Source organism: Centropristis striata, chromosome 13, assembly GCF_030273125.1.
Source record: "Centropristis striata isolate RG_2023a ecotype Rhode Island chromosome 13, C.striata_1.0, whole genome shotgun sequence".
NCBI lineage: Eukaryota > Metazoa > Chordata > Actinopteri > Perciformes > Serranidae > Centropristis > Centropristis striata.
This window is the reverse complement of record NC_081529.1, coordinates 21,846,654-21,985,344: the sequence shown is the minus strand read 5'-3', so window position 1 is coordinate 21,985,344 and position 138,691 is coordinate 21,846,654. Positions and strand designations below refer to the sequence as shown.

The window sequence follows — 138,691 nt, the reverse complement described above, 5'->3', positions numbered from 1 at the left end:
TCTGCTGCGAATACTGTCGACATGTTGGGAGAGTTTAGATAATGAGACTAAAGGGAAGCTCTTCATTGTTTACTACTCAGACTCACAGGTGTTTGTAGAACATCTCCTAAAGGTGCACTCTGCACTTTCTCTGCTTTCAGCTTCTGTGCACCACCGTGTGCCCGATACAAACAAAACTCGTGAAAATTAAACAGTGTACACGTAGAGAAAAACAACCAGAACGTCCTCCCTAAAAAAACAGCAGCATAGGTCAACTGTGCATAAAATACCAAGACAATAACACTCCAAAGTTGGGCTAAATTTTAAAAACTGACTATATGTCCCCACGAGTCTCGAGATAACAGTCAGTGTTTCTCCTGCAGTATAAATTTGTTATTGTGTCCTCTTGTATGTGAATATTTGTGCATCCTGGGGTCCTTAAACAGTCTGTGAGCTGCATAAATCGGTTATGACTGGAAAGCTGAGACTCTTGTGGATTCAATGAACCCAAAGGACCATTTTATAAGTGGCCCCTTGACCGTTGACCTCCAGATATCCAAATAAATTGGGTTCTGTGTCCCCATGAGTTTCCTCTTTACAGACATGCCTACTTTGTGCTGATAACATGCAGTTTAAGGCAGAAACCTGCCGTTTTCTCATGCAAAGGTGACATTTTTGCACAAATTTGCCTCTTGTATGTGAATCTTTGTGCACCATGGGGTCCTTAAACAGTCTGTGAGCTGCATAAATTGGGTCTGACTGGAAAGCTGAGACTCATATCATATGAAACAAGAAGATCTTAGGAATACATCGGCAACAACCATGTCACGATATCTTGTTAGGAAGTGGGTGGAATAATGCTACTAAGTTTATGGAAGAATTATCCTATCTTTATTCAAGAGCGTAGATTTTCAGTTTGAGAGCATAATTTGTCTTTCTCATGCTCAGATTTGTTCTCCTCATGCTCACATTTTGCGCTCGCACTCAGATTTCTGCTGCTTTCTTTCAAAATGTATGCGTGCACTTAAAAATCACATGCTTGTGCTCACATTTCTTCTGCTTGGACACAAACATTTCGCTCGCACTCAAATATGTCCTGTGCGCACTCAAATCTAAAGTCTACGCGCTCAGACCTCAACTCTGCGCTCTCAAAACTTTTGTGCTCGGACTCAGAACACGCACGTCCTCTCAGGTTGAGGTGTCTGCTCAGACTGAACGATGTCCCGCCCTGCGCTTAAACTAGTGTGTTTCACCAGCCAACAGGGAGACAGCTAGATTGTGACCCCGTCTTAGGTGCGTTGCCTCGCCTTTTTGAGCGCTCCGTCGGGGCGGGTATATGGTCTGTTTGTAAAACTGCTTCTCTCTTAAAATACACCAATTGACCATATTAGCCAGCTATTTGAATCGTCACCTATTTAAGACGCAGCATATTTATGTAGAATTAATCTTAAGTAGTCCTAAAAAGAGTTATCGTAGTTTAGATTATATATATATATTTTTTTTAATTATTAGGCTATTTATATGTATATATTTATTGTTTTTTATTTTTCACCTGTTCAGTGGTGTCACGATAGTCCAGTGGTGAAGGATGCTACCATCTGTTGCATTGTAAACCATGGGATGCCGGTTCGCATCCCGTCCGCTGCACTCTTGCTGCATGTCTTATTATGATTTACATTTTTAATTGATAAATTAATGTAACAGTAATACAATCCGTGTAACCAGCTGCTTCTCTTATTGAAACGTTTAACAAGAGATGATGGGTAAATAGACTTGGCTACGTGATTAAAAAGGTATAACGAAAAATACACTATGATGATGATAATGATTTGAGGATAACATTGGTGCGTGTAATGCAGTGTATCACCGTCCTATTTACGCGGTCAAAGCCAGGGAGCGCGTAATTAGGCTAATGTTGGTAATACTTTCACTTTCACAAGAAGAAGACTTTGAGCAGGATTCGGAGCGCGGCAGCGAATGAATGGGAGACGAGATGTATGGCCAAAGACCTCAAGTAAGTTCATTGCTAAATGTTGCTACAACTCAAAACACTCGTACTTATCAACATATATAGCGGGCCTTTGTCAGCACTAGGGACAGCAACTCATTATGAATGAAGTGACGTCAGCGGGGATTCCCTTCAGCTCGCGCATCATTATGTGTGCCGACCTGCCGCTGGTACGATCATACGTTGCCAATTATTGTACTTTCGTTGTACATGTTACAATGAAGGCCCGCTATATATGTTGATAAGTACGAGTGCCAATGATTACTGTACTGTTATTGAAACTACTGTATATGGTCGATGTGTTTTGAGTTGTAGCAACATTTAGCAATGAACTTACTTGAGGTCTTTGGCCATACATCTCGTCTCCCATTCATTCGCTGCCGCGCTCCGAATCCTGCTCAAAGTCTTCTTCTTGTGAAAGTGAAAGTATTACCAACATTAGCCTAATTACTCGCTCCCTGGCTTTGACCGCGTAAATAGGACGGTGATACACTGCATTACACGCACCAATGTTATCCTCAAATCATTATCATCATCATAGCATATTTTTCATTATACTTTTTAAAATCACGTAGCCAAGTCTATTTACCCATCATCTCTTGTTAAACGTTTCAATAAGAGAAGCAGCTGGTTACACGGATTGTATTACTGTTACATTAATTTATCAATTAAAAATGTAAATCATAATAAGACATGCAGCAAGAGTGCAGCGGACGGGATGCGAACCGGCGTCCCATGGTTTAAAATGCAACAGATGGTAGCGTCCTTCACCACTGGACTATCGTGACACCACTGAACAGGTGAAAAATAAAAAACAATAAATATATACATATAAATAGCCTAATAATTAAAAAAATATATATATATATAATCTAAACTACGATAACTCTTTTTAGGACTACTTAAGATTAATTCTACATAAATATGCTGCGTCTTAAATAGGTGACGATTCAAATAGCTGGCTAATATGGTCAATTGGTGTATTTTAAGAGAGAAGCAGTTTTACAAACAGACCATATACCCGCCCCGACGGAGCGCTCAAAAAGGCGAGGCAACGCACCTAAGACGGGGTCACAATCTAGCTGTCTCCCTATTGGCTGGTGAAACACACGAGTTTAAGCGCAGGGCGGGACATCGTTCAGTCTGAGCAGACACCTCAACCTGAGAGGACGTGCGTGTTCTGAGTCCGAGCACAAAAGTTTTGAGAGCGCAGAGTTGAGGTCTGAGCGTGTAGACTTTAGATTTGAGCGAGCACAGGACATATTTGAGTGCGAGCGAAATGTTTGTGTCCAAGCAGAAGAAATGTGAGCACAAGCATGTGATTTTTAAGTGCACGCATACATTTTGAAAGAAAGCAGCAGAAATCTGAGTGCGAGCGCAAAATGTGAGCATGAGGAGAACAAATCTGAGCATGAGAAAGACAAATTATGCTCTCAAACTGAAAATCTACGCTCTTGAATAAAGATAGGATAATTCTTCCATATAAGTTAGGCTTCATTTTAGCGAGGGAAAAACTGACATGCCCATTTTCAAAACCTCCAGATATCCAAATAAATTGGGTTCTATGCGTCCCCATGAGTTTCTTCTTTACAAACATACCCACTTTATGCTGATAACATGCAGTTTGGGGCAGAAACCTGCAGTTTTCTAATGCAAATGTGATATTTTTGCCTAAATTCGCAGACTGTATGTTAACATCTGTGCATCCTGGGGTCCCTAAACAGTCTGTGAGCTGCATAAATCGGGTCTGACTGGAAAGCTGAGACTCTTGTGGATTCAATGAGCCTCTAGGATAATCACAGCCTCATGAAACTTTACAACCACAAACTAGAGACCTAGAGCATTCAGAGGATGGATGGCTGAGACACTAGATTCACAATAATCAGCAACACAACACAAGAGCTGACATACAATCGCACAAAATACACAAATCTTCTAAAAGTTTCTGAAACCAGATCACAGCATGGATTTTTCTCTGCTGTTCTAAAGGTCTTGAAGTCTGAATATGGGATTCTGGAGGAGTTTTAACATTTCTATCCATTCTTGAGTTTAAAAATAGGGTTAAATTTAGCACCAAATGTTTGTAACAAATAGTCTCAACCCCCCCTCAATAAAAATCCTGCAACAACTTATGAGACATAACTGAGCATGAGAATGGACTTCATATACTCATATCATGATGTTCTCAACTTGACCTCTCTTCCTCAGCTCAAAACAAAAGTCAAGTAAAACCAAATTAGATTCTATATTTGCGTTTTTATGTCCACTCTTCCTGTTGAAAACAAGCAGAGAGGAGAGTCTCTGCAGAGACAGAGAGTTCAGAGTTGTTTCATTTTCTTTTCTTTTCTTTTCTGTTCTTGATAATTACATGCAGTCCTAAAATCCAGTCCTGCTGCTTTATAAAACCTCTGAGGTACAACTATGAGTTAACAAAGAGCCGTGGATCCACAGCGACAGGAAGTGAGGAGTAATGAGGCTCGCAGGGAGAGCACATCAAAGTGGACCAAGCTCGTCTCGTGATGACCTCGTCGCCCTCGCCGCCATCACACGACTCCTCACCTGTCAGCATCACATTCTCACAGGTGCAATGGAGGCTGAATTAAAAGTCCATTTGATCGTTATCGCCTCGTTAATCAGCAAAGAGTGAAACATCCGCCTCCAGCTGGGGAAGGACAAGAAATACCAAAGGGGCTTTTCCTTTTTCATCAAGAGTAGAGTTAAAGTCAGTGTTATTCTTCCTTTAATCATGGTGTCATTTCTCACTTTTATCAGTTGATTAATGGAAAAAATAATCAGCAGATTCATCCAGAATTAAAATAATTCTCATTTCAAAATGAGCTCCATAATTTTATACTGATTATACTTCAACTCAGTCAATAAATGTCCCCATTGTAAGTTGCTACAATCTATGCTGTATCTCAACATTTTTTAACCAAACGTTTGCTTAATATTTATGAACTGCTGCAACCATTTTTGCCAGCGACTTGGCTCTAAAATCTCTACATTTTTTATCCACAGACACGCTGATGTAAACATCCATTCTTGTGGTAATAAAGCTTTGTGGGGGGGAAAAGAACCTACCGAAGCTGTTTCAAACACTTAGTTAAAGTTTCGATGAAATGTACAAAACTATTTGACGCAGTTTCAATAAAATGTACAAAACTATTGGACGCAGTTTCAATAAAATGTACAAAACTATTGGACGCAGTTTCAATAAAACCAACAAACTATTGGACGCAGTTTCAATGGAACCAACAAACTATTGGACGCAGTTTCAATGAAACTAACTAACTATTGGACACAGTTTCAATAAAGCTAACTAACTATTGGACGCAGTTTCGATAAAACGAACTATTGGAAGCAGTTGCAATAAAACTAAAAAATATTGGACGCAGTTTCGATAAAACTAACAAACCATTGGACGCAGTTTAAACTGTAACAAAAACTACTCAGTATAGTTTAGTTTATAGGTTTAGCTTATAGGTTCATTCACAGGACAACTTAAATCTTAACAGAAGTAACTTAAAACTAACTTCAGGTTTCCCACTAACACTGATCTGCTGGGTGAGTCCGGTATCTGTTTGACCTCGTCCCTCTGAAGGGTGTAACTCTGGTACTACGACACTGATTTCAAAGACATGTAAGACAGGAACACTGTGAAAAGAAAATGTAAATAAACACAGAATGATTCACAATATAGAGATTTTGGAGCTATTTTGCTTCCATAACAACTTCTCTTTCCAACTGATGGAAAGAAAACATCCAAAATAAACATTTAGTGATTAAATTTATTGCATTTTGTCTGTTTGTGTCTGTGAAATTCACTTAAAGTTAACATTAGACAGTGATTCATTTACATATTTAAACATTTCAGAAAACTTGCAAACTGAAAAAGCTGATCTGACGAGTGGAAATGTTTATGTGAAAGAGATGAAGCTGTAAACATGATTAATCCTCTCAGCGCCATAATGAACAGACAGACTGTCACCTTTTCACACTTCCTGTGAACTCGAGATGCAGCCCAAGATTTAAAAGCAACATTTGGTTCGACAGCAACAACTTAATCCTGCGAACCATCTCCGCTCCCTCATACAGACACACGAAATCCTCTCCAGATCAAACACTTGACAACATTTCCACGTTAATGCCAGGAGAGGGTTTATGAGCTTTATGAAACAATAGCAGCACACTTCTGGACACTTTTAATCTCGGCTCTCCGGGACGATGGGTACATGAAACACGTTTGTTAATGCCTTTATAATTATATTTCCTCTCAGCTCAGAGACAAACACACTGACAGAGACTTAAAGAGTTTAAACTGAGAGACTGAGTGACGTCTTTGAGGAACAAATGCTGCACAAATATCATTTATTATTCATTATTCTTATTAGTTTTTGGCCAGATGAGATTCATGTACGCAAAAAAAAAAACACTGGCACCTTCTCAGCCTGCCAGCAGGTGCAGCAGGTCCCTACTGGCCCATTCAATCGTCTGACCTTCGACAGATTTGGGTGATAATACAGTCAGTTAAGTACTGGTTGAAAGTAGCTAACATTTACTCAAGTATTGTACCTAAATACAATTTTAAGATACATATTACTCTTGAGGAATTTACTGCACAATAACTTATGTAAATCTTCATATTTTTTTAAGTACATTTTGCTGATTAGATACGTTTACTGAAGTAAGGTTTGAATGCAGGACTTTGACCTAAAGTGAAGTATTTTCACAGTGTGGTACTTGTACTTCTACATCGCTTGTTTTTGGTGTCACAGAGCAAAAATTCCATAACAACCTTTCGGCAGGTTGTAATTTTAGTGTTGTGATCGAAAACCTGTCTCTGCTACTGTGTCTCTGTTTTCTGGCTTTAGACAAGAGACTTTGTCCAATCAAATCCAGGACTTACACCGGAGGTCCAGGTTTGTGTCCCTTGTCAAAACAAACGTTGAAGTAACGTCAGTTATCATTTGTGCGTCATGTTTTTACATGTAACTCTGCCACTTCATATGCTCATGTTGTCCTTGAAACGACTTCACTTCCAGCAAATAATTTTACCTTATAAAGTCTCTTTTATAGCGTCTTGTTCTAATCTTAGTAGAAGTTTTGTGGCGTAATCGTAATGAAGCGGCGGCCTTTTACCTAAAGATGACTGACCGCTTTGTTTTCAGGTAGATAACGACCTACTGTACCTACAAGCAGGTTGAGCAGTCCAGTACTCACACATTCAATTGTCTGATAATGTTCAAAACGAGTGAAAAACCAGAAGAACGACACACATTAATATGGCAGCCATTTAAATGGGCCGATTACAACCTTCTCAATCTGCCAGCAGGTGCAGCAGGCCACTACTGGCCCATTCAATCGTCTGATAACAGACCTTTGACAGATTTGGGTGATAATACAGTCTGCTTAATACTGATGGAAGGTCACTAACATTTTATTGAGTATTGTACAGAAATACAATTTTGACGTAGTTATCACTTCTACTCTTGAGGGGACATTTCACAGCACAATAACAACTGTACATTTTCATATTTTTTTGAGCCACATTTTGCTGATTGCAAACATTACGTGCATTTATTTAACTGTTCTTTTATAACATCTAACCAGGACGTTTTTCTTCTCTAACGTTAGAGAAGAAGTTTGGTAAGGAAATGTCGGCCTTTTAACTAAACTGTCTGATAACGACCTACTGTACCTACAAGCAGGTTGAGTACTCTCCCATTCAATCGCCTGATAACATTTGAAACAGGTGAAACATCAGAAGAACATCTTCCCAAATCGGAAAATGGGACCATCTGAAGAGCATGTTTTCTCCTATAGTTCATAGTATAGTTTCTTTAATGCGACATTGCAAAATTTCACTACAAATTGGCTTGGGCTTTAGTGGAAACAAGGCTAGTAGTGAAACAGATTTGTGATCATATCTGCCAGCTGTTCATCTCAGAGCTGTAGAACACTCAGACGTACCTCTTTCTGTTTCTTATTGGCTTCATTGATTTCCAGATGCAGATTGATGTTTTTAATCGTCCGCCCAGATGGGGCAACAAATCCCACTTAAACACCAGCGAACAACACCGCATTAGATTTGTTTTTTCTGCCAATAAATCTTGTGCTCAGCGTCTCGTGGTGTGTTCATGGCCAGATTTATGGCTGTTACTGTGCATGTAAATGTGATTTAGTTAGAAGATACACTGAGCCCATGAATATCTGCTTCACTTTGTCTTTTTTTTTTTTTTAATATTTTCCACTTGTTCTTCACTCTGTTTGTCTATAAGCATATCATGATTTCATATTTTCGCCAAAGAAAAGCATCATATGAAGTTCACATCACAGTTTAAAGAGTCAGAGCCCTGCTTGTGTTTTAATATAAACCTTAAGGAGGAACAATTGTCTCCCTCAGAACAACTGCAGCTTTCTTTATTGTTGCAATCATCATTACCATCATCATTATACACACATCAGTGGGTATCAGTGTGTGGCTTATTCCTCTGTTACAGTCCTCATGTTAAACTGCAGCGCTCAGGAGCTCTTCTTCTTCTTCTTCTTCTTCTTCTTCTTCTTCTTCTTCTTCTTCTTCTCCTTCTTCTTCTTCTTCTTCTTCTTGTGGAGGAGGAACAAGGAGTCTGTGCAGATAACTGGCAGCCAAATAAAAGTTTGCAGATACTTTTTGCACATTTTTTAACTGATCTGAATGATCTCTTCTGTTCACCAGGCAATGCGACGTCTTCACAGACCTGCCGGCTTCCGAGTGAAACAGCAGTTTGATGACTACAATGGCTCAAACAGTATTTATGTAACAGGAATCTGCAGGTTGGAAGATGTCAGCAACACTTTCAGTTTGGAAACACTTTTTTATTTGATCTTCGTCTTTAATATGCACACACACGTTGGTGTTTTGTTCACCGGCAGTGACCACAGAGATAAAATGAGCTCGGCTTGGAGAAAGTTTTTGAATTAAATAAATAAAGGGAGGGATGTTAAAACTGTTTTACAGACGTCTCTCTGTCTGAAGGGAAAATGCTTTTTGAGGGAACCACCACCTTAATGAGAGCAACACTACATAACCTTGATGATATCTCAGGAACGCCTCGAGGGAATTTCTTCAAATTTCTTCAGTTTTGTCACAAACATCCACTTGAACTCAAGGATGAACTGATTAGATTTTGGAGTGACTGTGACTCATGCCCAGCCCATTCTTATGAACACATTATCTCAGGAACACCTTGAGGGAATTCCTTCAAATTTGCCACAAATGTTGTCCTGGACTTAAGAACAAACTACATTACATTATGGAGCTCAAAGGTCACTGTGACATCATGCCCTTCCCAATTTGGTGACAGGATTTCTCAGAAACGCCTTAAAGGGAATGTCTTCAGTTTTGTCACAAACAGTCACTTGGACTCAACGATGAACTGATGAGATTTTGTAGTGACTGTGACCTCATGCCCAGCCCATTCATGTGAACAAGATAACTCAGCAACGCCTCAAGGTTTTTTCTTCAAATCTGGGTCTTGGACTCAAGGATGAACTGATTACATTTTGGAGCTCAAAGGTCACTTTAACCTCATACCATCCTGTTTTCTGACAGGATACGGTGTGAGGAAATTTCTTGAATTTTGTCACAAAAATCCACTTGGACTCAAGGATGAACTGAGATTTCTGAGCTCACAGACCTGCGGTCTACGATGTGAAACAGCAGTTTGACGACTACAAAAACTTAAATGTGTTTATGCAACAGGGTTCTGCAGGCTGAAAGATGTCAGCAACACTTTCAGTTTGGAAACCGTTTTTTATTTTATCTTTGTCTTTAATATGCAAAGTACGTTGGTGTTTTGTTCTCCGGCCGTGAGATAAAAAGAGCTTGGCTCGGAGAAAGTTTTGGAATTAAATAAATAAACTTTAAGGGTTGTTAAAACTTTTTGTGACAGCAGTCTGAAAGGAAACTGAACACAAGAAAGATACATTTTTCTCTCACTTATTGAAATCAATAGAGATTTATTTTTTGTGTTGGGTCTGATTCCATTTTTTAACTCAAAGCTCACTGTGACCTCAGGCCCATCCCTTTCTTGTCAGGATGGTATCTCAGGATTGCTGTAGGCAATTTCTCAAACTTCTTCAGCTTTGTCACAGACATACACTTGGATTCAAGGATGAACTGATTCGATTTTGGAGTTCCCATCCCATTCTTGTGAACACAATATCTAAGGAACGCCTTAAGGGAATGTTTCAAATTTACCACAAACATCCAGTTGAACAGATGAACTGATTACATTTTGGAGTTCAAAGGTCACTGTGACCTCATGCCCATCCTGTTTTTGTAACAGGATACGCCTTGAAGGAATATCTTCAATTTTGTCACAAACATCCACTTGGACTCAAGGATGAACTAATAAGATTTTGAGCTCACAGACCTGTGGGCTACCATGTGAAACAACAGTTTGACGATGAAAAAAGACTCAAATAGTGTTTATGTAACAGGAATCTGCAGGCTGAAATATGTCTCAACACTTTCAGTTTGGAAACACTTTTTTATTTGATCTCTTTCTTTAAAATGCACAGGCACGTTGGTGTTTTGTTCCTCAGCCGTGACTCTCATGAACAGAAGGGAAGACATTTGGTCGGATACTGAATCGTTAACACTGATCTGGAAACTGTGGTGATGTATAGGTCTACTGAGTTGTCGTGTTGAAGAGGTGTGAAGCATCCAATTTAATTCAATATTGAAGTAACATCCAATGTGTATTTCAGGTCGTGACGATGACTTTCTTGCTGTGAATTTGTCCCCTGAGGACCGAACACAGACGCCAGGAGCCAGGGTCGAAAGTCAGCAGCAGGGTCACTTTAATAACGGACCTCACAGTGAGCCCACATACACACACACACACACACACAAACACACATGTACTGGTACACTTGTGAAAAATGGATTTTATTTTGCTGTCAAGGCTTTAATAAGTTAATCCGCTGCTTGTCTTCTCTGTGTGCTTCTTACTTCAAATCTTTGTGTCCATTTGAGGTCGATTTGTGTCTCTTTGTGGTTCATTTGTGTCTCTTTGTGGTTGATTTGTGTCTCATTGTTTTTGATTTGTGTCTCGTTGTTTTTGATTTGTGTCTCTTTGTGGTTGATTTGTGTTTGATTTGCGTCTCTTTATGGTTGATTTGTGTCTCTTTCTGGATGATTTGTGTTTGATTTGTGTCTCTTTGTGGTTGATTCATGTCTCTTTGTGGTTGATCCGTGTCTCTTTGTGGTCAATTTGTGTCTCATTGTGTTTGATTTGTGTCTCTTTGTGATTGATTTGTGTCTCTTTGTGGTTGGTTTGAGTCTCTTTGAGGTTGATTTGTGTCTCTTTGTGTTTGATTTGTGTCTCTTTGTGATTGATTTTTGTCTCTTTGTGGTTGATTTGTGTCTCTTTGTGGTTGATTTGTGTCTCTTTGAGGTTGATTTGTGTCTCTTTGTGGTTGATTTGTGTCTCTTGTGGATGATTTGTGTTTCTTTGTGGTTGATTTGTGTCTCTTTGTGGTTGATTTGTGTCTCTTTGAGGTTGATTTGTGTCTCATTGTGTTTGATTTGTGTCTCTTTGTGGATGATTTGTGTTTGATTTGTGTCTCTTTGTGGTTGATTCATGTCTCTTTGTGGTTGATCCGTGTCTCTTTGTGGTCAATTTGTGTCTCATTGTGTTTGATTTGTGTCTCTTTGTGATTGATTTGTGTCTCTTTGTGGTTGATTTGTGTTTCTTTGAGGTTGATTTATGTCTCTGAGGTTTATTTGAGTCTCTTTGAGGTTGATTTGTGTCTCTTTGTGTTTGATTTGTGTCTCTTTGTGATTGATTTGTGTCTCTTTGTGGTTGATTTGTGTCTCTTTGTGATTGATTTGTGTCTCTTTGTGATTGATTTGTGTCTCTTTGTGGTTGATTTGTGTCTCTTTGTGGTTGATTTGTGTCTTTGTGGTCGATTTGTGTCTGTTTTTGTTTAGTTGTGGTCGATTTGTGCCTCAAAAATTATTAATATTAGAAAAATCACCCAGTTAATGACATTATTTCCCTCAGTAAGTGTTTTCAGAGAGAGAATTCTCTGCGTGTTTTATAAAGTCGGACTGACAGAATGGGAACTTAAAGCTGTAAGAACATTGATTATTTCTGCTTCTATAGCTGCAGACTGAAGCTGAAACACACACTGAGAGTCATATTACAGGATGTGATGGAGTCAGTGTTTCTTGACCTGTGGGCGACACACACACACACACACACACACACACACACACACACACACACACAAACACACAGAGTGGAGTCGTGTTGACTTTAATAAAGCCTATCAGATGGTCACTGTGGCGGCAGCAGCTGTATCTGTCCTCTTTGTTTTATCGTATTGAACTCTAATATTCTGAGGCTATGTGTCACTCTGAGGGAAGCTTTTGTTTTTGTCCTGCTGTATGAAGGAAGTTTAAAGATATTGATTTGTATTTTTACCTGCCTGCTCTGACCTTTGAGTCTGCAGACGTTGAGCTGGGAGGATGAATTAGTAACCAGAAGCACGAAACCTCACAAACAGAACAGAGGAAACTTTGGTTCTGCCTCATGAAAGGCTGAATCAGTGAGTTTATATCTGTTAAATATGTGATCTTCTGCATCTGTACAGCAGAGGAACGTGAGTGGAAACAGATTAATTTCTGTACCACAAATTTGACTGTAGTTGTTAAAAATGGTTTCCCACATTAAAGTATTTTAATGTTAGCATTGCAAATCTAAACTAACATTTAATTGTGCTTTTGTCCACCAAAGCAGATCAAATCCATCAGAGATGACACATTTAACTAACACTTATTAGCTGAAATCATCCTTGTATTCTCAGTGCAGCGCTGCATCCCCAATGTTCATTTGACCTCATTCTTTATCGGAGTGGCCTTGTCTTTATAGACCAGCCTCTTTGTGGTCGATTTGTGTCTCTTTGTAGTCATTTTGTGTCTCTTATGAGGTTGTTTCTTGCCTGTTTTTGCTCCTTTTGTGTCTCTTTGGGGTTGTTTCTTGCTTGTTTTTACCCGTTTTGTGTGTCTGTGGTTATTTTGTGTCTGAGGTTGTTTCTTGCTTGCTTTTGGTCATTATGTGTCTCATTGTGGTCGATTTGTGTCTCTTTTAGGTTGTTTCTTGCCTGTTTTTGCTCCTTTTGTGTGTCTTTGTTGTGGATTTCTGTCCCTTTGAGGTTGGTTCTGATCTGTTTTTGGTTCTTTGGCTTATGTTAAAAAAAAATCAGTTGGGAATCGGACTTCAGAAGTTTTTGCCGACTTTAAGAGTGGATATAACACTAACAGGTCTAAACACTTAGAGCAGATATGATTTAGTGAATACACACACACACACACACACTTACAGCATATCATACCACACACTCATAACATCAGACGGTTCAGACATCGTCTCTTCTGGCAATCCTGAGTACCAGTTGCTAGGCAACCAGGGGAGTTTCTAAAAGCACTGGTATCTCCTCTGCAGAGTGTGTGTGTGTGTGTGTGTGTGTGTGTGTGTGTGTGTGTGTGTGTGTGTGTTGAATTGGATCTGAATATGGTGAAGCTGATTATGTAACACGGTCGTCTCTATAAATATTTCCTGATCCTGGCTTCAAACAGCCAAATCCTGCAGGTGTGTGTGTGTGGTGTGTGTGCGGGGGATTCGAACCATGCTGCTTCCTGTTTGTCAAACACTGCGAGAGGATTAAACACAAATAGAGCGATGAGCTTGCTGTCACGAGTGTTTGTTTCTAAATGTGTCACTAACTGAATGTGTTTCCATTCAGGGGAAATGTTGAAATGTGGCGTTAAAGAAAAAGTGAATCAGTGCGTTTCTGGCAAATAAACAAAGCTGCAGTAACGCACTTTGGTCAGCAGGTGGCAGTGTGATGTTTTCAGGGGTTACATTCAACTTCTAATAGTTAACTTAAAACAGTCATGCGATTAAATATTTCAGAACTTATTCCGAAAAAGTTTCCATCTCCCATTTAGAGCGTTAACAAAAACACCTCAAGCAAGTGTTAAAACTTTTTTGCACTTTCTAGAAAGTTTTTATTCTTTAATTTCTAATAAAATAACAAATTTATGTTAAAAAGGTTTAAATATTTTTATTGTGCAGAAAATGGAATGGGGTTTTTTTAACCTCCAGATGGTTTAAAGAGTCTTTAAAGTTTATGTGACTAAAACAGTTTTGTTTAATTACTGTTTAATTACTGATCTGCGTGTTTATTGGTCTGTGTGTTGCTGTGGGATCTGCAGCAGACATAAAATGTAAATGAGCTGCAGGATGAACCTGAGGTGTGTTTTCATGGTTCTGCTCGGTGGAGCCGTGAAGCTTTCTGACAGCGTCACATAGCGTTTGTTTCTATATTCACATTGTCAGATTCCAGCCTGTGAGGCAGCCGGCTGGTGTGTTTCTCACATTAATATTTTAAGCCTCATGCCTGACCTGAGGAGTGATCCCAGTTTGGTGCAGCAGTGTTTTACTCACCTAATTTAAAGCCAGATGTTTTCTTGATTTCTCTAACGTTAACACAGAACACAAAGAGAACTTGATGTGATCACCTACAAACTTCATCAGCATCATGTTGTAGTTATTTCTGCATCATTTTCATCAGTTTATTCACATTAAATCACAGATAAATCACTTTATGTTGGGCATAGAAGCAGAGCTGTGATGCACGAAACTCCATTCAGAAAACACACATTTTAAAAGAAGTTTGCTTGTCGTCTTGCAGACGGACCTGACTGTCTGATGTTGGTGCACTTTTGCAACAACTTCCACATTTAAAACAGAAAATGTCTCGTCACTACAACCTGCTGCGTCAAAAGCAGGTTAGTCAGAGTGCAGCTCTCTGATGAACCAGACTTCATTCATAAAACCATCATTTTAACAGCAGTGTTCTTGTGTTCTTGCAAACAAACCTTTTCAGACTTTTTCCACATCAGCGTCATGTTGTAGTTATTTCAGCATAATTTTGTATCTGTTTATTGGCATTAAATCACAGATAAATCTCTTTATTCTGGCTTCATATGGCCCATTTTCCTTGTTGTGCTCCTCTTTCTGTCTGAATTATGGACGTAAATGATCCAAAGCAAGAGGAAATCTTTGCACCACGCTGAACTAGCTGCATCTCTGAGACTCATTATCTCGTTTATAAAACATAGGACAGTCAATGTGGCTCTCATTCAGAAAACCATCGTTTTAACAGCAGTGTTCTTGTGTTCTTCAGACAGACCTGACAAAGCATCAATTCAGACTGTTTCCACTTCAGCATCATGTTGGAGTTATTTCTGCATCCTTTAGATCTGTTTATTCACATTAAATCAGAGCTAGGGTTCACACTGATTAATGGCATAAAACACCATAAAAATGGCCAAAAAACATAAAAGCATACCTCAATTGAAACCTTAATTATCTATAATCTTCTTATCTTTTCAGTTAACTTTTTGTATGATTTGTTTTGTGTTTTAGCCCCTTAGAAACTCAACTGTTCAACAATCCATATAAAAACACCCTAATAATTGGTGTAGTGCTTAGCGCTCTCACCTCACAGCAAGAGGGTCGCCGGTTCGCCTCCCGCCTGCGGTTCTTCTGTCTGGAGTTTGCATGTTCTCCCTGTATCAGCGTGGGTTCTCACCAGGTACTCGGGCTTCCTCCCACAGTCAAAAAAACATGCTCTCTGTACCCCGCCTCTCGCCAGCTGGGATAGGCCCAGCCCCCGCGACCCAAGTGCGGATAAGTAGTTAAGAATAATGAATGTATGAATGATTCATAGCTCTGCTGCACCAGACTCCATTGAGGAAAACCATAATTTTAACAGCAATGTTCTTGTGTTCTTGCAGACTGACCCATCGTTTCAGACTTTTAACACATCAGCATCATGTTGGAGTTTTTTCAGTATTTATTCACATTAAATCACAGATGAATCTCTTTATTCTGGCTTCAGACTGATGTGTTGTGGCAGAAAAAACAAACACAAGCATAGAGGCAGTGTTACGTCCACTGACCAAACCCAGCCAGCAGACAATAACGTGACAGTCATAAAATCAAAGAAGTCAAAAGTGAAGTGAACAATTGTACTTTATTCTAACAACAACAACAACAAAAACAACAACAAAAAGACACACTAAGGTGGGGAGGATAGGATGAGTGATTGTGCCAAAAGAAAGTTGTCATTAATATATCAAAAGAAGGCCTATCTAGACTACCTGTGAAGAAAAGAAAACAAACAAAAGGCCTAACTAACTTCTCTACAAAAGGGCTTTTCCAAAACAATACAATGGTGGCACATCCAATAAACCTAGTGGAGTAACAGAAAGTCAACTTGATTTGTGTCTCTTTGTGGTTGATTTGTGTCCCTTTGAGGTTGTTTCTTGTCTGTTTTTTGGTCTTTTTGTGTCCCTTTGTGGTTGATTTGTGTCTCTTTGAGGTTGATTTGTGTCTCTTTGTGGTTGGATTTGTGTCTCTTTAAGGTTGAGTTGTGTCTCTTTGTTCAGTTTGTGTCTCTTTTAGGTCGATTTGTGTCTCTTTGAGGTGGATTTGTGTCTCTTAGTTGTTGATTTGTGTCTCTTTGTGGCCGATTTGTGTCTCTTTGAGGTTGTTTCTTGTCTGTTTTTGGTCTTTTTGTGCTCGATTTGTGTCTCTTTGTGGTTGATTTGTGTTTCTTTGTGGTCGACGTGTGTCTCTTTGAGGTTCTTTTTTGTCTATTTTAGGTCTTTTTGTGTCTGTCTTAGGTTGTTTTTTGTCTGTTTGCAAGAAGCTTGTGTAGGAAAACAAACGTAGGACAGAGAGTCCAAAGTTGGTTGGTTTGTGTGTCTTTACGTGATGTTTTGTTGGTGTCACTGCTGAGTTTTAAACCGTCCCACTTCCTTCAGTTGCGCTGAGCTCCGAACTCATTGGTTCCTACGGGAGGCCCACGGCTGGTTGCTGTAGTTTAGCAGGAATAGTTGGGGACTAGTTTTAGTTTGGTGTTATGGTGAGTGTTTGTGTGTGTGTTCCTGATGACGAGGGAACAGTTTGGATTACTGATGTGTTTTTGACAATAATAGAACAGCAACAGTCACTTCATCCAGATATTTTTATGATATTTAGCCGTATCGACCCTTTAATGAGTGTGTAAAGTTTAGTGTGAGCACTGCAGACTTTTGCCTGTTATATAACTCGTCTCTGTTGCATAACTGCTGCTAGATCTGCAGTTCTGATGCAGCAAAAATTTAAACTTACAGAATGAAAAGCGTCTCTGGAGGCTCGACTCTGAAACAGTTTGAGATGAAGCAAATAAAACCTGCTGCAGTCTGAAACACACAACGATTCACGGTTTCACCACTCGAGATAAAAATGTTTAAACTGCCTCCAGAATCATTCAGACTCCAAGGGCTACATTTTTCATTTTAGTTATTTAGTTATTTCCACTTTTGTATTGACCTATTTTATTCATTTCCAAATAGATTTTTCTGACAGCTCTTATAAATCTGTGTGTGTGTGTGTGTGTGTGTTTGTGTTTGTGTGTGTGTGTGTGTGTGTGTGTGTGTGTGTGTGTGTGTCTGTGTCTGTGTCTGTGTGTGTGTGTCTGTGTCTGTGTGTGTGTGTGTGTGTGTGTGTGTGTGTGTGTGTGTGTGTCTGTGTGTCTGTGTGTGTCTCTGTGTGTGTGTCTGTGTGTGTGTCTGTGTGTGTGTGTGTGTGTGTGTGTGTCTGTGTGTGTGTGTCTGTGTGTGTGTGTGTGTAGGATATTTTACACGTAGAATGAAAAAAAGTAAATGTTTTTTGTAATATATAATGTATTTATTTTTTTTTCGGTATCTCGTTATTTTTATTTACATATTTTTTTTATTCAGTTGGAAATATAAAGTCAAATAAATAGATACAAATGTGGAAATATTAAGAGAAATAACTAAAACAAAATAAATAATTAAAGTGAAAATGTAAAATAAATTAAAATAATAAATAAGTTTTAAAAAATGGAAATATAAAGAGAAATAAAAATTAAATGAATAAGAAAAAGAATATAACATACAAAGAAAATTACAAAGAAATAATGTGCATAGAATAAATATGTTTGTTATAAATGAAATAAATGAACAAATCCATGTTTCTGTTCTCTCTGTATGATGTTTGTTGGTTGTGCAGCTGCTGCCCCCTGCTGGCAGGAACACGAGAACACAGTTATTTATTTTATAACATTTTTATATATTACTGTAAAAACATTTACAGCGTCGAACTGAACTCAAATTCTGATGAACAGATGTGAGGAATTATTAATGTTTCAGGTAAAATGTGTCAATTACCAACAAGACGAGAGGCTCGATGCAGAGCAACTTTATTACAGGATTTAATATTTAGAGTTTTATTTTAATGTAATGAGGCTTTATCACAAAAAACTTCATTTTTTAAGTAAAACATACCTATTACATTTATTTTATTTTATTTTATGTTTTAATATTTAATGTCTTTTTACATTTTTATTGCTTCTTATAATTTATTACAATTAAATTCTTTAATATCTACTATTTTTACATTTATTTTGTTGTTTTTTCTAGTTTATATTTATTATATTAAATTTTTTGATATGCACTGTTTTCTTATTAAATTTTTATTGCTGATGTTTAACAGAATTAGTATTTATATTTTTGGTATTGTTTATATTTTTTATTCATAATATTTACTATTTTGCTTTAATTGGTTATGGTTTTTATATTTTTATTTTTTAATTTATTTAATTTCTTAAAATTAAGTTTCTTTTATTAGATTTTTTATATTTACTATTTTAACATTAATTTTGTTTTTGCTAGATTATTTATTATATTTAATGATTTTATATTTAGTTATTATTTTACATTTTTATCGCTGGTGATGTTTTATCAGAATTAGTATTTATATATTTGGTATTGCTTATATTTTTATCCATAATATTTACTATTTTGCTTTAGTTGGTTTTGTTTTTATATTTTTATTTTGTTTCTTAAAATTAAGTTTCTCTTATTAGATTTTATATTTACTAGTTTTACGTTTTGTTTGCTAGATTATTTATTATATTTAATGATTTTATATTTGCAGTTTTTATTTAAAAATGTTTTAATCACTGCTGATGTTTTATCAGAATGAGTTAATTTTTACTATTTTGCTTTAATTTAATATTTATTGATTCTATTTTTTTGAACAAGCACTGTGTTGTATGTTAGAGACAGAGACAGTTCAGTAAGGTTTTGTGGTATTTTCGTTCAAGTTTTATTTTTTTGCAGTATTTTCTGTGGTGTTAGACTATTTTACAGGAAATAAAAATACAACGACGTCAGATCATTTTAAAATATTTTTATTAGTTAAAATACTTTTTAAAAATCCATTGAAACTTGTGAACACAGAGTCACACGGTCACCGCCGGTCTGAGCGGGACCCGCTGACCCGCCGCCGAGCCGCCGGTGTAGCCGCAGCCCGCCGGGGTGACGGGGACATCTGTTCTGCAGCCGGTCCTCACGCCCCGGTAAAGCTCCGGTCGGAGCTCTGGTCCGAGCCCTGGTAAAGCTCCGGTCCGAGCCCTGGTAAAGCTCCGGGCTGCGCTCTGCTGCTCTCTACGTCTCGTTCTGTCGCCATGAAGGCCGTGGTCGTTTCCAGGATGAGCCGTCCGGGTCGCCCTGCCGCACAACAAACAAACAGTCAGTCTGATGGGTGACTTATGGTATTTTACCATTAGTTTATTAGTAGTAGTTCGTTATTGCTATTAAATTAAAAGCCTTTCTTCTATTTTTGGGCTCGATATAAATATATATATTTTTTAAAAACAATTTAAACTGACTATATTTGTAGGCCAATCAAATAAAATAAAAAGTTAAATAAAACAAAATATTATTCACATTTTTCCCCGAGTAGTGGAAAGTAGCTAGTGGGTATGATGAAGCATTTAGGTCAGTGTTATGGAAAGAAAATTTACAGAGAAAACATTTTTTTAATGAAAAAGTAAAAAAAAAAAAAAAAAACCATTATGACTAAATTGACTCTTAAATTGTCTTCATTGTGCGCGTTTAATTTATTAAAAAGCCTTTCTTCCATTTTTGGGACCAATATAAAGGGTATTTTTAAAATGTACATTTTTTAAATGTATTTAAATATTTATTTATTTTAAATAGTTAAATGAAGCTAAATATTATACACATTTTCCCCAGGAGTGTGAGAAAAGATGAAGCATTTAGGCCAGTGTTAGGGGAAATGTCATTTATATTTTTTTAACAAAATTTAAAAATATATATTTATATCTCAAAATACTGATTACTTTATTGACACTTAATAATATGTGTGTTTACATACACACATGTACATACATACATATATATATATAGCCATCTGTGGAGTCCTAAAGGTGCCTTGAGAAGATATATTAATATAAAAGTGAAATAAATGGTAAAATAAAAAAGTAAATAAAAATGTGGAAAGATACAAATAAATTACTAAAAATGAGAAAATAAAATGAGGAAATTGAATAAAATAAAAAAGTTAAATACATGATGTAGAAAAATCAATAACAGATTTTTTATGTATATAGGCTATGTATACATATACAAAATAGATATTTGTTATCTCTTTATTATTTAGATATTAATTCATATAGTTATGACTAACAGATGTATTCTTTAATGGCTCTACGAGTCCACAGCGAGCAGCTTTGCCTCAATGAAACTCCTAGAATCTGCCCCTTTAATAAACATTTTATAAGCTCCAGGTTCCAAACGTCATCAGGAATTTTGCCGATTTAAAAATAACTCCGTGATTCATGAAACACGGCAGAAAACGAGTCAGAAACTTCACTGATGACAAATCAAACAGTCACTAACAGAGTCCAGAGCTCCCAGCCCTCACAGAGGAGCCTGAACTACACACTGCAGCACGCTCACCAGGCCAGATGGCATTTAGAAAAAGTCAAATTAAAGGCATCTCCTACTTTGTGGAAGCAAACAGGAGAAAAAATGACTCAGTAACTTTATCAGTGACAACAACAATAGTTCCTCTCAAATTCGGTGTCAGGTTACAGAAGAGTCAACAGTTTTTCCACTGCATGTTGGCAGCAAACGCGTCCAAATCAAATAGTGGAGGACGGACAGACTTTCAGGTAAAGTTCAACATACATTAAGAAATGTTGCAATTTTAAGTTCCTGCTTTGTTGTGACGGTATGAAGCAGATAAAATGACTCAGCGACTCACATGTAGCCTAAATGAGTCACTCTCATTCGGCTGCAAGTTTATAAATATAAACATTAAACTAACACTCATTTTTTAGCACAACATCAGCGTTTAAATAAAGAACCGCCCACTGGAGTTCTGCGGAGGAAGAGCAGTTAAAGTGAGAGTTGAACATTAAAGCTCCTCACGCAAGATGTCATTTAGAAAAAGTCAAATTTAAGGCTAAAGCACACAGAAGATAAAATGACTCAGCAACTTCATCAGTCACAACAACAATAGTTCCTCTCAAATTGGGCTTCAGGTTACAGAAGAGTCAGCACTTTATTCACTGCAGGTTGGCAGGAAAAAGCTTTAAAACTCAGTCTCAAATTTCAAATGCCGAACCTCGTTAAGAAATGTTCCGATTTTAAGTTTCTGCTGCTTTGTGACGGTATGAAAACAGAAAAGATTGATTCAGCGACTCAACGAATCACAAGTCAATTAGTCACCTCTAATTCGGCCGCATGTTTATAAATATGAACATTAAACTAAGACTCGTTTTAGAGAATAAAATCAGCGTTTGAATCACAGGACCGAGTTTAAAAGTGAGAGCTTTTTAACAGGAGAGTTGAACGTTCTAGATTACGTTCGGAAATGTGCTAATTTAAAAGGTTTTAGTGCTCGTTTAAAAGTAAAAGCAGCATTAAATGACAGAAATTTTACAAAACATAAAAACAACATCCACACCTAAATACTGCGTCCAGTTAAATGTCTAACACATATTTGAGCCGACCTTACCCCAGGATTCACTCTTTGGCTTTCTTCTCCGTGTTCTGCAGCTTCTCCACTATTTTGCGTTCGTGTCCGGAGGGGTTGGGTCTGTTGGTGTTGTCGCTGGCCTCCCTCTTAGTCCGGCCTTTACGGGCTGAGCCCTCTGCAGAGGAAAACACAAAAACAGTTATTTAAAGTGTTAGTTTTAGTGTCAGCTCCAGCAGGAAGCGGACGGGCGGAGCAGCTCACCTGCGTATTTGTCGCTCAGGTTGTAAAACTCGTACTGGTCGTAGTACTCGTCCTCGAAGCGGGTCGGCTTCAGGTTCTTCACGTCCACGTGACTCATGTTTGGTTCCGAGGTGAAGTTCAGAAAAACAGAAATAAGTAAAAAAAGAAGAATCTCTTCAGTCTGTTCAGTCTGAGAACAACAACAAGATGTTTTTCATCTGGAGGACTCCGAGTTTTTATAGAGACACACAGCTCCTCCTACACACACGCACACACACACACACACACACACACACACACACACACACACACTCAGCCACTCCTCCTGATGAAGAAATGTTGCATCAGTTCAGCAGCTAAATGTGTCAAACAGAAAAAAACTGGAGCTCAGACTCTACTGAACTTTTTTTTTTTCTTTTTTAGGCAGTCCGTGGCCTTGAGGTCAGGAACGAGCTTGTAACTGGAGAGTTGCTGGTTCGAATCCCAGTACTGACAGGTCAAGGTCTGAAGTGCCCTTGAGCTGTTCACTTGTGTGTAAAAAAGGATGGGTTAAATGCAGAGGTTGAATTTTCCCATTGTGGGATTAATAAAGTAATTAATCTTAATATTTTTCCTCATAAATCAGTTTATTTTTATTTTACAAAAACGCATTTTGACTTTAAAAAAAAACTGTACTTAACATATGTGATGAAGTAAAACACATTTATTTTATTATATTATATTTAATGTTTGTTTTTTCTTTAATTGCATTTTTATTGTTTCTTATATTTTATTATAATATTTTAAATATATATTTACTATTTACTGTTTTACATTAATTTAGTTGTTTTTGCTAGTTTATTATATTACATTTGATTGTATTTAATCTTGCAACAGAAGGAAAACTGGAGCTTAGTCTCTACAGAACTCTTATTTTGAAGGTTGATCTTTTTCCTCATAAATCAGTTTATTTTTATTTTACAAATTGTATTTTCACTTTAAAAAAAAAATTGTACTTAATATATGTGATGATAAAGTAAAACACATTTATTTTATTCAATTATATTATATTTAATGTTTTTAACATTTTTATTGTTTCTTATATTTTATCATAATATATTTTTTAATATATTTACTATTTAATGTTTAAATTAATTTAGTTGTTTTTCTAGTTTATTATATTACATTTTATTATGTTTAATGTTGCAACAGAAAAAAAACTGGAGCTCAGTCTCTACAGAACTTTTATTTTTAAGTTTAATCCTTTTTTCCTCATAAAATAAAAATAAGAATTTTAACAATCACACTTTCCCTTTTTTTACTGTACTGAATATTTTTGATTTTTTAAAATGTATTTATCCCTTCTTATAATCTTAGATTTTATTTAATGATGATTTATGTGTTTTATATTTAATATGTACTGTTTTTCTTACATTTTTTTGCTTCTTATGTTTTGTGTTATTGTAATATTTTTTCTTTTTTATATTTAACATTTAACGTTTTTCCTCAATTAAATCTTTATTTCGTCATATTTTTTCATTTATCTTAATTATTTTTTTATATTTAATATTTACTGTTTTTCTAACATTTATTCATCATTCTTGCTGTAGTTTATTACATTTTATTTTATTTTATTTTAAGATGCATCAGTTCAGCAGCTGAATGTGTCGAACAGAAAGAAAACTGGAGCTTAGTCTCTACAGAACTTTTATTCTGAAGTAAAATTAAAAAAAGTAAAATTTAGTAGTTGAAAAACATAATTAAATCAACATGAAAAATATGATAATTTATATGGTAATTAAAGCAGCTGAGACACAATCTGTAAATCAGTTTGCAGCACAAACTTCAATTATTTAATTAATGAATTTCAATGTGCATAAAAGTCACTGTTTAATTTTAAACATTTCTGGATTTTCTGCATTATTTCTGCAGTTTTCAGCCCCTGATGCTCACTTGTACATTCTAAAAACAATAAAATAAATAAATTATGAAAATTAATTATTTCCATTGGGGACAGATTAACATATTGTCCCTGTTTGCAGAAATCAAATAAATAAATAAATAGAAATTCTAACATCAGAGTTCACTCTCACAAACTTTTAACCAAAAATAATGTTTTTAATATAAGTTTAAAATGTATCCTTTATTTTTAATAAATTCAATTAATTAATAAATAACCCCCAGGATAAATAAATAATTTAATTAATAATTATTTAGGTTTTAATTCCCAACAAAGTCTAACTGGTGTTTGATATGGGAGTAATGCTTTTTAAATAATTTATTATTTAATTATTTTAAGCTTATAAAAAAAACACCATGTGTTGTGTTTTAATCTGAAAAGTAAAACACATACATTTATTAAAAATAGATTAAATAAAATAGAAACAATATGACCTCAGTGTCCCGATGAGTGACTGTGTTGTTATTCTGTTTTGTTATTATTATATTTTATTGAAAATATTATTTATTTATTGCAGCAGCGACTCGACCTTCAGACGTTGTTTTCTTTCTTTATCAGCAGCTGAAGCGTTCACACCGAGCAGCCCTGACCTCCTTACTGTGTGTGTGTGTGTGTGTGTGTGTGTGTGTTATCTCACCTCGTGACATTGCCTTCAAATCAAACTTTGCTCTGAACTTATCAAAGAGTAAAAGTGCAGAAATCAGTGAACACGTGCAGCTTTAATGTTTAATGTTCACAGTCAATCTGACACGATTTCAACATGTTTTATACTCAAATCTAACACTTGTAGCAGAAAAAACTGCAATATTCATGAGATTGTGGATATCTGAACCCCAGCAAACCTTTTAGTGTGCAGAATAACAGTTAAAATGACAGACACAGTGTCCACAAGTGTCACAAATATTGGAAAGAACAGTTTCCTCCACATATTGAAGTATTGTCATGTTTCCAACCTCTCCTGTCCTCTCCTCTCTGCTCTGTGTAAACAGCCTCTCCTGTCCTCTCCTCTCTGCTCTGTGTAAACATATTTTCAGTGAATATTTGTCTGAAAAGCCTCAGATTCGTGGATGCTGTGTCCTTTCTTTTCTCTCGTTTTTATAACAATAGCCTGTTTGTAAAGACGTGAACTAGAAATGTTTCATCATCCAAAGACAAAAATGCATTTTAAATTCTATAAATGTAAACTGAAAGTGAATTATGAATGATTGAACATCACAGGATTATAAAGACATGTAACAGGAACTGAAAAATATTAAAATAAAATAATAAAAAAAAAAATGTTTAACTCAAAATTAGATTTTTATTTTAGATTTATTTATTTTTATATTTCCTGTAAAATATCATAAAGTTTAACTTCCTCAATATAGATTTTTTAAAAACCGTCTACTTTTTTAAAAATTGCGATCTGTGGAGTCATAAAGGAAAATATATTTACAAATATAAAAGTGAAATAAATTAAATGGTAAACAAAAAAGTAAATAAAAATGTGGAAATATACAAATAAATAACTAAACATATAAAAAATTTAAATTGGATTGCAATGTAACTTTTACTTTTAATGGACTGCTGTACTTGTTTTGTCTTTAAAAGCAATAAAAAAGTTGTTCACAAAAAACTTAAAAATTAAAGTTAAAAAAATAGATACATGACGTAGAATGTGAATATATATATATATATATATATACATATATATATATATATATTCACATTTCACATTCAGCTTCTTATATATAAGAAGCTGAGGATATATCTGTTACACATATATTCAGATCTGAACATAAAACATGTTGAACTCATGTCAGATTCAGTTTACTGTGAACATCAAACATTAAAGCTGCACATGTTCACTGATTTCCTGTAAAATAACCTAAAGGACAACCTTCTCGAGCATCAAGCAAAAGAAACTGAGGAGTTTTTTCCTGTCAACAAACTGTTTCTAAGAGCAGGAGGAAAACATGACGTCATGCTCCGAGTTTAAACTCTAATTACAGGACCAGACTGGTCACAGCTCTCCTTTTTTCTGTAGGAAACACCATGCTTTTATTCTGAAAGAGGTCAAAACTAACATCATTAAATACTCCTTCATTGTAATGTGATTACTGAGAGGCTTCTGACTCACAACACCAGGCTGAAAACAGACACAAAACGCTCAGAAAGAGACGCTGAAGGACTAACAGACACTAAAACCAAAACTGATGCAAAAGTTACTAAAAATAATGAAATACTGTCACATAAAGATACAAAATGACCAAAAATAACTATTTCAAAGACTATTGAGATATTAGAGTATATTAAACATATTTTTGTCAGAATACATTTCTGATATATATATCTAAATATTCCCGAGTCATCTTAAAGATGTTCAAATTATATATATATATATATATATATATATATATCCTTTAATTATGCTCTGTTTCCTGCTGTTTTAAGGAAACATAACAGCAGCTTGATACAGATCAAGTTACAGGATGTTTTTCTCTCTGAGGCTGAGTCCTCGTGCAACTCTGCACGTTTAACTCCTGCTCCTCTGTCTCTTCCTCCTCCTCCTCCCTCCTGTTCCTCCTCTCCTGTCCTCCTCATTCCTCCTGCTCCTCCTCCTCCTCTCTCTCCTCCTGCTCCTCCTCCTCTTCCTCCTCCTTCTCCTCTTCCTCTCCCTCTTCCTCTTCCTCTCTTTCCTCCTCTCCCTCTCTCTCCTCCTCCTCCTCTTCCTCCTCCTCCTTCTCTCCTCCTCCTTCTCCTCCTCTCTCCTCCTCCTCCTCTTTCCTCCTGCTCCTCCTCCTCCTCTCTCTCTCTCTTCTCCACCTCCTATTCCTCTCTCTCTCCTCCTCCTCCTCCTCCTCTTCTCAGGACTGTCAATATTTGCAGAAATATGAGCTGAGCTGTTAAAGTTTGCCCTCAGATCTGTCTGTACAGGAATCTGAAACACACCCAGTACACACACACACACACACACACACACACACACACAGACAGGTGACAGATAAGATAAGAACTTTATGCTCCGACAGACTAAATACATGTTGACCTTGTTTTAAATGGGTCATTCACTCTGTAAACTCTCTAAAAGAATCAGATGGTAAATGTTTAAATATAAAGAATAATAGTTTAATAAAAATGTGGAACTATAAAGAAAAATATTTAAAAAATAATCAATAGAAATAAATAAACGAGATATTTAAATGACTAAATCGGTATACAAAACAATGAGGAAATATAAAGAGAAATTATAATAAAATAATAAATCAATCAATAATTAATGTGAAAAAGTAAAATAAATACAATAATGTGTAAATATTAAGAAATTAAATACTTTAAAAAATATATGTGGAAATTAGAGATAAATAAATAAAAGACTTAACAATTCAATAACAAATGTGGAAATATAAGGAAAAATATTTAAATATATAAATGTGGAAATAAAAAGAACAGTGAGTAAAACTTTGACACACAAAGAGAAATAAAGGAATAAATAAGTTTGGGAGAAATGGAGAATTATAAAGAAGAATACTTTTTTGAAAAAAGTTTGTTTAAAATAAAAATGTAGAAACATAAAGAGAAATAAATGAATGAGTAAATAATATAAATAAAAGGTGGTTAAACGGTTAAAGAACATTTAAATATATAAAGGAAATTAAAAGATTAAATAAGTACATTTAAAAATGTGGAAATATAGAGACAAAAGAATAAATATTAAATAATTATAAGCATGTTCATTTATTTCTTTATGTATTTATTTGTATATGTAAATTACAATATGATTTTTATATTTATTTTTATAATTTATAATTGTTATTAACTTATTTGTATCTTTTTATTTTTCCCTATTGTTTTGATTCATACTTTTCTTTATTTATCTTTAAAATTTCTGCCTTTTATTTAATTTCTACAATATGATATTTATTTCCCAGATTATCTGTGTTTTCTTTATTCAGACAGTGATCTGAAACACTCACATGGTTCTATTATTATTATATTTATTTAAATATAGTTATTATTGCAGATGTTTTGATCTGTTGAAAACAGCTGAAAAGCAAAAATCTGTTTATATCTGAAAGTGTGGTCATTAACAAGTACATTTTTGATGATAAACTAGTGACTCATAAACATGCTGCGCTCATCAATCATTCATCAGTTTATCAGCTGTTTGTGTTGGTGACATCTGGAACAGGACAAAGTACCAGAACAGGAAGTTCAATGTTTAATACCAGAAAACAAGCTGGGCGGCAGAAAGATAAACTGACTTCTGACACTAAAGTAACATGAAAGGTTGAAAAAACACATCTTGGCTTTTAAATTTAATCTTTCAATCATTTTGGCTGTATTAATGAATATGGTGTGATTTTTTGCAACAGTGTGTTTAAAAAAATCTGCTACCTGATTATTTTATAATAATTAAAATATATCAAATTATTATTATTAAAATTGTATTCATTCAATAAATAATGCTAAATTAAATAATAATTATATAAGAAATAATTCAATTATTGTAATGTTATTATTTAAATTAAAGTAACAGTTGATCCATTTTAGAATATTATTATATTATTGTACTCTAATTATTGATGATATACTGTGTTCATAACTTCGATAATGCTTAGTTTAAACATTTTATAATATTTTGTATTAATAATCAGTAAATTAACTTAAGTTATCAAAATAATGTATAACAGTAAAAAAGCACAATATTGGCCTCTCAAATAATAATAATATTTTCTCTTTTCCTACATGAAGTGCATCTTAAAGTGCTTAACAGTGTGTCATTAAAAACACAGCACAATTTTTTTTTAAACTAGAAAATTTAAAGTATATTATCTCTACCGTTGCTGAGGTATGTGACAGATCAAGCTTTCAACATGTGTGTGTTAATATGACAGAAATGGGCTGTTAGAAATGTACCATGGACAGTTTGCTTAGAAATATTGTGAAAGGGCATAAGAAATAAACTGTATTTCCTCCAGAAAGAGCCGTGTGGATGAACTGATTTCAAAATGGAAAAGAGGAGGAAGTGATCTAACATAATCAAGCAGCTGTTATTGTGTGTGTTTGTCCGTGTCTGTCGTGTGTCTGCCTGCCTGTCTGTCTGTGTCCCCCTCTATCTATCTATCTATCTATCTATCTATCTATCTATCTATCTATCTATCTATCTATCTATCTATCTATCTATCACGGCAGATGAATACGTTTAGTAAAAATGGAGGAACGTAGTGGAGTAAAAGTATAGAGTAGAACAAAATTGAAGTATTCAAATCAAAAATAAAATTAAAAACCCTCAAAAAACAATTTCTCAGGATTTAGATAGATTGTGAGAGTTGCAGCTCCGGCCGGCTGGGGGCGGGATGTGAAGCCGGTTTGGCCAAGTCCGCAATAATAACAGAAACAGAAGAAGAAACGAAGCAACTAGCTGTGTAGTTAGCAAGTCGACAATAAATAAACAGAAAATAACTCGGTGAGTAGCGCTGCACGTCCTGTCAGGAAAAAGACAAAACAAACCGTGTATAATAAGTTACCAAAGTGTAAATATATCCAGCTACTGATTTTGTTGCATGAGCACAAATTTCACAGTTTAGCAGCCGGGCTAACATTAGCGCCGAGCTAACAGGTAGCCACAAGTAACGTTACACATATTTATTTATTTTGATTGCTAAAGGTAACTTTCACACTTTAGTCAGCTTTACTAAAACAGCTTTTCGCCCTTTTAAACCCAAAATGTTATATTTGTCGCTCTAGCCGAGAAAGAGCCGTTTTTCACAAACACAAAACTTCGTTATCAATTCATCAAAACAATATCAATTCAGAGATTTGTTATTATTATGTCATTATTCAACACATAGTTGGACATAATTTAAATACAAGAAGAGTTACTTTTTAATTCGGCATTAATAAAACATTCAATTTTAATGTAATTTTAACATTTATGACACAATTTGTTCTGCTCCTACTACCTACCTCCAGTTGTTTTTGTATGAAAGCTGAACCCTGTGGCGTTTAAAATGACAGATTTATCTATGGGGTGTTGTATGTATCAACGGTGTTCTAACAGGAATCTATCTGAATTCTAAAACCTTGTAAGTGAAACATGTCAGGTAATAAAGACTGCAGAGCTGCTCGCAAATCTGTTAGTCAACACCAAACTTCATTCAGAAATCTATAAATTCAGATATTTGTTGAGAGATTTAAAAAAAAAAAGTAGTTGGACATAAGTCAAATACAAGAAGAGTTACTTTTTCATTTGGCTTTAATAACATGTTCAATTTTAATTTAATTTTAACATTTATGTCACAATTTGTTCTGCTTCTACTAACTGCTGCCAGTTGTTTTTGTATCAAAGCCAAACCCTGTGGCTTTTAAAATGACCGATTTATCAATGAGATTTTGTATGTATCAATTTTGTTCAACCAGGAATCTATTTAAATGCTAAAACCTTGTAGTTAAATTTGTCAGACAATAACAAAGACTTCCGAGCAGCTCCATTAGTTGACACCACACTCCATTCAGAAATCTGCCAATTCAGAGATAACTTGTTTAGGTGAAAGAAAAGCCTACAAGGACTTTAATCAATCATTTTTAAAAACTTTGCTTCCAATAAGTGTACATTTTAATACAATCTTAAAACTCATAACACTGCTTCTCACTGCCCCCAGTAATTTTTCTATAAAAGACTGAACTCTGACTTTTAAAATGACTTGATGGGGTTTTGAATGTATCCATATTGTTCTAACGAGACTCTTTTTGAAGGTCCAGACATGTCCGCTGACACCAAGATAGCAGAGCTGCTCACAGAGCTCCATCAGCTTATCAAACAGACTCAGGTCAGTTCATGGTGTTGCTTCATTAAAGTCATTAAACTCTTGATTAAATAACTTTTAGTCAGTAATGGTGGTTTCTGTGTTTCCAGGAGGAGAGGTCACGCAGCGAACACAACCTGCTCAACATCCAGAAAACACACGAGAGGATGCAGACAGAAAATAAAAGTCAGTTGGCATATGGTCAACTCTTTTTTTTAACTTTTTAAACTCTGTGCAAGCAAGAAAAGTTCAGCAATTCAAACATTTTGTCGTTCTGCAGCTTCTCCGTACTACCGGACCAAACTCAGGGGGCTCTACACCACGGCTAAAGCAGACGCAGAGGCTGAGTGCAGGTCAGCAGCTCACATACACATACACACATACACATCACATGCACCGAACCATCTAGGGGGGCTCCAGTACATTTAGAAGTAAGTAAGTTAATTGCATCAATCTCGTGCACTTTGAGAGCTAAATGAGAGCAAATACCTCACATAACATTTTTCACAGTCTGGAGATACCGTATTACAGAATCTTTGTTATCCTACCATGACATTTTTAATTGCTGTTAACATGCTTTCCACTAGGACATGGAGTAGCCAGCCAGCAGCCAGGGGGAAGAAATAGCTGGCTGGGGGGTCTGGGGGCATTATGTGGTCGACACTGTGCTCTTATTTTGAAAGTTGCATGTGTTTAGTGATAGGAAGTTATTCAAAACAGTTTGTCACAGTTTAGTGTGATTAAAACAAATTTAAAAGCTAATGTTAGCTCACGGCTAACGAATGACATAATGCAACAGTGAGTTCGGACCGTTTGGGCCACCGACGGCCCGGACAGATTGATAGTATTTAGTTCGGTTCGCGCGCCGAGACTCCGGAGGTGACGTATGGTTTTCGCCGTCACTAACTGTGCACAACCTCAGCAGCTGAAAGCAGCATAGCTAATTATGCACAGAGTCTCCGCTGATCATAAACATAGTGGTTGTGCATTTACGGCATGTTAACTGTGCACAGAGTGTCCAGTGCTTGTTGTAAACAAACAGAGATTTCTAAGTGAACACCTCCTGTAGCAGCACATACACACTGTACTGCTACAGAGCTAACTGTAGCTAACTGCCGCTAACGGCGGCTCTTCTGAATGAGCCAGCCAGTCGCGAAAAATAGTCGCTAAGGGGGTCTGAAAAGTCGATAAATTTAGCAACAAAGTCGCTAAGTTGGGAACACTGCTTCGCTGGCTTTTACAAATGGCGTGTGTTGTTGTCGTGTAGAGTACTACGTCACATTCCGCTTAGCGATCTGTCAATCAGTAACCACGCTTTTTTCAGGTCCCGACAAAAGCCCGCTCCGGACTGCTCGTATTCAAATTAGGGGCGTTTCGCCGAATGAGACCCGGCTCATTCCAGGTATTGCCCAGTAGTGGAAACAGCCCTATTCAGAGAGATGATTTGGGACGATACTGATACAGACAGGTGGGCACGGCAGCTTTGTAAATTCAGTTTGCGTGTCAGTGTGTGAATGCGCTGCATGTCTTGGAGGAGGACGGAGAGGCGGGTTTTGACTGACAGACGGGTGACAGACACTCTGCTGAGGCAACACAACGCAAAATAACTTTAAATTATGAATAGTGAAGATATACTTTCAATAGCTTGAAATGTGAAGCACATGAGACTATGACGGGACGCCACAGTCTAGGTAATTAATGGGAAACCCTGCACACACACAGATACACACACACAAATAAAAGAGAAATACATAAAAAAATATATATAACTGTGAATATATCAATATAAATGAATATAGGAAAACATTACATTTTTAAAATTTTATCTGAGAATTAAAGAAATGACTCGTGTTGTCAGTGGTTTGTTGTGTGTAACTCTTTTTTTTAATAACTTCAGTGATGAATATTTCACTGTGAAGTTTGTTTATTTGTTTGTATTTGTGTCTCAAAGCATCCTGCGTCACGCTCTGGATAAAATCGCAGAGATCAAGTCTTTGTTGGAGGAGCGGAGAATAGGTACCAGAAAGTATTATTATAATCATTATTATTATTATTATTATTATTATAAAATCTGCTTTTACAGCTCTACAGATTGTTTTTTGTAGTTTCTGTACCCTTTAAGTTAAAGAGCTGAATAAAGTGTGTTCTTAACGATTGTTAAATTTGCCTGCTGTGTTGTGTAAAATAAAAAATAAATACAAATCGAATGAGTTCACAACGATCTTGCATCATGAATTAAAGAGCTTGACATTTAAATAATAATCATAACTTTATATTTATGAAGTATCTATAAAAACAGCAGTTCTAAAGGTGATATATATATATATATCCACCCTGCCTTGTATGCAAATTATATATTTGCATATAAATTCCAAAAAAAATGCAAATAAACAATGGACATGATACAGATGACAGCACATTCCAGCAGGTCTATAACTGTGATTCTGCAGCCTGAAGCAGTGAGAAGATCATTGAAACATTAACCTTGTTTGTTATTTGTTGTTGTTGTGCAGCGGCGAAGATGGCAGGCGTGTACAGCGACAGCGACCCGCCCAGGAAGACGATGCGACGTGGCGTTCTGATGACACTGCTGCAGCAGTCGGCCATGACGCTGCCGCTGTGGATCGGCAAGCCGGGAGAGAGGTAGCTGCTCCTCATTATTATTATTATTATTATTATTATTATTATTAATAAACCAGGCGTCACTAACATGACAACACACAGGGAGAATCTACTACTGCTCTTATTAAGGCTGGGTTTAAAAGATTTATATTAAATTTAATTTTCTGATATCAGTTCATAAATTCCAAGATCGTTCTTTGAGCATTAATATCATTCAGTGTCATGCTTTCATGTTCATGTATAATATAAATATAATAAATATATACATTTGACATAACATGTCAAATATAGACATGTCTATATGTGTATATATATATATAGACACATGTAAAGAGGAGACTTGTGAAAACACAGAGAGCCTATTTTCATTCACATAGCATGACGTCAGAGGTCACATGAGCAATTTGAAAATTGCCAAAATAGCCTTACTTTGCAGCGTATTTTCCACAACTTCCTGACATGGTATCCTGCTTGGGCTCTATAATTTCCTTAGATCTTATAGTTTTATATGATATCATTATATTTAGTATACTCAGCCTCCGGGAAAAAAATCATTTCCCGTGGGACTTCTGAATAGTAACAGGTTAAAACCAAAACATTTCTGAATCATGCCAAGCAACGTTTTCTGCATTGTATTCTGTGTAAAAAAAAAGTTTTAATAACGGCAAATATCAGACAGTCTAAACAGAGCAAGCCGATATCAGACAAAGAATTACAAAAAACTAACATAGTCATAAAATGACCAACAAAAGACATTAAAATGACCAAAAAAAAGACAAAGAATTACGAAAAACAAAAAATACTAACAGGCATAAAAGAGCAAAAAAATATATTAAAACATAAAAATGATCAACAAAGGCGTAAAAAAGACCAGAAACCAGACATAAAATAACCAGCAAAAGACACAAAATTACTCCAAAAAAAATAAATACACAAAATTACAAAAAATGACCAAAGATAGTTAAAAAAGAGAAACAAGACATAAAATTACCAACAAAAGACAAAAAAGTAACATGGTCAAAAAATAGCAACAAGATACATTAAAAATGACCAGAAACAAGACATAAAATGAAAATAATATATAAAAAGACACAAAAAATAGTCACAAAATGGCAACAAAACATATTAACATGACAAAAAATAAAAAAAACTAACACAAAATGACCAAAAATAGTCAGAAAAGAGAAACAAGACATAAAATGAACCTCTCTGTGGCTCCGCCCCTCAGCCCGCCCCCTCTCTGCGGGGCGACGCCCGCCAGCAGCGACTACGTGGCCAAACAGGGAGACAAGGTGGCGGCCAGAGTGAAGGCTGTAGACGGAGACGAGCAGTGGATCCTCGCTGAGGTGGTCAGCTACAACCACTCCACCAACAAGTAAACAACCACACACAACCACTCCACCAACAAGTAAACAACCACACACAACCACTCCACCAACAAGTAAACAACCACACACAACCACTCCACCAACAAGTAAACAACCACACACAACCACTCCACCAACAAGTAAACAACTACACACAACCACTCTACCAACAAGTAAACAACCACACACAACCACTCCACCAACAAGTAAACAACCACATACAACCACTCTACCAACAAGTAAACAACCACTCCACCAACAAGTAAACAACTACACACAACCACTCTACCAACAAGTAAACAACCACACACAACCACTCCACCAACAAGTAAACAACCACACACAACCACTCCACCAACAAGTAAACAACCACACACAACCACTCCACCAACAAGTAAACAACCACACACAACCACTCCACCAACAAGTAAACAATCACACACAAAAACTCCACCAACAACTAAACAACCACACACAACCACTCCACCAACAAGTAAACAACCACACACAACCACTCCACCAACAAGTAAACAACTACACACAACCACTCTACCAACAAGTAAACAACCACACACAACCACTCCACCAACAAGTAAACAACCACATACAACCACTCTACCAACAAGTAAACAACCACACACAACCACTCCACCAACAAGTAAAGAACTACACACAACCACTCTACCAACAAGTAAAAAACCACACACAACCACTCCACCAACAAGTAAACAACCACACACAACCACTCTACCAACAAGTAAACAACCACTCTACCAACAAGTAAACAACCACACACAACCACTCCACCAACAAGTAAACAACCACACACAACCACTCCACCAACAAGTAAACAACCACAACAAGTAAACAACCACACACAACCACTCCACCAACAAGTAAACAACCACACACAACCACTCCACCAACAAGTAAACAACTACACACAACCACTCTACCAACAAGTAAACAACCACACACACAACCCCTCTACCAACAAGTAAATAACCACTCCACCAACAAGTAAACAACTACACACAACCACTCTACCAACAAGTAAACAACCACACACAACCACTCCACCAACAAGTAAACAACCACATACAACCACTCTACCAACAAGTAAACAACCACACACAACCACTCCACCAACAAGTAAACAACTACACACAACCACTCTACCAACAAGTAAACAACCACACACAACCACTCCACCAACAAGTAAACAACCACACACAACCACTCTACCAACAAGTAAACAACCACTCTACCAACAAGTAAACAACCACTCTACCAACAAGTAAACAACCACACACAACCACTCCACCAACAAGTAAACAACCACACACAACCACTCCACCAACAAGTAAACAACCACACACAACCACTCCACCAACAAGTAAACAATCACACACAAAAACTCCACCAACAATTAAACAACCACACACAACCACTCCACCAACAAGTAAACAACCACAACAAGTAAACAACCACACACAACCACTCCACCAACAAGTAAACAACCACACACAACCACTCCACCAACAAGTAAACAACCACACACAACCACTCTACCAACAAGTAAACAACCACACACACAACCACTCTACCAACAAGTAAACAACCACACTCACACATACACACACTGTTTCCTTCACATAAAGTGTTGATAAACTGTCAGATGTGATGACCAGAATCGTGTCGTGTGTCTGCAGGTATGAGGTGGACGACATCGATGAAGAAGGCAAAGAGTGAGTTCTTCACTTTATTTATTGTTTATCTAAATAGTGTTATCTGTTTCTGTTTTGCCTTCAGCCTGCAGTGTGTCAAACCTCCAGCAGGGGGCGCCAGTGTCCCGCCCTCTATTCTATCACAGTGTCATACATTGTTATTTTTTATTGATGATTTAAAGAATGTTAATGCCTTTTGGTACAGGGCAGTGATTTACACTTTAGTCATTTTGTGTCTTTTTTTTAAGTCATTTTACATATTTTTTTTAGTCATTTTATTTTTTTCTTTTGTCATTTTGTGTCTTTTTCGGTCATTTTGTGTCTTTTTTTTGGTCACTTTGTGTCATTTTTTAGTCATTTTGTGTCTTTTGGTCATTTCACTTTTTTTTTTGTCATTTTGTGTCTTTTTTTGGTCATTTTACATCTTTTTTTGTCATTTTTTGTCCTTTTTTGTAATTTCACATGTTTTTTGGTCATTTTAAGTCTTTTAGTAATTTTTTGGGGTTAATTTTGTGGTAATTTAGTGTTTGAGCGTTGAGATGTTTTTTATTCCATGTTTCTCTGTGTCATATTAATAACTAGTGATTGTGCCTGTGTGTTTCAGGAGACACACTCTGAGCAGGCGGCGGATCATCCCCCTGCCTCAGTGGAAGGCCAACCCAGAGACGGACCCCGAGGCTCTGTTCAGTAAGGACCAGCTGGTTCTGGCTCTCTACCCCCAGACCACCTGCTTCTACCGGGCGCTGATCCACACGCCGCCACACCGGGTGAGACTCACTGCCGCACTGAAGGCCAAAGCTTTGGTCTCTTAGCCCTCAGAACCCCTTTGGAAAGGGTGTTTTCTTTAAAAATCTAACGTTTATCATAGAAATAAACAGTAAAAGCAGGCGTTATCATCTGAGTTTGAACTCTCCGACAATCCTTGAATGCATCATTAGTTCTGTCAAAAAAAGTGACTAAAATATAACAGTTGTTGCTCCAAAAAGAACCTTCAGTCAAGTTTCTATAAATCCTGTAACCCTAATCTGAATCTGTTAAAAAAAACTGCAATATATAAATATGTTGTACATACAGGCAGTATCTTTTTTTTTTGTGTGTGTCTTTTTTTTTGTTATTTTACGTCTTCTTTTGGTCACTTTTTGTCTTTTTTTAAAAAAAAACTTGTTTTGCTAATTTTGTGTCCATTTTAGTAATTTTATGTATTTTTTTGCAATTTTACTTCTTTTTTTTTGTCATTTTAAGTCTTGTTTAGTCATTGTGTATCTTTTTTTTGTCAGTTTGTATCTTTTTTCAGTTATTTTGTTTTTTTAGTCATTTTACGTTTTTTAATGTTATGTCTTCTTTTGGTTCATTTTGTGCGCTTTGTGGTAATTTTTTTTTTTTTTTTTTACAACATTTAATTACAGTATTAAAAAGTAATTTATCAGAGAAATTCAGCTACAGTCAGTTGGAATCTCGTCCATCATCAACTGTCACATCTGAAATCTAATCCTCTGAGTTCTCTGCTTGTGTGTGTGTTTGTTGCTACTGATCATTAACACTCTGCGTGTGTTTGCTGCAGCCTCAGGACGACTACTCGGTTCTGTTCGAGGACACATCGTACGCTGACGGTTACTCGCCGCCGCTCAACGTGGCTCAGCGCTACGTGGTCGCCTGCAAAGAGAACAAGAAGAAGTGACGGAGGTCTGGAGGACCGCATGGAGCCTGTTTGGGAGTGCTACATTTCTCATTTTTGTAAGAAAGAAAGAAAACTGCCACTCGGCTCTCAAGTTCTGGTTCACTGGAGGATCGTGGAGACACAGAAACACCCAACAGACTTTTTATTTCTTAACGTCTTCATTCATTGGTAAAGGATCACCTAGTTGAAACATGAGCTGCGTCCCCAATCAACACTGCATCCTGATACTGATTCTGAGCTGGTAAAATAAAGAATTAAAACTCTTCTATTGAGAAGCTGCTCACAACAAAAACTAAACATGTTTCTGTCTCAAACAGTCGAGACATTACAGTTAAAAATATTGGTTTTTTTTTTCATGTTCTGTACAATTTTTGGCCTCTTTGTCTCCCATAATTTTCAGACGAGTGGAAAGAAAACATCCAAAATCCACATTGAGATATTTATTTTTCTACATTTTGTCTGTTTGCTCCTTTAGATTTATGCTAAATTTACCAGAAATTCCCGTGAGATAAAACCTCATTTTTCATATTCAAGCAACATTTCAGAAAACTTGTAATACAGAAAACTAATTGTCTTGATTTGAGTAATAAATGAGAAGTTTAATGATCATATCTGTTATTTTAATATCACATTTTCATTCTTTGCCCACCACTTGTGATGTTTAACTTCTCGCTGTAAAGATCAGAGTGTGTGTAGTTTGTTTGTAGTGATGAATTGGGATGCAGGAGCGACATCTAGTGGCCAGTTCAGGAAGTTTCAGAGCCGATCTGAGAGGAAAACTGTATATTTTTACATGTCAACTGTTGATGATTAATGTGAGAAAAACTTAAAGACAAAATGGTTTCAGGCTTCACAGCTCCGTCTCTTTTTCTTCAGACACACAACACATTCAGAGGTCCAGATTCAGCACTAAGATCACATAAACAATTATAAAATCCCCATAAAAAAAAGTCTCCAATAAATATGGATTCATGAAATAAAATAATAATAATAAAAGAACCCTTAAAATACATACAAAGTAGAATCAATGTAGAATCATACAATAAAATACTTTGAAATAAATACGTTATTATGAAAGAAAATTCCCCTGAGATATAAAATAAAATGTGTGTGAATAATAAAATTGAACTCCCCTGAAAAATCTAAATACTCTAAATTAAATGGATGTGGTATGCAATAAAGGGTAAAATAAAAGTCCCCAATAAATCCAGTAAACATGGATTGATGTAATAAGATTATTAAAAAATAAAAGAACCCTTGAAATACATAAATATAGAATTGTAAAATATATCTTGAAATAAATCAGTTATTACAGAACATTCCCCTGAAATATAAACAGGCCTTAAAAACTGTTTGGAATAATAAAATTAAACTCCCCTGAAAAAATACTCTAAATTAAGTAAATGTGGTATGAAATAAATAACATAAATACAGTAGATTTATGAAATAAAGACCCTGAATAAATAAATATATCATTGTAAAATAAAATTCCCCAATAAATCCAATAAATATGGACCAGTGTAATAAAATTATTTAAAAAAAACCTTAAAATACATACAAAGTAGAATAATAAAATAAAATACCTTGAAATAAAAATAAGTCAGTTATTATGAAATAAAAGTCCCTTGAAATGAATAACAGTCCTAAAAAATGTTTTATATGGAATATTTTAATTAAACTCCCTTAAAATAACAAAATAATCTAAATTAAATAAATGTGGTATGAAATAAATAAATATATAATTATGAAATAAAATTGTGAAATTATGGTGTAAACCTCGCCCAAAGAAAAGTGGAATTATTAAATAAAAAGTCCTCCCTCAAAAAATAAATAAATATGAAATTATTTCAATAAATGTCATTAAAAAAATAAATTGCGAGATTATAATGTAAAGCACCTATAAAATACATTTTAAAACAAGCAGTACTGAACGGGCCCTCACAGTACATGTGTGTCGGGGCATGCTGCCGTCGGGGTGTGTGCGTTACAGGGGCCAGTCTATACCACCCCTATGAATTTCATTGCCTTAAGTGTTATAGTGTGGCCACGGTACCAAATATGAAATTAGACTGCCACCTAGGGGCCGATCAATAAAACCTTAAAGGGTTATCCTCAGGAGGGCATTGACAATAATTGTACCAAGTTTTGTATAATAATGCAGAAACTATCCCTTTAATCCTCATACAGTGTCTGAAGTAGTACACTTAGCTTTAGTTACTTTTCAGGTCAAGATTGAAAATGAAAAACATGATACATTTAAAATGATTACCCATTTTTAGAAATTAAACCACTTAAAGTTTATTAGGTAGTAAAAATGAGCAGAGTGGAGTCATTTCACATTGTGGTATTAGTACTTTTACTGAAGTAAAGGATCTGAACACTTCTTTGGCTTTCCCCACTTCTGAAAAGTAGCGGGAAAGCCGCGCATGCGCAGAAGCGCAGAAAAAAATAATAAAATTAATTAAAAATTAAAAATTAAAAAACAAAAAAATAAAAGAAAATAAAGAAGAATAAATAAATGTTAAAAAAAAAAAAAAAAGTACTAATACCACACTGTGAAATGACTCCACTCCGCTCATTTTAACTACCTAATAAACTTTGAAGTGGTTTAATGTATAAAAATGGGTAATCATTTTAAATGTATCATGTTTTTCATTTTAAATCTTGACCTATAAAGTAACTAAAGCTGTCAGCTCAATGTAGAGGAATAAAAAGTACAATGTATGTCTCAAAATGTAGAATTTATTTCAGTCCTGTATTTATTTTTATTTTGTTGTATTTATTTTATTATTTTTCTATTCTTTGTGTTATTTTGTTTTGTTTTGTTTTGTTTTGTTTTGTTTTATTTTGATTTGTTTTATTTGGTTTTGTTGTGTTTTGTTTTGTTGTATTGTATTTTGCTTTGTTGTGTTTTGTTTTGTTGTATTTATTTTAGAATTTATTTCAGTTATGTATTCATTTTTATTTTGTTGTATTTATTGTATTATTTTCTATTCTTTGTTTTATTTGATTTTGTTGTATTTTGTTTTTTTCATTTTGTTTTATTTTGATGTGTTGTATTTTGTTTTGTTTGGTTTGTTGTATTTATTTTAGAATTAATTTCAGTCATGTATTTATTTTTATTTTGTTGTATTTATTTTATTATTTTTCTATTCTTTGTTTTGTTTTATCTTGTTGTGTTGTATTTTGTCTTGTCTTGTCTTGTCTTGTCTTGTTTTGTTTTAAACGTGAGAGTCGCTCCTTCGTTCCCGTAGTGTATAATTCTCTTAGTACCTGAACGCACCACTCGCCTGTGTACCACAGCCCGTAAAGGCAGCAGCGCGGCAGAGCATCATGGCTGACTCGGTGAGTGACTGAAACATCTGCGGCTCCTTATCGGATAAAAACTCACCTTCTCTGTCAACTTAGTAGAAAACAACCATAATCATGTATCTGTAACTAAAACCTCCACCGGTTAGAGGTGACCCGTGGAGGCGGGGAGCCTTAGAAACAGATTAAAGAGCCTTTAAAGTGAAACTTTAGCTTCGGTTAGCTAACGACAGTTTGACTTCAAATCAAAGTTCTTCAAAATAAAAGCCTTAATAACCGCAGGAGGGTTATTAAAGTGTTTACTCCTGTTTTCAGCTTCTAATAAAACCAGACACTAAATATAAAGAGAGAAATGTTAGTAAACTAGCAGCTTAGCAACGTAAACAGATGTGAACAATATGATTTGTAAGTCTGTGGTTTAAGAAGCGCCAAAAAAAAAACACACCCGATTTAAGAGAAGAAGAAGAAGAAGATTACTTTATTAATCCCACAATGGGGAAATTCAACCTCTGCATTTAACCCATCCTTTTTTACACACAACTGAACACACCATGGAAGGAGCAGTGGGCAGCACATTACTGCCCGAGAATTCACTGAAAGTACCGTTAAATGTAGCTGTTAGTGACACTTATCTTCCTATATATAATACAGAAATCGTGCATTAATAATAAAACTCTACATTCATAATGGTAATCATGTCAGTTATTTTATTTTATTTTTTTGTCGTTTTCTGTCTTTTTTTCTCATTTTTCATCTTCTATTGTTCATTTTACGTCTTTTTTAGTCACTTTGTCTTTTTTTAAACTATTTTTTCAGTAGTATTGTATCTTTTTTTGGTCATGTTACTGCTTTTTTTTAAAAGTAATTTTGTGTCTATTTTGGTCATTTTATATAAATTAAATTTTATGTCTTAAAATAAAAGTCCCCTGAAATAACATTATTAAATAAATGTAAGAAATAAAAGACCCCTAAATTAAATTCATTACAATTATGAAACAAAGACCCTGAATAAAATAATAAACAAATTCCACACTCAAACAAAAAGTAAAAGTATTCTCAGGAAAATGTACTTTTCTTTTTTTCTTTCTTTTTTCTGTCTTTTTTTCCAACTGTTGGAAATTGTCTTTTATTTTATGATCATTTGTTTTTGTTCTGGGTTTTTTTTTTATTGCTTTAAAGAAAAACAATTCCATCATGTTTATTGATTTGTGTACATTGATTACTAATTGTTAATTTAAAAAAAAAATTCTCCTTATTATCGGCCTGTAAGTCATCTGTGCAGCACCTGTATGAATGGTGATAAAAAAAATCAATTTTGATGAATTGAGTTTAATTTTTTTAACTTTTTTTTTTTTTCATATTTAATGACTAGAAAAAAGGGGAATTTAATCATGAGACATCAATAAAGTTAAGTTATTGTTTTTGTGAGTGTTAAATGAAGCTGGTGATAAGAGGACCTGTGACGTATCCTGCAGGTGTCAGACAGCGAGCGACAGGTGAAGCCTCCTCCCAAACGCAGACGCATCCTCGACCCGTCGGCGATCGTCTCCGTGCCCGTTTACTCCAACAAGGTGAGCTGACTCCAGATCAGCATGGGAGCTCTCTGTTTCTCTGTGAGGATTCATTTCCTAAAAAGACAAAGTGACCTGGTGAATCGCTGAATGTTTCTGTCTTCAGGTCAGCAGCAGCCTGCAAATGAAGCCGACGGCAGCTCTGTTCACCGAGAGGGAAAACTCCGGTAAGATAACTGTGAGAGGGAAACTGAGCAGCAGCAAGTGTGTTTTCTGCTCTCTTGATGGTTTGTGTGTCTGAACAGACGACGGTGCAGACGACAGTTTGTGGTCCCAGTTTTCATCCCGAGGACCAGCGGCAGCTGTCGTCGCCCTCAGTGACTCCGAGAACGACGAAGCAGAAGAAACAGAGAATAAATCAGAACCGTAAGTCACGACGATGCGTCCACGATGTGATTTAGGACAAATTAGAAGAAAAGATTATTTTTGTTTCTCAATTAAAGAGTAATTTAACCCTCTGAACCCCAACGAGATGTTTCAGGACGTTTGTTTTAGCTCTTTCTACATTCTCCTCTCTGTGTCCTCGTGTTTCACTGCGACATATAACATCTATATAATCTATAAGTCCTGCAGCTCTGTGGAAGCACAATCAGAACAACTCAAACATGTCTTTGTGCAGAATAACACAGTTAGAATGACAGAAATCATAAAAAAAGTAGATTTTTTTCTGATAATTAAAAATAGGAATTTATATATAAACACTACTTCAAGTGTCACAAATGTTGTAAAAAAACAACAAAAAAACCCACTAAATTACCACAAAAAAAACACACAAAATGCCAAAAGAATCGCAAAAAAGATACATTATTACCAAAAAAAAGACACATGATAACAAAAAAGGAACAGAAAAACACCACAAAATGACCATAACCATTTTTCTCCACATATTGAAGTATTGTCATGTTTCCAGCCTCTCCTGTCCCCTCCTCTCAGCTCTGTGTAAACAGATTTTCAGTGAATATTCATCACGTGACCGTTGGTCTCAGCAGAATCAATCATGTCTTCACAGTGTCTCTGAGGAGCAGAATGAAATGTTTTTAACAGGATCTGGTTAGTGCAAACGCTTTATTTTAAATGACACATGGAGAATAAAGAGATTCAAATGTCAACATTAAACACAAGTTTTGGTCACCTTTTATCTCAGATGATCCATTCAAGGACTGTGGGAAAGTTCAAACTCTACTGATAATGTCTGTGACAACACATTTTTTTCTTTATTTTAGTGGTTTTGGATTTATATTTGAACTGGTAGAGATGGCTGTCATTTGGTGATGCTGATATGGGTTTCAGTGGATTTTATTCATCGGACGTCTGGATCTGAAGTTATCAGACAAACGAGCTGAGCGTTCGTCAGCAGCAGCTCCAGGGCATACTGTGTTCACATCAGAAAAACATGAAACTGTTTTTCTAGTTTAATCAGCAGGTCAGGTTGTTTTGGAGAATCTGAAAGAATCCTGACCAAAGACGCCACAACTCCCTCAATCTCCCGCTGCGTCACCAAACTCTGTCTTTTGTTCTTGTTTTCATTGAGAGACAAATAATGTGTGTTTGACATCAACATGTTTTCTCATCTTTTTTTTTTCAGAGCAGCCATCCGCTGCCCGTCTCCTCCTCCTCCAGAGAGTCCGGTCCAGAAGCAGTCCAGACAGGTCCAGCGGAAGATCAGGTGAGTCTGGATCCTCTGAACGATATCATACTGCAACCGATTAGTTATCAGCAAATAACAGCACATTTATGGGGTATTTAATCCGATAAACCTTAAAGCTGCTGTTGCAATCTGCCATAAAACACGAAGAAGAAGGAGAAGACTCGGCCACCTGCCAACTGGATTATCTATAACGTTAACGATCCATTAATCGATTATTCGCTGCATGCATACATGGGCAAAATAAAAGATATATACAGTACAATGCAAAAACCTGTTTTGATAATGGACGCTTTTATTTTGAAAGGACAAAAAGAGACGTAATCCTGTCGATGGTAAAACTAACTCAGTGAGATTAAACTGTAAAGATAAGAGGCATGTGGTTAGTTTTCACAGTAATCTTCATCTTTAAATGTGTTTTGTCTAAAAATAAGTTTTGGATAAAATTAAACTCAGTAATTCATGCTAGCAAGGTTTGATACAGTAAGATAGTTTTGCTCAGATTAATACTCTTGTATTTCTGTGTGTTTTATAATTGTTATTGCAACTTTCAGTCTGTAAACTGTAGCTTTATCCAACTTAATTCTCAGCTCATTGGCTTGTTGACGTACGGCCACAGAACTGAACGATCGGCATGTTTCAGTTCAGTGATACTGATACACAGTCAGAGATAAAATTAACATTAAAAATTACACAGATCGATTAAAAATTACAAGTGATCGACCCAATTCTTAATTACCATTAATGGATCATCGATTAATTCTTCCCATCCCTAGTCGGGGGGAAGATTTGCAGATTATGGGGCGAGGATTCCATGGGGAGGGAAACTTCTGTGAGTTTTATCACATCCTGAAAAATCACAGTCACAGCAAAGATGTTTTTAATAAATACAAAGTGGCACCAAAAGAAAAGATGCAATCAGTTTGCTGGAGACGGCCTAAAGGCTGAAGCCATCAAAGTCAGAATCACAGGATTTGTGGTGCTTGAGGACCAGATGTTTTCTGTGGTACAAGAACATCTGGAGCCCGAAGCATAGTTGTGAAGTTTGATGATAAATGCATGAGCTTGTGAAAAGTCAGAACTTTTGTTTGTTCTGTTGACACCATTTTCGATACCACAAGGATAAAAACAAAGACCCCAAAATTTTTTTTTTTTGTAACTTATTTTTTATTCATTTTTTCCTTTCAACAATTACAGTGTCAGGGCACATCATACATACATGGTCATACAGTCATTCTTATATCAATGTCCTTATTGTTCAGTGACAATGGTGGTGTCCTCTTCTCATCTTCTGTAATCAGTCCATTTTTCACATTTATCCTCAAATTGTGACTCTTGTAGTCTCAATTTATGAGTGATTTTCTCCATTACAAGAATCTCTTCTACAGTGCACATCCATTGCTCCTCGGTCGGAGGATCTACCTTGTACCACATTCTGGTAATTGATTTTTTACTGGCTGACAGCAGTACTTTAACAAGATACTCGTCCTCTTTTTGTATTATATCATGTGTTAAATTCCCCAAATAGAGTATCTTACATGTTTTTGGTATCTCATATCCTATTATTTTTTGTAACCCCCTCCATATTTTATCCCAATATCCTTCTAACTTTTGGCAGGACCAGAATATGTGTGCGTGGTCCGCATCTATGTGGCCGCATGCTCTCCAACATGGCTGCTGAATAGATACCATCCCTTTCCTAATCTTTGGAGTTATAAAAATTCGGGCCACATTCTTCCAGTTGAATTCTCTCCAGATCCTCGAGCTAGTGGACGTGCACTGCAGTTTACAAATATTGAACCACTCTTCCTCTGTTATTTGTTCTTTTAATTCCTTTTCCCATTTTTCTTTGATATAAAGGGAGGAAGACTTTCTACATGACATCAAGACCCCAAAATTTAACAGAAATATTTTTATTAACAAGAAAAATGCAACATGTAAAAATGAACAGAATCACAGGTTAAATATTTATAATAAAAAACAGTTGTGCAAAAAGAAACTGCAACTATGATAACAAGCTTCAGATACTCAATACTTTTGAAAACGAGTATCGTATCCGGATACAACGTTTTAGTATCAATACTTTTTTGAGTATCAATACTTTTGACAACCCTAATTGTGGCCCTGTTAAGGTGGAGACGATCTGGACAGAAAACTCAAAAGTGTAGTTGCGTTCTCACTTTTTATGCCACGTTTAGTCGAGCATCTTCAGAAATCTGCGTGCAAACAGTGATGCAAAAGTCTGTGAAATTGGATGTAGTAAGCAACCAGGTGGCTCGGTGCTACTGAAGCACCGACACACAACACCACCAAGAGCTTCTCTTCTCTTCTCTCCTACTTCTGCTCCTGGTTCTCTTTTGGTCTTGTCCAAAGCCTGTTTTGCCTCTGCCGAATTGGTGCATCAAAAAATTGCCCTAGGTAATCAATGTGCCCTCTCTGTTCTGTTCTATTATCTGTGATAATTCTACTTACATACTAAAATGACTCCTGATAGTTCTCAGAGCTGCAGGGCAACTTGAATGTCTGACTGATGGAAACAGTCCGACATGTTTGTTGTTGTTTGCCTGAACGTCACATGGATGTTACGTAAATGTGACGAGAGCCAGCGTTTTTAAGATTTCCACTGGAGAGGATGGTTTAATTTTTTGCCGTTTTTAAGCCCCAAAAACGCTGTCGCTGTCTAAACGAAAGACACATCTGATAAAATATTTGATGTTTTCACCTGAGAGCATTGTCGTGGAAACGGGCCGTACATCACAACATCTCAGCCTTTCTTACCCTGAAGAGTCCACACACATCCAGTCAGGAACTCCTTTATAAAATACAAACGTGCAACGAATCAGTTTCTTATCTGTTATTGACCACGAGTCAGCCTGAAACGATCCATCTCTGAGGGCGCTTAAAAACTGTTTTAAACAAACTCTGCTGGTTAAATCCTTGTTCCGGTTCGTTTGGTCCCTTGTGAGTGTTTCAGTCGTACTCTGGTTTGGTCCCAGACCTCCAGTGAGAGGCTCTCTAGTGCAGTTCCATTCACTGTGAACATCCTCCGACCAGAATCTGACCCAAATAAAGGAAATGAACCAAAACGCTAATTTGTCATTACAGAATTATCCACATATTGCTCAAAATAACTGAATATTTCCTTGGTGCTAGCAGCAGATGGTGGTAGGAGCATCAAGGCTCTCCTTCTGATTCTACAGCTGTCTGATCGCAGCACATCATCTGTGAAATAATGGATCAACACATTGTTGACGCCCCGGAGCCTCAGAGAATCAAACTGTTTGGTTTGCGATCGGTTCCATGTTGCTTTGTTTACTTTTTTCACCGCCAACTCTCCAACCAATGAGAAATAGTGTGAGTAGATTTCAGCCCTCCACCTCTGTACCGCCCCTCTGCTAATCTTTTTGAAGCAACTAGACTAAATACAAAACCACCAAATAGACAAACAACAGACTGGGGCTGTGAAGGCGTCCTGGTATAACTAATGAAGCTCAATTCATGGAAGTCTGAGTTCTCTGTGTTTGTCGTCCTCAGTGAGATTGACAGAAAGCTGCGGGCCGTGAACTCGCTGCTGTCTCCAGAGCCTCAGGACAGGCGGTCCAGACGCCGGCGAGGCCGCCAGTCTCCAGAAGAGCGAGACAACCAGGACGACGTCATCATCCTGACCCCTAACTCTGGACTGCAGGACTCTCCGTACAGCTCGCCGCTCCGGGAGATCCCCCTCAAGATTCGCTGCCGAACTGACGTCCACAAGATCCCGGTTCTGTCCGTATGTACGCCGCGCCGCCGCCACGTTGAGAAGTTGCACACGATGACGTCACATTGATTGGGTTTGTTTGTTTTCTAGGCGACGCCGTTAAGCGAAGTGGTGGCCCAGCTGTCCGTCATCCTCGCCGTGCCTCCGCCTCGCCTCCTGCTGCTGAGGGAGGAGGTGGAGCTTCCAACGGACTCCACCGTCGGCGAGCTCGGCCTCGGCATCGCTGACATCATCGGTGGGTCACACGACTTACAGAAAAATTATCCTCACGGGTAGAAAACTAATGTTGAAGTCATCAGTAGGTTCATTTGAGCTCCAAGGTTCACTTTGCTTCCAGGTTTGACAGGATGTTTTCTTTATAAATCTGCAAAAATCCATAAACACATTAAAAATTATCGTCAGAGTTTGAACTTTCCGACGGTACTTGAACAGATCATCAGTTACAACGTTTCCGTTATAAAACGTGACCAAAACAAAGGTAAAATATTACTGTTGTTGCTCCAGAAAGAACCCTTAGTCAAGTTTCTATGAACCCTGTAACCCTCCTCTGAATCTTTTCTTTTAGGAAGTAATATGTTTTAAAAAGCAGAATCAGGATAAAATCCAAATGATAGTCCCTACTGGTTACATACAAAGTTAAAAACCAGCAAGACAAAAAAATGTGAGAGGCTGTTTACACAGAGTAGAGAGGAGAGGACAGGAGAGGCTGTTTACACAGAGTAGAGAGGAGAGGACAGGAGAGGCTGGAAACATGACACTACTTTAATACGTACAATATGTGGATAAAACTGGTTTTACAACATTCAGGACACTTGTGGACACTTGGAAAAGTGTTTCTATAGAAATTACATTTTATTACAATTTACAGAACATCATTTATCAGAGAAATTCAACATTTATTCACACACAGATGCAGTATTTTCATTTCTCCACCAGAGGGCAGCAGATCATTCCTTTGTTTCTGTGTATAAACTTAAACATGTTTCTTTCAGCACAGTCTCACCTCTATGACCTGATCATTATTGATCACTTTGACTCGCTGGATCAACGTTTTAAACACAAAAGAAACAAAATTATGTCTTTTTTTACTCTTAGTGAAGAATCATAAACGTTGGTTCCAAATCTAACATCTCAGAGGTGAAATGAGGAGAACATCAAGTTAAAAACACGCTGCTGAAGGTTTGACAGCATCATGTGACCTGATGGGAGCCTCCAGAGGGTTAAAACTCTTTGTTTGTTGTGTTTGTTGTGCAGAGTGTGTGGTGATGGCAGTGGAGGATAAAAGAGAAGCGGACAGCATCACCGTCAGGCTGCAGAGCAAAGACAGAGCGTCTTCACAGGAGTTCTCCCTGCACAGAGTTCGTAGCTCTTCTTCCTTTTCTTTTCTTTTCTTTCTTTTTATTAGGAAAGTCATACAAAGTCCACGAGTTGAAAATACAATTCAGTACATAGAATTTTAATCAGGCAATATATATAATAATATACAGTAAATACATTTTGATAAAATCACCAATCCAACAGATGTACTAAGCCATACGGAGCTTTTCTTTCATCAGTTGCTTTCCCTTTTTATTTTTATTTTACTTTAATGTTAATCAAACGACGAACAGCTGAACAAAAGATGTCACACTGACTGTGATATGAGTAGATCTTCTTAAAAAACAACAATGGTCTCTTCAGCAGTTTACTTAGTTTCATGCTAACGAAAGCAAATCTGGTCTCCTTGGTTTAATGTTCTGGACCCATTTTGACCACAATACGGTGGCCCTGAGAGCTCACAGCGCTGCAACTTAATAAAACACATGCAAATACACAAAACACAAGCAAACTGAGAAAACATATTCATCAATTTCACAACAAAAGCGCAGCATTTAGAAAACACGCTGCAAAGACCACACAACTCAACACAATAAGAAAAACCGCTGCAAATAGATACACAACACAACAGAAGTGTTTCCAGAGGACACTTAAAAGTGAAGCACATGTCTGGACACGCTTGTGATGTTATCACATTATTTATATATAGTTTTTAAATCAGAGTCATGTAAAACCATGTATGTTATATTATTATATGTAGGTCTTTCCAATATTCATTTGAAAAAAGTTTTAGCAGCAATTTTTATCTGTCTGTCTGTCTGCCTGTCTGTCTGTCTGTCTGTCTGTCTCTCACCTGTCTCTCTCACCTCTCTGTCTGTCTTTCTGTCTTACACCTCTCTGTCTCTCACCTGTCTGTCTGTCTCTCACCGCTCTGTCTGTCTCTCACCTGTCTGTCTGTCTGTCTGTCTCTCACCTGTCTGTCTGTCTGTCTGTGTGTCAGGATGCTCCGCTGGGCTCCGTCTTCTCCCGTTTCCTGTCCAACATGTCCCCCGGTGCTCAGAAGACGGTGGTCTTCCACTTCGACGGCTGCAGAGTGTCCCACAGCGAGACGCCGGCGCAGCTGGAGCTGGAGGACGGAGACATCATCGAGGTCTGGCTCTAGAGCCGGGAGACGGAGACACGTGGACCGCTCTTCTGGTGGTCCAATCTCTTTATTTGTAAACTGTAAAAAATTAAACCAGGATGGGATTATATTTGTTTAGATGCTAATAAAAAAGTATTAAAAACTCTGAAGTCATATTCAATCTGGTTGGAGAAGAACTGTTCACACACTTGTCAAAATTAAAATACTGTATAATAATAATCGTGCTGGATTAAAAGTTTAGTGGCTTTATGTTGCGCACATATTTAGTCTACAAATGTTTTTCTGCCATTTTTATGTTTATTCACCTGTCAGCAACATAAAAATAACAGCTACGATTTTAAACTACAGTCATGGAAAAAATTATGAGACCATTGTTTTCTTCAGTTTCTTGTTCATTTTAATGCCTGGTACAACTAAAGGTACATTTGTTTGTACAAATATAATAACAAAAATAGCTGATAAGAGTTTGATGTAAGCTGATATCTAGACATTTTCCATGGTTTTCTTGATAATTATTTTGGTTCATCATTATATATAGAGAGAGAGAGAGAGATTTTAATGAATATGAATTTGATCAGTAAATTGATTCAGGCCACAGGCATAAAAATGTAGAATAACATTATTTTTTAGACATTTTCAGACCCTCGGACCGGATTCAAACACATTAACATTTATTTTACCTTTAGTTCAATGGCGTAGCCACGGGTGTGCCAGCTGCCTCTGCGGGTGGCACCGGCAAACCCTGGTACATGGTATGGTTGAAAGAGCTGATAAATATAAATATTCAATTAAACACATAATTAAATAGGACATAAATCTATATGAATTCATTTATATATTTTCCTTTCCTTTATTCTTCCTTATATCTATTTTGTTTACTGTAAAATAGTCAACTTTTCATGTCAGAAAAACAGAAACCCTTTTTCAGCTTTGTGAGGGGGCATTTTGTGGGGTCTATTCTTCTTTTTATTGTTGTTGTTTTTTTTTCAACACAAACCACTGCACACACTAGAGCAGCTGGAGCCAAAAGCTGCTTCTCCTCCATTTAGTCAGTTTTTACTTAGAGCATGATGAGGGGAAAAAATGCATGTAGCATTATCGATTTATTTGAGAGCACGTCACAAGTGAATGTTTAGACCTGCTGTGAACTAACTGTTGACTATTACTGAAGAGAATGTGTGGATATGTGGTTGTTGTGTTAATAATGTTGTATTCCAGAGACACATTCTTTTGAATGTTTGTGGAGGTGTAATACTCTGTTGAAAATAGATTTGGCACACCCAGTATTGCTGGTGCACACCCAATGTCTTTTTTCTGGCTACGCCAGTGCTTTAGTTGAACTTTTATTTCATGGCAGTGTGGACGCACATTTCTGCTCTCAGGTGTTCTGATTGGCTGCAATTGGAAAGACACAAGTGTTTAGTAAATAAGGCTTTTATTATCTGACTGGTGCTTTTTTCTGTAACGATACAGTCAGTAAAAGTGACGGTTGTTATTTTGCTTGCTCTCTCTCCTCCCCCTGCTCCTATCAGATGTATTTTACTTTCACTTCCTGCTCTGCTCTGTTTTGACGCAGTTGTTTTTCCTTCGTGTTAAACTTTTGGTAAGTGACTCTTTTCTCTGTTAAACTCTCAGCTTATCTCAGGTCTGTTTGTTTGTGTTCCAGTGTTAATAATAATAATAAGGGAGGCTGATGCCAGTGATCCAGGCTGTTCTGAGGGTCAACATGTTGCGTGTTCTGGCCCATCAGCTCCTTGTTGACAGACACTAATGTGCAGACAGTGTTGCCATATTTAACCACTTTGTCTCTATGGCCCCGTTTACACTAGGACGCCTTTCGTTTAGACGGTGATGGCGTTTTTGGGGCTTAAAAACGCAAAAATCTGAAACCACCTTCCAAAGTGGAAAAGTTAAATACGCTCCGCCGTAGCGTGTCCGTCTACACTGCCAAGACGCAAAACTCTGCTCAGATCTGCTTACGTCACGTATGTGTTTACAAACATAAACAACGTGGGATTATTTCCATGCGTCGGACCTTCAAGCTGCTCTGGCAGCTCTAGTAAACTTACAGGAGTCTTTCCACCAAATGTACAGGATATGTACAGATAGTATTACTGAACAGAGAAGGATCTGGAATTACCTCCATCACATTTTGGATGCAGCAATTCGTCGGAGGCGAGCCAGACGGCTGTGAACGAGACCTGGGAGATCTAGTGATGGTGGATAACTTTGTGGAAGGAGTAGCGGATGAAAATGTGTGGCGTGAAAACTTCTGCATGCCCAAAGATGCTCTTATCGCTTTAAGTGATGCCGCCTGGCATGCATACAATCGAATTTCACACACTTTTGCGTCACCGTATGCACGCAGATTTCCTCCCGAAAATGCTCGTCTAAACGAGGAATAGAAAGTGAAACGCGACGCCACTTTTGCGTCTTCTGTTCAGACCGTCGTGTAAACGTAGCCTATATTTAGCGACTTTCAGACCCCTCTAGAGTCTCTGTCTAAAAAGCGACTAGCGGCTCTTTCTGTTGTTGTTGGAGACTATTGGAGGCTCGTTATACTCTTGATGTTTACCCCTCCGCGTACACTGCAAAATGAATCACGCATGCGCGAAGTCGCCGCTACTGATCCCGCCCTGACAGACAGTCAGAAGGTGCGTCACACTTCTCTAGTTCGTCTCTCCCTTATTTACAGTCTATGGTCTCTCCTCGATCCGAATTTATTCTGGTGCGCAATCTTTAACATAGACATAATTTTCCATGTCTATGATCTTTGCGACCGTCCCAAAGCTCTTAGAATTTCTTTTTTTTAATTCAAGAAACTTTATTTATTTAACCCCATGATGCCTGACCCAAGAACTCATGGACATAAAATGTTTATTTGACTCTGAACTTTTTAGTTGACCCTTTAACAAAATGTAAAAAATATTTTTTAAATTATTGCCATATATGTTTTTTGTTTCTATCATATTCAATACAACGGGCATTACATGAAAAATAAGATGATGAAAAAAAAAGGTAGCCATTTTCTTATTGGCCAACTGTGACAATGCCTTTTAGTTTTTCAAACAGCTACCTTTTTCAATCCGTTTTCTTTCTTTTATTTTTTATTACTGACAATCTTCTCATTCATGTCTTGTATTTCAATATGGACCTCTTCCATCATATTCCCACGGCGTAATTTCTGGTGTTGTTAAGGTTACCCAGGGTGCGAACAACCTCATTGTCAGTATGGACAGAAGAGATTGTAGGTTTTTTGGCAATTGGAGGCTTACTAGGATTCAGGGTTAATGGAGGGAACTCTTCTTCATAACCCTCTTGCAGGTTGCAGTCAATCTGGGTGTCGAGGTTGTTGTCGTTTATTGTTTGTTTATTTCCCTCCTTGCTAGATTAATTAGGTCGTAGCTTCACGTGACGCTTCAGAGGAAAGGACTTCTCATGTGTGAGAAGGTCACCTGAGTGACCTTGAGTGACCTGAAAGGCGCCTATAAATAACATGTATTATTATTATCATTATTGTTATGTCCAATCAACTGCAGCATCCAATCAATAATAAATACCCAGCAAGGGGGCGTGTCGACCGGTAAAAGACTTGCTCTCATGTGAACTCGCTCATAGCTCCCCAATATCCCTTCTCCATCCTCCGAGCACAAATAAGAGCTTTGGGACGGTCATAAAGATGGCGCACCAGAAGAACTTTCAATTGAGGACCGAGGAGAGATAGAATAAGAGAACTGAAAAGGATTCTGGGATGTACCTAGAGTGTCTCTTTTGGGTCACTTTTGCCGGTCCCAAGGCCAGATAAAGGAGGAGGGTTGGAATTTGTAGTTGTAGACATATTTAGGGGTTTTTTTTACTCACTTTTTGTCTCTCACATGATGTTATTCCTCCCTCCTAAGATTGATTTAACGGAATCGTTACTCGGTATTACCTTCGTAATTTGGCCGGTATCGTTAAAAGTACCGAGTTCGGTACCTAAGCCTAAACTGTAGGCTGTATGTTAGTTGATTTAGTTGTGAGCCAATTGAGCTAGTTGTAAGCTAGTAAGTTGTGGGCTAGTTGAGCTAGTTAAAATAGTTGTAGGCAAGTTGAGTTAGGTGTAAGCTATTTCAATAAGTTTTTGGAGAGTTGAGCTAGCTAAAAGCTAGTTGACGTAGTTGTGAACTCATTAAAAGCTAATTCAGCTAGTTAAGCTAGTTGTAAACAACTAACAACAGTTAGTTGTAGGCTAGTTGACCTAGTTAAAAACTAGTTCACATAGTTTTTCATCCAAACTTTATGTTTATCTATATTTATGGACGGGTAGATGTCTAATTCTTGCATCCCTGTCTTCCTGTCCTGTCCACCCCTATTGCCTGTTAAGCGTCTTAGAGTGTTTAGAAAAACGCTATATAAAAGAAATGTATTATTATTATTTTTTATTTTATTTTTTATTATTATGTCATTTTTGAGCTAATTGAGCTAGTGATGAGCTTGTACAGTTCAGGTGCTTCCCTAAATAATCACTTTGGTTATTCATGAGTTCAATAGTTGGGCTATTTGTTTGCTTGTTGTTTAGCTCAACTAGCAAACAACTATCTTACAGGTATAATCGTAACCAGCTGTAAACTACTTGTTGGTTAGTTGAATAAGCTGAGTACTCTGCGCACCATTAGTATAAGATAGTTGTAAATTTGTTGAGCTAGCTGAGTTAGAAGCTAGTTGTAGACTAGCTGGGCTACCTGTAAGCTAATTGAGCTAACTGTGAGTTGTTGAGTTAGTTGCTAGCTGAGCTGGTGGTAAACCAGAAAGCTGTGAGTCAGTTGTAAACCTCCTGTCAGTGAAGCAGGTGTAACCTAACTAATACTGCTAATTGTAAACTAGTTGTAAGTTAGTTAACTTGTGTGTTAGTTATAAAATTGCTGGGAGCTTTGTAGAGAATGTTGTTGTTGTTGTTGTTGTTGTTGTTGTTGTTGCTGTTGTTGTTGTTAAGAGTGAATCTCTCCCTGCAGGTGTGGACTCTGATATGGATCAGTGTGAGGACAGAGAGGAGGTACAGCAGCAGAGACCTGAACCTGAACCTGACCCTGACCCTGACCCTGGACCTGAGCCCAGCTGTGTGTCCATGAAGAGTGACCAATCTAAGGGTGGCTTCATTAACTTTCAAGTTGGACAACCTGAACCTGAACCCAGCTGTGTGTCCATGAAGAGTGACCAATCTAAGGGTGGCTTCATTAACTTTCAAGTTGGACAACCTGAACCTGAACCCAGCTGTGTGTCCATGAAGAGTGACCAATCTAAGGGTGGCTTCATTAACTTTCAAGTTGGACAACCTGAACCTGAACCCAGCTGTGTGTCCATGAAGAGTGACCAATCTAAGGGTGGCTTTATTAACTTTCAAGTTGGACAAACTGGAAGGTAAGATTTTTTAAAATGATAAAAGATTTTTTTTTTAATATCTGGCTTGCTCAGAACTTCATAGTGAAGGTGGTAAAAAAAATAGATTTTTGATCAAATACAGAATAATATTAAAGTTGATTTTAAAAGTTTTATGAATTCTCTGAACTATCAAAGTGATCGCTGCATGCCAGCGGTTGAACAGTCATTGTTTTACAAGTCACAATAAGTAGGGCTGCACTATCGTAAATATAACAAATTTACCCAAAATAAATTTTAAAAACTTGACTTTTAAAATTTTTATTTCAATATTCTATTAATTTATCTTCTCTTTAAAACAAACAAATAGGGGCATCCCGGTGGCACACCTGGTAGAGCGCATACCACAGAGGCATAGTCCTCGTGAGCGAAAAAAATATGACAAACAAACTATGCACTGCAGGGCATTATTCCTCAACAGAAAATCACCCAGTTGTAACTCGTAATCTTTGTTTTACATTCAAATATAAAGTCTCTCCAAAACAAAGTTAACGCAAGAGCTTGTTCCATTTCATTATTACTTTTAGCAATACAACAGCAAAATAACAATGTATGAAACAATGTAAAATTCAAGTCACTTTTATCACCAGTAACAAAATGGTCGAGCAGTTAAACAGTTTAGCAACAGTAGCCTCACATTTCTTCTCCATCAGATCTGTAAAGTGGCGCCTAGAGGGAACTGTGTATCCTGAATGAAATGTGTTGATCATGTCTCAAAGTCTTGACCTTCTACAATAGCAAGGGGTCTCGTGTCTTTCTGCGTTGTGCATGGATTTAGGTTTCTTTTTTAAGATACATAAAGCATTAGAGAAATAAAGATAAGTGACATATTTTAAAAATTACTATACTTTCTACATCACTGCTGTATAATATTAATAAAACATACATAGGCGGAATAATTGTTAGTATGTAATATCAACACTTTCCCTGAACTGGAGAATCAGAATTTCTACTTAGATACTGGACATAAAAATCAAAATGATTTATTTCATCACTGGATTAATATTTTTTTCTATCAATGTTGACTGACGAAAAATACCTGAAAGGATTTAGAGACTGTAACGACCAAATGTAAAACAGCCAATAACAATGTGAGATGATCTGTGGTGTAACGTAACAATTAACAGCAGCAGTGATGCAGGGGAACAGACATTAACATTAGAAATTAAATTACTATCAGCAGCAACACATTCCTCATGTTTATAATAGATATATATTTTACGTTTGGGTGGAGACAGAAACAAAACAGGGCTAACATCTGGGATGCTTCCGCTTCAAGTGCTCGTGCATTGCGATGGTACTGCTGTGATAAACCATTCCTAACTTGCAGAGCACCATGTTGTTCGGTCTCTGTACAACATACTCCCACACTTTTCATGATCTTTGGCGAGGTTTTTTCACCTCAGCTTGCTCTTTGGTGGTATCTACATAATCGATGACATCAATGCACCACCTCACCCCTACAAATAAGTCTCATGTCCAGGTCCTAGACTTTGTGATCCTAAACAAGTCATTACACAGGCTTCCTCAAATATGACATAAGTAACAGTTAATAAAGTACATTTGCAGAGATAAATGCTTTTAACTATTAAATGAGCTGAATAAGATTTAAAAAATAAAACAAAATCATCAGTCATTTTTGTCAGAGGCTTATGACCAGAACCTCTTGACTCACAGTGCTGAGCTGCATCTCAGATTAATCTTCAGATGATGAAAACCATCTACTGTTGACCTGCTGTGTCCTCCAAAAATCCACTGCCCACATCCTCCAATTCTCTATAAAAGGGTGCAGAATGAAAAGGGTTAACCAACATTTCAGCATTCATCACAATGTTAATGTGCAAGAGTTAACTAATCAGCTAATGTACGTCTGTAGTCCCTGAACAGGTTATTACATATTACTGACCTAAAGAGGTGAGTACAATGCTTCAGCAAGCACTACAGTTATTTTGTAGGTGACTTAGGTAGGACACTGGTGGTAGGTAATGCACATATGGGTGTCTGCCTGGTGTGTCAGCCAAAACACACAGTAGCCCTCCGATGAGTTTAAAGATTTTATTGTTGAAAAGGGTTTACACAGCACAGTTTAGCCAGCCAGAGTACACAGTTTGCTTAAAGGAGTGTTTGAGTATGGTCTAAAGAAATAAGAAAACAATGGAACAACATTAGAACATATTAATATCTAAAGAAAGCACATTTATTACAACTATTTAAACCAATTCTACATGAAGGCTTATATTTCTTCAACATAAATGATCTAATAGTACTACCTAGTGGTTGAACAAATAATAGCATGGATTATATAACATACACACGTGACTGCTGCTAACAACGGAGCCGTGGCAGCCGACATACCGTGACTAATGCCACCAAACATAGCCAAAAGTAGCCGCAAAGGTAACATAACAGGAATAATTGTAAACAAGGTATAATGCACTCAGCAGCAACAGTTACCTCGCCAGAGCAAACAGGTCACAAACTAACATGGAAGCATAATCACAGACATTATAAATGCCGCGACTGCACTCGATCATTCAATATACATAATTACACCACGCAAATCAACAGGGAACATTACCATTAACAAGAACAACTTACATTTTGGCAATGACGCACACATACCGCTCTGCACTCTTCTGGTCCAATCTGCCCCAGACTGATCACTACCGAGGCGCACCGTGTGTATTACCAAAGCGCCCCAAGAGGGGAACAACAGTATAACACAATACAGTACAAAAATATCTAAACAATGACAGTATGTGACTGGAGTATTAGAAATGAGGTATTATGATTATTCATGATTGCATGTTTGGTTTGATTCAATCTCTTAAGTTCCTGTTTAGAAGTTAGTTGGTAGTTAATTTACTGACCGCTCGTACAGATGACTGATGACAGATCACTGATATTACCAGTAATCATTGTGGATTCAGGACACTTTGTGAGCAATAAAACCTACAAACGTGCTCAGTGGACGACCAGGTCTACTTCCTGAGGAACAGCTGCAAGTCTTACTGCAGATGCATATCATACATACTTCTAAGATCATTGTCCTATAATCCATCTAGCTGAGGTGCTCATCCCCTACCAACACCAGAAAGTATCTGTTTGAAGGTCTGTCTGCAGCTCACTTGAGTTCTTCCTCAGTGAACATGCAGGTTGGGGTGCTAACCTTCCTGCTGCCAGCTGTCCCTCCAGACATCACCAACCTGTTGTTGTTTGTCTCCAAGTCTATCTTCAGGCATCACTGGCTAAACCAGACTTGGTGGTTGAGATATACCCAACAGTGCACTTTAACACATCAGTGATGTGATCTGGTGTCTTTGGGTGTTTCAGTTCTCTTCTTGGTGGACTCCATCTCCCAGGTGACCCATCCCACCTTGATCAGACCCCATAGATCCTTCCCTCTGGTCAGTCACCATCTGGATCTTTCAGCAGCTCTGATGTGATCCTGATGACTTGCTGATGCTCAGCAGTGTGACTGCTTTGCAGAACAATCAGACAGAAAATCCTCTACATCTGACATCAGCAGTTAGAGTTACAGACACCGTTCTAACATGTGCTGACATATGGTCCTCTTTCTGTCTGACCCAGGGTACAGTCAGCTCAAACATGATCAGCTGCTTTAATGCTTCTGTCAGTAGGACTCCCTCAGGCTTAAGTAATGTTGGTGTGAAAATGCTTTTATACCACCCACTCTTCCTCCTGAGCCTCAGTTCTGTCATTGTGTCATCATCTCAGAACTCCTTTAGAAAGCTGTTTGCATGTTTATGTCATTAAATGTCCCTAAACTTGATGTTTTCTCTGCAGAGTTCAGCAGCAGAGCTCAGAGGGCCTCAGTGGTCAGTCTGCCCCAAAGCATCAAACAGATCTGGACTCCATATTTATGGTGTGTACATGTACAAACAAACCTTTCACTATGAACTGCAGATTACTGCTGAACTACCTTTCAGGTCCTAACAGGCTCTATGCTGCTCTGTTTGGACCAGAAGGCCTTCAGACTGACGGATGAATCAAATGTTGTGAGCTTTAAACTAAATGTTCAGTTTATCGTTCTGTTCCAGCTGCTGGAGGAGAACATTGTCACTTTTGTGAAGAACGAGCTGAAGAAGATCCAGAAAGTTCTGAGTCCAGATTATCCAGAACGTTTAGAGAGTCAGTGGGAGGATGAGGATGAGGAGTGGAGGACGAGAAGCAGAGGGGAATTTCTGAAGATCACACTTCACTTCCTGAGAAGAATGAAGCAGGAGGAGCTGGCTGACTGCCTGCAGAGCAGTAAGTGGATTTATCTCAAATTTAACACGATGAAAGATGAAATGTTAAATAAAGGATGCACTCACTGATTCCATTTGTGGTTTGTTCATTCAGGAAGTTATTCTGGAGTGTGCCAACGAGAAACTAAAGTCTAACCTGAAGAAGAAGTTCCAGTGTGTGTTTGAGGGGATCTCTAAAGCAGGAAACCCAACCCTTCTGAATCAGATCTACACAGAGCTCTACATCACAGAGGGAGGGACTGCAGAGGTCAATGATGAACATGAGGTCAGACAGATTGAAACAGCATCTAGGAAACCAGACAGACCAGAAACAACAATCAGACAAGAAGACATCTTTAAAGCCTCACCTGGAAGAGATGAACCAATCAGAACAGTGTTGACAAAGGGAGTGGCTGGCATTGGGAAAACTGTCTTAACACAGAAGTTCACTCTGGACTGGGCTGAAGACAAAACCAACCAGGACATCCACTTCACATTTCCATTCACTTTCAGAGAGCTGAATGTGCTGAAAGAGAAAAAGTTCAGCTTGGTGGAACTTGTTCATCACTTCTTTGCTGAAACCAAAGAAGCAGGAATCTGCAGGTTTGAAGAGTTCCACGTTGTGTTAATCTTTGACGGTCTGGATGAGTGTCGACTTCCTCTGGACTTCCACAACACTGAGGTCCTGACTGATGTCACAGAGTCCACCTCAGTGGATGTGTTGCTGATAAACCTCATCAGGGGGAAACTGCTTCCCTCTGCTCGCCTCTGGATAACCACACGACCTGCAGCAGCCAATCAGATCCCTGATGACTGTGTTGACATGGTGACAGAGGTCAGAGGGTTCACTGACCCACAGAAGGAGGAGTACTTCAGGAAGAGATTCAGAAATAAGAAGCAGGCCGGCAGAATCATCTCCCAAATCAAGACATCCCGAAGCCTCCACATCATGTGCCACATCCCAGTCTTCTGCTGGATCTCTGCTACAGTTCTAGATCTGATGAAAACCAGAGAGGGAGGAGAGCTGCCCAAGACCCTGACTGAGATGTACATCCACTTCCTGGTGGTTCAGTCCAAAGTGAAGAACATCAAGTATGATGGAGGAGCTGAGACGGATCCACAGTGGAGTCCAGAGAGCAGGAAGATGATTGAGTCTCTGGGAAAACTGGCTTTTGATCAGCTGCAGAAAGGAAACCTGATCTTCTATGACTCAGACCTGACAGAGTGTGGCATCGATATCAGAGCAGCCTCAGTGTACTCAGGAGTGTTCACACAGGTCTTTAGAGAGGAGAGAGGACTGTACCAGGACAGGGTGTTCTGCTTCGTCCATCTGAGTGTTCAGGAGTTTCTGGCTGCTCTTCATGTCCATCTGACCTTCATCAAGTCTGGAGTCAATCTGATGGCAGAAGAACAAACAACCTCCTGGTGGTCTGAAGTGTTCAATAGCAAAGCAACACTTCTCTACCAGAGTGCTGTGGACAAGGCCGTACAGAGTCCAAATGGACACCTGGACTTGTTCCTACGCTTCCTCCTGGGTCTTTCTCTGCAGACCAATCAGACTCTCCTCAGAGGCCTGCTGACACAGACAGGAAGTAGCTCAAAGACCAATCATAAAACAGCCGAATACATCAAGAAGAAGATCAGTGAGGATCTTTCTCCAGAGAGAAGCATCAACCTGTTCCACTGTCTTAATGAACTAAATGATCATTCTCTAGTGAAGGAGATCCAACAGTCCCTGAGATCAGGACGTCTCTCCACAGATAAACTGTCTCCTGGTCAGTGGTCAGCTCTGGTCTTCATCTTACTGTCATCAGAAACAGATCTGGACGTGTTTGACTTGAAGAAATACTCTGCTTCAGAGGAGGCTCTTCTGAGGCTGCTGCCAGTGGTCAAAGCCTCCAACAAAGCTCTGTAGGTGACACATCACTATCCAGATTAAATGTAGCTTCCATTTTTTGTCTTTGTTCTCATGTTTTGATGATTCCTCTCCAGGCTGAGTGACTGTAACCTCTCAGAGAGAAGCTGTGAAGCTCTGTCCTCAGTCCTCAGCTCCCAGTCTTCTAGCCTGAGAGACCTGGACCTGAGTAACAATGACCTGCAGGATTCAGGAGTGAAGTGTTTTTCTGCTGGATTGAAGAGTCCACACTGCAGACTAGAAACTCTCAGGTCAGAATTAAGGAAATATACCCACTATTTTTTTTACAGCTTTCTGCTTTTGAGCTACTTTAGTGTCTGAGACATTTATGGTTTTGAGTATCCAAACCAAAAAAAGTACAAATGTAAACATGTTGCAAGGAATTAATTCTAATTTACAGAATTATGGTGTGTGTGTGTGTGTGTGTGTGTGTGTGTGTGTGTGTGTGTGTGTTCAGTCTGTCATACTGTATGATCACAGAGGAAGGCTGTGCTTCTCTGGCCTCAGCTCTGAGCTCCAACCCCTCCCATCTGAGAGAGCTGGACCTGAGCTACAATCATCCAGGAGACTCAGGAGAGAAGCTTCTGTCTGCTGGACTGAAGGATCCACACTGGAGACTGGACACCCTCAGGTATGGACAGACAGACAGGTGGACAATTTCAGGTGTGGACAGACAGACAGGTGGACACTCTCAGGTATGGACAGACAGACAGGTGGACACTCTCAGGTATGGACAGACAGACAGGTGGACAATCTCAGGTGTGGACAGACAGGTGGACACTCTCAGGTATGGACAGACAGACAGGTGGACACTTTCAGGTGTGGACAGACAGCAGCTCTCACTGTGTCTCTGTCTCTAACTGTGTGTCTCTGGTTGATGTTTAATGATAATATGAAGTTGATTGTGACTGTGTCTCTTCCTGCAGGGTGGACCATGGTGGACTGCAGAGACTGAGACCTGGTGTGAGGAAGTGTGAGTGTTTTTCAGATTCATTCATCAGAACTCAGCTGCACATGCAACAGCACATTTACACTTTTTCCTGACTCAAGTTGGATGATGAATTTCAATCAGGATTCAGGCTGGAAAGATGTTAGAATTCAATCAATTCATTTAAAATCCACCAACACAAAGAAAGTGAACACAGTGATCCAACAAAACTAATAAATACCTTTCATTAAGAATGGAGCCAACAGAAAGCTGACTTTGTTTCTTCTTCTCTTGACTCTTACTGATTTTATACAAGAGTTATTTTGCCTTCAGGTGCTGCTCGTAAACTTCACAAGCCTGAGTTGTTTTGTTCCTTCACTTTTCTTCTCTGGATGTTTTTAATAAATTGGTGTTGAAAAACCTACAAGTCATCAAGAAAACAGGACATAATTAATGTGAACAGATGTTGAGAAGTTGAATGAAGTGAGTTGAGGTGGATTTACCTTCCAGTTACTGGGAGACCTGCGACCACATGTACGCCACATACACACAAGAAACAATGTGTTTGCATATTTGTGTGTTGAGTTTTTGCATGTGGCTCCTGTCTGATGAAAAGCGCCTTAAAGCCAGTTGGTGGAGCCACAGCCCTCTGATATTCATTTAAAAATCCAGACTGTGCTGAAAGTTTTCTGTATCAGTGGACAGTTTGATATTTGATGATCAAAGGTGTGAACTTTGTGCTGAATGTGACCTCTTTGGTGGAGCTAATAACAGTTTGATAAAGCAGATGGTTCGGAGCTGCTTTGTGCTGCAGTGGAAGATGATGTGTCACTTTTATTAGTGAGATTTTATTCACTACATGTGTTTATTGATGCGGATCTCCATCAGCTGTCATCCTCGAGTCCACACAAGGAAAAACACACAATATTACTGACATGTTGACTCTCATGTTAACTTACTGTTACACTGTGAAACTTTGAAGGATTTTCTTTCACTAATTGTCATTACATTTCTTAATAAATCATCAGAAGATAACCTGCAGCTATTTTGTGTCTTGTTTTCTCCATCAGATGTCTGTGAACTGGAACTGGACACAAACACAGTACACAGAAAAGTCAAACTGTCTGACAACAACAGGAAGGTGACACATGTGGAGAAGGATCAGTCATATCCTGAACATCCAGACAGATTTGAAGTCTGGCCTCAGCTACTGTGTAGACCTGGTCTGACTGGTCGCTGTTACTGGGAGGTCGAGTGGAGAGGAAGAGTTAATATTTCAATGAGTTACAGAGAAATCAATAGGAAAGGAAAGGGTGAAGACTGTGCTTTTGGATGGAATGATCAGTCTTGGAGTCTGGACTGCTCTGATGTTGATGGTTACTCTGTCAGCCACAATAACAGAAGAACCGACCTCTCCTCCTCCTCCTCCTCCTCCTCCTCCTCCTCCTCTGGTAGAGTAGCAGTGTATGTGGACTGTCCTGCTGGCACTCTGTCCTTCTACAGAGTCTCCTCTGACACACTGATCCACCTCCACACCTTCAACACCACATTCACTGAACCTCTTTATCCTGGGTTTGGGTTTAGGGTCCTGACACCTGTTTCCTCAGTGTCTCTGTGTCCTCTGCAGGTCTGAGAGTCTCTCCTGTGGACAGAAACTCTGCTGACTGAAATCAAAGTTCAGTCTGTTCACTATCACTCAGTGCACTGTGAAGCAGATCTGACCCAGACTCAAACACAAAACATTCATTCGTCTGATTTCATCTCTTTGATGATCAACATCTTGTTTCACTAAAACACTCCATATTTGACATATTACGAGTATTTCTTTTTTATTTTGACATTTCCTATAGTTGAATTAGATGCTCACATTGCCACCTTTACTCTTTATCTTGAATGCCATCTTTTGTTTATTTGATCATGTTCATAATTTCTGACTGTTACTTTTGTTTATGTATTTTGCAACAAAATAGGTTTTTATTGCAAAACGTTCCACACTGCAATCAGGAAATACATTTTAAGAGCTAAACTATCTATTTTTAAATTTATGATTAAAAATGTATTAATGTCAATGAAAGAAATGTTCGCAAATCCAAAAGTTTTGTTTATATAGTATCTGTTTTGTTTCCAAATCTAAAAAATATTTTATGGTATCCAAAAGTGTTTCTATGTCTGTAAGTTTTGTTTGAAAATCTAAATTCTTTATGTAACTTTTAAAGTTCTGTTTGTAAATCTAACAGGCTTATCTCTTTTGGGGTTCACTATTTGTCAAACCTGGGAACCACTGATGTGGGTGTCAAAAATGTGTAAAGATGGCTTTCAAAGTTGTAAATAATTATCAAAAATAATTATTAATTATATCAAATCATGAATAACGGCTTTGGATGGGGCAGCACTCTAAAATGATGAAAAGATGAACAATTTAACTGAATCAGCTCGTCTAAATCCCATCACAGCCTCCTTTGTGGCTGCTGTCCCTGTATAACATTGTAATCAATCCAATATGCACAAATGGATGAAATCCATCTGTGGTTTAAAATCTGAAAAAAATCTAAAAGTTTTGTTTGTTTTCTAACAAAAAGTTTGAAAGTCCAAACGTTTTTTGAAAGCCTTTGATATGTTTTTAGTGTTTCTGTGTTCATGTATACATGTGTGATACAAAATATGTGGTTTTGTTGAGAGGTTACTGCTGTTTATTCCCTCTGAGACTGAGAGGTTTGTTGCTATTGTATTGGTTCATTGTGGTCTGTCTGGTTTGGCGTGGGTCGCACGGGGAAGCACACAGTGACGCGCTGTTGCGTGACGTGGATGCTGGGTGGCGGCGCCTGCCGTCAGCGTCACTGGGACTCTAAGCAACGAATCGCGAGGTAGAGCTCATAATCCAGATGAATGAAGAATGAGCAACAGTGGGTCTGCCTCGCTGATTTCTGTGTTATGATTTCAGGTTATTTACTCTTTTTTATATATATATATATGACTACAAATCAGTGCCGGCTGGTGTAATTGATTTTAGGTGGGGCTGAACGATTGTAATCTAAACCCCTGTAGGAGGGTCTAGGGGCATCCTCCCCCGGAAGAAATTTTTGTGGTTTTCACATACAAACGAAGCATTATGACAAAATAATAAAAGCAAAATAGAACATTTACTTACAAAGACGAATGGGGCCGGGAAACTATGTTTTAAGTTCATTTATTTTAGAATGTAGAATTCAGCAACATGAAGAGTGCAAATACATCAACAAAAACTGTGAATTACATACAAGGTAACATACAGAGAGAGAGAGGAGAGAGAAACTTTTGTGTGTGATTGCTCAAGACACACTTAAAGCTTGATGCCACCATAGGTTTGCAGTAGGTTTGCAGAGGATTATATACAAAATGTATGTTCTTACAGCAATGCGGTGATCTAGCTGCGTTGCTATGGTAATTTGGCCTAGCATGGCTAGTTTCACACAGTTCATATGCACTCTTGCTCGCTTGTGTTTTTTGATCCGTTCTGACATATGTTTCAAATCTCTCACCCCTGTCTTTGTCCACAAACTATCACAAGCACTTGTTTTAAAAAGTAAACAAGGAAAGCAAAAAATTGCATTGGCATACCCACAGCTAGCTAACCAAGCCTTTCGATTGAACCAACCTTTGGAAAAACATCTCTTGTAGGTTTTCTCCTTTTCTCTTGCTTATTGGGTTATATTCACTTCTGGCTTGTCTGGTCTGAGTTCTTTTACTTGAAGTTTTTCTGCTAATGTTCTTCTTTCAAAGGGATACATAAGCAAAGACTTCACTGAATTTGGGGCTAAAACATTCATGGTACTCGAAGTCGCCATTCTGCTCCTCTCTAAGGGAAGAAGGCAAATGCGCACACCACTGCACGTTACCACGCATCTTGGGGTGATATTTTCAGCGCCCCTAAACCATAAAATTTGACGACGCTGATTGGCTAAATATGTACTTTTCTGCATAGCAACCGTGGAACCATTGGCTAAAAATTCACGCTTGTTGTGCTGAGCAAACTAGCGCCCCAGGAAGACCGCTACTTCACCAAAATGATAAACATTGACCATGAAAGTGAATGAAAAATAATTCTGGATTTTTTTTTAAATAATAATTTGGGATATCTAAAGATATTCTAAAGTAAATACATTATTAGATTGTAATTAACATAGGTTATTTCTCAAAATGAGAAAGATTATAAAATAAAATAAAAAATAATATAAATAAACAGGGCAGGTTGGCGGGAGGGCGGCGCCCCAGCGCCCTCTATAGGCGAGCCGCCACTGCTACAAATGTGGAAAAACTAATATGAATCCCTGGTGATATGTGGTTTGTAAGCTAAATGCATGTTAAGTATGTAAATATTAAAGTGTCATGTGTTATGGTTCGAACTCATGGATTATAATGGCAAGTTATGAGTCAGCCATGTGTATTCTTTCTGTTGGTATTCTTATAGTGTAAATGTGAAATTGCCTAACTGCAAGGGAGATTTATTCTGTTATATTAAGTGAACACTTGTAACATGTACAATTATTACAAAGAAAATACTCTTTCCATGAGAGGATACAGATGATGTGTGTTTGAGGGAGAAGTGCATACATGATTGATGATAGACAGATGACATGATTAAAAGGGAAAATTTTTATTTTAGTGTAATTCTAAGTTTCTTTTCTTGGAAATATGTGAAATTGAACATTCATGTGGATGTTATACAAATGTGGTTCTAACCAGTGATTCAATGCAGACAAATAACAGAAAGAATTCATGATTGCAGTGAAAAGGTTCAAATTGAATATGTAAATAATAATAATCCAGATGAATTGAGAATGAGCAACAGTGGGTCTGCTTCGCTAATTTCTGTGTTATAATTTCAGAAACCCCTATCAGAGGATTATCCTTATATCTGCCAGCAGAGACCAAGCCGGGACCCGCTACACATACACTTATGTTGTAATAAAAATGTGATAAGGACGACTGAGACTCACGTTTTTCCTTTTGTTCATTCTAAATAAAGATTTCCACGTCGTCAGGGTTTAGCTGAATCCTGACAGGCAGACTTTTTTTTAAATTAAAAAAATTAAAAGCCATTAAAAAAACAATTGTCCTTTATTATTTTGTACTTTTTACTTCAGTTTTTACCGTTTGTGTTTTATTGCGAAAATCCGCAGCGGAAGTGTGTGGTGCTAAATGCGGTGCATTTCGGGACTCTGTTCACTCGGACAAAAAGTGAGTAAAAAGTTAATGTACATTTCATATGCAGAAACGTTTCATGAAGAAAATCTTGTTTAAATGAGGGTACGAATGATATAAAGACAAACCTCTCTGTTAAAGTCAGAGGAATCAGTATCAGATCACTGCAGTAAAAGTACTAATACCACACTGTGAAATTACTCACTACAAGTAAAAGTACAACCATATCAGCATCAAAATGTCCTGAAAGTATCAAAAGTAAAAGTACTTGTTGTGCAGATTGTTTTATATTCCAGGATTATTATTTTTTATGTTTTTGTGTAAGCAGCGTTTTAATTATGTAAAGATATGACTCATTTAAACTACTTAATATACTGTAATGAGGTTTAATTCATTTTTAAAAAGTCTAATTACTTTGAATTATCATGTTTTAATGTTAAATCTCCTGAAAAGTAACTAAAGCTGTCAGCTAAATGTAGTGGATTAAAAACTACAATATTTACCTGTAAATGTAGTGGAGTAGAAGTATGAAGTTACATCAAATGGAAATACTCAAGTCACATAAAAAATGTACTTAAATACAATTCTTGAGTAAATGTATTTGGTTACATTCCACCACTGGTGAAATGATGACCATTCAAGATGAATAAAACATGTTTTTTATTAGTATTACACTTTTCTGAAAGATATTTGTTTAATTGGAACTAAAAGGAAGAAGCATAAAACAATCAACAAACACACGTTGAGTATTTTCTGCTCTACAATCACAAAAGGTAAATTTGTTGTTCAAAGCTGGAAAAATGAGCTGATGATATTTTAACAGGATCTGTGTTCAATCTGAGACAGAAACTCTTTGGTAGTTTGCTAGTTGAGCTGACAGAAGTTAAATATGTGTTGCAGACATGTTTAGATATTTAGTTATGAGCACTAAATGGCAGCAGAGCCTCCATTTGGTTCTTTATTGCAAGAAGGAGCTTTAGAGTGAAAACTCTGATTTAATGCAGCTGCTACCAGTATTCATAACTGGGTTTTTATTGATGTTACTCACTATTACAAAGTCATTTGACAACGTTTATTTTTTTGGATTCACAAAATAAAAATATCCATTTTAATAATTGAAACACGAGCTTGTATTGATTTTGGCAAGTTAGACCATCTATTAAGATCCGCCTCAATTTTATTATAGATGCCCTGAAAATTCTTATTGGCAATTTTAGCTAATGAAGGAAAAATGTCCACCCCTAAGTATTTAAACTGTTTGACCACTGGGATGTGCTGTGGTAATGAGCTCAGGTTTTTTGATGCGATGATTGATGAGGGTGCATTTACCAGCCACTTCTTTTGTCATGTTGAATATCTCCTGGTGTTCTGCCAGGAGAGCAGATAATTGTTCTTTCTGGTGCTGACAAGCAGGAGACTCTTGCAGTGATACCAAGGGCAGCATAGTGCATGAATTGGCACAATCTCTGATTCATCCATCGGGAAAAACTCCCCCAGATGTGTCCCCTCTCTCAGCGTAATGTTGTGATGTGTGGGATTTAACACCCTAGCCAGGGTAACCCCTTTCTTCACAGAGGTCACCGCATGAGCCACCACACACATTTGTTCTGAATGTTGGGCTCTAAGTAACCCACAAAGTCTGGAGACTGGTCCATGGGTCTGGTTGGTGACACACTGACTGACACTAGCATTTCACTGAGGGGAGACAGGATCATGGCAGTGGTTATGGAAACATTTCAACACTCTGGAATCAAGTCTCTGACACTCAGAAGTGGGACAACCGTGTCCCATAGCTGCAGTGTGCCATGAGCATAATCCAGAAGGGCACGGTTTGCCACCAGAAAGTCCAGGCCCGGTAGTGCTGTCTGTGTGGACCCCCGAAGTACGTGGAACACATGTTGCCAGGACTTAGTTCCTAGATGCAAGGTGACTGTTATGGTCCCCAAAGTATCCAGCATCTGTCCATTCACAGCCCGTGCAGCAACAAAGGCAGCCTTTAGGGGGCATTGTGCAGTGTTGGAACCGATTTCCGGAAGTCTGCACTTATAAACGACTCTGTGGCACCTGAGTCCACCAGGATGTTGACTTCAGTGCCCTCAATGCTCCCCCTCACATAGGAAGTGTGCTGATGCTCTTCAGTGTCCTGTGTCAGTGTTTTAATTTGGAGGAAGTAACTGTTTCTTTCTCTAGGGAGCCCGTAGGGGATGTAGCTGATGTCTGGGCTCTAACATCAGCTACCTCTCGTTTCCCGACTGATTGGGTGTGTCCTCCCTTTTGGGGGAGAGGAACCGTACTCCCTGGCGTCTCTGGGTGTCGTCGTTAAAGGGGCCCCTAGAAGGTCGAGGACCACGCCAGTTTGGAGAGGAAGCTCTATCAATATAGGTAGCCTGGGGAGGCGGTCTGTCCCCAGGGCACCCCTCTGCCCTCTGCTCAGGCCAGCGACAGTCTGGTGATCGCCCTCTCTGTTCGTCCCGGGGGCCGACGTGACTGGCAGCCCTGTTCCCCACACATACACTGACACCCTGGGGAAGAGGTCCTCCACTCCTCCCTCCAGCCGTTTTGTCTCAGGCTCTTGTTTTCTTCTGTCATACGTCTCATCTCCAGCCTCATTTCCTTCATGTCCTCCGTAAGTCTCTCTAATGCCTTGTGCACACCTCCTCCATCTGATATGGAGTGCACCATGCCGGTTGCACTCCCTCCAAGGGGAGTGTGGCGTGCTTGGGCGGTAACATAGTCCATTTTAAGAGTCTCTATGGCCATTTCACAGCGACCAGCAATGACCAGGGCCTCCTCTAGGTCACTAGGTTCATGACATTTGGCTCGCAGAGTTGGTCCCAGTCCTGCCAGGAACCTTCTGGGCTATTTCACCATAACCTGGGAAGGCTTCTTGCACTAGCTGGCTTATGTCTGCAGCATAAACGTCTAAGCTCTCCCCTTGAGCGCGGGAACGAGCAGAGAGGTTAGCTCTGAAACAGTCTAAGAAATGTCTCTGTCCAAAAGCCTCAAGAAGCTTCTCTTTAACTGCCGGATAATCAGCCTGAACGGCCGCTGGCAGGCTGTCCCACAGGAGAAAAGCTGCCTTGGTCAGCCATGTTGGCAAAAGTCTCACCAATTCATAGTCATGGTCACCTCCAGTGCCTCCCACGAGCGCTTTCACAGCCACTTCATACTGTCTGGCCCAGCAGGGGAAACTTTGCTTGTCTTCTCCGGTGAAGGGCGGCGGGAGCTCAATCCTAACTCCGCTGGCGAACGGACTCTCCCCGCGTTGCTCTCTGTCATGCAGTGGGTCTTGGTCAAACTTCCACATGTTTGCAGCTTCCGCTGTTTTATTTCTATGAACCGAGCTGATTCCTACCGCGAAGTGCAAGTCTGACGATACGACATGTAGGTTGTGCTAATTAAACTTTAGCAGCTAAGCTAAACGGTGCTAGCGGTAGCTAGCTACTTTGCTAAACTTCGGCGAACTGTTTCTGCGGTCCTTTATCTTATTGTCCACGAAGGGAAAAATCCCACCGTTGCCACCAATGTAACCGAGTATAAGGGCGCCTATACTAGATGGATGCTAAAATAATAAACGGACACGAATAGCTGTCTTCAACAGGAGAGGTCTCACTTTTATTCCTCTTCACAGTTTGTTCTCACAACAACAGTCAATACTCCACCGGACCAACAACACACTACTTCCGGTCTATCCTTCACAATAAAACACTTGTGTAATGAATAATATCTGACAAAGGTCAACTAAGAGCCACCATTACAAAACTAGGTTACACTAGTTGCAGACAAATTTAATAGTGGATAATTAGTCTGTGACATCATCGACCCGTGGATGTTGCCGACACGTCCAGGTGAGATAATTAGCTTCTCAGCTAGCTAACGGTCCGGGTACTATAGTATAATTCCTTTTTCTGTCCAAACAAAAATACGAAAAAAGGAAAACAGTGCCCCCTTTTCCTTTTTTCGTTTTAAACCAAAAACGAAAAAACTGATTTTGCTATCAGCATCAAAAAACGAAATAACCGAACAACCTAAATGAAATAATGGCCGTTATTTGTTTTTTGCAAATTCATTTTTCCTTTTTTCATTTCTCATTTATTGATATGTCTTATAATTTAATATATAATATATATTATATATAATATATAATATAATATAATTTTCCAGTGACACAATGCAGCTGCAGGCCTTAACTTTTAGTCATGTCCCATGGAAAGCATCTATATAAATTTAAGTTATTCTTTTTTTTAATTATTATTATTATTATTATTATTATTACTACTACTACTACTACTACTACTACTACTGCAGCTGTATGTCTCACTTATCAACAATTTGTTTCTAAATTAAAATTTTGAGTTCACTGTGCCTCAAACCTGAGCACCACTTATTTGGGTATCACAGTCCTGTGTTAAGATGGCTATGGAAAGTTAATAATTTTCAAAAAGAATTCTTTATTATATGAAATAATATGACTTGATTTACTCAAAGGCACTAACTAACTAAATCAGTCTCATAAAATGACTAAACCATCAAGCTTGATAATTATGAGTATAAACAATATTTAGTGAAGGTTGAAGGAAGTTGGAGCTCTTTCCATTGAAAGTTGGCATCATTCATTCATGTACAACATAAAACGAACAGCATGTGTATTTTAAAACCTTATGCTTGTTGCCTTGCCCTTTGGTGGAGGAAAGCAGGAAGATACTGAGAGAGTTGGTTCCTTGGGTCCAGTCCTTTAATGGGCTAGTTGTTGACTGATCACTGCAGGGTTAGTTGCTCGGTACAAACTCACTCTGTTAGCTCTTGTTGCCTGTTAGCTGACTGACCTTGTGTTGTGGTTTCTGAGGTTTGCTAAAGTTAATTGATTGTTAACTAATGAAACATCTAACACAGGCTTCTGTTTGGCTACTGAGTAGTATTGAATAGGCCACATTCATAGGAATCATGAGAGCACTTCAGGTAGGGAAAGTCCAGAGGGGGAAAAGTAGCCTATGTGGCTACAAGCCCTTTTCTCTGAAATCCCCAGGGAGAAAGAGTTGGAGAAAGTGGAGAGGAGAGTTTGAATGAGAGAAAATTAGGTGCATTCCCATTAGGTACTTTTCCATCTAGTGAGCTGATATGGGTGTGACTTGGGAGAGAAGATCCGCCCAACTTCACCAGCTAGCCGCTCAGGCTCTTGCGGAGCAGTGGTACAGCTCGCCACACAGCAAGTGGTCTTATTTGTCAGATGTTTGCATGTGAAACGATCCGACAAGTGTTGGGTTGGCAATTAAGTAGTTTCTTCTTCTTCTTCTTCTGAAATTCCTTTTCTAGTATAAAAAAACCCAGGCAAAACTCAAAGGCTCCATGAGTGAAGAGTGAATGTGAACACTTTACCCAGTCATAGGAGCTGAGGTATGATTTTCTAACTTTAGACTGCAAGTTTAGGGCAATTCCTAGCAGTTATTGGTGCTGACTGAGTCTTCAAGTTGACTGGGTGTTCAACAGCATTTTATAGGGACGATAACTGCCGCCAATCCCACTTTTCATGCAGTGATGTGTATTCCAAAAAGCATTTATTCATAAGAAAAGCAAAGTTAACAAACACATAATCCAAGTCCAATATGTGCAGACTATTTACAGGTGTGTGCTGAGGTCCTCTCACATAGGTGTGAAACTGTGAGGGACCCTTGGGAACTGAGTTTAATTGCTGTCTCCTTTGCTGGTGACTGCTTTGCAACAATCAGACAGAAAATCATCCACATCTGACATCAGCAGTTAGAGTTACACACACTTTTCTAACATCTGCTGACATATGGTCCTCTTTCTGTCTAACCCAGGGTACAGTCAGCTCAAACATGATCAGCTGCTTTAATGCTTCTGCCAGTAGGACTCCCTCAGGCTTTAGTAATGTTGGTGTGAAATGCTTCTATACCATCGACTCTTCCTCCTGAGCCTCAGTTCTGTCATTGTATCATCGTCTCAGAACTCCTTTAGAAAGCTGTTTGCATATTCATGTCATTAAATGTCCCTTAACTTGATGTTTTCTCTGCAGAGTTCAGCAGCAGAGCTCAGAGAGCCTCAGTGGTCAGTCTGCCCCAAAGCATCAAACACATCTGGACTCCATATTTATGGTGTGTACATGTACTAAACTACCTTTCAGGTCCTAACAGGCTCCATGCTGCTCTGTTTGGACCAGAAGGCCTTCAGACTGACAGATGAATCAAATGTTGTGAGCTTTAAACTAAATGTTCAGTTTATCGTTCTGTTCCAGCTGCTGGAGGAGAACATCATCACTTTTGTGAAGAATGAGCTGAAAAAGATCCAGAAAGTTCTGAGTCCAGATTACCCAGAATATTTAGAGAGTCAGAGGGAGGGTGAGGAGGTGTTGGAGGGTGAGGATGAGGAGGAGAAGAGAAGAAGCAGAGAGGAGTTTCTGAAGATCACACTTCACTTCCTGAGAAGAATGAAGCAGGAGGAGCTGGCTGACTGTCTGCAGAGCAGTAAGTGGATTTCTCTAAAAATGAACGTGGTGAAATGTTAAATAAAGGATGTACTGACTAATTTCATTTGTTGTTTGTTCATTCAGGAAGTAATTCTGGAATTTGTCAATGTCCAATTAAGTCTAACCTGAAGGAGAAGTTCCAGTGTGTGTTTGAGGGGATCTTTAAAGCAGGAAACCCCACCCTTCTGAATCAGATCTACACAGAGCTCTACATCACAGAGGGAGGGACTGCAGAGGTCAATGATGAACATGAGATCAGACAGATTGAAACAGCATCTAGGAAACCAGACAGACCAGAAACAACAATCAGACACGAAGACATATTTAAACCCTCACCTGGAAGAGATGAACCAATCAGAACAGTGCTGACAAAGGGAGTGGCTGGCATTGGGAAAACTGTCTTAACACAGAAGTTTACTCTGGACTGGGCTGAAGACAAAACTAATCAGGACATCCACTTCACATTTCAATTCACTTTCAGAGAGCTGAATGTGCTGAAAGAGAAAAAGTTCAGCTTGGTGGAACTTGTTCATCACTTCTTTGCTGAAACCAAACAAGCAGGAATCTGCAGGTTTGAAGAGTTCCACATTGTGTTCATCTTTGACGGTCTGGATGAGTGTCGACTTCCTCTGGACTTCCACAACACTGAGGTCCTGACTGATGTCACAGAGTCCACCTCAGTGGATGTGCTGCTGACAAACCTCATCAGGGGGAAACTGCTTCCCTCTGCTCGCCTCTGGATAACCACACGACCTGCAGCAGCCAATCAGATCCCTGCTGACTGTGTTGGCATGGTGACAGAGGTCAGAGGGTTCACTGACCCACAGAAGGAGGAATACTTCAGGAAGAGATTCAGAAATAAGAAGCAGGCCGGCAGAATCATTTCCCACATCAAGACTTCACAAAGCCTCCACATCATGTGCCACATCCCAGTCTTCTGCTGGATCTCTGCTACGGTTCTGGATCTGATGAAAACCAGAGAGGGAGGAGAGCTGCCCAAGACCCTGACTGAGATGTACATCCACTTCCTGGTGGTTCAGTCCAAACTGAAGAACATCAAGTATGATGGAGGAGCTGAGACAGATCCACCCTGGAGTCCAAAGAGCAGGAAGATGATTGAGTCTCTGGCAAAACTGGCTTTTGATCAGCTGCAGAAAGGAAACCTGATCTTCTATGACTCAGACCTGACAGAGTGTGGCATCAATATCAGAGCAGCCTCAGTGTACTCAGGAGTGTTCACACAGGTCTTTAGAGAGGAGAGAGGACTCTACCAGGACAGGGTGTTCTGCTTCATCCATCTTAGAAAGTCCATCTCTCCTCAGAGGTCTGCTGACACAGACAGGAAGTAGCTCACACACCAATCAGAAAACAGTTGAATACATCAAGAAGAAGATCAGTGAGGATCTTTCTCCAGAGAGAAGCATCAACCTGTTCCACTGTCTGAATGAACTGAATGATCGTTCTCTAGTGAAGGAGACAGTCCCTGAGACCAGGAAGTCTCTCTACAGATAAACTGTCTCCTGCTCAGTGGTCAGCTCTGGTCTTCATCTTACTGTCATCACAAACAGATCTGGACGTGTTTGACCTGAAGAAATACTCTGCTTCGGAGGAGGCTCTTCTGAGGCTGCTGCCAGTGGTCAAAGCCTCCAACAAAGCTCTGTAGGTGACACATTACTATCCAGATTAAATGTAGCTTCCATTTTTTGTATTTGTTCTCTCTCTCATGTTTTGCTGATTCCTCTCCAGGCTGAGTGGCTGTAACCTCTCAGAGAGAAGCTGTGAAGCTCTGTCCTCAGTCCTCAGCTCCCAGTCTTCTAGTCTGAGAAACCTGGATCTGAGTAACAACGACCTGCAGGATTCAGGAGTGAAGTGTTTTTCTGCTGGATTGAAGAGTCCACACTGCAGACTGGAAACTCTCAGGTCAGAATTAAAGAAGTATACCCACTATATTTTACAGCTTTCTGCTTTTGAGGTATTTAAGTATCTGAGACATTTATGGTTTTGAGTGTCCAAACCCAAAAAAAAAGAGTACAAATGTGTTGCAAGGAATTCATTCTAATTTGTGTGTGTGTGTGTGTGTGTGTGTGTGTGTGTTCAGTCTGTCATACTGTATGATCACAGAGGAAGGCTGTGCTTCTCTGGCATCAGCTCTGAGCTCCAACCCCTCCCATCTGAGAGAGCTGGACCTGAGCTACAATCACCAAGGAGACTCGGGAGAGAAGCTTCTGTCTGCTGGACTGAAGGATCCACACTGGAGACTGGACACTCTCAGGTATGAACAGACAGACAGGTGGACTGTCTCATGTATGGACAGACAGACAGGTGGACACTCTCAGGTATGGACAGACAGACAGGTGGACACTTTCAGGTATGGACAGACAGCAGCTCTCACTGTGTCTCTGTCTCTAACTGAGTGTCTCTGGTTGATGTTTAATGGTGATATGAAGTTGATTGTGACTGTGTCTCTTCCTGCAGGGTGGACCATGGTGGACTGCAGAGACTGAGACCTGGTGTGAGGAAGTGTGAGTGTGTTTCAGTTTCATTCATCAGAACTCAGCTGCACATGTAACAGCACATTTAGACTTTTTCTTGACTCAAGTTGAATGAGGAATTTCTCCAGAGTTTCAATCAGGATTCAGCTTCTGTTTTCAGTCAGTGTGACTGGAAAGATGTTAGAATTCAATCAATTCATTTAAAATCCACCAACACAAAGACAGTGAACAAAGTGATCCAACAGAACTAATAAATACCTTTCATTAAGAATGGAGCCAACAGAAAGCTGACTTTGTTTCTTCTTCTCTTGACTCTTACTGATTTTATACAAGAGTCTTGTTGCCTTCAGGTGCTGCTCATAAACTTCACAAGCCTGACAGATAAAAGTTGTTTTGTTCCTTCACTTTTCTTCTCTGGATGTTTTTAATAAATTGGTGTTGAAAAACCTACAAGTCATAATTAATGTGAACAGATGTTGAGAAGTTGAATAAAGTGAGTTGAGGTGGATTTACCTTCCAGTTACTGGGAGACCTGCGACCACATGTACGACACATACACACAAGAAACAATGTGTTTGATAATTTGTGTGTTGAGTTTTTTGCATATGGCTCCTGTCTGATGAAAAGCATCTTAAAGCCAGTTGGTGGAGCCACAGCCCTCTGATATTCATTTAAAAATCCAGACTGTGCTGAAAGTTTTCTGTATCAGTGGACAGTTTGACATTTGATGGTCAAAGGTGTGAACTTTGTGCTGAATGTGACCTCTTTGGTGGAGCTAATAACAGTTTGATAAAGCAGATGGTTCAGAGCTGCTTTGTGCTGCAGTGGAAGATGATGTGTCACTTTTATTAATGAGACTTTATTCACTACATGTGTTTATTGATGTGGATCTCCATCAGCTGTCATCCTTGAGTCCACACAAGGAAAAACACACAATATTACTGACATGTTGACTCTCATGTTAACTTACTGTTACACTGTGAAACTTTGAAGGATTTTCTTTCACTAATTGTCATATCTTAATAAATCAGCAGAAGATAACCTGCAGCTGTTTTGTGTCTTGTTTTCTCCATCAGATGTCTGTCAACTGGAACTGGACACAAACACAGTACACAGAAAAGTCAAACTGTCTGACAACAACAGGAAGGTGACATGTGTGATGGAGGATCAGTCATATCCTGAACATCCAGACAGATTTGAAATTTGGCCTCAGCTGCTGTGTAGAACTGGTCTGACTGGTCGCTGTTACTGGGAGGTTGAGTGGAGAGGAAACGTTTTTATATCAGTGAGTTACAGAGGAATCAGCAGGAAAGTAAACAGTACAGACTGTGCTTTTGGAAGAAATGATCAGTCTTGGAGTCTGGACTGCTCTGATGGTGGTTACTCTGTCTGGCACAATAGCAGAAGAACCGACATCTCCTCCTCCTCCTCCTCCTCCTCCTCCTCTGGTAGAGTAGCAGTGTATGTGGACTGTCCTGCTGGCACTCTGTCCTTCTACAGAGTCTCCTCTGACACACTGATCCACCTCTACACCTTCAACACCACATTCACTCAACCTCTTTATCCTGGGTTTAGGTTCTGGTCAATTGGTTCCTCAGTGTCTCTGTGTCCTCTGCAGGTCTGAGAGTCTCTCCTGTGGACAGAAACTCTGCTGACTGAAATCAAAGTTCAGTCTGTTCACTATCACTCAGTGCACTGTGAAGCAGATCTGACTCAGACTCAAACACAAAACATTCATTCGTCTGATTTCATCTCTTTAATGATCAACATCTTGTTTCACTAAAACACTCCATATTTGACATATTACGAGTATTTCTTTTTTATTTTGACATTTCCTGTAGTTGAATTAGATGCTCACATTGCCATCTTTACTCTTTATCTTGAATGCCATCTTTTGTTTATTTGATCATGTTCATCATTTCTGACCATGGGCGCCGATTTATATTTTTGCCCGTGGGTGCCCAAATTAAATAAATACAATCATATAAAGATCATATAATTCTGACTATATAGGGGTGCTCACTGCTTCTGAACATCTGATTTTACAAAGAATTGAAATCATGATATAGAGCCTGTTTTGAGGAACTCGGAACACCGAGACGGTGCTGTTCTATTCCGGCGGGTCAGAGGGAGAGAGAAGGTCCTGGGTCGGGAAGGAGCCGCCGCCCATCTCTCTCTCTCTCCTCACTTCACGTCGTTTACGTCAATAGAGGGAAAATTGAATTCGGACCGAAAGTTTTATTTACAAGATTAAACTGAGTGACACGGTCTCTGTCTATCGATCGCGCAGCACCTGTACACACACAAATATCTTATAAATCTGAGTCCAACTCGCAATTTACACCGCAAAATAATGACACGAAGAAGTTTAATTGTGTCCGATGATTAGAGAGAGAGAGAGAGAGAGAGAGAGGAGAGAGAGAGAGAGAGACAGAGAGACAGAGCTTTGGTAGAGAGACATAGAGTAACAACAACAGAGAGCGAGCGCCGGCCTCGATAAAGCTGTTATTAACCAGAGAAATAAAACGTTATTTCGTGATTGTTTCACAGCGGTTACATTCAGCAGGTATAGACACGCCCACGGCAACACACCTCAGCCCCCCTCACCCCCCCTCTACCGCACTCTCCCACCACCGGTTGCCGGTTTCCCTGAGTCTGTCTGAATACGCACAAACAGTGCTGTCCACGGTGCTGTGACACTGAACCGGCTATACAAGCACTGATGCGCATATCATATCATGGCCACACAACGATGGGACTTACACGTTTTTATTCACCATACACACACTTATTAATTCACAGCACTGTTATGCCCCAGTCTACTCTCTTCAAACTGAAAGTTGTGAGATGATGATTTTTGACGGGGATAGCACCCCCTAGCCCCGGTGTAGCGCCGTCCCTGCCCAGTCGGTGCTCAACCTTTTCAGTGGGTGCTCGAGCACCGGAGCACCCACGGGATCGGCGCCTATGTTTCTGACTGTTACTTTTGTTTCTGTATTTTGCAACAAAATATGTTTTATTGCTAAATGTTCCACACTGCAATCAGTTTTTCAATTTTTTTTTCAATCAAAAGAATATTTTAGGATGTCTAAAAGTTTTGTTTGAAAATCTACAAGTTGTGTTTGTAAATTTAAAAGTTCTGTTTGCAAATTCAAACGGTTTGTCTCTGTTGGGGTTCACTATTTCTCAAACCTGAGCACCGCTAATGTGGGTCTCAAAAATGTGTTATGGCTGATGGAGGAAATCCATCTGTGGTTTGAAAATCTGAAAGTTTTGTTTAAAAATATAAAAGTTTGTTTTTCAAACAAAAAGTTTGAATGTCCAAAAGTTTTTTGGAAACCTTTTGATATATTTTTTTGTATTTCTGTGTCCATCTATACATACATACACTTGTGTTGTCATGAAATGTTATAAGGACGAATGAGACTCACGTTTTTCCTTTTGTTCATTCTAAATAAAGATTTCCACGTCGTCAGAGTTTAGCCGGCGATGTCTCTCACTGACACAGTTCAGTTGAAGTTCACTTGAATCCTTAAAGGTCCCTTTTTAAAAAAATCCACACATAAATATTGTCAAAAGCCATAAAAAAACAATTGTCTATCATGGAACAAAATATTATCTATATCAGGGTGAATGATTGTAAAAACAATATAAACAAAGAAATATGGTGAGGAATAAAACTGGTCAGTGTGGTGTGTGTAAGTGGAGCTGAAGTTGAGATTTATGAGAATAAACTAATTTAAAGATTTTATACATTCTTAATGGAAATGACCAGAGGTGTGGACTCGAGTCACATGACTTGAACTCGGGTGATGAATTTGATAACTTTTGACTCGACTTGACAAAATGTAAAGAGACTTGCAACTCGACTTTGACTAATAACTCATGACTTCACTTGGACTTGAGCCTTTTGACTTGAAAAGACTTTCTACTTTTCACAAAATTCAAAGATTAAAAAGTCTGTTACTAAGGAGACCGCTCTATCTTTCTGTGTAAATGTGTGTGTGTGTGTGTGTGTGTGTCTGTGTGTGTTTGTGTGTGTGTGTGTGTGTGTGTGTGTGTGTGTGGGTCTGACGTGTGCTGTCGGGCTCAACATCCAATCAAATTCCATCCACGTTATTTTGATCTGACAGCATCCATCCAATCAAACTGCAGGACAACCAATGAAGAAGAACTGTCAAAAAACGGCGCCAGTTGGTAAAAATAATCCAAAGATAGTTTTGTTGGGGTATAAAACTACAAACTGGTCAACAAAAAACGAATTTCAGTTTGTAAAATATGCAAAGTTTACAGACGGAGACGCAACAATTTCCAACTTCGTCCGATGGATTCGAAGCTCAAACTGTAGGACATGGGACCTGACTTGAAACTTGACCGTCTTAACTTAAGACTTGACTCAGAACTTGTAAGTCTTGACTTGGGACTTGACTTGGGACTTGAGGGCAAAGACTTGAGACTTACTTGGGACTTGCAAAACAATAACTTGGTCCCACCTCTGGAAATGACAGTTTGAATACTAAATATGTATTCACTGCAACAACAATACAGTAAAGGTCTCTCAGGTTTGTTGATTGGAAGCCCAAGAGTAAACACACATCAGAGAATATGTCTGGTCTCAATACAGCAGGTCTTTATTCAGGTCCCAGTCAGAATGAGCCCCAATCTCTGTAATAATTCACATTTAATCCTCTAAATTGGATTTACCGAGTTCTATTGTCCAGTTACCTCTGACATGGACAGGCCAACAGCTGTTCAAGTCTCTTTGAGGGTTGTGATACACAATGTTTGTGTGTGTGATGTTCTTACAGGCGCGTATCTATCTCTGCAGAGCCTGAACAAGATAACATGCTGTGAAAACACACTGTCTCATGAGAGAAGCTAAAGTGGAGAAAAACACATTGACTATCTGCCTTCTTATAATTATTCAAATATAATATAACACTATTATGGAAGAGGATTGGGGCATGGGAAGAGAAAAAAATAATGACAGGAGGATTTTTTTTTTATTATGCAGTTTGAGAAAAAAGTTGAAATGACAAGAATAAAAGTAAACTTTTTGTTTCGGTAAAGTTGTGAAGAGATTCACAGATTGGTGTCAATAGGTCATCAGAGGAACATTGTTTTCTGTCCTACAGGTCGACAGACTGATTTTCATAAATGTCATAAAATGACCAATAATCCCCTGACACACAAATTAGATATTCTTGGTTGTGGCTACTATAACTATTGTTTTGAGGAAAATGTTTTAATGTAATTTATGTGAATTTTTTAGACACTCAGTCATGGAAAAAAATATTAGACCATTGTTTTCTTCAGTTTCTTGTTCATTTTTAATGCCTGGTACAACTAAAGGTACATTTGTTTGGACAAATACGATGATAACAATAAAAAATAGAGTTATCTAGACATATCTAGACATTTTCCATGGTTTTCTTGATAATAACCAAAATCATTATCAAGAAAACCATGGAAAATGTCTAGATATCAGCTCTTAAATTAAACTCATTTCAGCTATTTTTGTTGTTATCATTGTATTTGTCCAAACAAATGTACCTTAGTTGTACCAGGCATCAAAATGAACAAGAAACTGAAGAAAACTATTTTTGTTGAATATTTTTTTCTGTGACTGTATATTGTATTATATTATATATTATATACATATTTTCTCAACATTGTATTTTGACTTTATTCTTGAACTTTATTTTTTCCCCTCCTACCTGGCCCTAATCCTCATCAGTACAAAATAGAACGTGTTTGTATTTAAGTAACAATAATCCAAATATTCTCAGTTTTATAGCGTATTTAAATCATTGTGATATTAAAATTATTATTAAAATAACAGAATTGTCATCTCTGAAGAAGTAAACATTTAGTTTGGTTTTAACATTTATCATGATCATGTTGTGATAGATCTCTGATCAGAACATGTTTGTGTTTGCAAATGCATCAAGGTCCAACACAACTGAGTGGCCACAGACCAAACCCAATAAGAAAAAAAGATCTAATTTAATCTCATCATTTAATGTCTCTGTATGTAAATAGGAAATGCGTTTCAAGACCTCAATTAATTAGTTTTTAACACTTTAACACAATGTCATATATCACAACAGGTGACGTTTGGTTGTAAAAGGGTGCAACAAAAATGTAGAAATCTCCATATAGTTTGGAGTTATGTGTTCCCTGTGCTGCTTAAATGTATTTTGAGTTCACTAACGTTTCAGCCGAATTCATCAGAAAGACCCTTTGAAGTGTCTCAAGTCATTTCTTGACCGTCAAAAACTAACATTACGTTTGTTGCAGAGCAAAGTTCATAAAATTGTCAAATTTCTGAATGGAGTGTTGCCGTTCGCTCTGTGCTCGTTTGAATTATCTGATGAATGCGGATTTGATCAGAAGACGCTTAAAAACGTCTCAAGTCATTTCCAATAAATGGGGGCATACCAATCGTAATGTAACGTTACAGTTTTGCAAAGAAAGCTACATAAAAATTTATCTCTAGCAGCTTATTAATTAATCCTGCGTTCACACCTTCTGAGTTACTTAAAAGTGGAAATGACTGATCTGATCATGTTGTGATAGATCTCTGATCAGAACATGTTTGTGTTTGCAAATGCATCAAGGTCCAACACAACTGAGTGGCCACAGACCAAACCCAATAAGAAAAAAAGATCTAATTTAATCTCATCATTTAATGTCTCTGTATGTAAATAGGAAATGCGTTTCAAGACCTCAATGAATTAGTTTTTAACACTTACAGCAGTCTTTAATCTGTGCGACTCAGGGGATTAACCGGACATAATGTGAGTTTCAATACTCTTAATATGGTAAATATAATAAAATATCAAAGTAAGTTTATTGCTAATTCCATCAATATTATCTGAGCATCAGGAGAGCAGCTGTAATTATGGATAAGTGATTATTTGCTAGATCAATTAGATAAAACAGTCCAAGTATCCATATATATTTAATTTATTATTATACAAAACATAAATTTACATTTAAGCAACTGGATCCACTGTATTTCATTTTTATTTATTTGCCTTGACTTTAACTGACTTTAACACATAATCAAGGGGCAGAATTGTTGCTGATTCAATTTCTTTTCATCTTCGAATTTATTTATTCAACTAATAATTCCACTTTAACACACAACAGAAACAACACAAGTCATAAGTAATTCATTAAGTTTAAAATGTCAAACTTTCTATAGTCCTGCAGTTTCTCTGATTTGATTATTTTCATTTAAAACTGAATATTTTGGATGAAATGAGCTATTTGAAGATATTTTTTCATCTTTTCATCATTGATTAATCAAGAAAATAATAGTCTGATTTAGTTTCTTACTCTTTCAAATTGGTTGACAGGAAGCAGAGCCACAGAGAGTCAACGATTGACAGCTGATGAAGGAAAACAAAATGTTTATGAAGAATAAAAGCTGTTTTGGCCTGTAGAGTGTCACTTCAGAGACAAAGTATCAAGTAAATGTGCTGCTGATCGGATCAATCGATCATTGGTGTCATGTGACCTGCAGATTTAAAGTCATGTGAGCGTCAAGCCGGAAGTTCAGTTAGATCCAACATGGCGGCGGTGCAGAATTGTCATCTCTGAAGAAGTAAACATTTAGTTTGGTTTTAACGGTTTAACCGACAGACGGTGTTCACGGCGGGGCTTTCTATCGCAGACCAACACTATGGGCTCTGACTAACATCCGCAGCTCGGTGTGACGAAGACGGAGAGAAAAAGAAGCGTCACCCCTGACTCATCCTCCCAGGTAAACAACAACAACAACACCAGGCAGCTGCACAATAAACCACCAAACACGCATTTGAACAATACTACCAAGATTTTATGTACTCATAAAACTAAAGGGATTGGCCGTTTTCTCCCACTTAGTTGGACGCCGAACTCCATTAAAATTTCGGCCACTTTAGCCTCTAATTCTCTCATTCAAACAACAGAAACGCACAAAGGTAAACGCTGCTATATTTCTGTTTTCTTACAAAGTGTTTGATCTCGACCATCTAATTTGCTAGCCGAATTTATTATTTCATCGAAGTGTCACTTTCAGTTTGTTTTAACACAGCTTGTCGGTTGTTGTTAAACTGGTTATATAAAACTGACAGAATCCTCATCGGAGTCTGGAGCGGCACTCCCTCTGCGCTCTAATGCAAATTGAAAATGAATAAACTAGATTGTCAAATTTACCAGAATTCCCTTTAAAATGAGACATGTCAAACTCCAACAGTTAATAATGAACTTTATGTGTACTTAAAACTCGCGACATTTAGATAGGAGTCTGCAGTGCTGTTCTCCATGTGCAACTTATTTCTTATTAGATATATTTTTTTTATATCCATGTAAATTATCGTTCTTACTCCTCTGCCGACATTATTATTAGATGCTCCCTTAAAGGTTTCTTGTCGTCGTACTCTTGGGTGTTAAAAAGTACAGGAAAATGTAGGAAATCTGCATCGAGTTTGGAGTAATGTGTTCCCCGTCAGGTTATATTAATTTCGATTTATTTAACATATCAACCGAATTCATCAGAAGAGTGCTTAAACTGTCTCAAATCGTTTCTTGACCGTAAAAAACTAACGTTATGTTTGTTGCAAGGCAAAGTACCTAAAACTGACTAAAGTCTGAATGGAGTCTGGCGCGCTGGCTTATTTGTGTTGTTGTTTTTGTTCAATGTTTTTGTCTTTTTATGGTTTATTCTCTGATTTACTTGTCTGCCGAATTTAACAGAGCGTCCCTTAAATATGCTGTGTGAATGTCATATATCACAACAGGTGACGTTTGGTTGTAAAAGGGTGCAACAAAAATGTAGAAATCTCCATATAGTTTGGAGTTATGTGTTCCCTGTGCTGCTTAAATGTATTTTGAGTTCACTAACGTTTCAGCCGAATTCATCAGAAAGACCCTTTGAAGTGTCTCAAGTCATTTCTTGACCGTCAAAAACTAACATTACGTTTGTTGCAGAGCAAAGCTCATAAAATTGTCAAATTTCTGAATGGAGTGTTGCCGTTCGCTCTGTGCTCGTTTGAATTATCTGATGAATGCGGATTTGATCAGAAGACGCTTAAAAACGTCTCAAGTCATTTCCAATAAATGGGGGCATACCAATCGTAATGTAACGTTACAGTTTTGCAAAGAAAGCTACATAAAATAGGAGGAATTCTGAAATGTTGCTATTTTTTTTTATCTCTAGCATCTTATTAATTATTCCTGCGTTCACACCTTCTGAGTTACTTAAAAGTGGAAATGACTGATCTGATCATGTTGTGATAGATCTCTGATCAGAACATGTTTGTGTTTGCAAATGCATCAAGGTCCGACACAACTGAGTGGCCACAGACCAAACCCAATAAGAAAAAAAGATCTAATTTAATCTCATCATTTAATGTCTCTGTATGTAAATAGGAAATGCGTTTCAAGACCTCAATGAATTAGTTTTTAACACTTACAGCAGTCTTTAATCTGTGCGACTCAGGGGATTAACCGGACATAATGTGAGTTTCAATACTCTTAATATGGTAAATATAATAAAATATCAAAGTAAGTTTATTGCTAATTCCATCAATATTATCTGAGCATCAGGAGAGCAGCTGTAATTATGGATAAGTGATTATTTGCCAGATCAATTAGATAAAACAGTCCAAGTATCCATATATATTTAATTTATTATTATACAAAACATAAATTTTCATTTAAGCAACTGGATCCACTGTATTTCATTTTTATTTATTTGCCTTGACTTTAACTGACTTTAACACATAATCAAGGGGCAGAATTGTTGCTGATTCAATTTCTTTTCATCTTCGAATTTATTTATTCAACTAATAATTCCACTTTAACACACAACAGAAACAACACAAGTCATAAAAAAACAGCTGTAAAATCACTGGTTTTAATAACGTGACTGGGCTCTGTAGAAGACGAACTGATTCTTCAGCAAACAGTTTGTCATGAGCTCCTCGTCACCACTGATCACATGACTTCTCCTTTCTCTGCCTCTTCCTCTTCTCCACCTCGCTGAGCCTCTAAAAACAAAAAAAACAAAAACAAATATGGACATATAAATAAATTAATACAGTTAAATAAAATAATAAACAAATGTGGAAATGTAAGTAAAATAATAAACAACTAGTGAAATATAAAGACAATTAAATAAAATAATAAACAAATGTGGAAATATAAATAAAAAATAAATAAAACAATAAACAAATATGGAAATATAAATAAAAAATAAATAAAATAATAAACAAATTGGGAAATATAAAGACAATTAAATAAAATAATAAACAAGTGTGGAAATATCAAAAAATATAAAATAATAAACATATATGGAAATGTAAAGAAAAAATAAATAACATAATAAACAAATTGTGAAATATAAAGACAATTAAATAAAATAATAAACAAATGCGGAAATATAAAGAAAAAAGAAAAAAATTGCGAAATATAAGGACGATTAAATAAAATAATAAACGTGGAAATATAAAGAAAATAATAAACAAAAAGGGGAAATATGAAGACAATTAAATACAATAATAAAAAGGGAAATATAAATAAAAAATAAACAAAATAATAAATAAATATGGTAATATAAAGAAAATATATAATCCGACGGCCCTTGAACAGATCATCTGTTGTAAAAAGTGACCAAAACTTGTGTAAAATGTTGATATTTGTGTCAGAATGTCTTTATTCTACATGTGTCATTTAAAATAAAGTCTTTGCACTAACCAGATCCTGTTAAAAACATTAAATTCTGCTCCTCAGAGACACTGTGAAGACATGATTGATTCTGCACAAAGAAATGTTTGAGTTGTTCATGATTGTGCTGATTTAGTGTTTGTGTTTCCGTGTCGCTGCACCTTAGACGATTGGAAACAGGATTGTCCAGTTCAGCTTTTGCCATTGTTTGTTCAGACACACAATATCCTGGGTGATGCTATTTTCAGCTCTGAACGGTTGGAGACATTAAGAATTAAATATTTATTTTTTGATATTGAAAGTAAAATAATTTCTGAAGACATCAGAAAATAAATATTATTAAAAGAATATTCTATTAAAGAGAGAAAGTTGTTGCTTGCAAATAAAAACTATTTTTTGCACAGATTTTAGTGCTAAGTTTGAAAATATTTGTCTAAAGGAAAATGAGGATAATGATGCAAAAATAAAAATAAATGAATATATTTTCTGTGAAATTTGTCCAAAATTCCTTTTTTACTTTGGATTAGGAATTTATTACGAATTATTTGGAAATTATTGGTCTGGTTTAAAAAATAAATAAATAAATTCTATTGCAAAGAAGGTTTAAAACAAAACACGGCTGAAAAAAAATAGTATTTGAGTATTTGACTTTGTGGTAAGTTTTGTTTTAAATTACGTTTTTACTTGATGCGGATGGAGTAATCGTCTTTTTTCCGTCTCCTCAGTGGCGGCCATGTCTCTGGGCGAGCCCACATCGGAGTCGGCACCGTTCTTCTCCGATGACAGCGAGGCAGAGGGAGCAGAGGAGCGCGCCGGGGCGGCGGATGCGCAGTCGTCGCTGGAAGAGTCGGCCAGCGGCGTGACGAAGGGCCGAGCGCTGCTCACCGTCCTCATCCTCTGCTACATCAACCTGCTCAACTACATGGACCGCTTCACTGTGGCAGGTACTGCCAACACACCACCAACACGCCGCCGCCGCCAAAACGCCACCACCACCACACTGCCACCGCACCACCAACACGCCACCCCCAATACACCGCCAACATGCCACCGCCAACAAACCGCCACCGTACCGCCAACATACCACCAACACGCCGCTGGCGCCAAAACGCCACCACCACCACACTGCCAACACGCTGTTAACACACCGCCACCACACCGCCACCAGTCTTTTAAACATCTTTGTAAGAGCCATTTTGCTTTGATTGTTTGTTTGTTTGTTTGTTTGCGCCTCCCACCACAGGGTGGGTTCTGATGTCATGAGTTAATATAAGGCGCCGGTGTATGACTGATTGTGGTGAGATGCCCGAGAGGCACACAGTTTTTTTTACTTTTGTAGTGACCCGATTGCTACACAAAAAATAGATGCCACTAGTATGATGAGATCCCGTTTGTAGTGCAGAAATGTGATGTAAAAGTTGGAAATATAACTTTTATTTGTTGAAGAAGGAAGCATACCTTGTTTGGAACTGTTACAATAAACTCAGTTAATTGATATACGGAAAGTGGACATTTCATTTGTGTGCGTAAAACACTATAAATGGGATCTCATCATACTAGTGGCATCTTTTTTTTTGAGTAGCAATCGGGTCACTACAACTTTGTTTTGGTAAAACATGTAGAAACATTAAAAATTATCACAGAAGAGAAAGTTTGAATAGTTTGTTTTCTGTTCCTGCAGGAGTTCTCCCCGACATCGAGCATTACTTCGGGATCGATGACGGGAAGTCCGGCCTGCTGCAGACAGGTGAGACACGATAAACGCCAGAGATCACCAGACGCTCACATTAATGCACCAGTAATAATCCTGCAGTAATATATTTGGTGTTGGTACTTTTACTGCAGTCAAGTCATCTGAATATTGTTCCACCTCCAGTAAAACTCACTGTAGCTAAATGTAGCTAAAATACTAAAAGTATAACATGTTCCTGCAGGCTGATTGTTAATAATCTAATGTTATATAATACTAATACTAAAAATAATAATATATATTTTTAATCATGCATTAATATAAAAGCAGGATTTTGGAGCAAATGTTTAACCTTTTAATACTACTATTATTAATAATAGTACATTTTATTTATATTGCATCTTTGAAACAAAACATGCATTTCAAAGTAAAGCCATATATATATATATATATATATATATATATATATATATTATTAAATGTTATTTTTGTAATCTCTTTTTGTAATTTTTTTTTTACAGGATTTAATATTTATTTTATTTATTATTATTATTATTATATTTAAAATAATAACTCTGATGGCACACTCCAGGCTCTACATTATTTTCATATTTAATTGTTATATATAATATATATAATAATACAGCTGTTTGATTGATAAGTAAAGTTTCCTGCTGTGTTTTTTTTTTCTGTCCAGTTTTTATCTGCAGCTACATGTTCCTGGCTCCCGTCTTCGGTTACCTTGGCGACCGGTACAACAGGAAGTTGATCATGAGTGTGGGCATCACGTTCTGGTCGCTGGTGACACTCGCCAGCTCGTACACGCCCCGAGAGGTGAGAGGTTATTAAATATTCAATAATATCAACATCAGGCTGTTTCAGTTGATTCAGACGGAATATAAAGAGAAATCTTTTTTAAAAAATGTGTTTAAAATAAAATGCTTTATCTTCCTTTTAAGTTCCTGTTGAAGAAATAATAATACATTCGATTTATAGGCCTATAGCGCTTTTAAAGGTACTCTAAGTTGCTTAATAATACTTAATTTGATATTAATAATAGACATTTCCTTGAAATATCATTTATTCTTTTTTTATTTTTCTGGGAATAAAAAAGGAAAAAGAATTGTTATAATTAAGTTGATATTTACAATAAAATTTCCCTGAAAGAGAAGCTCAATTCAAACCCAAATAAATCTGAATTTTGGACAAATAAATATAAATTTTATTTTTTTTGTCTAAATTATGATTAAATTATTATTAGACATCAGTGTTTTTAAAAAAAAAATGCATTCAGACTGGGAATATTAATAATATTTATTTATTTATTTTTTTAAGATATTTTTTTGGCCATTTTTCAAGGCTTTATTGATAGTGAGACAGATAGAAAGGGGGTGACAGAGGGGAGGACATGCGGCAAAGGGAGCTCAGGCCGGATTCGAACTTGGCTCCGCCGCAGCGAGGACTGTAGCCTCTGCACATGGGGCGCCTGTGTAACCCACTACGCTACAGACCACCCCCAATAATATTTATTTTTTATTAGTTTAAAAAAGAAGTACAATATATTCCCCTCATTTCCTTTTTTATTTTATTTTTTAAGTTCGAACTGTTTAGTTTAATTTAAAATAAATACATTTTCTGAATTCATTATTTGATTCAGACTGTGAATTGGCATATTTAATGAGCCCCCAGCTGCCTCATTTGCATATGTAAACATACTGTGAGGAAACATCTTGTCCTGATGTAAATAAAATAATAATAATAAATGACAATGTATGTGCAGCACTTCTGGGCGCTGCTGTTGACTCGTGGTCTGGTCGGCGTGGGGGAGGCGAGTTACTCGACCATCGCTCCGACCATCATCGCCGACCTCTACGTGAAGGGGAAGAGGACCAACATGCTCTCCATCTTTTACTTCGCCATCCCCGTCGGCAGGTCGGTCCAACAATTCCATTATTAATATATAATAATAATAATGTATAATAACTGTTCATCCTGTCGCTGCGTCAGTTGACGTCTTTTGGTCATTTTGTGTCTTTTTTTTGTAATTGTGTGTTTTTGGTCTCTTTTTTTGGTCATTTTACATCTTTTTTTTGTCATTTTGTCTTTGGTCATTTTGCATCTTTTTTTTTAATTTTGTGTATTTTTTGTCATTTCTGTCTTACGTCTTATTTTTGGTCATTTTATGTATTTTTTTTAATTGTCATTTTTTTGCCTTTTTTCATTTTTGGTAATTTTTTCCAATTCTTTTCTTTTGTGGTCATTTTGTGTTTGTTTTTTACAACATGTGTGACCCCTGTGGGCACTGGGAAAAGTGTTTTTATATAAATTCCATTTTATTGCAATTTTTAAACATTAGTTTATCAGAGAAATTCAACTTTTTTTTCTGGTTTTCGATCATTCTAACTGTTATTCTGCACAAAGACATGTTTGAGTTGTTCTGATTGTGCTGATTCCATAGAGCTACAGGACTTACAGATTTATTTTTTATATGCTGCAGCCCTGAAACTGCTCTTTCCAATCTGCTGATTGTGTTTGTTTCTCCCATCAGTGGGCTGGGATACATCGTTGGCTCACAAGTCGGTGGTTTGGCTCAGGACTGGCACTGGGCTCTGCGGGTGAGTGGCGGTTTGTTCTGGTGGTGCTGGTTGTGTTGGCCCCTGTTGGTCCGCCTCACAGTGTCCCCTCTCCTCAGGTGACCCCCGGGCTTGGGCTGATCGCCGTGCTACTGCTGCTGTTCGTCGTCCAGGAGCCCAAACGAGGAGCGATCGAAGCCCGGCCAGAGCACCACCTGCACCAGACCAGCTGGCTGACCGACCTGAAGGCCCTCAGCAAGAAGTAGGTCCAGCATCTCAGCACTGACTGAGTGACACACATGATACCACGTGCTGAGTTAACATGAGAAGGTCACAAAGAGCAGGATTTTCCCGACCCCCACAGACTCTGCTGCAGCGTCTACATGTTTGTCTCAGCATTCTTAGTTTCTGTTCCTTTAACTCTGGGGCTGGAAACAAAGTTTCTGATCCTGTCGTCTTTTCTCTGTGTCAATTTCACACACACAAAAGTTCACTGCTCCATAAACTCTGAACCACAAAGAGCTGTTTCAGGCTCCTCTCTGCTCTGTGTAAACAGCCTCTCCTGTCCTGTCCTCTCTGCTCTGTGTAAACAGATTCTCAGTGAATATTTGTCATGTGACTGTTGGTCTCAGCAGAATCAATCATGTCTTCACAGTGTCTCTGAGGAGCAGAATTTAATGTTTCTAACAGGATCTGGTTAGTGCAAACGCTTTATTTTAAATGACACATGGAGAATAAAGAGATTCTGACACAAATATCAACATTTAACACAAGTTTTAGTCACTTTCTATAACTGCTGATCCGTTCAAGTACTGTCGGAAAGTTCTATTTTCACTTGTATTTTTGGCGAGTTCAGAGTTCAGAAGGTTAAGTTGCTGTAGCAGACTACAGAGAGATATTAATATAAGAAACTAGAAGACTGATGGAATATCTCGTTACTTGAAGTGGAGAAACTCAAAGCTTAAAAGCTTAAAGTTTCAATGGAAATTAACGTAACTGATGATCCGTTCAAGGACCGTCAGGAAGTTCAAACTCTGATGATAACATCTGTTTTTACAGTTTCTTTCTATAATTGTGTAATTGAGCTGCAGGACTCAGATTTAAAAGTATTTTATATGTTGCAGTGAAACACAAGGACACAGAGAGGAGAAACTACTGAAACAGCTGATTTGGGTTCAGAGTTGGAGAACAGTGAACTTCTGTCTGAATAAAAGCAGAAGTTCTATTTTCAGTCCAAAGTGTCCTCCCTGACCTCTGACCTCTCTGTCTCATCTTATAATATCATAATCCCGTCTGTAAGTGTCTCTGCCTCTCTCGTCCCGTCTCTCTACAGCTATAGCTTTGTGCTGTCGACGCTCGGCTTCACGTCGGTGGCGTTCGTCACTGGCTCGTTGGCTCTCTGGGCGCCCACCTTCCTGTTCCGAGCGGCCGTGTTCACCGGGGAGAGGGAGCCCTGCGTCGAGGGGAACTGCGCCTCGTCAGACAGGTGACACACACACACACACACACACACACAAACCTACACACACACACACACACACACTACAACTCTATATCTCTTATATTTATATGTTCTGTGAAGGTTAAAAACAACAAACCCTGCAGATCTTTGCTTGTACAGGTTCATCTCAATAAATTAGAATATAATGGAAAAGACCATTTCCAGTAGTTCAAGTCAAAAAGCCCCAACCAAGTATTGAGTCATATAGATGGACATACTTTTCAGAGGTTAACATTTCCATATTACTTATGGAAATTACCACATACTTTTTAAAATCAGTCTTTTGTAATATTACAATTTTTTTGAGACACTGAATTTTTGGTCTTCATTAAATGTAAGCCATAATCATAATTAGAATACATTAAATAAATGAAGACATGAAATGTTTAATTCTGTGTGTAATGGATCTATATAATGTGTTATTTCCACTTTTTGAATTGAATTACTGACATAAATAAACTTTTCTATCATATTGTAATTTATTGAGATGCACCTGTATATGTTCATATTAATTAAAAATCAAGTCTATCAGTAAATATAATATTTTGATACTTGAGTTGAGTTTAAATGACTTTTTTCTGTTTGAATGTAACTTTTAATTAAAATGCATTTAATTAGTTTTTCGTTTTTATTACCTGCACCATTTTCTATATTTGTCTTTTTTTCCTGGATCCAAACACTTTAGAGTTTATATGTAGAGTGGATATACTATTAAACTTTTTTTTTTTAAATCCTTATTTATATTAAAAAATAATAATTAAATATTTTAGTGCATGAAGAGTGAGTCCTGTGCCGTTATACAATTTTTTAAAATATTAAATCTGAGTTACTGGGTAACTTTACATAGAAGCTATTGAAAATAAATTGCTGTTATATTAAAATATTTATGTAAAATAAATGAATTAAACATTTATACATGAGTTGAGAACAATTTAGCATATTTGTTATGTATATTTTTTACTATATCTCTTTATGTTCTATGAAGTATAAAAACAACAAACTCTGCATATTGCTTGTATATGTGCACAAAAATAAAAAATCGAGTCGATCACTAAATATAATATATTTTGATACTCGAGTCGAGTTTAAAATACTTTTTTCTGTTTGAATGTAACTTTTAAATTAAGATACATTATTTATTTATTTAGTTTTATTACCTGCAATTTTCTGTATTTTTTTTCCTGGATCCAAACACTTTACAGTTTATAAGTAGAGTGTAAATACTATTTTTTTTTAAAAACATGAATAATTATATTTTTTTAATATAATAATAATAATAATAATAATAATAATAAAAATTAAATTACCATATGAAGAGTCCTGTGTCGTGATACAATATTTTGGAATATTAAATCTGAGTTACTGGCTAACTTAACATAGAAGCTATTGAAAATAAATTGCTGTTATATTCAAATTTATATGTAAAATAAATGAACTAAACATTTATAAACGTCAGATAAATTTAGCATATTTTTTAATAATATATATTTTTGATTAATATTGGCAAGTCAGCAAGAACAATCACATAATTCATTATTTTAATAATCTGTGCAATAATTCAATTTGTCACTTTGTTACACTGGTGCATAATAAATATTTGTACATATCTTTACTACGTAAAATGTATTTCTATATTTTTATTTATATTTATAAATAAATATGGGGGTTAAATAAATATAAGTTATTTCTATATTTTTATGTCTATTTATAAATAAATATAAAGGTTAAATAAATATAAGTTATTTCTATATTTTTATTTATATTTATAAATAAATATGAAGGTTAAATAAATATAAGTTATTTATATATTTTTATGTCTATTTATAAATAAATATAAAGGTTAAATAAATATAAGTTATTTCTATATTTTTATTTCTATTTATAAATAAATAAGTTAAATAAATAAGTTATTTCCATATTTCTGTTTGTTTTTCTATCCCTCCATCTTCACCTTTATTTCTGTATTTACTTTTTCTATTTGTCCATATCTCTGTTAACTTCAGACTTGCTGCATTAATCTGTTCTGTTGTTGTTGTTGAATATTTTCAGTATTTTCTTCATTTCCATACTTAGTTGTTGTGTCCTTTTACTAAAGCCAGAATCTGATTTATTTTCAGTCTGATCTTCGGGGCGATCACGTGTGTGACGGGCGTGCTGGGCGTGGCGAGCGGCGTGCAGATCAGCCGGGCTCTGAAGACGAGGACGCCACGGGCCGACCCGCTGGTCTGCGCCGCCGGCCTGCTGCTGTCGGCGCCGTTCCTCTACCTTGCCATCGTGTTCGCTCAGGCCTCCACCATCGCCACATACGTCAGTCACTTCTCTTCTCTTACAGTCAGAGACAGATATCTACAGGGAGATGGGAACAGTTTGAACAAAGAGAGGAAACAATCAAATATTCACACAAATATAGAAAATAAAACAGCTAATATAAAATATGTTTATATATATGTATATATATATATATATATATATATATATATATATATATATATATATATATATATACTGTGTTTTTAAAAAGCAAATTTATATTAAGTCATTAATGTAATAGATTACTTTATAGTGTTTTTACACAGATGTAAATTTGAAATAAATAGAGATATGTACAAATGGAAATAAAAATATAAATATGGAAATTTAGAAATAGAATTAAAAATATGGAATTATACAATTTAATATGGAAATATATAAATAAAAATAGAAATACAGAAATGGAAATATAGAAATAATAGAAATATATAAAAATGAAAATATAGAAATAATAGAAATATATAAAATGGAAATATAAAAATGGAAATATAGAAGTAAAAATATGGAAAGATATAAATAAATTTGAAGCTAGAGATATGTACAAATGGAAATAAAATAGAAATGTTTTTATCTGCACAATCACTTGTGAAATGATTCCTTAAATAAAGAATCAAAGCAGAAAAAATCATTAGGGCCACGGGGCCATTATATATCAAAACATGCGGTTTGATTGGGATCGGTGTGCTATTACTTTTCTCTACGGAATACAAATTTTTCGCGACGTAACTCGCGAAAAACTGCCCAACATTCAGGTGGCAGTTAATTCTGTTGATTGCTCTGCTCTGATTGCCTTTGATCCTTTGTTTTGATTACAGTTACACAAAAGCACACACATGCGCGCATAAGCACGCACACTCCTCCAGATACACATACACACACACAGGTAACTTTATGTGATTTTAGTTACACACACACATACACAAATGCGCGCGTAAGCGCTCACACTCCTCCAGATACACATGTTTCTCACACACACACACACACACACACACACACACGTAACTTTATGCAATTTTCGTTACACACACACAAATGCGCGCGTAAGCGCTCACACTCCTCCAGAGACACATGTTATACACACACACATTTTGAGGTTGAAAGGGCATAGGTTGCTGTATAAATAAATACTTGAAAAGGAATGCTTGTTGTAGGTGTGCTCCTTGTATATAATATAGCATCATAACATTACCAGTATTAATTGTTTGAAATCTCTGAAGAATCTCATCATAGTGTACACAAACTGGCAGTAGCCCCCGTGGCCCTTTCAGAATTTCCCCAGAGGAAATTTTCTAGTTTTATATTGCTGCTCTCGGTTTAAATTAATACTGTAAATGTAATTTTTCACAATAAATTACAGTAACAGTTTGAAGTGAAAGAGGGAAGAGAAGTTTATGGTTTGAATCCTTGAAAAATTCCTGAATTAAACTGTTTGACCCTGGAATAAAAAAATACAATCAGACAAATATAAATATCACATAATAAGTGAAAAATACATGACAAAATTGTAATTAAAAGAGTCCCAGATGATGATGATGTTTCCTGTGTGTCTCGTCAGGTTTTCATCTTCCTGGGAGAAACATTCCTATCGATGAACTGGGCCATCGTGGCTGACATCCTGCTGGTGAGAAACCCTCTTTTACATTGTCACGTTCACTGCAACATATAAAATCTTTATAAATCTATAAGTCCTGCAGCTCTGTGGAATCAGCACAATCAGAACAACTCAAACATGTTTTTGTGCAGAATAACACAGTTAGAATGACAGAACCCAGAAAAAACAAATTTATTCCTCTGATACACTATTGTTTTTAAATGTGAATAAAATCGTCAGAGTTTGAACTTTCCGACGGTCCTTGAGTGGATCATTAGTTCTGAAAGTTTCCGTGAGAAGAAGTGACCAAAACGAAGCGTAAATCTTTAATTTTCTTAAGCCAGATTTAATTCAAATATAAAGTGTTTGCACTTACCCCTTTTTTTTTTTTTTTTTTTAATACTATAACAGGTACGTGCCAAGAAATAATGGTATCTTTCTGTCTTTAACTCTCGGCACAGGATTGTTTTCTTTAAAAAAATAAAAAAATAAAAAAAGCCCAAAATACACAGTGTCACATTAAAAGAAACAGTAAACACAGACATTATCATCAGAATTTGAACTTTCTGACGGTCCTTGAAATAATCCTATTTTACCATTTTAAGCTTTGTTTTGGACACTTTTTATAACAGAAACTTTAGTAACTGATGAGAAGTTCAAGGGCCGTCGGAAAGTTCAAACTGTGACGATAATGTCTGTTTTTACAGTTTCTTTCTACGATTCTAGCCGGTGGGGGTTTAATTAAAATGCACTTTAACTCTCATGACATTGTTAGGACCATTATTTTTGTTATATTTTATTCCTGTATTTTAAATGTCTGTTTCCTGTTTTTACTTGTTTTTTCTTTTTATTCATATTTAATAAGCAGTCTTGAAGAGTTTCTTTGATTTTCACTAATACTGATAATAATACTACTACTACTAATAATAATAATAACAAAACTAATAATACTAAAAATAATAATAATAATATTCATTCTGTCTGTATTTCAGTACGTTGTCGTTCCCACTCGTCGCTCCACAGCTGAAGCTCTGCAGATCGTTTTCTCTCATTTTCTGGGAGACGCAGGAAGTCCATATATGATCGGAGTGGTACGCACACACACACACACACACACTGACAGACACATACACACACGTACACAACCACGCACAGACCCACTTTATTATTAATGTTTTATATTTTAAAAAGACAAATGTATAAAATGTATTTATCCACAAAGCAAAACATAAAAAATAAAAAGTGGAAACATGCAAACAGGTGTACCTCGGCCAACACGGGTAAACCAGCTCCCCCTCCTGGAGCAAGACCCGGGGGGGAGCCTGCAGGCTAGAATCTAGGGGCCAGGCCTCTGTCCACGGGGCCCGGCCGGGCTCAGCCCGAACAAGACATATGGATCCTCCAACCGCAGCTTCAGAGGCTCTGGGAACGTGGAATATCACCACGGTGGCAGGGAAAGAGCCTGAGCTTGTGCGTAGGGCTGGGCGATATGGACCAAAAGTCATTTCCCGATATATTTAGTCTGAATATCGATATTCAATATCTATCCCGATATTTTTATCGCAGAGTGAGAGCAAATGTTCAGTCAAAGTCAAATATGAAGTGTCACAAGTAGTTTTACTAAAACAGTTTATTTAAGTGAACATAAATACTGTATAACAGGAGTACCTTTTTTTTATTTTTTATTTTTATCATTTGTGCACATTTAAATAAAAAATATCTTAAATAAAAGCCGCAGCTTGCCTGGAGCAAGGATCACAGTGCAAAATTGAGCTATATTGACATATATATGATATGGTCTAATTCCATATCACATTTAAAAATATATCAATATATCTTTTATATCGGCCAGCCCTAGTTGTGCGGGAGATGGAGCGTTACTGGCTAGAGATAGTTTGGTTCCAGATCCCACGCATGCGTGGAGGTGAGCCCAACGCTGCTGTGTTGGAGTTCTCCCCGAGGAAGGACACGGTCTCTGACTGTCTGTGCTTATGCAACGAACAGCAGTTTGGAGTACCCGGCCTTCTTTGAGTACTGGGTGGTGTCCTGGAAGGGGTACCGCCTGGGGACTCTAGTTCACCATTCAAACATTGAGTTGCTTGTAAGTGTACCTGGTACCAGTGAACTCTCGGCCAAAGATTGATGATATTTGTGTGTGTGTGTGTGTGTGTGTGTGTGTGTGTGTGTCTCTGTGTCTCTGTGTCTCTCTCAGGTGTCAGACTCTCTGCGTCAGACCGACTCCTTCCTGTGGCAGTTCCGCTCCCTGCAGCTCTCTCTGCTGCTCTGCTCCTTCGTCGCCGTCATCGGAGGAGGATTCTTCCTCGCCACCGCCCTCTTCATCGAAAGAGACCGGGACCGCGCAGAGAACCGCGCCCCCTCTGGTGAGACCAGCAGGATACACACAAACCCACACACACTAACACACACACACACACACACACACACACACTAACTTACACACACACACACACGCACAAACACACACACACACACACACACACACACTAACTTACACACACACTTACACACACACGCACAGACTTACACACACAAACTTACACACGCACACACACACATATCCATTCTGGATTTTCTCTCCTGGTTCAGTTTTTGTTCCTTCAGATCAAACTTCTCACAACAAACTCTTCTAACTTTTAGACTCGCCTTTATGACCCTCCCCCTGATTCTGATTCGCTGTAGTGAGTAAGTATTCGAAAGTTTTACTCAAAACCACCAAAACTCTGAAGTGTTGATACAAAACATGTGATGATTTAATTACATAATAAAACATAAAAGTATAAAGAACTCTGATAATCAATAAATACTTTATTACAAGTTAAAGTCGATCATTTGAAACCCTTCTTCATTCTAACAACAGAAGTCTGATCATTGAAGGGTCAAAAGTTGGCCTTTATAAATGATTCTTTATCATATTAATTAATACATTTAGTAGAAGAAGTATTTAGTGTTAGCTAAATATATTCTACATTATACTTATATATAATGTTTTTATTATATTTCATGTTATTATTTTCTATTTTTTATTTTCTATGCATTTTGTGAATATATTTTACGTCTTTTCATATTAACTATTTTTTGGTTGATATTTTCTATTGCTGATTTCATTTTGTCTTTTTATATTTCTTATAATTTTGTGATTATATTTTATGTTGTTTTTTAGATATAAATATATTTTTAAATTTACTATTTAATGATTTTTTTATTGCTTATTATATTTTGTTATAACATTTTATTTTATGTCCATTTTTATATATTCACTATTTAATGGATTGTTTTGTTTATTTTTTTATTTTTTTCTATATATTATATTTGATGTCTTTTTAGATTTACTTTTTAGATTTTTTATTTTCTTCAATTGATTTTTTTATATACACTATTTAAAAATGTAAATTGTTTTTTATTGCTTATTCTATTTTGCTGTATTTTATTCTACATTTATTTTTATATTCACTATTTATTTTACTTTTTTTTCTCTAATGGATTTTCTTCTTTTATTTTGCTATATTTTATTTTATAATTTGTATGTATTTTACTTTTTTTCTTTCATGGATTATTTTATGGCTTATTCTATTTTGTTATATTTTATTTTATTATTTTATATTTCTTTTTTAGATTTAGATTTTTATTTTTTATTCATATTTACTCCTCACTGCTTTCCTTTTAATGTATATATATTTTATAGCTCAGTATATATTTGTATTTATTATATTTCTCACAGCAGCAGCGTATCAGGTTTCTCTGTATAAAAAATTAAACTCTTATTTTTTTTCTCTCGGTGTGACAGACGACGAGCCGATCGTGGTGCCGAGGAGCGGCCGCTCCACCAGAGTTCCTGTGTCCAGCGTCCTCATCTGACCCTGGAACAGTTTTTATTCTATTTAAGGCTCTCCGACTCTGAGCAGGGAGCGGATCATCTGCCATGCAGAAACGTTTTAAGATATGTTTATTTTTTAATTCTGGACATTATAACTTTTTATAATTTGACCGTGCTGGGAACGCTGCAGACGTTTTGCATCATTTTGATGTTTTTCCGAGCGGAAGGAGACACAGGATCATAACGTCTCTGGACTGTAAACGGCTGGTCTGGGATCAGCTGCAGGTCCAGAAACATCCACAACCCAAAGACTGATGGTTTTATTTTATATACAGAAGCTTTATTAATCAGTTAATAACCACGTGTTTGTTTATGTTTGAGTGACACTAATATTCTTAAGAAGCAGGAAATATCTTTTAATTCATCGGTTTATATTTTACAAACGGTTCGTCTGTTTTTAACCTTTTATTTAAACGTCTCCGCTGTTAAAGGGACTTTTTATTCTCAGAGCTTCACCAAGTCGACTGACGGGGAGAAAACACGCCGCAAAACATTTTGTCTTATTTAAAAATTAGAAAAAAAGAAAAAAAAACTCTTTTTAAATGAATGTTGATAATCAAAGTTGTTTGTTAACCTCAAATTATTTTAGCAAATCATTTTTGTGAACTTAATAAATGAGAATTAACTTGTCATGTTTGTGTGGAAATGTTTTATTATTAGGGCCCGAGCAGGCAACGACCTGCGAGGTCCCTATTGTATTTCGAATGATTTTTAGGGCCCGAGCAGGCAACGACCTGCGAGGTCCCTATTGTATTTCGAATGTTTATTTATTATTAGGGACCAAGCACTAACGGTGCGAGGACCCTATTGAAATTGGTCCGTTTCTTATTATTCTTTTTCATAACCAATTTTAAAGTCTAATTTGGGGGCTTTATCATATTCAAAAACTCCCCATTTTTGGAAGATACATAAATCTCCGATGAAATTTACATATTCTAGTGGTCGCGGGAATGGGCGTGGCAAAATGACTCAACAGCGCCCCCTTGAAAGTCAAGAAAATTCAGCCCCTCGCACAGGAATGTCGTATCGGCATGAAATTTGGTACATACATGTATCATGGCAAGACGCACCAAAAAGTCTCAAGAACCCATACCCTAAAACGTACAGGAAGTCTGCCATCTTGGATCGAAAATGGCGTTTCCTGCTGTTTTGGCCCATTTCCACCCTGCATACTTTAACGAACTCCTCCTACAGATTTCACCCGATTGACTTCACATTTGGTCAGTACCATCACAAGGCCTTTGGGATCAAAAGTTGTGTAAAGCTTTACCGACGGTCACACTATGTGGGCGTGGCATGGCGGCAAAATATGGCATCTCGCCATGAAATACGGGACTGTATAACTTGACCATACATTGTCCAATCCGGACCAAATTTCACACACGTGATTAGGGTCCAGCCCAGAACACACCCACGTGTCAATATTAACACACAGTCATAGCGCCCCCTGCTGGCTACAGGAAGTAACATGTTTTACACCTACCACGAGCACAGGAGTGGTCTAGCAGACTGATTGGTGAGCCACAGCTCAACGTGGAGACCTTGTACACAAAACAATTACAGCGCATTACTGGTTCAATTTTAAATGACAGTTCCCATCCATTGCACACAGAGTTTCAGCTCCTCCCCTCTGGGCGTAGGTTTACAATCCCTAGGTTTAGAACAGACGGACGCACTCATTAAAAAAAAAAATTAAATAAAAAAAATTAAAAAGTAAAGAAGTAAAAAGGACAGTGGTGGAAGAAGTATTCAGATCATTTACTTTAGTAAAAAGTACTAATACCACACTGTGAAATGACTCCACTCCGCTCATTTTAACTACCTAATAAACTTTTAAGTGGTTTAATTTATAAAAATGGGTAATCATTTTAAATGTATCATGTTTTTCATTTTAAATCTTGACCTGAAAAGTAATTAAAGCTGTCAGCTAAATGTAGAGGAGTAAAACGTACAATATTTGCCTCAAAATGTAGTGGAGTAGAAGTATAAAGTTACATAAAATGTACATAAAAGTACCTCAAAATTGTACTTTAAGCCCAGTACTTGAGTAAATGTACATAGTTACTTTCCACCATTGCTACCTGCCTCTTCTAACTTATACATATCAGTTAAGAGTCCTCCTTCAGACACTGTATGAGGATTAAAGGGATAGTTTCTGCATTATTATACAAAACTTGGTACAATTATTGTCAATGCCCTCCTGAGGATAACCCTTTAAGGTTTTATTGATCGGCCCCTAGGTGGCACTGTGGTGGCAGTCTAATTTCATATTTGGTGCCGTGGCCACACTTTAACACTTAAGGCAATGAAATTCATAGGGGTGGTATAGACTGGCCCCTGTAACGCACACACCCCGACGGCAGCATGCCCCGACACGCTTGTGCTGCGAGGGCCCGTTAGGTACTGCTTGCAGTCCTAGTTATTATTATTATTGAAGTTTTCTTTTTGGTTTTATATTTAAGGAACATTATTGTTTTATAGAAGAAAAAAACATCACATTCATTCTGCAAAAAGCAACACAAACAAGAAAGAAAAATAAATAAATAGGGAAAATTATATTTTAAATTAATAAAGTTGTTTGCACTTGATGGAAATGTGTAAACAAGCAGGTCAAATTATTATTATACTTAAAGTATATTTAAATGTATACTAAAAATATATAATAAAATAAATAAATAGGAAAAAAAAACATGTTAAATGAATGTTAATAATTAAGTTGTTAAACATCAAATTATTTCAGCAAATTAAAAAAAAAACTTTTAACAAGTTTACACTTGATGGAAATGTGTCAAATTAAATATTTATTTAAATAACTTTATTGGTTTTAGATTTAAGGAAGACTGCAACACAATCAAGAACCACACGATGATAAAAATAAATCTAAACATAAATATTAAAATAAATAAATAGGAAAATGAAATGCTTATCCGGGGCCGGGTCGCGTTTGTAAAGTTTCATGACGTTGTGATTATCCTAGAGGTCACAGCAGCTCATTTTATACACTGAGCTCAAGTTTCACTCACTAACATCATCACACATGAAGAACATTGGGCACATTGAATCCACAAGAGACTCAGCTTTCCAGTCAGACCCGATTTATGCAGCTCACAGACTGTTTAGGGACCCCAGGATGCACAAAGATTCACATACAAGAGGACACAACAACACATTTTGCCGCAGGGGAAGCACTGCATGGGCTCAGCTCCAAACAGCTTCTGATAAATTGCATAAAGTGGGCATGTCACGTCTAAAAACAGCCCAAAGATTTCATTAAGTATCCTATGAAACAAAGAATAGCGGCCAGGGTTCCTGCACAAATGTTAAGTCTTGTTGTCTCTCCCGATTTATGTACAGGGACCCCAATGTGCACAAAACAATCACATAAAATAACGTATTTTACTGCATGGTTTTTGCTCAAAACTGCATTAAGTGGGTGTGTCTGTAAAGAGGAGACAGCAGCTCATTTAATACCAGTCTCAGCTTACCTGTCAGACCCAATTTATGCATCTCACAGACTGTATATGGACCCCAGGATGCACAATTATTCACATGCAAGAGGCAAATTTGTGCAAAAATATCACCTTAGCATCAGCAAACTGCAGACTTCTGCCTTAAACTGCATGTAATCAGCATAAGGTGGGCAAGTCTGTAAAGAGGAGACTCATGGGGACACATAGAACTCAATTTATTTTGATATCTGGAGGTCAGAGGTTAAGGGACCCCTTTAAAAATGTATATTTGGGCTCATTGAATCCACACAAGTCTTAGCTTTGTAGTCAGAACCGATTTCTGCAGCTCACAGACTGTTTAAGGAGTTTCTGCCCCAAACTGCATGTTATCAGCATAAAGTGGGCATGTATGTAAAGATCATTCAGATATCTGGAGGTCAGTTTTTCCCTCACTAAAACGTAGCCTTACTTTGGAGATATCCATCTTTCCTGACAAGATATCATGACGTGGTTGGTGCCAGTGGTTGCTTTAAAACGGAGCCCTCGACAGCCTCTGGCAGAACACGAAGGGGTTAAAATGTGAGAACCTTCACTTAAAGGAAGTGATGTGATGCTTTATAAAGACTTAATCACTAAGCTACCACCTGATAAACACTAGTGTTGAGGTAGGGTTGTTTTTGACTGTTGACTAACTTTTATTTGGAGGAAAAACACAACGAAATAAAAATGAGCTCAGTTGGGCAGAAATCTGTCAGCTGTCCCCCAGGTGTCTGTCCTGTCGACTGAAGCAGTGAAACGAGTGCAGGAGAGGAGTGAAGAGGAGGCCTCGGCTTCCTCCCCTCGGTGTGGTTTCCTGTTTGTAGGTGGGAGGATGTTGAGACGGTTGCAGCAGCGTTCACACAGCTCTGCAGCTTCTTCACACCCCGCCGCCACTGTTACATCTTCTGATTGGCTCGAGTTGTTTGTGTGAAACTTTTTTTTTCTCGGGCTGCAGGGCCTCTTATCCAGTTTCCAGTTGCAGTTTGATCGGCCCACACACCTCGCAGCTCTCTGCCGCAGAGCTGTGAACTTTCATGGTTGGTGAGTCACCTGGCTGCTGAGTCGGCGAACGTTTGGCACTTTTTAACCGTCAAAGTTCAACTTTATAGATCAGGTGATTGTTGAAAAAGACTTTTGGAGGCCGATGATTCATGTTTTTTGGACAGACATGAGCTGAGCTGATCTTCTTTTCTTGTAGGAAACGGTGAAGAAGAAGAAGACGACAAAGCATCGGAGGATCTGTGGCGGGAGTGGCAGCGAGGTGATTGGGTGCCGCAGCGTCAGAGGAGGAGAGTGGTGACTCAGAGTTGAGGTGAACATCAGCTCAGACATGGCCGATGCTGCCTTATAGTCGCCTCATGTGGACCAGATTCTGCAGCTGAACCGTCACCCATCCTCTCCAACTGTAGGTGAGTCCATTTTATGTTATCTGACCTCCAGCTGCTCGTTCTGCAGCATGGAGGAGCCGCGGCGTGTTCCCAGCATGCACCTGGAGGAGCTGGAGCTGAGCGTGAGGCCGACTGAAGGAACTCACTCACTTCTCAGCTCTTTTAATGCACTTTTAATTCTCTCAGGCGACAAAAGAAGAAATCACAAACTTTTTACACCAAAAAGTAAAAGTTTTTGTTATTATTTTATACTTGAGAGGCTGAACTGTGAGAATAAAGGTTTTTTTACGCGTGGTTGTGCAGCAAAAGATCGACCTTGACTCAAAATATGTTGACCTCTGCAGAGTGTCGTTGGTTTAATGAGAAAAATACTTTTACTGGATCTCTGGTGATAAAAAGTTACGTACAAGTTTGAGGTATTTCTTACGTTCTTTTCAAAAAACTGCTAAAATTTAGTTTGTAATCCAGAAAATGATCATTTAAAATGATGAAATATCTGATTTAAGAAGAGCAAAAGTCCAATATTACATGTAAAAGTCATTCAGTATTTTCATAATCAGTTAATCTGCAGATTATTTTGGAGATTAATTAATAATTGTTTGGTTCCTAAAATGTCAAAACATAGAGAAAAATGTTCTATTACAGGTTAAAGTCCTGCATTACAAATCCAACTCAAGGTAAAGTACAGAAGTATTCTCAGCAGCAACAAACAATTATTATAATTATCGTTTGTATTGTTTATAAAATGTCAGAAAATAATGAAAAAAGTTTCGTTCAAAAACCCAAAATATCTTCAGTTTGATTTGATATAAAACAAAGGAAAAAAACATTTATTTCAGTATTTCAGTATTCCCATTTCTGCATGAAAAATGACAGTTGAAGTGTTTCTATGTATTCTAACGATCCAATATCATCGATGCAAAATGAAAATATCAATACAGAGATACACCTTTACTTTATATTAATTGTTTTTATATGAGAATAAATTTATTTGTCGTGTATATGTCTGGAAGAATTCAGGAATCAAATTGTAGAATTATGTTTACTTTTTGTGAGTTGATATAACCGACCTGAAATCCTATTTTGTGAGTTCAGTCAATATCGTAATAACGAATAGATATAAAATGGTGATTAGCAGCTAAAAGTCTTTATTGTGCAGAAAACAGATGATGATAGTTTATCAGATTATTAAATGCATGTACAGTTTTAATGTTGTAACAGGTGAAGGCTGATTTTAAATACTAAAATCTATAATAATGCTTCATATTTTTAATGGTGGAAAGTAACATAACATAACATTTTTACATTCAAGTAAAGTACAAGTTTAATTCTGATGGAATCAATTCTAATGGATTATTATCACACCGGCCTGATCAGGTCACATGACCTTTTGATGACGTCACACAGCGTGTTTCCTGCCGTCAGCTTCGCTCTAAAGTTCAGTTTGTGTTTAATGATGATAGAACAAGTAAAACCGGGGATGAGTTCAAAATATGATTTTATGTTTGTTTGTTTTTTCCACAAACCAAAAGAAATCCAAGTTAAACAGGGAAAAAAAACTAAAACAAAACCTTAAAGAAAAAAAAGAAAAAAAACCTTTAACAAGGTAAAAAAATGCAGCAACAACAACAACAACAACAACAACAACAACAACAACAACAACAACAACAAAAACAACAACTAATAATAATAATAATGATAATAATAATAAAAAACTTCAACAAGGAAAAAAATAAAAAGTAAAACAGGAGATAAGGTGAAATATATTTATTTTAAAAATATAAGATAATTTTATTTATTTGTCTTTATATTTCTAAATATATTATTTTATATGTCCACATTTGTTTATTATTTTATTTATTTGTCTTTATATGTCCACATTTGTTTATTATTTTATATTTCCATATTTTATTTATTAGTTTAGATATTTATATTAAAGAGGGAGAAAGTACATAACTTTACAGTGTAAAGAGGGAGAAGTAAAGGGAAATAAATACATTTTGACTTCACACAGTTGCTTATGTGATATTTGGACAAACATTATAATAAATAATAAATAAATAATGCAGAATAATAAAAAAAAATGCAAAAAATCTGGTTTCACAGATTCAACATTTTTCTCAGAGTCGTTTTGCAGAATCAGCATCTTTAACTGTAAAACTGAGGTCATACTTTAGATGCAGGACTTTAACTCGTATCGGAGTATTTTACTGTATTCGAGCTTCTGCAGGTTTTTGTGGAGGTTTCCATGTGAGAGGTGTTCCAGTCCCTGCAGTGGGTCTGTGATGGTTCTTTAGTGGAGACTTTTGGTTCTCAGAGGAAATAAATGAAGTGTACCACCGTGTCTTTGTGGTGCCACGTGTGAGGCGGTTTTCCTTCCTGTGTGACGCACCTCTGTGATTATCATCATGTTCTTCCTCTGAAGCCTCAGGAAGGAAAAACAGCAGTAATTTACCAAAAGGGAGCAGCGGGTTCATCTCTGAGTGATCTCTTCCTCCTGTTAAACTTAGAAGACATGAACCTGTATGCAGTGGTGGAAGAAGTATTCAGATCCCTTACTTAAGTAAAAGTACTAACACCACCCTGTGAAATTACTAGTAAGTCCTGCATTCAAAACTGACTGCAGTTAAAGTTCAAAAGTATCAGCATCAAAATGTACTTAAAGTTAAAAAATAAAAGTACTCATTATGCAGAAAGGACCCATTCAGATTGTTTTATAAATTCTACATATATTATTAGATTATTATTGGTCGTGCATTTATGTAAGCAACGTTTTACTGATTTCAATATAGGGTCATCCCCACTACTTAATATACTTTATGTGGTTTAATCTATAAACATGTGTAATAACTTCAAATTTAATAATATATCATCATAATATCATGTCTTTTTGTTAAATCTCGACCTGAAAAGTAACTAAAGCTGGTAGCTAATTGTAGTAGAGTAAAAGTATGAAGTTACAAATGTGGAAATACTCAAGTAAAGTAAAAGTACCTCATAATTATACTTAAGTACAGTAATTGAGTAAATGTACTTAGTTACATTCCACCACTGCCCGCATGCTCACATGACGTTAGGCTTATTTTTCCAAATCCACATATATTTCCACATGTCTCTCATTTATATTTATTTGACTTAATATTTCCACATTTGTTCACTATTCAATTTATTTTTATTTTTATTTCCACATTTTTTATTTATATTTGTTTGTCTTTATATTTCTACAATCATTACAAGCTCTTTTTTTTCTTTTCCACTATATTATTTAAGTTTCATTGGATCCATTATTGAGTCATTAAGATATTTGTGTCAAAACCAAAGATTTAATTCTAAATAAAATGTCTCTGACCGTCTCCTGTCGTCCTGTGCTGCCCCCCTCAGATAAACATGGCCGTCTCCTGGCTCATCTGGGTTTTGGCGGCCGCCATCTTTGTCTCCACCGTCCTCCTGGCTGTCGTCTGTCTGCAGTGCCGGAGCAGAGGCCCTCTGGGTAGGATCTCAACACGTGGTTAACAATGGTTGCAAAGATTTATAATGACCTGAATGTCACTTCCTGTGGTTTGAAACCTGCCTCAGCTGACTGCTTTGACACTTCTGATGGTCACTGACGCTGCTGTGGTTTCTGGTTTCAGCTGCTCACAGATTTTATATTCAAATTAAATTTCAATGACATGAAACAGTTCTTATTGTTTCTGTTTCCTCCTGACAGTCTCCATCAGGCAAGGGAACTCCTCAGAGGACTACATGCCGTAAGTCTGTTATCCTGCTGCTCTACAAGCATGAAACGTGATATTTTTAATTTGATATTCATTTTAAAAGTTTTTTCCTTCTTTCTTTCAATCAGATCCGATCACTTCAGAGTAATCCATCCATGTAAGTCTAAAACACCTGAAAAGTTTCTGCCAGTTAGTAATGGAATACATTTTATATTCATCATGGCCTTGACTTTTTACTTGTTGTCCTTAACTTTGGACTCGTTTGTTTAGATTTGAAATAACTGTTAACAGTAACAATAACTATTGACATTAACAATATCTAAACAATAATCATTATTTAATGTTTTCATTATTAACTAATCATTAACAGACCAGAATCAGTTTCACTTTAAGTATCGCAATTAAAATGTTATTATGAATAAAATGTCCAGTAGTTTGCTTTGGAAGACGTTGTCAGTGTCTTTATGTTTCACAGTGGCAATTCTACTCTACGCTGTTGATGTTATCATTTACATTGGTCTTGTTTTTTAAAGATGACAGTGATGATGATGATGATGATGATGATGAAGGTGTCTTTCTCTCTGTTGAATTGCAGCCATGCCCAACTCCATCCACCTGCCGTCCAACCTGCTGTCACCTTTGTGAGTTAAGTTTTTATAACAAAACGCCCTTCATCAGCACCAGACTGACTGTCAATGCTACAGCGGGTCTGAAAACATGGCTGTACTGAACCTGAAATGAACTTTATTGGGGTGTTATGGTTTTCATTGTAATATTTTGTGTCGTTTTCAAACAACATCCTAGCTGATAAACTGTGGATATTATCTGCAGTTTATTATAGTGTTTTCATGAGGATTAACTTGTTGTTCCACAGTCATAAAGCCAACTGTTCAAAGCTTTAAAAATCTTTATAACTGTTGCTCAGATTCTTTACTGAAGTTAAAGTAACAATGCCACAATTTTAACATACACTGTTACGCGTATATAATACATCAGCGCGTCAGAAACTTGTTTAATCTCTATCTCCAGGACTTTTTGTTTATTTTTTTACTTTAATGATATTGCAACTAGTTGTACATATTTTCATAACTTTTATTTAGCCATTTATTTTTGCCCTTGTGGGGCTGCAACACCTGAATTTCCCCTTTGTGGGATCAATAAATTATGATCTGATCTTTTCCTTCGTTAAAAGTACCCAGCAACATGTACCTAAAGTATCAGAAAGTATAAGAGTGTAAACTTATCGAGCCTGAACGATTCTTCTTCTTCTTCTTTTTTTGCATTATCTCTAATCTGCTGAATATTATCTAAAAATTGTCTTATTTAATGTATGTTATCTCCGATTTACTGTTTATAATCCCCTTTTCATTGCATATTATTTTATTAATTTATTGCATAATATTTCTAATTTACTTCATGATATCTCTAATGATTGATATGAGGATACAGGGAAACATGTATATCTTATATTTCAGTACATGATGGCTTCAGAAAAATAGAAACGTAACTACAAACTTAACCTGTGAAATAAATGTAGTCAAGTAAAAAAAAAAATCAAATTTTTGCCTATGAGATGTAATGAAGTAGAAGTATAAAGATCATAAATTGTGTAGTCAAGGGGCGTTCCCAGTGGCACACCTGGTAGAGCGCGTACCATAGAGGCAATTTCCTCGTAAGCGGGCGGCCTGAGTTCAGATCCGACTCGGAGCCTCCCGCATGTCTTCCCCCGTCTCCCCCTTCACTCTGTCTGTATCAATAAAGCCCAAAAATGGCCCAAAAAATATCTTTAAATAAATAAAAATTGTGTAGTCGAATACAAAATTGTACTTCATTAGAGTACTTGCTCAGAGTTTTCTAGATGAAAATGTGGGACTAAAGAGGACTATAAAAGTTTAATATGTGATGTGTTTTGTTTTTTAGCTCTCCTTCCACTGATCCTGGAACTCAGCATAGACACAGATCCGTCACTCCAACAGAAACTGGTGAGATTCTGCTCTTCTGTTTGTGTTCGTCTCTATTTCCATTTAATAAGTCATGATTTATAGTAATGTTAGTCAGGAATATGAGAGAGTTTTTTTCTCTGATGTATAGTTTGTTCACATAACTTTAAAAAACTAACAATAACAATCTGACCCTTTATGTCCCACAGAAAGTAATCCAAGTTATGAGAATCCAACAGAGGGTAAGATCATGATTTCTTTACTACAGCAGAAGATAAAACTTTTAAAACTGATCAGTGATGAGACTTGATTGCAAAGATGTGGGACTCCAAAATTGGACTTGACTGGATACTTGAATACCAAGACTTTTTGGATTTGATTTAGGACTTGTTGGCCTCAATTTTTAACTTGATTGGTAAGTTTTGGGATTTGTTGACCTTAACTTTGATCTTGGTTGCTGAGACTCGAAAACATCTCGCCCTCATCATGACACTTGTTGGTTTTGGACTTGATGGCTGACACTTGTTGGCCTCAACTTGGGATTTGATTGACAAAACTTGAGACTTCTTGTTCTCAACATGAGACTTGTTGGTTTCAATTTGGGACTTGTTGACCTTGATATGATACTTGAATGGACTTGAATGCAGAGACTTGTTGGGCTGAATTTTGAACTCAATTGCCTACACTTGGGACTTGTTGGCCTCATATTTAGGGACCGAGCACTAACGGTGCGAGGACCCTATTGTAATTGGTCCATCTATTAATATTATTTTTCTTCAGAAAAAGTAATCGCCTTTTGGGGGGCTTTATCATATTCAAAACCTCCTCATTTTTGGAATATACATACATCTCCGCTGAAATTTACGTATTCTAGTGGTCCCGGGAATGGGCGTGGCAAAATGACTCAACAGCGCCCCCTTGAGAGTCAAGAAAATTAAGCCCCTCGCACAGGAGTGTCGTACAGACACGAAATTTGGTACATACATGTATCATAGGAAGACGCACCAAAACGTCTCAAGAACCCATACCCTAAAACGTACAGGAAGTCAGCCATCTTGGATCAAAAATGGCATTTCCTGCTGTTTTTTGCCATTTCCACGTCACATACTTTAACGAACTCCTCCTACAGATTTCCCCCGATTGACTTCAAACTTTGTCAGTACCATCACAAGGCCTTTGGGATTAAAAGTTATTGAAAGCTTTACCGCATGTCACACTATGTGGGCGTGGCATGGCGGCAAAATATGGCATCTCGCCCAGGCGGCAATCTCCGTGCCTGAGCATGGAGGCCAACCAGGAAGTGCATTAAGCCTGCAATTCACCGAAAATTCCAGTAGGGGGTGCTAAGTTTGGCTGCAAAAAAATCTGCCCATTCATTTCAGAGCAAAATTTGAAAACTTCTCACTTGATTTATTACCTCAGAAAAATTTTTCAGGACAACAATATAGTCTCAATCGCTAGTAAAAAATCATCTTCAAGAAAATTTGATGTCAATAGTTCTAATAATGGCCCCATTTAGAAGAAAATAGAATATAAAGAATCGTATGATTTGGGGCGTGGCTACAGGTCACTGACAAGGCGAGCCGTCACCAGGAGAGAAGCAGAGCAATGCGTATCCACGGCAACGTGTCAATAAAGTTATATATAACGTTATATAGATAGAAAAGAGGACGTTTACCCATTTGGTCTCATAACTTTGACCCTTTCACACTGTATTTTCACTAAATGACAGTTTATTTGAACGTTTTGTTCAGTAAAAATGTCTTGTTCAGTGTTTGGTTGGACTAACAGACACTCTAAGGAGTCACTGCTCAGTTTTCTGAGGTAAGAACTTACATCCCAGTTAATGCTCCAATTAATGCTAACATGAATTAGCAGCGGCTTCTCTCAGTCGGGTTGCCGGTGTAGAGAGGCTGTAGTCAGTGATCAGATCCCTCGCGCTCCGCCACAGTCCAATTATGGTCTGCTCCGCGTATCGGAAACAAGATGGCGACGCAAGATGGTGACGAGTATAACACTGAACTCGAGGCTTCCAACGGGCAGTCCACAAACCAATGGGTGACGTTACAGTGACTACGTCAATTATTTCTATACAGTCTATGGTCTCGCCATAAAACACGAGATCCTTATAACTTTCCCATTCTTTGTCCCACCTGCTCCAAACTTCTCATGCTTCATCAGAGTCCAGCCCTTAACACTCATCCCCTGAGAAGTAAACTAGGGGTTAGGGTTAGGGTTAGGGTTAGCTACAACCCTAACCCTAACCCTAACCCTAATTAGGGTTAGGGTTAGGGTTAGTTTACTTCAAACTTGATCAGTACCATCACAAGGCCTTTGGGATCAAAAGTTATTCAAATCTTTACCGACAGTCACATTATGTGGGCGTGGCATGGTGGCAAAATATGGCGTCTCGCCATAAAACACGAAATTGTTATAACTTCTCCATTCTTTGTCCAATCTGCTCCAAACTTCTCATGCTTCATCAGAGTCCAGCCCTTAACACTTCTAAATAATAATATTTCATAAAGCCCCGCCCCTTATGCTATATCCATGCCCCCTTTCATTAAATGACCACATTTCATATTGTAATGAACTCCTCCTACAGATTTAACCTGATTGACTTCAAAGTTGGTCAGTACCATCACAAGGCCTTTGGGATCAAAAGTTATTCAAATCTTTACCGACAGTCACACTATGTGGGCGTGGCATGGCGCCAAAATATGGCGTCTTGCCATAAAACACGAGATCGTTATAACTTCTCCATTCTTTGTCCAATCTGCTCCAAACTTCTCATGCTTCAATAGAGTCCAGCCCTTAACACTTCTAAATCATAATATTTCATAAAGCCCCGCCCCTTATGCTATATCCACGCCCCCTTTCATTAAATGACCACATTTCATATTTTAATGAACTCCTCCTACAGATTTAACCTGATTGACTTCAAACTTGGTCAGTACCATCACAAGCCCTTTGGGATCAAAAGTTATTCAAATCTTTACCGACAGTCACACTATGTGGGCGTGGCATGGCGGCAAAATATGCCGTCTCGCCACAACACACGAGACCGTATAACTTGACCATACATTGTCCAATCTGTCCCAAATTTCTCATATGTGTTGAGGGTCCAGCCCTGAACACACCCACATATCACCCACTCAGTCAGAGCGCCCCCCCCTGGCAACAGGTAGTCGCATGTTTTATAATTAGCCCTAGCAGTAGGCTTCACGTAGAGACACGAAATTTGGTACACACATGAATCATGTGGAGACGCACCAAAAAGCCTCTTTGACCCATATCTCAAACCCAACTGAAAGTCTGCCATCTTGGTTTGAATTTCGCACAATTCATCGTTTTTTCCCATTTCCACCTCGCATACTTTAACGAACTCCTCCGACAGATTTCACCCCATGGACTTTAAACTCTGTTAGTATCACAAGGGCTTTGAACTTTGGGATCAAAAGTTATTGAAAGTTTTACCGACTGTCACACTATGTGGGCGTGGCATGACGGCAAAATATGGCATCTTGCCACAAAACTATACATCCTTATAACTTTTACATACTTTGTCCCATCTGGTCCAAACTTCTCATGCTTCATCAGAGTCAAGCCCTTAACACTTCTAAACTACAATATTTCATAAAGCTCCGCCCCTTATGCTTAATCCACACCCCCTTTCATAAAATGACCATGTTGCATACGTTAACAAACTCCGCCTACAAATTTAATCCCATTGACTTCTATATTGGTCAATACCATTACAAGCCCTTTGGGAACATAACATATCAACACCTTTACTGACCTTCGAATATGTGGGCGTGGCATGCCGGCAAAATATGGCATCTCGCCATAATACACCAGACTCTATAACTTGACCATACATTATCCAATCTGTCCCAAATTTCCCACACCTGATGAGGGTCCAGCCCTGACCACACCCACATGTCATTATTGACACACAGTCATAGCGCCCCCCGGCTACAGGAAGTAACATGTTTTACACAGACACGCCATTTGGGACGCATAGGGACTGAACCCACAGCGCTGCGCCCGACGTGGCCTCCTCCGACAGCTCCACTCTGCTCGGTCCCGTTCAGTCTTGCTTGCAGGCCTAGTTGAACTTGTTTGTCAAGATTTGGAACTTGATGTCCTCAACTTTCGACTTCATTGCCAAGATTTGGGACTAGTTGACCTCAAATTTGAACTTGTTCTCAACTGGATATTTGATTTTCAAGACTTTTTGTATTTGGGCGTGTTGGTTTCAGCTTTGGACTCGATTGCCAAGATTTGAGACTTGTTGGCCCCATCTTTGATCTTAATTGCCAAGACTTCCACTTTTAGGACTTGTTGACCTGGACTGGATATTTGAATGCCAATCCTCAAGTTTGAACTTGATTGCTAAAATGATAGATGATGTTGGATGTAACTGGTTGATGTTGGATGATGTTGGATGATGTTGGATGTTGTTGGATGTTGTTGGATGATTTTGGATGATGTTGGATGTTTTTGCATGATTTTGGATGATGTTGGATGTTGTTGGGTGATGTTGGATGATGTTGGATGATGCTGGATGTTGTTGGATGTTGTTGGGTGATGTTGGATGTTGTTGGATGTTGCTGGATGGTGTTTGATGTTGGATGATGTTGGATGATGTTGGATGATGCTGGATGATGCTGGATGTTGTTGGATGTTGTTGGGTGATGTTGGATAATGTTGGATGTTGTTGGATGATGTTGGATGTTGGATGTTGTTGTATGTTGTTGGGTGATGTTGGATAATGTTGGATGTTGTTGGATGATGTTGGATGTTGGATGTTGTTGGATGATGATATGTCGTCCTCTTCAGGTCCAGACTACATAAATGAGAGCGATGCAGAAGACCCCGGCTACATGTATGTTTCTTCTTGTATGAACTTCTGGTTATTTGAGGCTGAAGCAGTAACTCACACCTGAACATCTCTTCTTCTTCTTCTTCTTCTCTGGTTTCTGCAGAATCGTGCTACCTGATGGTGAAACCCCTCAGAACAATCAGAGCCGAGCCTCGACGCCCAGTTCAGGTACGGTTTGGAAAACAGAAACAAAAATTCCAACTGTAGAGTTACATCCAACATTCACTTTATAAAGTTTCACAGTCAAAAACACACTGAACATCTCTGGTAGCTTTTTCATTTAATAACCTGGTTAATAAATCAATGTAATTTTAATTTTAATTACTATTTATTATCTCTAATTTACTGGATATCTCTGATTTATGACATTATCTTTTATGTACTGTATACTTTCTATATTATCTCCAACTAACTGTATATTATCTCTTATTTACTGCTCATGATCTCTAATTTACTGTAAAGTATCTCTGATTTATGACATATTATCTGTAATTTACTGAATACTTTGTCTTATTTTCTGCATATTTTATTTTATTTATTATTTAGTTTGTCTACTTTATTGCATAGTATCTCTGATTAATGGTATATTATATTTTATTTATTGTATATTATCTATATTATCTTTAATTTACTTTATATTATCTCTGATTTACAAGGCAATATCTCTTTCTACTGCACAATATCTGTATTATCTCTCGTTTGTAGCAGTTTATCTCTTCTTGATGGGATAATATCAATATTATCTATAATTTACTGAATACTATTTCTATTTTTTTGTAAATTATATATGATTGATGACATGATATTATGTCTAATTGACTGTTTACTATCTAAATTATCTCTATTTTACTGTATTATTATCTCTGATTTGTGACAAATTATCTTTTATTTATTATATGCGAACTCAAATGTATTATATCCTATCTCTTCTTTACTATATATTATCCCTAATTCACTGCATATGATTTGTCTTATTTCTAATTGACTGTATATGTGATGTAGGGGATATTAGCCCTTTTTTACTGCATAGTATCTCTATTATCTCTTCATTTATTTTAATATCTCAAATAATTGATCAGCTGTTTGTTTTCTTCCTCAGATGTTCGAAACGATTATGAAAACGTCCCAAATAAGAAATGTGAGTTTTTTATAGGAGCAGTCCATATTTCTTCATTCTAACATTGTTCATGTGAATTTTTGTATAAAACGAAACAAATGTTTAACTGTGTTTGTCCTCCAGCCTCCTCAGAGGACTATCTGAATGTGAACCCGCTGCAGCATCAGAGTGAGTTCAGGTTTCCACTGACAGCTTTGTGTGTCTTTGTCTGAACTCAGTTTGATCTTTAATTTCATGTTTTCCAGCAGGATCAACTCCGGATCTGTCTGCTCAGAGCAACAGCGACAGCGACGATGATGATGATGAAGGGAACTACGTGAACGTGAATGAAGTGACGCAGACCATCACAGTCTGACCACAGTGAGCTTTTCTTCTGCTGTTTTATTTAAACCTGATGAACGACTGAGAACAGAAGCTTCAGTTGAAAGAACATTTCTCTCTTGGTCATTTAGATTTTTCAGTTATTCCTGATTTATGATCTGTCGGCGTGAAAACAAACATCCTACCAGTGAAACGTTTCAGTTTTTTGTCCTTCCAGCTGTTCAAGAGAGAAACGAACTGCTGTTATGAAACATTTCTGCAAGTTGACCGCTTGAAATTAATACTGGCTTCTAAATTTGACCTCTAAAAGTTATGATTTTTAAAAAATTAGAATTAAAAAGAAAAAAATCCAGAACAGTGAAATTCCCCCCCAAAACACAATCATTTCTTCCTGTCAGGCATGTTCAATTCTATAAAATTCAACTTCTTTTTTTTTAAAGTAAATATTTTTGTCATTAGTTTGCTCCACAGTGTTTTTTATGTGTTCATGTTTGAGCTTTACTTTGATTTAACTGACAACTCCTGAGAATGTCTTAATTCACAATAGTATTTTTTACAGTGTATTTATGTGTCGTTACTGTTTCTGTCTCTGTAATCCACTTGTGTGAACTAGATTTTTCATTAACTACAATTCAATTAAACCTTCACAAAAAATCCACGATATTTGTGTTTATTTTGTCACAATGTAAATTCTAGAGCTAAATTGGACAAAATGACATTTCAACAATTTTAAATCCATTTCATCAAACTATATTATGACTTCTTTTAAATGATTTTGAATGAAATACTATGCTATAACTTTTTTCTACAAAAATATGACATGCTATAGTATGACTTTTTTTCCTAAATTTTGGACATCTCAAAATATGGTGTTTTTTTGTTACTTCTGGAAAAAAAACACCCTATTACATGTATCAACAGACTACAATAAGACCATTTTGAGAGTTTCAGCCGGTTTGATTTTTTTTTAACTTTTTGCCAAAACTTCTGACACCCTACTACATCATGTATCAACAGACTATAAATTTGACCATTTTAAGAGTTTCAGCCCATTTGAAAATATAATGACTGTTTCTCTAAAGATTTTGACATGCTATAGTATGACTATTTTTTTTTTTTTTTCAAATGTGTTGCATTTCAAAATATGGTGTTTTTTGTAATTTCTGGAAAAGCCACCCTACTACATCATGTATCAACAGACTATGTAAGACCATTTTGAGAGTTTCGGCCTGTTTGAAAATGTAATGACTGTTTCTCTAAAGATTTTGACATGCTATAGTATGAGTTTTTTCCTCAAATTTTAGACATCTCAAAATGTGGTGTTTTTTGTTATTATTTCTGGAAAAGCCACCCTACTACATGTATCAACATACTATAATGAGACCATTTTGAGAGTTTCAGCCCATTTGAAAATGTCATGACTTTTTGCCCGAAAACTACAACATGGAATATAGTACGACTTTTCAACGTGATTTTGAATGACATCCCATTGCATGATGACATTGATTTTGCATGTGTTAGAAAAATAATCTGTCACCTGTAGATGATGATCAAACTAAAAACACTCCCAAACACACAAGTTTTTTTATTTATTTCAGTGGTTTTATTATTAATGAACTGGTTTCGTCTGTAAAAGGACAGAGGAGGCGGGACGGGGAGAAAAACTGTTTCCACTGTCGTCGGTCTAAAAGTTTCCACCAGTTGTCGTCTTCAGTCCAGCTTCCTGTTCACGTGTGAAAACAGTTCGTATTTACACTTTAAAATCCAGAAAAGTTGTCCTGTCTAAAAGATGATGTGGGTAAAAATGAGGACGTGTTAATCTGATGTCAGTAGGTGGGAATGTTAGGAGTTGTTTCAGGATTTATTTATTTTTTTTAAGGGGGGGGGGGGTCTCGTCACACAGTAGTGCTCGTCTTCCTCTCCGGAGGCCAGATGTGATCGAGGAAGTTCAGTTTGCAGACGGGTGGAAGGACAGCTGCTGACCGGGATGAGCCTGAACCTGAACAGCTGGAAGAAACAACATAGAGAAATGTTTCTTTAAAACAAATTTTCCACATTCTCTATATTATGACGTTCAAATTCACATATGTCAAAAAATGTTGGACAAAAGGTTTCATAGCATGTATGCTATTAAATGATGGCCACAGATGTCGCAGTCTGTGTCCAAGGGTGTGTTTTACCTTGGTGGGGTCCAATGTAGAAGTGTTGTGGGGCGCCCTGCTGAGGGCCATGCTGGGGGTTGGATCCGCCGCCGCCGCCCTGCTGAGGGGGGACGTAGTGCAGCATGACGGGCGGCAAGCCGTGACCTGTAGTGTGGTGAGGCCCTGACATGCCTCCTGTGACGTGAGCCTGCTGAGGACAAACAAGACACCATCTGAGAAAATGCAAAATAAAACTATGTGCAAATTCTCTGTAAATATACTCCACTACGAGTAAAAGTTCTTACTGTGCAGTTAAATGAGCCCTGTCAGTATATATATTTATTTATCTCATGTATATATCATGTATATATCATATATAGTATATTATGTTTTTGGATACATTTTCCTGCTGTAGATTTTTCAGGTTATGCTAATTGTAAATAAATATATATATATATATATATATATTTACCTGTGTGAGCTGGCTGATTGAGGGGAAGCCGTGAGGCAGAGCCTGGTGGGAGGGGAGGCTGTATCCCTGCATGGTGTAGGAGGCCTGCGGGGAGTTGTGGCCCGGCTGCATGTTCGGAGGGGTCGGAGCCGACAAACCTCCAGAGTGGAAGATGGACTGAGGCTGAGGACCAGCCTGATTCGACTGGGGAGGAGAGAATAAAGTTAGGGTTAATAAGTTATATAATAGTTATAACACAAATGTGACATGATTTTTCAAACTGTTGTCATTCAAAATTTAATGAAAAATAAATGTTGTATAAAATCACATAAAAAAGTCATACTATAGCATGTCGATTTTTGTCAAAAATGGTCAAATTTTAAAATGCCTAAAAATGCTTCAAATGGGTCAATTATGGTCCGTTGATAGATATTAGAGCACAATACGACCAGAAATGACAAAAAACAACATATTATGGCATGTCCAAAAACTGAAAAAAGTCATACTATAGTATGTCGATTTTTGTAAAAAAAACTGTCAAATTTTAAAATGCCTAAAATGCTTAAAACAGGTCAATTATAGTTTTTGATACATATTAGAGCAAAATATGGCCAGAATTGACAGAAAAACAACATATTATGTCAAAAAATGACACCCTCAGAAATAGCATGTAGATTTTTGTCAAAATAGTCAAATTTTAAAATGCCTAAAAACCGCCCATTTATAGTATGTTTATACATGTCGCAGTATAGTTTGTCCAAAAAATAGTGAAAAAACACCATATTATGGATGTCCAAAAATGGCCCCCTCAAAAAAAAAGTCATACTCCATCCAGCATGTAGATTTTTGTCAAAAATGGTCAAATTTTAAAATGCCTAAAAATGCTCAAAATGGGTCGATTATAGTCTGTTGATACATATTAAAGCATAATATGACCAGAAATTACAAAAAAACACCATATCCTGTCCAAAAATGACCCCCTCAGAAAAAGTCAGAGTATGTAGTTCAAAATCACATCAAAAAGTCTAAATGCCGTACTGTTACCTGGTTGTGTCCTGGGCTGGGGGCTGTGTGTTGGGGAGGGGGCTGGTTCCCAGTCGGGGTGCTGGAGGGCTGAGGATGATGGATGGAGCCCGAGTGGTGAGAGAACGACTGAGCTGAGAGAAAAACAACAAAAAAAGAGATCTATGAACTTCTCAAAAAATGTAAACAAAACAGGAGAGTTCTCTTATATCTGTTGTGTATTCCATGACTTTGGGCTATTCTTGTAAAGCAAGTGAACATACTTGTCACATGCTGACAAACCATTACATTATATTGTTTCTGCTGTGGATAAAAGCAAAAAGGAGTCCCACAAGGTTCAATACTTGGGCTACTGTTTTTATCAGTTATTTTAATTAGCATTTTTATGGAGACAACACTGCTTTATACTGACGTGTTGACTCTGTAAAACTAGTTTTAACAAATATCCAATTTACTCTGTTAAATGTTCCTTTAAAATTCATATTGAACAGATCTCCAGATTTTGAGTGTTTCAGGTCATTTTCTTTTTTACTGAAAGTTTTGTTGTTTTTGCAATTATTTTGTTCTTATTGAAAATATGACTTTTGAGTGCCTTTACTGTTACAGGAACATTTTTGTCCAATGAGCAAATGGTGAAACATGTTATTATTTTAATTATTTTTACTGAAAATAAAAATAAGGAAAAAAATAAGAAATTCACATAAGTCAATGTTCTTCTATTTTGCCTCACATATTTATCACATTATCACACTCTCACAATTTGTCGTACAGTACCACAGTGAGACAGGAGATGGAAAAGTAAAAAGTAAATAAAATGTGTGCATAATGTACATATTAATGCTGTTCATAATGTACATTTTTAAATCCCATATTTAAAATAAATTAAAAACTGGAAATAAATAAAGAATAATAACCCAAAAAGTATGTGAACGTTTAGATTTTTTTAAATAAATGGAGAGAAATGAAAAACAATTATTATTTTTGTTTTCCCTGTTGTATCAAAAAAGTATTGAATGAGCTGCTCTGTAGCTGATGATATTACCAAACAAATGAGGAGAAAAAGGCAAAGACTGCGGGGAAACAGTGAGAGAGAGACAATGATGATGAAAGAACAGGAAACTGAAAAAGAAATGTGTGAAAAAATCATGTGCTGGTGTGACGGACAGAGAGAGCTGCTAACTCTGCTGCTGCAGGGTAAAATGTTTGTCTGCAGCCTTGCTGAACATGAGGGGAAAGAGTTACGACCCCAGAAAAAGACATTGTGGAGACATAATGTACTGAAATGCAGCAGACACCAGTCTGTTGTTCTGAGCCACAGTGAGCTCAAATGTCACATCATCGACGTCTTTATCTTTGTTGAGCATCATGTTCATAAACCTCGAAAGACTGCAGTCACGTTCAAACGAGATAAGAACTAACACGAGAGATACATTTGAACACCAACCGCAAAAACATTGAGCATCTTTCTGAATCCATCTAATGACTTCTGAGCAGGGCTGTGCCATGTCGTATCATTTACGATAATACAGCCACATTTTTATATGATAAAAACAGCCATGTTCCTACTTGTTGACATCAAATAAGTTAAAGTACAAAAGTACCAGAAATGAACTGTACTTAAAGTAAAAGTACTCAGATTGTTTTATTTATTTATTCTATATGTATTGTTGGATTATTGGTATTGATGCATTTATTTATTTTAAATGGGTCAATTATAGTCTGTGGATACATGTGGTAGTAGAGTTTGTCCAAAAATAGCGAGAAAACACCATATTATGGGATGTCCAAAAACGACCCCCTCAAAAAAAGTCATACTATATATAGCATGTCGACTTTTGTCAAAAATTGTCAAATTATACAATGCCTAAAAATGCTCAAATTGGGTCAATTATAGTCTGTTGATACATATTAGAGCATAATATGGCCAGAAATTACAGAAAAAAAACATATTATGGGATGTCCAAAAACTGAAAAAAGTCATACTTTTCGATTCGATTTTTGTCAAAAATGGTCAAATTTTAAAATGCTTAAAAATGCTTGAAATGGCCCAAATATACTCTGTTGATACATATCCTGTAAAGGTAAACACTCATTTTAACTACTTAACATACTTTATGTGCTTAAATGTATAAAAATGTTTAATCATGTTTTTTTGTTAAATCTTGATGTGAAAAGCAACACAAGCCAGCAGCTATATGTAGAAGAGTTAAAGTATAAAGTTACATAAATGGAAATCCCCAAGTTAAAATATGCAAGTTAAACTGTACTTCAGTTCAGTACTTGACTAAATGTACTGACTTATATTTGCAGTAATATTTTTATTATTTTCTAGTAAATTTGTTGTATTTGGCAGGTGTTGAGATTTACACTTTATAATTTAGAATTGTAGTTGATTTTTATTTTTTTGTTAGTTTTGTACTTATACAGACTGGAAAAATATTTTTTAAAAATCATATTTTTTTCTATATATTTTTCAGTATTTTGTCATTATTCGTTATTGCAAAAATACCCTGAAATATTGTATGTTTAGGTTTCTGTTTGTTGGATTGATCCGGTATAATTCTGCTTACCATACATGGCCTGTTGTGGCCCCTGGGGGCCCTCAGCCTGGCCAGGATACTGGGCCCCAGGAGGGCCCATCTGTTGAGGAGCCCCGGACGTCAACATCCTCGCTCCGCCCTGCAGCATTGAGTAAACCGGCTGCAAACAACAACAACAACAACAACATTCTCATTTTAGTTTAATATGCAGAGAATAGTCTTTAAATATGTTTTTTATTTCGGAGGTTTTGTGTACTACAACTTAATTTATTTTTTTTTACTACATTTTGTTATATGAGTATATATATATATATATATAGTGTGCCAGAAATCATGCCATATGCAGTATCACAGTCAAAGTTACTGCTGAAACAAAACTGAAAAGTGACATATTTGATTGAAAGCTTCCCTGGTGACAGCAGAGGGTTAATGCCGCGTACCTGTCCGTGGTAGTGAGGGGGCAGGGCCTGGATCACCTGACCGTACTGCAGGTAGGACTGGGGGTACGGGGAGGCCACCAGCGGGGGTCCTGCTGCCGAGGCTGCTGCTGACAGCATAGGGGAGGCGGAGGAGGCGTGGTGGTCCGGGCGCTGCCCCACCACCGGGCCTGGAACACAGAGGAAACACTGAACAATCGCTGCTTCTGCATTGAATACATTGGTTACACCAGGGGTTGGAAACCTTTACTAACTTAAGAGCCATTGCTGCCCAAAAAAAGAGAGAAAATCTCGAAACGGAGCCACCAAATTTTTTTTTGCCTTACAATGAAGATAAACAGCCTTAATTGAAGCCTAATTAACCTACCAACATTACTAATAGGTCACAATGAGCAGTTATTAATATGGTGGTTTTTTTAGAATGCATCAAGGACCCTCGTACAAATAAGAGGCTTAATGTCTAAAAACTGAATTAGAGCTATTCTGTTGCCGTGCCATTTATGTTATACCCTTGTTTTGTTTGTCTAATGTCAAAACAAAACATGTATTGTTCTGTGTATTGTTCCACCAATTATCTCTAATTTGTATATATAATTTGTATATATTTTTCTGTTATGAAAACAATAAAAATAAATACACAAAAAAAAACAAATAAGAGGCTAGATTCCTCATTAGGGCTGGCCGATGTATCGATATAAAAAAATTATCGATATAAAAGATATATCGATATATTTTTAAATGTGATATGGAATTAGACCATATCGCATATATCGAAACAATTTTTTTTCTTTCTTTATATATAAATGCTGCCCTTACTAGGGTTTGTCATATTTAGTTCTTTAGTAATGTTCGGTATTCTTTTCTCATATAAATATATTTATTTCAGAAAAAGATTGGCCTATTTTATTTCATGTGCTATTTTTATTCAAGATATTTTTTTCATTTAAATGTGCACCTTATGGAGCTCTGATTTAAAAAAAAAAAAAAAGGTCTGCCTGTTGTTATACAGCATTTATGTTAATTTAAATAAATGGTGTCAATAAAACTACTCAACACAGAGTTTGCTGTCTGTGGCGCGCGCTGCGGTGCTGCTGCTGGCACTCAGCAGCTCATGGTTCGAACATTTAATACCTCGTCAGATGACGTTTATTACTTTTTAATAATTTTTAATGGCCTTATTTTTGGCTAACTTCATTTAATACCTTTTAAAACCCCGCAGCAACCCTGAGAAATATTGTTTACAGACAAATTAAATGTATTGGTATATGTGTGGAGTTCACCTTTGGCTCTGGGGTATTTGCCCTGATTGACAGTCGACATGCTGTACTGATACATCTGAGGAGCCTGAGAGGAGAAAAACCAGAGTAAAGTGCCAGTAAATACACTCTGTATGTCCATGACATATATAATAACTTTCCCTGACTCAGACCTGGATCTGGTGTCCTTGGATGTGGAGCGGGGAGACGTAGGACAGGTAGTGTCCGGGCGGGTTGTTGTAGATGGCGCCCCCTGCTGGCTGCCCCGGGGGAGGCAGGACCAGAGAAGGGCTGGGGGGCGTCGGCCGGGGCGGGGTGGGGGTGGGCGCGGGCTTCTGCCACAACAACAGAAATAAAAACTGTCAGAGAGAGAAGAAAAAATGTGAAGATAAATGAAGCTGACACTACAGCCCTGTGTGACAGCTGACCTGCACTGTGTTCACTTTTATGGGGAGAAATTCTTTTGCGTTTGGATTCAGCGTCGAGTTTTTCACCTGCCTGCAAAACAGAAGACAACAGGAAAAAGTTCATTAAACATACACTGAACAAGGAAGTTTGACAAACTGATATGTGGGTTTAAAAATCGCCATTTGGACGAGTTCAATATCTGTTAACCATCTGAACCCAATGAGACGTTTCAGGACGTTATTTTGCTCTTTTTTACATCCTCCTCTCTGTGTCCTTGTGTTTCACTGCAGCATATAAAATCTCTATAAATCTATAATTCCTGCTCTATGGAATCAGCACAATCAGAACCACTCAAACAGTCTTTGTGCAGAATAACACAGTTAGAATGACAGAATTCTGAGAAAAAAAAAAGATTTTTATTAGAATAACATGGAATTTATGTACACTTTAACAACACAAAATAAAAAAACGGAAAAAAAAGACATAAAAAGACGTAAAAAGACTAGAAAAACACAAAATAACCCCAAAAATATGTTAAAAGACCTGCCAAAAAGACTGTACAGTTTTCTCAGCATTTTGTATTGAAGTGTCATGTTTCCAGCCCCTCCTGTCCTCTCCTCTCTGCTCTGTGTAAACAGCCTCTCCTGTCCTCTCCTCTCTGCTCTGTGTAAACAGCCTCTCGCTCTGTGTAATAAGATTTTCAGTGAATATTTGCCCCGTGACCGTTGGTCTCAGCAGAATCAATCATGTCTTCACAGTGTCTCTGAGGAGCAGAATGTAATGTTTTTAACAGGATCTGGTTAGTGCAAATGCTGTATTCTAAAGACCACGTGTAGAATAAAGAGATTCTGACACATATAAATATAAACATTGAACAAAAGTTTTGGTCACTTTTTATAACTGATGATCCGTTCAAGGACCATCTGAAAGTTCAAACTCTGACGATAATACTCTAACTTAACTCAGTTATTATAAGAGTGAAGCTGCAGGTGTGATCCAGTATCAGATGTTTGAACCTTTCTGACTATTGGGCGACTGTGTCCAACATTATCTATATTTTAGTATCTCAATCTGACACTAATTTCCACTTTCCTGTGATTTATCGTGACTTGTACCTGAGAGGACATGTTGTGTTTGTAGTTGACAGTTTTTACTCACGCTGCAGCAGCAGTAACGGCCTCTGGCTGCTCCCCGCTCTCCTCTGGACCCGGCCCGGGCTGCGGCCCCTCCGGGGGCCTGGAGATGGTCTGGGGGGGCTCCATGGTGGGCTGCAGGTCCGGGGCAGAGGGGGCGAGGGAGGGGGCGGGTTTAGGAGGCGCGGGGGATGAGGAGGAGGAAGAGTCGGGGGAGGTGGCGTTGAGTGGAGGAGGGTCTGAGGACGCCGGGCTCGCTGACGGTGACGAGGTCGGCTGCAGCTGAGACACACAGAGACAAACACAATAATAACTCCTCAAAACTTTAAATCTTTAAACATTTACTGAAGTTCATCTGCACTCGTTTATCAAATTATCTTAACAATTAAGAATCCACTTTATCAAACAGCAGCTTTAAAAACACAGGAACAAAGTGCTTCATGCTCGTAACAAACAAACAAACAAACAAACAATTCTAACAGCCAAAATCGAGATGCTGTCAGTCGTCCTATGGACAATAAACTCTTTGTTAAATCATTTATAATTTATTTATTTTTTGGTGGGGATACAGTTTGCAGGACGGAGACAAACAAAAGATCCTTCGCTCCTACAGCCATCAGACTGTCTCGTTCTAACAGAGATTCTACCAGACTAACTGAATTTACCCTCAGGGATAAATAAAGTGATTTTGATTTGATTGATTGATTTGGTTTGTATTTCATTTATTTGTTTTTTTTTGTTTTTTTTTCATATGCAGGTCTTCACTCTTTAATCCGTAAGCATCCATAGCTGGTGTATAAAGAGTTTGAGTGATTAATAACACAGTAAAATATAGCTGCAGTCATACTTAATGATATAATTACACACGTACAAGAAATGGCTTTAAAACTGTTGTTGTTCATGGTTCATTCCAGAGCTTTCAGCCATGTCTCACTTTTTGAGTTACTTTGAGTTTGAGTTTAACTTGTGATATTTACACAATACACTTATAAAAATAAATGTATAATATTCTATATTAAACTATGAAAACATATTCATGATCATGATTACACACACACACACACATAAATATTTATATATATATATACTTAAATATATATACATATACTTACACACACAATATTATTATTTTTTTATTATTATATATTTATTTATTTTTATTTGATTCATTTATTATTTGTTTGTATTTCATTTGGTTTTGAATATTACAAAATATATATATTTTTTAATTATAATTAAAAAATATTGTTTCATTTTTATTTAATGTATTTCTTTTTATTGGGGGGCAACAGTCTGAAATGTATATGGTTATGAACATTACAAAACTGGGTGTTATTAACTTTTAAATGTACATTTCAATAACACAAAAAAGATACAGATAAAAATAAATAAATAAATAAAGAGAAGAAAACACAAACAAAGAGCCCAGAGTTTCTCCTTCAGCTTCTTAAACGCTCCTGAAGTTCATCATGCAAATAATAACAGCACTTTCATAAAGCAACTTTAAAAACATTTTCAGTGCTTGTGACCATGAACCAAACATTTGCTCTCTGCTGTAAAACTCAGCAACTCATGGACCAAATCGTGTTCTAGTCTAGAGCACATATTTTGAGTCTGCAGGAAACATCCTGAGCTCTTGATATAATCGTTCTCACCCTGAACTCTTTGCCGAATTTGCGGAGTTCCTCCAGCTGAGACCTCTGCTGCACCGAGGGAGCTGCAGGACACAGAGGGGAAAAAACAAGTTTATTTTTAAACAAAGTTAGTTAACAAAAACTAACAAAAACAAAACTAATCATTTAAAAGGAAAAAAACAAACTAAAAATAACAAAAAACACAAATAAAAAAAAAACTTTAAAAAGAAAAAAGGTCAAATAATAACAAACAAACCACTTTAACAGGGGGGAAAAAAGAAAAACACAAACCGTTAAGAAGGAAAAAAAAACAAAAACAATAAATTATTTAGGAAAAAAAAGTATATATATATATATATATATATATTTTTTTTTTTTTTTTTTTTTTTTTTTTTTTTCCGGAGATAATTAACCTTTGTGTTTAACATGTTTCATCATTTAAACTCTTGTATGTTTTTTGTGTTCAAAGTGAGACAGAGTGAAGAATAATGATGACGTCAAAAAGGTAAAGTTGTGCAGAAACAGTGACACCAACATGACAACATGGTAAACATTTATAATATCTGGTAAACATGATAAACATTTATCATGTCTGGTAAACATGGTAAACATTTATCATGTCTGGTAAACATGGTCAACATTTATCATGTCTGGTAAACATGGTAAACATTTGTCATGCCTGGTAAACATGGTAAACATTTGTCATGTCTGATAAACATGGTAAACATGTATTAATGTTTATTCATGCAGGATGAAAAGGAGTCAGAGAGTTTCACCTTTGCTGCTTTTCCCTTCAGTCAGACTCTCTGTTCTCTCTTTAGCTGCTGAGTTCAGGATCTCGTTCACTGCGGACGAGAAACAAACATCTTTAACCTCAAACTTTCTGTCTAAAAGCTGCAGAATCTCTTTTTCTCTCCGTCCCACACCAGGGATTAGTCAGTGTCAGAAACAAGTTCTTAATGAGTGAAATGTTAAAAAGTGAGCAGACAAATAATAAGACTTGATGTTCTGTCGTTTTAATTCATTACATGCAGTCGCAGCATTAAAACTTTCTATACAAGTTTTTACTCTAAAAACAATTCATTATTTTATCTATTTGATTTAATATTAATTATGATAATAAGTTAACAAGAAAAAATATCAAACTTTTGCTTTTAAAACGTACTTATTGTGAATTTAACACATTATAAGCATTATTTTCTAACTAAAAATAAAAGAATAATAAGAGATTAATGGATCAAATAATAATAATTAGTTATATCCCTAAATGTATTGTTTTCTTTTATTTCTTTGTTACTTGAGCTATATTTTATATATATATATATATATATATATATATATATATATATACACACACACAAATAAAAACAAAGAAATAAGAAATGAATTGATAAAATAACAATAATTAGTTATGGCCCCAAATCAATTGATTTCTTCCATTTCTCTGTTTTCCCTTTAATATATTTATTCTTATATTTTTAATTATAATAAAAAATTATTATAATAAAATAATAACAACAAAATAATAATAATTAAAAAAAATTTAACAATTAGAAACTGAGGAATCTTTTTTTTATTTAGTCAGAAAATATATTTAAACATATAACTATTGGCTCAAAACATTTTGATTACATAAACAAACGTGTTTGGATGTGAATATTTTGACATTAAGAGAAGCGTCTCACCATCGACGGGGAACAGTGGCGTCGGGCCGGCGCCAGGTTTGGCAGCGCTGGTTACTGTGGCGACGCTGGAGGAGGAGGAGTCCAAGAAAGTGGGGCCGACCAGCGGGAGGTCCTGAGGAGGGACGTCTGGCTTCAGACCACGAGAGACTGAAGAGAGAGAGAGATCAGAGTGTGTGTGTGTGTGTGTGTGTGTGTGTGTGTGTGTGTGTGTGTGTGTGTGAGCTGCACCCACCTGCAGGGGAGGACTGGGAGTTCGGAGTCCGCAGGTTTCTGCTGGTCTGAAGTCTCTGTGATTTGGGGGAAGTTCTGGATGTAACTGAGACAGAGAACACAAATAAATTAAAAACACTGTTTACACAGAGCAGAGAGGAGAGGACACGTGAGGCCGGAAACACGGCAACACTTCAATATGTGGAGAAAACTTTTTTACTACATTCAAGAAACTTGGAAAAGTCTTTATATAGAAATTGTGTTTTAATATAATTTTAAAAAATATATTTGTCAGAGAAGTTTTAGTTTTGTATGCTTTATGTCATTATAACTATGTTATTCTGCACAAACTTTGCTTTTAACATGTATTTATTGTAAATTCAACATCTTTGAAGACATCCAGATTTATTTTAGGCATTATTTTTAAACATTTTGGGGCATTTTATAGACTAAACTAAAAAACAATAGGAAATGAATCAATCGAAAAAAAATAATTAGCTGTGGGCACTTGGAAAAGTGTTTATACATAAATACTGTTTTATTACAATTTTTAAACAATAATTAATCAGAGAAATTCAACTTGTTTTTTCAAGTTTCTGTCATTTTAACTGTGATATTCTGCACTAAGACATGTTTGAGTTGTTCTGATTGTGCTGATTACATAGAGCTGCAGGACTTATAGATTATATAGATTTTATATGTTGCAGTGTAGAGGAGAATGCGTTGCAGCAGCTGCTCACCTCCGTTGACGGAGGAGCGCGAGGAGTCGTTGAGCGACTGCGGGTGGGAGAGGGAGTGCGGGAGGACGTGGTTGGAGCAGGGTGGGCTGCTGGCCGGCGGGCTGCTCTGTGATTGGTGAGGAGAGTAGGCGGCTCTAACGGACAGCGGGCTGCTCCGGTCAGACGGCGGTTTGGGGGAGGAGCCGGGGGGCGGGTGTCTGGAGGAGGGCGGGGCGGCGGTCCGACCGGAGGAGCCGGTCCGCCCGGAGAGGCCGATCTCCCGGGCGCGCTGAGGCAGAGGGATGTATTTACCTTCCCTGGAAAACCAGACAGAGAGAGGAGGAGGTGAGAGGAAGACACACTGCTTCTCTCTACGCTTATTTTACTGTCGGCATATTTAACTTGAGCTTGAGTCACAATGTTTTGTTGTCTTATCTTAGTATAAATTCTGAAAATCATTTAAAAAAATGAAATAAAGGAGAGAAAGCAATAGTGATATTAAAGAATTTTTAGAAAATCACTAAATATGTAAATGAAGAAAAATTAAATAAAAGAATAATGGAATGGAAAATATAGTTTTAAAAAATTAATAACTGAAAAAATAGCTATGCTAAAAAAGGAAAAATATTTGAAAATTTAAAATTATGGAAAAATTTGTTTAGAAAAGTAAAAATAACTGAAAAAAATAGCTATGTAAAAAAGTATATATAAATATACTAAATATAGTTTAAAAAGTAAAAATGAATAAGTAAAATATAACTAAATGAGTAAATAAAGAAAAATATAGTAAAAGACAAATATTGGAAAATGGGAAAATATTATAAAAATGCTCGAAAATGTATGGAAACCATCTGAGTTAACTTCAATAATGTCATGTTTATTTCAGGTTAGTTTAGGAAAATAAATGAATAAATAAATAAAAACAAAAATTAAACATAAGAAAACCAACAGTGATATTAAATAATTTAATTTTAATATGACTATTGCTAACTAAAATGTAATTATAAAAAAGGTTTAAAATTCTAAAATTAATAACTGAAATAAATGTAAATATAACTAAATAAGTAAATGGAGCAAAATGAAATAAAAGAGGGAGCAACAGGGGCAAAAAAACAACAAATAGTAAAGACACATTAAATAAAATATATAAATACTGGAAAACTTATGGAAACAAATCGTTTAATTTCAATATAAAATCTGCATCCACTTCAATGAAACCTTAATTTTGGTTTAGAAATAAATTATAATAAAATAAGAGAGATAGATTTTTAACATCATTATCGTTAGATAAAATGTAATTATAAAAGTAAATAAGAATGAAAAGAAAGAAAATTAGAATAATATGTTGGAAAATTGGAAAAATATTTTGAAAATTACAAAAACAAATAATAAATTAAAAATTAAATTAAAGGACAAATATTTATCTCAATATAAATTCTGTAACATCTGAGGATTTGGGGCTTGGGACTGCATTCACTTCAATGAAACCTTCACTTTAGTTTAGAAATAAAAAAATAAATAAAAACAATAAAACTTAAATAAAAGAAAGACAGATTTTCAATATCACTGTCGTTAAATACAATGTAATTGTTAAATAGGTAAAGAAGAAAAAAATAAAATAACAAACAAATTGGAAGTTGGAAAATTGGAAAAATATTTTGAAAATTACAAAAACAAATAATAAATAAATAATGAAATAAAAGACAAATATTTATGTCAATATAAATTCTCAGATTGCATTCACTTTAAACAAACCCTCAGTTTAGTTTATAATTAAAAACAATAATAAAAATAAATTAAAATTAAATAAAAGAGAAATAAAATGCAATTATAAAAAAGTAAATAAAAAAAAATATATATATATAAAATTGGAAAATTGAAACACTGAGCTGAAGCTGAGAGGATCAGAGAACAGAATCAGCCTGAAGCTCCGTTTGATCAATAAATCTGTCTCTGCTTCCACGGATTTGCATCATAACCGTTATAAAGTGAATAATCAAACAGAAACGGCGTGCGCAACGTGTTTACCTGCCACTCGACGGGAACCCGGGGCTGGCCCGGTCCTCGCGGTCCCTCACCACTGAGCTGAACTTGTCCTCCTCGCTGCGGCCCTCGTCGTTCTCCAGGGAAACCCTGCGGCGGTACTGCAGGCTGCCCTCGATCTCGTTGGCCAACCGCGTGGCTCGAGCCTCTCGCTGCCGGAAAACCTCCGAGTTCCCTTTCTCCAGAGGCATGCTGGGAGGAGAGACGGAGGGGTGACGGGTTACAGACGGGTCAGAACTTCAGGAAGAATCGTCGGCTGTGGAACTCACGTGTACATGGAGAGACTGGAGTCGTAGGTGGACTTCACGCCGTACGTCTCCTCGTTAAACTTGAACATCTCGTTGGCGTCCCAGCCGTTTGACTGGCACAGAGAAACATTCATATCGTAAACAAACAGTGGAAGCTGTCCTTCACGCCGTTTTTAACCTTCTGAACCCGTTTGAAAAGGATGTTTTCTTTTAAAGAAATCACCAAAAATCCTCCGTTTATCATAGAAACTGTAGAAAGACATTATCATCAGAGTTTGAACTTTCCGACTGTTATGTGCCAGATGACTGGTTGTTCTTGAACGGATAATCAATTATAAAAAGTGACCAAAACTTGTGTTAAATGTTGATATTTGTGTCAGAATCTCTTTATTCTACATGTGTCATTTAAAATAAAGCGTTTGCACTAACCAGATCCTGTTAAAAACATTAAATTCTGCTCCTCAGAGACACTGTGAATACATGAATGATTCTGCTGAGACCAACGGTCATGTGACAAATATCCACTGAGAATCTGTTTACACAGAGCAGAGAAGAGAGGACAGGAGAGGCTGGAAACATAACAATACTTCAATATGTGGAGAAAACTGTTTTGGTAATTTTAGGTCTTTTTGTAATTGTGTGTCTTTTTTAGTCATTTTACATCTTTCTGTCATTCTAACTGTGTTATTCTGTTTAAGTTGTTCTGATTGTGCTGTTTCCATAGAGCTGCAGGACTTATATGTTGCAGTGAAAGACAAGGACACAGAGAGGAGAATGTAGAAAGAGTAAAAAAACTGAAATGTCTCATAAGGGTTCAGAGGGTTAAATTTCTTCTCAACATTCACTTTAACCTTTTTCACTTTTTCTTTTAAAATATTTGCTAAACTTGAAATTACTTTATCTCCTTGTATATGTTGTTGTTTTGGCTGTAAAATACTTACTAAATTTACTTTATCTTCTGGCTATTTTTTACAACAGTTTTTGTCCTGAGTTCTTAGATATTGTGTGTTTGTTTGTTTGTGTGTGTATGTGTGTGTGTGCTCACCGTGTCCGCCTCCAGCTCAAAGTTTTCTCCGTTTCCGTCCCAGCGCTGCAGGACTTTCTCCCGGTGCTCACCGTTCACACCGCGACGAGCTGATGGAGGAGTCAGTGAATGTGTCTGAACACACACACACACACACACACACACACACACACACACACACACACACAGGTCAATAATAAACAAAATCAAAATATTATGTAACTTTGTACTCCACTACATTTAACTGACAGCTTTACTTACTTTTCAAGTCGAAATTTACCATGAAAACATTTTTTTTTAATTCAAATTTAGGCAATAACAGTATATTAAATTGTTAAATGAGTTGTTAAATGATTTAAAAACATCTTAAAAATTTCAAAAAAAGTCTAGCTACAGTGTGTGCTCAGGCCGGGAAGTGCTGCCTGCTACAAACAGGATGTTTTGAAAGAGCTTTAGTGATTCATTTTAAAGTTTTCAGGATCAACGTTTGTCTGTTTTTACCTCTGACAGCAAAGTTGAGGTCGACGTCACGGCAGGTCATGGTCACCAGGTCGGCGGGGCTGAAGATCATCGTGTCTGTGATGTCCTCGATCTTCGGCAGAGACGACAGACTCCCCCCTCCCTCCTCTCCTCCTCCTCCTCCTCCTCCTCCATCTCCATCGCTCTGTTTATGAACAGCATCCACAGCCAGCTCACACTGACGACAGACAGCACACAATGGTTAAAAATCACTTACTGGAACTTCTGTGAAGGATTCAGAGAAACTTTTTCTTCTTGTTACCTGTGAGCTTAACGTCTTGAAGATTCCTTCGTACGCAGCGCCGTTCTTCACTCTCACGTCGCAGGTTGATCCCTGAAATGAGCAGCGAGACGCTTCAGTCCATCTGAGCTTCATGTTCATCACTAAATGTTTTTAGTTTTTAACTCTTTACTCACCACGACGGCTGTGAGGAAATGAAGCATCCTGGCGTTGTTGTAGACGCCTTCGAACACCTGAAGACACGTTTTATATATAAAACTGATGAAACTGAAATTTGTGGATTCATACGTAAGTTTCATATGAACACTGAAAACTGTTCTGATAGTATAAAAAACAACATGAATAACATTAATGACATTTTAGGCTATATCTTTTTTTTAAACATACAAAAACCCTCTTTTATTTATTGTATTATTATTATTATTATTAATATGTTTTATTATTGTTATTATTATTATTATTATTATTATTATTATTATAGGGAACACCTCAGATTTGGTGTAGAAATTATAATTGAATTAAAAAAATAAAATAATAATACATAAATAAATAATAATAATAAAGATATTAATAATAATAAGGATGTACAAATATTTATTTGTGCCTTCTGATACAAAATAACATTAAACTGCAACATTTGTGAGTAAATAAAAATCTTTGAAAAGTCTCCTACATGTGTCATAATAAGTAAGAGAGAGCAGCTGAAGAAATGTTTACATTATTCTCCTTAACTAAAAAAACTCTCGTGCCAAACATGAGCTCTGGTAAATATTTATAACAGTATAAAACTCAATAAAAACACTATTTCTGATACTTTAGGTAGATTTGTTTGCAATATTTCTGCTGTAAAATTAGGAATTTTACGTTGACATGAATGAAAAATTCCCACTTTCTCTATGTCCCCCTAATATAACACACAAGACACACTTCAAATATGTTTTTCTGGTGATCTGATGGATGTTCAGATATTTATAAATGTCTTCTGATGTAAAATAACATCGCAGCTGAGGAATTGTTTACATTATTCTCCTTAACCACAGAAATCTCTCTGATTTGAGATAAGTCCTGTCGAACATAAGCTCCGATAAATAATTATAACAGTATACAACCCATTAAAAAAACATTATTTCTGATATTTTAAGTAGATTTGTTGAATTTTACTTTGACATCAGCTCCAAGTTTCTCTATATCCCCCTAATATAACACACAAGGCACACTTTAAACATGTCTTTCTGTTGATTTAAATGGTGTACAGATATTTATAAACGTATTCTGATATAAAATAACATCGCAGCTGAAGAAATGTTTACATTATTCTCCTTAATCACAGAAATCTCTCTGATGTTAGATAAATCCTGTTGAACATGAGCTCCAATAAATAATTAATAAGTGTATTTTCCTCCTAACACACTGATCTGTGAGCACTTACTATGCTGCTGACAGGAGAGGACTGTGATGGCGGTCTCATTGTGTTTCTGGTCCTGCAGAGGATCAAAACAACAACAAACATGAGCTAAAAGACAACAACTGCTGCTCCGGTGAGAACAATAAAGCTCTCACAGGAGCTCAGCAGCTTCACAGCTGACAAACAGGCGCCATCACCATCTGGTACACATTAAATAAGCTGTAGTCATCCAAACTGTGTATATTACTGATAAAGTGGATAAATGTGAATGTTGCTGTTGTGGAGAATAGTAAAAAACCAGCTAGCTAAGTCGGCTAACGGAGCTAGCTTAGCGCAGACGTCGGATTTAGCAACAGAGACACAAACAAACCGCTAGAAACGAGGTCGACAGCACATTAGAAAGTGACAGCTGAGCAAGACGTAGTGTTTAAATTATACTTTTTAGTCATGTGCATCCCTGTTATTCCAGTCTCGTCGTTCCAGTGAAGAGTCACACGGTTTGACAGGCCAAACACGATACACCGCTGAAAAACAACAAAACACGGCGACCGGTGAGCTCGATTTGCTGCAACCTGGAACCTGCTGAGCATGTGATGTGGGGCGACTCAGGCGGGCGGGCTGCTATCAAGCATTAAAATCAGCACAAACATTTAAATTTAATTAACTGTATTTTAAACAACCAATATTGGTAATAAAAGTGTACACAAAGTGTGAATATTGCCGCATATCAACATAACTCAAAAACAACCGGGAGCAGCAGAGATTACTTAA

General features: G+C 37.1%; 6 protein-coding genes, 1 long non-coding RNA gene and 1 pseudogene across 10 annotated transcripts in view; 6 read left to right on the top strand and 2 right to left on the bottom strand.

Moving 5' to 3' along the window:
• The first annotated feature begins 10,210 nt into the window (after positions 1-10,210).
• LOC131984036 (uncharacterized) lies at positions 10,211-15,551 on the top strand. Its single transcript, XR_009395520.1, has 3 exons — positions 10,211-10,646; positions 10,739-10,849; positions 15,469-15,551. It is a non-coding gene; the product is annotated as an uncharacterized LOC131984036 (long non-coding RNA).
• A 3,739-nt stretch (positions 15,552-19,290) lies between these two features.
• nupr1b (nuclear protein 1b) lies at positions 19,291-22,363 on the bottom strand. Its single transcript, XM_059349015.1, has 3 exons — positions 22,165-22,363; positions 21,943-22,078; positions 19,291-19,625 (listed from the first exon to the last, which is right to left on the bottom strand). Exons 1-2 carry the CDS (start codon positions 22,259-22,261, stop codon positions 21,951-21,953), a joined length of 225 nt encoding a protein of 74 aa, XP_059204998.1. The 5' UTR covers positions 22,262-22,363; the 3' UTR covers positions 19,291-19,625; positions 21,943-21,950.
• Positions 22,364-29,414: 7,051 nt separating this feature from the next.
• sgf29 (SAGA complex associated factor 29) lies at positions 29,415-38,871 on the top strand. Of its 2 annotated transcripts, none has more exons than XM_059348982.1 (10): positions 29,415-29,531; positions 30,821-30,894; positions 30,981-31,056; positions 31,151-31,223; positions 32,822-32,886; positions 33,384-33,513; positions 34,721-34,867; positions 36,572-36,607; positions 37,191-37,353; positions 38,148-38,871. In XM_059348982.1, the coding sequence occupies exons 2-10, from the start codon at positions 30,829-30,831 to the stop codon at positions 38,262-38,264; spliced, it is 873 nt and encodes a 290-aa protein (XP_059204965.1). In that variant the 5' UTR covers positions 29,415-29,531; positions 30,821-30,828; the 3' UTR covers positions 38,265-38,871. The 2 variants fall into 2 exon arrangements, with proteins under 2 accessions (XP_059204965.1, XP_059204966.1); XM_059348983.1 differs by lacking the exon at positions 29,415-29,531 and adding an exon at positions 29,973-30,150.
• A 2,552-nt stretch (positions 38,872-41,423) lies between these two features.
• On the top strand, positions 41,424-51,160 carry nfatc2ip (nuclear factor of activated T cells 2 interacting protein). Of its 2 annotated transcripts, XM_059347061.1 has the most exons (9): positions 41,436-41,609; positions 43,049-43,144; positions 43,251-43,311; positions 43,390-43,510; positions 44,730-44,810; positions 48,324-48,558; positions 48,637-48,781; positions 49,801-49,904; positions 50,864-51,160. In XM_059347061.1, exons 1-9 carry the CDS (start codon positions 41,598-41,600, stop codon positions 51,023-51,025), a joined length of 1,017 nt encoding a protein of 338 aa, XP_059203044.1. In that variant the 5' UTR covers positions 41,436-41,597; the 3' UTR covers positions 51,026-51,160. The 2 variants fall into 2 exon arrangements, with proteins under 2 accessions (XP_059203045.1, XP_059203044.1); XM_059347062.1 differs by lacking the exon at positions 49,801-49,904 and having other exon boundaries at positions 41,424-41,609.
• A 2,301-nt stretch (positions 51,161-53,461) lies between these two features.
• Positions 53,462-68,567, top strand: LOC131983573 (protein NLRC3-like; annotated as a pseudogene).
• Positions 68,568-85,192: 16,625 nt separating this feature from the next.
• spns1 (SPNS lysolipid transporter 1, lysophospholipid) lies at positions 85,193-102,578 on the top strand. Of its 2 annotated transcripts, XM_059348445.1 has the most exons (14): positions 85,193-85,443; positions 89,114-89,332; positions 90,070-90,135; positions 90,776-90,912; positions 91,859-92,010; positions 92,627-92,693; positions 92,771-92,913; positions 93,985-94,137; positions 96,270-96,459; positions 98,018-98,083; positions 99,046-99,144; positions 100,266-100,434; positions 100,712-100,756; positions 101,859-102,578. In XM_059348445.1, the coding sequence occupies exons 2-13, from the start codon at positions 89,122-89,124 to the stop codon at positions 100,723-100,725; spliced, it is 1,467 nt and encodes a 488-aa protein (XP_059204428.1). In that variant the 5' UTR covers positions 85,193-85,443; positions 89,114-89,121; the 3' UTR covers positions 100,726-100,756; positions 101,859-102,578. The 2 variants fall into 2 exon arrangements, with proteins under 2 accessions (XP_059204428.1, XP_059204427.1); XM_059348444.1 differs by lacking the exon at positions 100,712-100,756 and having other exon boundaries at positions 85,202-85,443.
• Positions 102,579-106,417: 3,839 nt separating this feature from the next.
• On the top strand, positions 106,418-119,666 carry LOC131983722 (linker for activation of T-cells family member 1-like). Its single transcript, XM_059348502.1, has 13 exons — positions 106,418-106,550; positions 106,635-106,845; positions 110,206-110,314; positions 110,534-110,573; positions 110,669-110,697; positions 111,136-111,181; positions 112,461-112,522; positions 112,690-112,722; positions 117,323-117,368; positions 117,469-117,533; positions 118,465-118,503; positions 118,606-118,650; positions 118,728-119,666. The coding sequence occupies exons 3-13, from the start codon at positions 110,212-110,214 to the stop codon at positions 118,835-118,837; spliced, it is 618 nt and encodes a 205-aa protein (XP_059204485.1). The 5' UTR covers positions 106,418-106,550; positions 106,635-106,845; positions 110,206-110,211; the 3' UTR covers positions 118,838-119,666.
• Positions 119,667-120,383: 717 nt separating this feature from the next.
• atxn2l (ataxin 2-like) overlaps positions 120,384-138,691 on the bottom strand; it is an 18,744-nt gene continuing 436 nt past the window's right edge. The window contains 24 exon segments of the mRNA XM_059348501.1: positions 120,384-120,810; positions 120,984-121,155; positions 121,417-121,599; positions 122,440-122,552; positions 124,989-125,118; positions 125,399-125,565; positions 126,676-126,739; positions 126,825-126,986; positions 127,080-127,149; positions 128,218-128,474; positions 129,848-129,909; positions 130,603-130,671; positions 131,512-131,658; positions 131,744-131,827; positions 132,462-132,757; positions 134,469-134,675; positions 134,753-134,844; positions 135,777-135,854; positions 135,856-135,890; positions 136,257-136,452; positions 136,537-136,608; positions 136,692-136,748; positions 137,945-137,996; positions 138,359-138,691. The exon segment at positions 138,359-138,691 is cut by the window's right edge and continues 436 nt beyond it. Coding sequence (XP_059204484.1) covers positions 120,752-120,810; positions 120,984-121,155; positions 121,417-121,599; positions 122,440-122,552; positions 124,989-125,118; positions 125,399-125,565; positions 126,676-126,739; positions 126,825-126,986; positions 127,080-127,149; positions 128,218-128,474; positions 129,848-129,909; positions 130,603-130,671; positions 131,512-131,658; positions 131,744-131,827; positions 132,462-132,757; positions 134,469-134,675; positions 134,753-134,844; positions 135,777-135,854; positions 135,856-135,890; positions 136,257-136,452; positions 136,537-136,608; positions 136,692-136,748; positions 137,945-137,996; positions 138,359-138,510 — 2,976 coding nt within the window. The 5' untranslated portion in view covers positions 138,511-138,691 and the 3' untranslated portion in view covers positions 120,384-120,751.

Coding starts and splice junctions, on each gene's coding strand:
- nfatc2ip (XM_059347061.1), top strand. Junction 43,511..44,729: donor ACAGAGAATAAATCAGAACC/GTAAGTCACGAC, acceptor TTTTTTTTTCAG/AGCAGCCATCCGCTGCCCGT. Junction 48,782..49,800: donor CGGCATCGCTGACATCATCG/GTGGGTCACACG, acceptor TTTGTTGTGCAG/AGTGTGTGGTGATGGCAGTG.
- sgf29 (XM_059348982.1), top strand. CDS start 30,829: ATGTCCGCTGACACCAAGATAGCAGAGCTGCTCACAGAGCTCCATCAG. Junction 30,895..30,980: donor AGCTTATCAAACAGACTCAG/GTCAGTTCATGG, acceptor CTGTGTTTCCAG/GAGGAGAGGTCACGCAGCGA. Junction 32,887..33,383: donor GTTGGAGGAGCGGAGAATAG/GTACCAGAAAGT, acceptor GTTGTTGTGCAG/CGGCGAAGATGGCAGGCGTG.
- LOC131983722 (XM_059348502.1), top strand. CDS start 110,212: ATGGCCGTCTCCTGGCTCATCTGGGTTTTGGCGGCCGCCATCTTTGTC. Junction 110,315..110,533: donor CCGGAGCAGAGGCCCTCTGG/GTAGGATCTCAA, acceptor TCCTCCTGACAG/TCTCCATCAGGCAAGGGAAC. Junction 117,534..118,464: donor AGCCTCGACGCCCAGTTCAG/GTACGGTTTGGA, acceptor TTTCTTCCTCAG/ATGTTCGAAACGATTATGAA.
- spns1 (XM_059348444.1), top strand. CDS start 89,122: ATGTCTCTGGGCGAGCCCACATCGGAGTCGGCACCGTTCTTCTCCGAT. Junction 96,460..98,017: donor CCTCCACCATCGCCACATAC/GTCAGTCACTTC, acceptor GTGTCTCGTCAG/GTTTTCATCTTCCTGGGAGA. Junction 99,145..100,265: donor GTCCATATATGATCGGAGTG/GTACGCACACAC, acceptor TGTCTCTCTCAG/GTGTCAGACTCTCTGCGTCA.
- nupr1b (XM_059349015.1), bottom strand. CDS start 22,261: ATGAGTCACGTGGACGTGAAGAACCTGAAGCCGACCCGCTTCGAGGAC. Junction 22,079..22,164: donor CCTGAGCGACAAATACGCAG/GTGAGCTGCTCC, acceptor TTTCCTCTGCAG/AGGGCTCAGCCCGTAAAGGC.